Source organism: Enoplosus armatus, chromosome 9, assembly GCF_043641665.1.
Source record: "Enoplosus armatus isolate fEnoArm2 chromosome 9, fEnoArm2.hap1, whole genome shotgun sequence".
Lineage (NCBI taxonomy): Eukaryota > Metazoa > Chordata > Actinopteri > Centrarchiformes > Enoplosidae > Enoplosus > Enoplosus armatus.
The window spans coordinates 20849821-20978209 of NC_092188.1; the positions used below are offsets into that span (position 1 = coordinate 20849821).

General features: G+C 42.7%; 3 protein-coding genes and 2 non-coding genes across 5 annotated transcripts; 1 reads left to right on the forward strand and 4 right to left on the reverse strand.

Moving 5' to 3' along the window:
- Nucleotides 1–377: 377 nt before the first annotated feature.
- me1 (malic enzyme 1, NADP(+)-dependent, cytosolic) lies at nucleotides 378–70810 on the forward strand. The gene is made up of 14 exons (XM_070911752.1): nucleotides 378–479; nucleotides 25926–26059; nucleotides 29106–29255; nucleotides 49920–49995; nucleotides 51593–51754; nucleotides 58520–58623; nucleotides 66202–66311; nucleotides 67478–67575; nucleotides 67779–67892; nucleotides 68466–68571; nucleotides 68856–68998; nucleotides 69096–69269; nucleotides 70087–70185; nucleotides 70309–70810. The coding sequence occupies exons 1-14, from the start codon at nucleotides 393–395 to the stop codon at nucleotides 70474–70476; spliced, it is 1725 nt and encodes a 574-aa protein (XP_070767853.1). The 5' UTR covers nucleotides 378–392; the 3' UTR covers nucleotides 70477–70810.
- On the reverse strand, nucleotides 11616–11687 carry trnap-cgg (transfer RNA proline (anticodon CGG)). The gene has a single exon. It is a non-coding gene; the product is annotated as a tRNA-Pro (tRNA).
- trnap-ugg (transfer RNA proline (anticodon UGG)) lies at nucleotides 12015–12086 on the reverse strand. The gene has a single exon. It is a non-coding gene; the product is annotated as a tRNA-Pro (tRNA).
- Nucleotides 70811–111910: 41100 nt separating the features above from the next.
- Nucleotides 111911–117439, reverse strand: prdm13 (PR domain containing 13). The gene is made up of 4 exons (XM_070912659.1): nucleotides 117272–117439; nucleotides 115687–115818; nucleotides 115464–115584; nucleotides 111911–113400 (listed from the first exon to the last, which is right to left on the reverse strand). The coding sequence occupies exons 1-4, from the start codon at nucleotides 117437–117439 to the stop codon at nucleotides 111911–111913; spliced, it is 1911 nt and encodes a 636-aa protein (XP_070768760.1).
- A 6488-nt stretch (nucleotides 117440–123927) lies between these two features.
- Nucleotides 123928–127747, reverse strand: LOC139290713 (glial fibrillary acidic protein). Its single transcript, XM_070912564.1, has 11 exons — nucleotides 127524–127747; nucleotides 127226–127385; nucleotides 126872–127021; nucleotides 126318–126437; nucleotides 126130–126225; nucleotides 125921–126055; nucleotides 125721–125831; nucleotides 125512–125622; nucleotides 125260–125384; nucleotides 124213–125151; nucleotides 123928–124021 (listed from the first exon to the last, which is right to left on the reverse strand). The coding sequence occupies exons 1-11, from the start codon at nucleotides 127745–127747 to the stop codon at nucleotides 123928–123930; spliced, it is 2265 nt and encodes a 754-aa protein (XP_070768665.1).
- Nucleotides 127748–128389: the final 642 nt, after the last annotated feature.

The window sequence follows — 128389 nt, forward strand, 5'->3', positions numbered from 1 at the left end:
ATCGTTTTAAACTATGTAGTTTCATATTTATTCATCATTTAGTGGAAAAAATAAGGCACAAAGGAAAAGATTGTGTATTTTGGTCCATCTGTACATCTTTAACTGTCCCCATAAACTACCATGCACCTGTTGCCAGGTGATATTACACGGAGGGGACCTTGCGCACATCAAGACCTTCAGTTAATCATTGGAAACAATAAAAACAGCCTCATTGATAAGGACACTCCGGCTCTTCTTAAATTGGGTGACCGCATCGGCAGACCTGAGACCAGAGCTCAGTGGTTGGACCTGCGCATCCACTTGTTGAGTTCACAACAGCTCACCGTCGCTCTATTTAAAGAGGCAACAACATGGCACACGGTCTGGTCAGACGGGAGTCGGTGGAAACGGAGATGCACAAGTCCGAGGACAAAAGAAGAACCTTCGTTTACACCAAGAAGAGGGGCTACGATGTTACCCGAAACCCCCACCTGAACAAGGTAAGAGTGCAGACACAGTTGTGCCATTTTCCTGCTTGTTTCTATGAAGAAGGTTTGACAAGCTAGCTGCTGCCTTCAGGCGCTGTGGGAAATAATTGCATTCTGAGCAGAGCAGCAGCGACAAAGCCTCAAGTGTCAACTTGACCGATGAAAGTTGTTTTTCCCCCCTGTGATATCATAATTCGCAAATTTTAACAGACTTTTAGGCTTTTAGAGATGCCCAACCAGTGATAGGTTATAGGCCAACAACAACGTTTTGCTAACGAGTACAGGGGTAATGTTAAAGATTGATACCTTGCTTACTAAGGTGTTCAATTGTACTACATATTCAGTGGCGTCCCGTTTCTACTCACTACATAAGCAACAACCATGAAATATATTCGAGATATGGTATATGAGGTATGCACTTTTTGTTTACTACTCTTTACTCCTATTTAATACTCACACAAGTCTTCCTTCTGATATATGACCCCCGGTCGGAGCCCTCGACGGGCAAGTGAACGCAACATTGGCCAGGAGGTTTAGGTATCAGCTTTAGACGCGGTTATATTTAGATTTAAAGAGCCCAAACACTGTGGTCACACAGAGAGGGCCTTTGATAAGAATATTGCCCTGTCACGTATTGCTTTGTAGAGACTGTAGCGGTGTGCTGGTAGTGCATTATTGACATAATGAATGACGACTCAGGCCCGTCTTCCCCCAGTAAGCACTATGTGAGTCAGCATATTGTGACAGCTGCTGTGAGCTCATGGTGGAAGCTGATATATCAGGTAGATTAAGCCACTACTGCCCCTATAAACCCCTTTAAATATTTAAGATTAAAGCTTGCTTTCACTTGTAAGTAAAATGAGGAAAAAAGTTGGAAGTTCCCTAATCATGCAACAAAAAGTGCTGAGCAGCTTCCTGGTACAACATGAGATGAGGTGATGACTTTGCATGTGTTTCCCGATGTGTGTTTTCGCATGCTTTAAACGCACCCTTGACAAAAGAGCCTCTGGCAGCCTTTGAGCCTTTCCAGTGTTTTCTCTTGGTTTGTGTGGTGGGACGGGGCCCCAGAGGTCAAGCTGTGGTGACAGGGTCTCTGTCCATGGTGCTGACTGACCATCAAAACAACTGACTGGATCCAGGGACACTCTTATGTCAAGTGTAGAGTGAAGTCTGACCGCTCTTCATCAAAGTCAGATTAATTTTAGAACACTTGAACGTTTAGTTCAAGTCTATTTTTTCCCTCTGAGCTGTTTCTGCACTCTCACCGGCCAAATATGTTTCCCTCTTGGACGCCACAGGAAAATCCATGTCTAATCTTCTGGTTTATTTCACTACGAATTCTGAAATACAATAGTCACTGCATGTTTTTAGCGTAAAAGCTTTTCCAGTCTGATAAAGGATTGCTGTCAGTTGGCCACCGTGGAAGCAGCTGCCAGCTCGGGTGGTGTCAACAGTGTGCTGATAAGTGAGACAGGGGAGTTCTTCAAACAGGCCAGTGTCTGTGGACTGAGGGGTGGCGAGCTGGTGGTTGCACAGAGACCTGTTTGTTTGGCAAGTTAATGACTCCGCTCCCGAGACTCACTGCCACATACTGTGCATCAACCCTGTGTGTTTGTTTTCAGGTGTGTAAGCGTGCATGGAGTGATAGAGTGGGGTGAGGTGTGTGTGCACGGATGCATCATGACTAATAGCGACAAATTAGGGCAGTCTTTGTAATCTAGGTGTGTTCAACCATGTGTTTTTGTGAGAGATGGCATTAAAGAGTTGACCATGTTAGTTAATTCACATAAACATGCCGTGTGTAGAAATGTAACAAATCAAAACATTTCCACATTAGCTTCTGGAATAAATGTACAAAAACCAAACAGACTGTCACTGAGAGACTGGGCACCTCTACTTTCTGTTGTGTCACACTTAGCAGGAAGTTAGTTTGATTATATTAAAGGACAAAACCGAAGGAGGTTCTGTTGTTGTTGCATAAATAGAGCAACGTCCTTCTAATTTGGATACACAGTAGCACAATGATGCCAAGATTTCACAGTTTGTTTAACAAGGACGCATCCTGCAGAATCTGCAGAACCTGATGATTGTTGTACCTACAAGAAGACACATTGTAAGACGGGCGATGTAATATAATACAATATGATATGATACTGACAGTATTACACAACATGAAATGTAAATACATGCAAAGTAGTATGTTCAACGGCTGTCATGGTCAGGGCATTGTATAAATGGTCATTGTGTTGTCTTGTTTGTCGACTAGTGGATCCAGTTATGTATTGACTTTCTACGTTATTTCCTCTCCCTTTATCGTCCGCGGTGTGTCCAGCTAGCTTGTGCATTCTCTTCTTCCGGCATTTGAGTTTTGTGTGAGGTTATATGTGATCTCTGTCATGACTTGTCATGTAGTGAATTTGTACTCCCCTCATTTACATCAGTGCACACATTCGTTGAACGAATCCCTTATCTAATCTTTAATTCGCAATCTCCTAGCCTGCTTTGTCTCTTTGTGACGCGACAGGCTTCTGCAAAGAAAAAACATAAACTAGCACGTATTAACTCAGCGATGCAGTTGTTAACAAGACTGACTGACTGAACATGGCGGATTGCCTTAACTTAAACGATCCAAAGTGTAGCTGCTTCACCAAAGTCATCCAAACAACTGTGACATGCAATATCCCCCCCCTTTTTGATTTTCTTTTCTATGAGTTTGTTCACAGAGCATTCTTTTTCTGTGTTTGCCTCATGCAGTTTCTTTTTTTAAAACCCTTTTTAAAGGTCAATCTGGGGCCTACAGCTTCAGTGCTGTTTGTTTACATCTCAATTTACACCTTGGTACCCTGAATGGACCCAGTGTACAAGAGGGCTCTTAAACAGGGCCAGATAGGTTGACCTAAATTCATGTGAAAGCATGACCGGTCTAGCACTTAGAATGTTACACTGTATTTTGTCTGTTTTAATAAAGGTCTGCTGAGAATTTGACCTGAGACATTCAAATGTGGAGCCTTTAATGGAAGATTGAAGATGTTTAAATCATAAAGTGTCAACATTTTACCCGCAGTGTTAAGACTCACTCCCTCTCTTGCTGTTTACCGTTTGTCTTCTTTCTTCTTTCTTGTCCATTTCCTTACTTTTTCTTTTGAGTGGTGTTAAGAGTGAATGTTACGAGAGCTGCGATTCTTTGTTCTCCAGTTTACAAGGAGGCTTTTCTTCTCCCTTTTAAAGTTGGCCGTCCTAAATGAGCTCACAGTTTGTTTCGTTACATTGTTTTGAAAAAAAAAAAAGTGTGGTTTAATAAGATGAATTACAAAAAACGGGACTTGAACAAGGATCTGAGGAGCCTGCTTGTGCTCGACATAGCAGTCTGTTCAATTAGGCCATTAAGAAAGACGAGGGGAAATTTCTGAAAACCATGGTCTGTTAGAAAAATTATGTTTGTTATTCTTAATTTTTATTTATTTTGACAAAAGAAAAAGTCTAGCTCATGCCACAATTTTACATTAAATGACACCAAAACACAAATAATCCTATAACGAGTTAAGCAGGCACTGAGCTAATCTTGGTTGGTGGTTGTATCTCATCAACCTGACCCTCTCATTAGTTGGCTAACGTGACCCAAAACACAGGCCCCCTCAAACACACACAGGTCGGAGTCATGGCAGAAAAAAAAAGGTTTCTTATGCATCCAGGTGAACCATCCACTGTCAGAACCCGTGCATGAACCCGGGTGAGGAAATTGGAGGAGAAGGTAGGAAATGACTGTTAAAGCGTGTTAGCGGCCAGGCACAAGGCAGGCTTCTGTGGCTCAGGCAGTGGCATATTGTCGCCCTCCCTCTGACTTCAGCGAGCCCTGGGGATGAGGTATGTTTACCTCCCTCAGCTGGCCCACTTCACCTCTCACAGGAGCCAGTCACAGCACGGCCCGCTAATTGATGCTGAGGGACGCAGCGCTGAAAGCAGCCTGTCCTCACATCGGCTGGCTTTGATTTCCTTTTTTAATCTCTCCACTCTCACACTTATACATGCAGAGCTGATGCATGTGCATCCATACACACACAGACAGCTTCACCTTTCTCTTTGGTTAACACTCCTCCCTCTCCAGAGGTGGAACCGGATATTATAGGTGTGTTTTGCGTGTGCTCGCCGTGCAATAAAGAGATGAAGTGGGTTGCGAGGGTGAAGAAAGGGTTCTCTGTGGCGAGGACGAGAGCGCTGGCCACGCTCCACAGACGCTCCTCTGTCTCTCTGCTTGATCACACATTAATGAGGCATCTGTGTGAATCCCGGACCTCAGTGCGTCTCTCTGACGCTGGTTCCGCCTGCCACGGGCCTTGAATAACAACAACAACAACAACCCCCTTAAAAATGCTCTTAGCACCCAATCAGGGATGCTGTTTCACCTCCAACACTGAACCGGTGTGTCGGCGGCCAACAGATGCCCATTCACTGGCTCTGTACTGTAGGTGAAGGTGACCGTAACAAGTGCAGTCAGTCATAGAGGTCGGAGAGAATGAGAGCCGCAGCTCCTGTCTGTTTGCTGACCTGTTTTACAGTTTCGCAGCAACTGTCTGGCGGGCACGTTGTACTTGTTTGCAAAAAAATATCAAACCTGACAATAATGAACGGTAGTCTCACGAAGACTTGCGTTCAAATACAGCAGGCCCCTGAGTGAGAAATGGTGCTGTCATTCATGCTTCTTAGCGCTAAATCCCAAGAAAACTCACATTGATCCCCTTGATTAAACAGTAATGTTTTGTTTATTGAGGTTTTTTTTTTTTAAATCACTAACATTATGCATCATTTGAGCCCACGAATGCTGAATAAAGTGGAGGGCTCATGCCCAGACAGTGCTGCAATTGGATGCCCCATTTGTAACCACAGGCTCCGCATTTGACATTGCAAGATGGCCCGTCAGATGAAAGACTCAAATTTAAGAATCTCGGTTCTTGGCGAGAGTGCTGAACAACAGTGGCCCTGATTGGGCATTGAGGATGTGCTGGTATGCCAAGTAGCGACGGTCCTGATAACCCTCTGTAGCAACTGGAAGTCATTAGACTCTCATGTTAGATTTACTCTGGTTTGGCTGCTACACTCGTCAACTTTTGCTCCCAGTTTTTTTTTATTCCTCACCAGGTTTGCATTTTCCTGTAACCGACATAAACCAGCATAAGTTTAGCAACAAACAAACAAATGGAAACAAATATGCGTAGTCTGAATGGAAATATATGTGGCTCTCTGAATCCTCCCCTTTGGGTATGTGTCATACTTGGTTGGTTGCTGCACAGCGACTGATCTGCAGAGTTTTCCATCTGAAACCTAATTTGCTCCAGCCGGTTTGTGTCTCTAGCAAGGCCTGATAAGGTTTTTATGACAGTGCATGCACTCTAATAGAATTATGTCACAATTGGTAAAAGGTGCCAGTGAAAAAAACAGCTTGATGATCTGGCGCTGACTTTAGTCAATGCAGTCTGGAACTTTGATTCCCACTGAGTCATCGTGTCGGCATGACACGAGGACAAAGTTTGCTTTCTGCACAGTCAAGACTTCTAAAAGCTTTGTGCTGACGGTTTTCTGTGTTGGTGAAGCATTACAGCAGTGCTTTGTTTGTGCTGCTTGCCAAGGTTCCCATGGACCTCGGTAATCTTTCTCCATTCGTCATTCTCTCAGCTTTCTGGCCCCTATCCATGGTACGATCAACATTTCACGTCCTAGGGAAAATCCTCTGATCAGTGATGATAGAGCAGTGGTAAAGTAAATAAGTAAATAATTTCACAAATATTTCTTGACTCGATAAGATAAAGAGTAAACAATGAGCCCCTAATGATACTTGACACTTGACACTTTAGGAAATATGCTTATTTGCTTTCTTGCTGAGAGTTAGATGGGAAGACTGATGCCATGTCAAGTCTGCAAAATAAATGTCAAGCTAGATCCGGGGTGCGACTATTTTAGCTTAGCATATAGGCCGGAAGCAGCTAGCCTGGCAAGCTCATGGTGACAACAAGACTCCACTGTGCCTAAGAACAGCCTCACAGAGCCTCCAGCGCGGCTGTAGACTCTGGTTTTTATATTTGGACAGAGCCAGGATAGCTGTGTCCCCCTGCTTACAGTCTGTACGCTAAGCTAAGCTAATTGCCTCCTGACTCTAGTTTCGTATTTAGTGCACGCTGACGTGATACTGGCATCCTTCCTCTCATCTCACTCTCGGCAAGAAAGGAAAGAAACATATTTCCTATTCCTTTAAATTTCTCCAAACTTTAACCAAAGTTTTTCCAAAGACCATTGCACAGGGGAGTCTGACATCACTGCACTGTCTCTGGGTGGGGCTGAATTCATGTGAAAATGCCAGCATGTGTGTGTGTGTGTGTGTGTGTGTGTATTACAGGCTGTTTAGAGGTGGATGACAGTGGTTATGTGAGGTTGAACTCGATGATGTTGGCAGTCAGATTACAAGCCTTCGTTTAACTGAGCGGTGAAAGTGGGACAAACCGTTCTCTGTTCGGACCTTATGCAGAGCAGCTGCACTTGTCAATCCCCCTCACTAGATGGACCGCAGAGCTCCATGGACATGTGTGTAAAATGCACGTGTGTGTGTGTGTGGGTTGTCCCAGGTGTGGCCAGGTGTTTCAGGTTGACCGCACGCATTGCTGGTGACCAGACATTCCTCTGATGGACTGGAGTGGATAGGCCAGACAGAAAGAAAGTGCACCCTCGTTCCCCTCCAGCAACCAACCCCAACTTGAGCTTTACACACACACACACACACACACACACACACACACATACTCTGACATTCATAAACCAGCTTTAATAGGTTGTTAACCTGCAGCCCCACAAGTGCTTTTATCAGTGTTTTCTTCAGAGCTGGCTCAAATAAACTGAGTGTAATATGATCAGACCGTCCATTCAACTGTCTCTACACACACACACACTTGTGATGCTGTGTTTATTCAGCAGCAGATCCTTCTAAATAGCCTTTCCTCCTCAGCACACTTTTGTGTTTTTTGTAAGACGGTCCTCATTCATGTGAGGACAATGGAGAAGCCATTAGCTTGTCCCAGACGGAGAGAGGGAGACAGTCTGAGCCTCATCACCTTCCTATGAAGCTCATCTCAAGCGTCCCACCTCTTTTCAGCCCCTCCTGGCTTTTCCCCCCCTCCTCTTCTCTTCAATGCTGCTTTTGTCCGTAATGTTAGTGAGCGGTGGAGCTCTCGCCATGTCTCGACAAAGATACAACAGCAAGTTTTTAAAGGTAGTATTTTGTTTCAGCATTCTGCATCATAGTGGTTATATGACCATTATGTACAAATGCTTTCCCTTGCAAACTGACAGTTGGCAAGCTCGGAGAGTTCCCCCCTCCCTTTCAGAAACTCTTGATTGAATGAAATGAAAAAAGAAAATGGGGAAATGGCCCTGTACAGAGAAAATAGAAAGGAGCTCTGAGAGTTATTGTGACCGACTCACACTAGCCTGTCTAGCATGTTAGCACATAGCTCATCGGCTAAAGTAGATTACAAACTAGCCCCGCGAGCTGTCCCTACGCCACCAAGTTCCTTTCTCTCACATTTTTGCTGTCTGGGTGCTTTTGGAGAACGAGCTGCCATGTCGGTGGTCATTTGGTCAGAAGTAATTTGTCATCACAGAAACTAGCAGTGACGACAGGAAAACACATTTCGGTGGGGCCCTCACATTAGCCATTAGACATTAGACATGTTCACCTCCCTTTAGTGAAGTTGCAGAGGTGAGCGGGGTAATTCACCTGATTTAAAATGTCCTTGTTGTTCCTTCTGGGTTTTAGACAGTTATTTTGAGACAGCCTCTGAAATTGGATTGGCTCTCTGTGGGACCACAAAGAGATTAATTGGAGATTTCCTGTGCTATTAAGACAGTTCAGCCAGTGGACAGTTGACTGCAAGTAAAGACATCTGCTGTATCACTGCAGCTTCGTTTGCTTTAGGTACTTGTTTAAGCCACAAAGATTTTGCTTTGTGTCGTGCTTTTTTGTTTTAACTAATGAACTCTCGCCATACCTCGGCTATAGAGTATTCCTTAGTTGGTGCTACAGGAAAAGGACAGCATTAGAACAAAAAAAGAGGCACATTTGGACAGTATGATGTTTTCATTAGGAGAGAGTCACAAACACCTGTAAAGTCAGACACGGTTGTCGAGGTACTACTGTCACCACACAAATGAATGCTGAAGCACAACTAGCCAAAAGTGAATATTTGGACCCAAGGCTTCACAGAGTTGGACACCTTACCGGCAACACTCAGGCTCCTAAGGGACCTGGACTGCGGAGCATGAAAAGGCTGCCACAAGGGGATTGGCTGAGTTTGAAGAACCCTACATGTCCACCACCTCCACCCACTCGAGGCCGCCCTCCCTAAGTCAACAGCGGCTCGGTTTTCAAAGCTGTTTGACCAACAAGCGTGTCTGTACATTCACAAGTTGACACCTCCTGATTTAAGGAGCACCGCGCTTGCATATTTGGTCAGGATGAGGAATTTAAGACGCTCCTTTTGGTCACTCTCAGAGCTCCGTGTTGCTAGGTGGGGATCATGACTCATGAAAGTGAGAAGTAAATTAGAGGCAGAGTTGCTGTCTGCTCTCTAATGGCAGATTTGGACAAGAGATGTGCTGTTGTAGTCCATCTTGAAAGCTTTGTAATTGATGCCAGTGAAGCCAGGGGAGTTGACACACAAAACTTCAAACACTATTTCTGGGGTCGTTATGCCAAGATCGCTTCTCTCACCACTATTTTCTGCCTTGTTCATTGAAAGCAAAATAAAATGAAAATATGGCTTCAAAAATCATGTGGAATATAGTCCAAATAAATCCAAATTTCCAGTCAAAATATAATTAGAATCCAGTAAAAATGTAGCAAAAATAGAAACTACAACAACATATGGTCAAATTATGGCAAACAGTGGCATCGCTACAAAAAAGAATACACAGAAGAAGTACTAAAAGTGGATTTCTATCAGCAATAAGAACAAGCAACGGCCACTTTGTATGTAGTATTTTTTTTACAGAATATTCCCTTTACAATAGAGTATGATTTATCTACTTTACTCAGTGTCCCTTTTCCTGGTGAAAGAAATGTGCCAAAATAGACCTTTGGCTATTTCTTGTTGCTCCCTGAACTCTCAGTGAACACGCAGGACTTCAGTAGCAGGGAAGAAGAAATCTTCTTTTTCTGTCACCTGTTTTTTTCACCTGGTTACACTAGTCTAACTCCCCGGAAGTAACTGCTAATCGCTGCTGCAGCTCATCACATGGCGTCGAGTCCCACCTTGTTTACTCAGAGGCAGCAGCACTTAGCTGATATAATTTGAGGCAAACTCATTTCTTTTACAAGAAAAAGACGCATTAAGTGTTTTTATTAAGACCTTTAGTTTAGAACAAACAAAAAGTGAGATAGAGGGTAAAGCTGTTTTTCTAAACCAAACATATGAAGCTTATGAAGCCAGCACACACACATTTCTGCCTTGATTGCTCCCCATTTTGTTTTGAACAGCATTATTAGCACAGTGCAGAAATGTTGATAGAGAAAACACTAGTTATCTTTCTGATTAATGTGTTTGGCCCTCTGAACAAAGTTTCAGTGTCATAGTCCACTAGCCTGCTAATGACTACATTTGTTTGGGAACGAGAGTGCACATGGAGGCCTTACACGGCACATTTGTTGGGAGACCTTCATTGGGAAAAGCTTAGTCAGGCTGTGAGATCCTGAGAAGAGATGGATCGGAGCTGATGTGTGCTCTTTCTCTTCCTCCTGGGAGGAAGGGATGGATTTAAAAGACTTTATTTTCACGGCAATCCTCTTGAACTCTGCTACGGCTGCCATTTTAGCAGGAAACAGATGGGGGGCATCTGGCCTTTTGCTGAGAAAATCTGTAGGATGTGGACACAGTGGGGCAACATGGTACTCCGTGGCTGAATATGTTCATATTCAGTTCTCTTTATTCAGGTCAGAATAAAGTAGATTGTTCTCTCTTCATTCAGACCTTTTGCTGAACTTTGCCTTTATCTTTCCTTCAGAAGTAGATTGAGATTAGCCATTGTGAGATATCTACTGTATCAAAGTGTAAGTCTTCAAAATAACGATACTAACTTGGAGACAAATATTTGTTGAACTCGTTGGCCCATTTTCGGAGGCATTGTACAGTCTGTACATTGAGGTGTTGTTTCTGTTCCGCTCTACAAATTATTAACAGTCTCTTTGTTTATTTCATGTGACATCCATGCCCTATACATTCCTGCACTTTTCCCCGTACCCTTTATGAAAGATGGGCAAACAGCAAGTGTAAAGATTAGACGTGGACTGTAAATTCTAATCTTCCTGTAGTAAACTACTGACAATACCAGCTAACAGGCTTTATGGGAATTTTTAAAAACCCAGTCCCACTTTTAATGTTTAATGTTACAGACCTTGCCATAAATATTGAATGCAGTGGACAGTATTTTTGTAAGATGTCATACTGAACGTAACTTCATTACATTTTCGTTTACATTCAGTAAACTCTGGACAGACTTCACTTGGGTTTTCTCTGGTGATGGTCAGCCTCAGCGCTGTTGTCTCACGTCTTGCACTGAATGACTCATTTGTCTGGTACTTTATACAGGTGGTCTGGTGTTTGTCCTTCTGGCAGTTTATTAGGCTCAGTGTGCAGTCCCGATCCTCTACTAACACAAGGAGGAGAAAGACAGGAGATAATGAACTGTCTTTGATTGCCTCTAAGTCACAGTAGGCCACTCCAGTACGTCATTATGGACGAGATGGAACAACAAGAACTAGAGCTATGCAGAAGGCACGTTGCAATACGAGTGGGCGGTATGGATTGATATGGACTACCACAGTACATGTCATGTTATATCAATATATCTCAAGATCCCCTGGAAAAGAAATTGAGAAACCTTTTATGAATTACCAAACAGGAACGTCTGTTTTGGATAACCTAGCAAAGGAATCCATCCATCGATTTTCTGCTGCTTACTGGGGGCTGGGTTGTGGTGACAACAGGTCTGAACAACAGGTCTGAACAACAGGTCTGAACAACAGGTGCATTCCCAAGCCAGATGAGATATACATTATATGTATATTCAAATTAAAAAAACTAAATTAAAGTTAATCTACCTATTTTGGGGCTCGTCCGGGAGTTGAACCCGGGACCTCTCGCACCCGAAGCGAGAATCATACCCCTAGACCAACGAGCCACACAAAATACCCTAGTGAGCTAAATTAGGGGTAATTAGCTATGAATATGAGTGCTCTCATAACAGTACGAACCGATAAGAGTACCGTTAAGTACCAGATCAACAAGCAGTAGTACCGTTAAAATCCAAACATACCCATCCCCAGTTTTAGGGTTTTATTGTGTGTGCTGGCTCAATGTCATGATGTCATCAATAGAACGGAGCAATCATTGATATTAATGGTAACACCTTTTTTCTAACATGGCAAGTCAGAAAGTTTGCTTTGGGAACACCTATAATTATACACTTATTAAAGTCTGGATTCAAACTGAGAATGGCTTAAAGCTTGGGCTCGTCCGGGATTTGAACCCGGGACCTCTCGCACCCAAAGCGAGAATCATACCCCTAGACCAACGAGCCACATAAAATATAGTAATGTGCTAAACTAGGTGTAATTAGCTATGAATATGAGTGCACCCATAACAGTATGAACCGATAAGAGTGCCATTAAAGTACCAGATCGATAAGCAGTATCGGTAAGAGCAGCAGTACCGTTACCAACGAGCCATAAAACCCACAAACATTTCTTAACTGAAAGCTTTTGCACCATTAGCATTGCATTACCATTTATTGATTTCTCTCATGGGCCTGTGGCTGAAAAGTGGCACTACTAAATCACCATGTCTGTCATGTCTGTCCATAGACATTCACATAGGTCACATGGGTTAAAGACGCTAAATGAATAGCAGAAACAAAAATGTCATCTCTGTCCCCTTTGTGGTGGTCTTTATGGCATTTGATCAAACGTTTGTGTCCCCATGAAGGAGACTCACTGTGGCCATTTGTAATGGAATTTCCACTAGAGAGGAATCTTCCCCTTTAACACAGTGCAGACTGACCTCAAGGTAGCTCTGGAGTGCCTCAAGGTTCCCCTCAGCACGCCAAATGGACACACACTCTCTTGCTCGCTTTCCCTGACACACACACAAGTACATGCACGTACGAAACTAATGTACACCAGGCAGCGCAGGGTTTTCCATTCTTCGATGCTACACCTGCAGGTGGAAGGTAGAGTCCATAAATAAACATCCCATTTACTCTCTGTGTACAATTAGGATCATTTAAGAAAACCCTCACTCTTACTTTCCAATGGCAGAAAGTCTTCAGAGGACCTCAAGTTGGCCTCAAGTTTGTTAGTTTTTGATTAGGTCCTGTAACATCTTGACGACACAAAGAGTGAGGTGTCAGGGGAGTGTTTTTTCTTAGGGAAACACTGTCGCACAGTCATGTGTTGAACAGCATATGTTTAGTCATATGTGTCCGGGCAGAGGTCAGCTAGAGTGTGATTCTCTGGCATGTGTGTCCGGGAGAAAAGGGTCATTTGAAGGCCTTCTTTTATGCTTTTAGGATGTGTGTCAGTGCTTCACCTCCTTGGGAAATTAGCTCTCTGGCCTTCAGTGTCACATTACTGCTTCAGACTTTCTATCTCCTTCTCTCGTTGTCTTCCGGATGTTGAGACTACAACTTTGAATTAGCTTAGACAGGAATATATTAAAGCAAACCTCTAACCCAGTGGACTTTTCAGACCCTTTTGACACATTGTGTACATTCTCTGACTTTAACAAGGGTTTTTGGTAGCCATGTGCTTACACTTGTTTTTGACTTGTTCTGACAGACCAGTGAACATGTGCTAACCGTGTGTCAGCCTAACTGATCAGCCTGCTCCACTAAGTAATGCGACATGCTTTCCTCGCTCTGGTTTCAGAGGAATCCCTGATTGAGATGTTTCCAAAACAAAGCCACGCAGATGATACTGTTTCTCGTGCTCGTCCCAGTGTTAAATGTAAGCAGATATAAGAACTTGACTGTAAGCAGGGGACATTATTTGTAGAGAGGTGGGTCAGAGGAATCACCACTGCTGGATGGGGAGGCGATGAGTATAGATTTGAAGCTGTTTGACAACACTGATGAAAATAGTGACAAGTACATTGGCAGCAAAAGTGATTAGTGAGGTCAGGTCCCTGCTGAAGGGGGCCAGGTTACTGTTGCACTAAAGGAACCTCAGGAAATTACTTAACCTGGGACACTCCAACCTGGCTGCTGCTGTGCTACCAAAAAGTGAATTCTTTTTTGGGAAATGAATGTTTTTTTTAATTATGTTAGATGTACAGTAGAAGGCCAAGTGTAAAATGTTGGTTTCAACGATGATCACTAACTGTTCATGTTCAATGTAGCAGTTCATACTTGTGTAAGGTGTGTTTTTCAGATTGCCATTTAAGTGGCCATTGGGGTTGTTACAGTACAGGTTTCATACTGTTTGGAAAGATACTACAATTATTTATTACATAGATAGAGCTCCATTATTGTCCAAAATGTATTAAAAACACATCAGTCATCCACACCATTGCACTGGGCGACATGTTCCTTGGAAATTACTGAACCTTTTCAAAAATTTAAACTATATATCTGTGAGATTTGTGTCTTCAGTAAATACTAATGGGCTAGGATCTGAGTGCCACAGGGGAGGGAAGTCAGATGGCAAAGAGAGATGGACTAATGCTTTTCATGGGATATATAGAATAAAAATATCCACAAACATAATGCCATCCTTATCCTTTAAACATGACATCTTTGAGAACTAAATTCTCATCACAAAGAGTTATTTTGTGATTGTGAGTATATGTGGTTTTGTATTAGGGCACAGCTTAGGCCACATTTCTGTGAGGCCATGTGTGAGCTGCCCTGTAGTCACAGCAGGATGACTCTGTTCCAGGAATGATGGCCATCTTGTGTTGCTACAGTTTCCACTTGATTGCTGATGCCTATAGAATTTATATAGTGTAGGATGACTGCTATGTCCATTTGGAACAATGAGCACAGTGATGCCATTAGACTTGCTTCCTCAAAATCAGGAAATGCATTCCTGCGAAGCGTGGGCCCAATATGTAGCTGAAAAAGATGGGGTTTAAGTTTACCATGAGACCTGCAGAATTTGCCTTTTTGAAACCCAAGAACGTCTGTGGGCCGACTCCATATGGGTGTATAATTTAAATGATTGACACCAACGCTGATCCCAAGACCCCCCATAGTATGAGGGATATCCCATCATTCAGTGCAATATAGTTGACGGCAGCGATGCTCTCACACACACTCTCTCTCTCCTCCCTTTCCTCTCTTTCTAAGTGGTTCCTAGAAAAAAAGAGAGAGGAGATGGATGGAGGGCCAGAGATAATTTATAAGTGAGGAGGACAACAATTTCTGGGGGGACTGGAGGGTTAAAGAGCAGGAGGGTCAGTATTTGTGTCTGAGAAGAACAAGTCTAGTGCTCGCCTCCATTCAGATTCACGGCTGCTGTATGTTTTGCAGATCAAACGCACAGAGTGAGTATGCACACACACATGCATGCACAGACTGGCATGAATGAACGCATTCATTTTGCCCTTCATTCCCTCTTTTTTCTTCCCTTTTATCACTCCTCCAACACACACTTTCCCACTTATTCTAATGTAAAATGTAAGAGAACACATCGTCTGTCACTAAACAAGCTTTGTCGACTTCCTCTGCTGTGCACCGGAAACCACTAAAGACCGCTCTATAGAGGTTTAACACTTGCTTTCTTTCTCTCTCTTTCCATCTCCTTAAGAGTTTCACCAAAAGGCCAACACCAATATTTTGGATTGAAGCTGGTAATCACAAATTCAGTTCCTATAAACTTCAAGATTTTCATCCAAGAAGGTCTTAAAGAATGAGAGGGTTTCATTGACCGCAACAAAGGTCCCTGGCCAGAATCGAACCAGGGCTGTTGCATTCATAGGTATACGGCAGTGATTCCCAACCAGGGTGGTGTTGTTGTGTTTAGGTGTGAAGGTGTCGGTCCCTGCCCTTGTGGGAGAAGACTGAGAAAGACTGAATGGACAAGAGACTTGGTGTCAGCTACACGATTTGAATAATAAAATGCCAGGATGTCACTCTCACCCAGTGGTCACAGTTAAAGCAGCACCATAGCATCACCTATGGAAGTGCAATGAGAGGATTCTGCTTGAAAGTTGGTGATCTGTAGTTTGGCAAAGATTTCACAATTTTGGGTTTATTATTGGGATCTGACATGGCCACGGGTGAATGTGCTAAGGATAAATACCGTTTTAAGGTGGTTGACAGGTCTTTGTAGCCTGATAATCAGACCGAATTGCCATTGTATGTCAGTTTATTCATTCAGCCCTCCATTGTGTTCATGTTAGCTGATTTCTTGTTGTGTATCCTGTGTTGTTTTGGCCTAACCAATCAGTAGCGAGTGACGTATTGAAGAGGTTCTACCATCATTGACGAGTGTACCTTTCTGTGGATACAGCGCTCATAGTGTTTATATTGGTTCCCTGCTAGCATCCTCACGGTATGTGTTTGGAATGTGCTGGGATGCTCTTCTTTGTGTGAGTCCTAGTTTTTGACATGGACTAACTAATTAAAGCAAGTGCAATTTCACCAAACAATCTTGCCTACTGCAGCTTTAAATGATTCCTCTGCTTACAGCTCAAACCCCATCTGGGCTGGAACCAGCCTGTGATAGACTCTCCAGCACTGCATCTTTCTCTCTCTACGTGGCAGCACCAGAAAGAGGCTGAGCTGAGTGTGGTGGTGGTGAGTGGTCTGGTGGTTTTGCTGTTATATAACGAGCCTGGTCGGCTGGCTGATCACAGCCTAAAAGAGCTGTGAGTACTGGCCCGGTCTGAGTGGTCCATTGCATCCAGTCACCCCACCAGCCAGACGCTGGCGGCCTGATCAGTTTGTCTTTGACCTTCATAAAAGACCGTCCCCGCCTCTCACTTTCTTTCTTTCTCTCCCACTCTTTTCTTTGTTTTTGTCACTCTTCAACCTGGTGTTTTTCCCATCTTTTGGATTCTATCCTCTAATCCCAACTATGATAACTATGGGATAAGTCTGTCATTCCACCGGGCTATCCACTCTCTTACCCCCACCAGCTGTTTTCACAGCGTCTAGACACACACATGCCGCTATTGATAAAACAAGAGGATGCCACGGTGTGCTGCCGGACAATGAGGACGTCGTGGAGTATGGGTCTTCTCCTGCGGCAGCGTGGGCCTCACTGCCCATCTGTTTGTGTCCTGAATCAGGGTTTAGGGAGGCTTCTGTGTGTGTGTGTGTGTGTGTGTGTTTATGAAGCATCAGAGAGTGCATGTACCTGTGCGTACTCTGTATGTCTGCATGTAAGGATGGAGTGTTTATGAAGACTTAAATCTGCATTAACATCACTATTTTTGCGTTGTTTGTATACGTGTATGCATGCATGCATGCATGTGTGTGTGTGTGTTTATAAACACTTGGAGCCGCGATGGAGACAGGGAGACACATGACTCAGTCTTTCCTGCAGCTGTTGGCCAGAGTCCCCCCTCCCGGTGCGGGTCACCGTCGGCTAAACCAGTGAACTCATCAGGAGGCTTCCTGTGATAGCAAGTTTGTAATTCAGTTTCTGCTGACTCCCAATGTTTACCGGCCTCCTGCATGAGCTTCGGTTTCCACATGGGCTTACTTTGCATGTCTGTGGCACATATTGTATTCAGGGTTAAGAAGAAAGATGTTTACGTGGCCATGTCCGAACCCTCAAGGCACAAAACCTCTCAGGCCAAGTCTAAATCCATGTTTGTTTCCTTATCTTGCACGGATACCATTCTTTTTCTGCTGAATGAACCAATTGATATGATTAACTGAGGTGCTGCTGTAGGCTGCCACATCTAACTGTAACAAACTGGAGTCCTGGTGCAGTGTAGGGAGAACACGTGGCGGTAATAGCGGGGTAGAGTAGATGGTGCTGATGGTGGTGTTTATGGGAACAACCTCAGCAGCCCTCTGTCCGCTGTTTGGTCAGCTGCAGAGAAGCTGCTGGTCTGAGGAGCTCTGACATCACCAGCAGAAGGGAATCCAAATACGCTGGTCTTATGGTGTAACAACAGTGTGGGCGAACTCAACCGCTGTAGATGACTTTCTCACAGTCCTGTTCAATGTTGCGCAAATGTTAGCCCCCCCGCAGTTTCTTTTTAGGTTTGTTCAAAATCAACTTTTGCAGTGGGAACCACAGAAGTTCTACATTTTGCTGCCAGCACAAAGGTTTTCCGCTCTCTACCCTTCAAGTGGTGAAATTATACAAAATATAGTACCATTACAGATGCTTTTGACTCACTGCAGCTAAACCAACTTACATGGAGTAAATCCACCCTTCGATTCGGGCTGACAAGCCTTTTATTAAACTTTCTGTAGTTCTGAATCTTGAAGGATGTTTCTTGAACATCTGTCCTTGACTTTAGACTTGATGAACCAAAACACACTTGCAACTCTATTACCATCGATTTTTAGCAGTTTGGAATGACTTGATATGCTTCCGAAGACCAAAGATTAAAAACTATGTTCTAAAAAAAGTGTGCAGCTAATCACATCTTCCTGACAACAGATATACTTTTAGCAGAAGCCAATCACGTTGCACAGGCAGGTGGGAAAAGTGTGTTTTGCAGTGCAGAGCGGCAGGCTGATACAGGTGATACCTCCAGTTTATTACATTTGGGTGGTTTCCCGGGGTTTCCTGCAGTGTTGTATTGTGGAGGCGCCACTGCTAACTTCAGAAGTCATGATTAAGTTTTATGGAATATTATAGGTTGATAGGTTTATAAAGCTTCAGGGAAAACTAGCAGTGGCGCTCCACCACACAGCAATGGCCACATATTTAATGAGAATTGGGAAAAGAGACACAGACAAACAGCCATTTCCTTTCTGGCAGAGCATCTTAAGGAACGTTTTGTTTTTTTGTTTGTTTTTTTGCTTAGTACTGAAAAATGTGTGTGTGGGGTGGGGGTGGGTTTCATGGGGGGAAACCCTGACTCTGCTGTGGTTATCAAAAATGAGATGACAACATCCAAAACATTCGGCTCAGAGTATCACAGTAATAACACACCAACTCACACCAGATCGGTTTGCTTGTAAATTTCAATAAAGTTCATTTGAAAGTGATAAATACACAATTTAAAAAGCATTCATTATTTCTGTAAATGTACTACACTCCCTGTTACTCAGTTTAAAAGTGTTCAATGGCTATAATTTTGTTGAAGGGCACATAATGACGTGTTAAAGACCCGAAACACCATGTTATAAGACTTGGACTTGACTTGGGACCCAAAAGTATCAGCAGAGCAGAATACATTTCCTGTATTTAAAATGTTGATTAAAGACCCGCTTAAACACCTTTTTAAACCTCTTTATTGCTTTTCAGCGTGACTAATGTGGTTTACCTGCTTTTTCTGTAATGTGCTGCCTACCCATTTCCTTTGTCTTTGTTCTGTTTGGACCTCGTGAAACACTATTTAGATGCCTCATAAATACTGTTGACTTGACCTGAATCATTAACTTCTTTCATTCAGAAAAACAAAGCTGCGGTGGCACTAATGCAACACGAACGCAAGTCGGCTAAATGAGGGGAAGCGGGGTTAAGATGGCTATCACTATACATCGCTTTCAGCAAGTGGTTTTACCGATAAACAAGTCATACAAGAAGGCCATCTCTTGTAGTGCTTCAGCTCGGCCTCTTGTGAAAAGAAAGCACTCCCTCTCCCACACAGCACTGAATAGAGAAGTGCTCTGTGACCACACACATCTCTGCCAGGCCGTATCTCAGTGCCAAACATTTGAGCCCTCTCCCCGTTGAAGGCCTGTGGTCTTTTGTCTCTGTGTCTGATCTGCGACTGTGGTGGAGAGAGGCTCAATAGGGGAAGGCCTCCCTATCGTGTCAGGCTCAGGTCTCTCTCAATAGGGGTTGTTTCTCCCAGAGCAGAGGGCATCGCCATTGAAGCTCAGAGAACACACAGGGAAAGAAAAGGAGGGGGAGTGAGGCAACATCCAACATATTTTTATTTGAATGTGGGATTAGTGTGACAGAAGGGTTAGGGGACTGTTAGCAGGAATGTCCCCCTCCTCCTGTCTTATCAGGGAATCTGATAAGGCAAGAGTCAACCATGGCTTTGTGTGGAATTACATCATTTTAAAGTCCTCCCAGAAAGTGGAAAGGCTTTTGAGGGTTCAAGTTTTTTCTTTGTCAGCACATTGACAAAATTGTCCGTCTAAACCAGTCATTTAGTTTCACAGTGAGTCACGAAACCATATTTCTGTTCAAAAAAAGGAGAGAAAAGTTACAGCTAAAGGAAATGTTGATTGAAGTTTATTTCCCTGTGTAAAAACACTTTTTAAGGAATATTCTGTGCTGCATGTGATATGACCTTACATATTCCTTAAGCTACTTCTCAAAATGGCGAAATAGTGTTGGAAGATGACAATGCTGCACTGTAACCTCAGTAGCTAACACTCACATATATGTAGGTAATGTTGCTCAGTTAATCAGCAGGTCTGCTTTATGGCAGTATTGGATTTACAGGATGTTTGTGTCAGTGTCATCATTCGTCAGGTATTTTATTTACTAGATTAGCCAAAAATGAACATTCCCACCTTGTTATTGAAGAGTTTCTGAATGATTAATTCCAGGTCATTTACTGTCATGATCACTTTTACGATATGAAACCTAATTTGTCGTGCAGATATTTGCAATCTTATTAGAAATAAAAATAAATAAATAAATTTGTCTAACCACTGTACGGCCCGACTGCACATGTATGAACAGAGCCGCATGCGCGTGTCACAGCACAGTGTGGAACCTTGCGTTAGATTCCCTAAATTATTTTCACACAGAGAGTGAAGTATGAGAAGACATTTCAAAGGAGAAAAGTGTGTGATAATATTGTGATAAGGACTCAGCCAAACGGTGGCATTAAGGAGTTTAACTCAAGGAAAAGTCTTAACGGTAATGAAGGGAGTGGCTCTGCTGTGAGCCCACTATTAGACAGCACTCTGTGTGGTTGTGGCAGATGGAAATTAAAAGGTTGAGGTAGCGGTATGTTTGAATATCTAAATCTTTACGCTGAGAATGTTGCAACAAACCCACCCTTTGAACTCCCTGGGCAGCACAGAGGAAGAGAGGCAGAGAAGGCATTTTATCAGTTTCAAAGAACTCGTACTTTCATCTCTCTTGTTTGGCCATGTGGCGAGCTAATTAGCTGTTTCCTCTGCGCTGAATGTTTTGGGGTGGGCATGGCAGCACTCCGAGGTTACGGGGTGGCACTGGCCAGTGGCTAGATTGCAGGTTTCGGTCGTCACCGCGGCTTCTGGAACATGGAGCTGCGGGCATCACATGTGTTGGCACAGGGTGCGGGCACTTCAGATGTGGTCGGGGACATGTGGAAGCTTTCTAGGGTTTATCCCTGCCCAGCCCAGTTTAGGAGCTCCTGAGGGGAGAGAGAGCAGGCATTACAGCAGTCAAACCTGTATTCAGACAAACAAACAGAGGGATGCTTTGTGTGTATACGTGAGTGTGTGTGTATGTGTGTGTGTGTGTGTGTGTGTGTGTGTGTGCATTTCTGTTCGCTTTTAGGTTTTGCATGTGTGGATGTGTGTGTTTGTCACCATCCTTTGGTTTTGACATAAACCAAAAAATACAGTCAAGGAAAATGTTGACATTTGTTCTATTTCTCATCTGTGTGTTGCATGTTCGGCTCGTTTAGGTTCACACTTTCCCAATGACAAGCGGACCAGGGACTGTTGCACAGAATTAACAGGGAGTCAGAAGTACGTGTATGAGTTGCAGGTCAGAGGTTTTTGCTTCTAGGCGAGTTGAAATGCACTGCTTCAAATGTTCTTGGTGTGAAGCTGCCTGAACCTTTCAACAGCAAGATGAAAGCTTACCCGTCTTGGACCACCGCTCTTGCAGTGTATTTTCCCTGGCCTATGTTGAGACAATGTCCTTCCTCTGTGCCTGAAAAGGCAGACTGACGGACACTTTGACTGAAAGAGTCCAACAGAGGGGACCTTGGGATGGAGGAGATTGGCAGCTCTATTTACATGCTGAGGACAAGGGCGTCGCAAAGCCAATATCAAAGTCAGAAGTCAAAGAGATGTCAAAACTGCCGCCAACGGTTCCCACGCTTTCCCAGCCAAAGTCTACGGACCGTGCACTGCTAATCTTTCTTGCCATGAAACCCCCACCCCCTGCTCTTTTTCCCCCTCCGTCACCAGTGCCTGGCCCTGACCCAACCAGCCGTATCTTCAATCATAAAGTCACTCTACGGGGCCAGGGTTTCCCCCTCTGGACGGCCAAGCTGCCTGTTCCTTTTGAGGGGGGATGTTAATTGGTCATTTTGGGCCCAACTCCGTGGATGGTATCTATTTCACATGTGACACTGGCAGCCTTCGAGGGCCCATAGAGCTGTGTGGGTAATTATTCTTAATGAGCCATAGAACGCTGTCATGGTTCTTTTCATTCACGTTGACTGGCTGTGATATACACAGTACGACCATTTTAAAGGCCTGTCTTACTCGTTTTGTTCTTCTGTCTTTTCCTTCTTTAGACCCCCTGACACAAAGTAAATTGATTGATTGATTGATTGATTGATTGATATAGACCATTTCTGACACGACAACGAAACAACAACTGTCTGGCACAGCACCTGCTGGGTTTTAATGAACAATACAGAGATATGCAATACAAACACAAATAAAACTGAATCTTAGCCCAATCCGTCAAAACTGTCTATACAAGAAAAATAAAGCCTCCCCAGCCCTTTTCCCTCCCCTCTCTCCCTAAGAGGTGCGACGTATTTAACCCAACAAAAAACACAGGGAAGTTGCAGAATTGGGAGAGGAAAGCTGTTAATTGTGGAACTTGCCTGTGAGACAAAGAGAGAGAAAAAGACGAATTTCAGAGCATTACAGGATAAGATATAATAAATAAATAAGACCATTTCTCTTGAAGGAAGAGTGAAAAAGAATTTTGAATTGTCTGAGAGGGGTAGAAAATGTGTAGAAATGGCAGAAATGTGCATGTCTGCTAATTATAGAGCTCCGTATGTGCCTGTAAATGTGTTAAGGAGTTGCCTGTTTCGTGACAGTGGTGCAAAATAACTAAAATACTACCTTAAGTATTGTTTTGAGGTACTTGTACTTCCATCAATTCCATTTGATGCTAATTTCTACTTCGCTGTCACTATGTTTCAGAGTGAGCTAGTGTACTTTTTACTCCCCTGCATTTATTTCACAGCTATAGCTACTTTGCATTGCATCTATTTTATAAACAGGACGTGAACTTGCATTGTCACAAATTTAATAACAAAATATAAAGATAAAAGCTACAAAAGTAAAATGCTGATTACACATTAATGTACAAGTATTAACATCAAATAATATAACACTCACAGTAGCTCGCAGGGAATACTTTTACTTTTTATACTTCGATGCATTTTGCTTCAGATAATACTGACCGCAGGACTTGTAATGGCATATTTCTACACTGTGGTGTTGTTACTTTTAGTTCAACTCTCTCTAGTCTGCGTCTACTAATGATAGACCAGTGCAAAAAATTGTTTGGGTGGGTATTTTTGTCAGCATTTCAGTGTCCAAGTGTGAGTTGTGTCAGCCAATTCTCTCACAAAAAGAGCACAAGGAGGGAACGCAAGACTCCGGCAAGTGTATCTCAGCTAATGAAAGAGCAGCGCGAGTCTGTGTGAGGAATGAATGGCCGTTTACAGCCTCACATTAAGCTCAGCTTGCCTTGTGTATTTTAAGACTCCTCTCTCCCGTACATCCCTCATGGTCAGCTGTGGCAGACAGCAGGCCGAGCGCTGCAGCGGCGCATCGTGGGCCAGCTGCTGTTCCAAACACACACACACACACACACACACACACACACACACACACAGGGTCTGAAGTGAACAGCTGGCTCTCTGAAAAATAGAAGATCTTTTTTGATAATTGGGGAAGGTTGTAATTCAGAGCTGCTTCTGTCTATTTGAGGCCCGTTAAGTACAGACTGCACCGAGCCTCGGCGAACGACTGACGGATCGGACTCGTACTTAAGTGTCTGAAATAACCGAGGCCCTTTTTACAGTCATGCTTAGATGATTTAGTACTGTAAGCGACTAACATTGATTTTTGGATTGATGTTTGCATGTTGCTCTGTGTTAACTTATGTAATAACATACTGTAATTCCTGATAGCTTGTAGACAGTAAGCAAACACAAAAGCCCATTTCTTTAGATGTTCTGCCAAAAAGGAAATGGCGTGTTTTTGCTTGTTTCCTTCCCCTCATTCCCCCCATTTTTACCCTGAAGAATCATTGAGATCAAATCTAAAATCAGCAGTTTGAAAGCAATCTGCTTTTTTATTTAACAGAAAGTAGGACTAATAAGGTTTGGAAGTGTGTCTGTGGTCAGCTCTGATGGTTCCTCTGGCGTCAAGGCCGCCACATTTTCTATTCCAAAGGCCTTACTCTGTGTCGTATGCTATTCTACTTCCCTCTAACAGCGTGTCTGGTGTGATCAAGCACATTTTCTTTTACAACCTCAGAACTGTTTTAACACAACCAGATACACAGAAAGTGCCGGTGGCTTGGAAAGGCCGTAAATTGTGGCGGGCCGGGCCAAGCATCCGTGGATGGGATCCAAATACGAAACGTTTACGGCGCAGCCTTGCTTCTGTCTCACCAGGCAGCGACAGTAGCTGGCATGTTGAGGCTGAGGTTTCACCGGGTCGCTGGTCTTTTATAGATGGAGAGAAAATGAAAATGCCCACCATACTGGACCATGCTTCACTTGCAGAGAATAGTAGAGAATGCTGTTCCCGTTTTAAATATGGACCCATTCTGGGTGACTTGGGGACAAATCTCCCCTTTTTAAATCACAGGAACTGTAGCTCAAGTACTAGTCTCACACTGTCACCACTTTCTGAACTGACATCAACATGTGACACCTCACCTGAGTGAGATCTCCGTCTCCTCTGTGGAATAACTCTTCAGGGTTACAACCTTGACACTAAACGTGTGCATGTTTTTCAGTATTTCTGTTCAGAGGTCAGGGGTGAGTAAGATGAAAAGTTAAGGTCAAAGTGAAGCAGGTTGGGCCTTGTGTGTTTTTGAGGATGTGCACTGGTGAAAGCGGACATTGCAACAGAATGTGCGCTAGCAGCGGCCTCTCTGAAGACAGATTGGCTGAGAGGGAGCCCCTCTGAGAGCAAACACCCCGTCCGAACAGAGGACGCGCTTGACACGCCGCTTCTCTCAACACTCAGGAATGTTTGAACAGAAAAGATGGTGAATATTTTCTTAAATATCCAATTGTTCAAAGTTGAAACAGAGTTCTCAGAGCACAGCAGAGCCAGGGTTGCTTTACAAGCAGGAAATGAAATATGTTTTACTGAATATAATATTTCTTGTTTTGACAATCTATTTCTTTGTGTGAAGTACACAGACAATCTGCCATGAATAGTCCAGGTTAGTATTTTACACTTTTACACGTTTACACTGGACTGATGAACACGTGGACACGTTATACTTAAAGCAATAGTTCAATATTTTGGGAAATACGCTTGTTGGCTTTCTTGCAGAGAGTTAGATGAGAGAATTGATACCACTCTCATGTCTGTCCGTTACATAGAAGATGGTTAGCTTAGCTTAGCATAAAGACTTTAAAAAGTGGGAAACAGCTAGCCTGGCTCTGTCTGACGGAAAAAAAATCTGCCTGCCAGCACCTCTAACGCTCACTAATAATACTAATTATTATTGGATATGGATAACAATTGCCCCTATGGCCAACTGCAGTACTGCAACTAAAACCCCCTGCGAGAGGTCTGTAAAACCTTTGCCAGGACAAAAGGGATGGAAAGGGAACACTAATTCCCATGTGCAGTGGGCCGCACAGCACAGAAGCAAACCAGGAAGTGCCAAAACCTTTTTTGGAGTGCAATTTTCATTCAGATTAATGGGTGCCATCTTGGAGTCTCTGCTGGGTTGAAATAGTCCCCAACTTTTCAACAACTTGTCGTTTTGTTTGTATGGATTAAACAAATGAGATACAACTTTGTGTGTTAATTTGTGAGCTTTAGAGGTACTGGTAAGTGGATTATGTTACCGTTGGACAAAGTCATGGTGGCTGTTTCCCCCTAATTCCAGTCTTTATGCTCACCTAAGCTAACTGTCTCGTGGCAGTAACTTCATATTGAGCAGACGGGTATCGAATGTCTCATCTAAACTAATTATGGTTGATGAGAATGTGTTAACAAGAACAAGAAACCTAGACACCAAAACTTGGTCTTTGCCCACTCTGGATGTGGCTGTGTATGTTAGGATGGTGGAGGATAATGGAGTTGCTTTGTGTGTGTTCGCAGGGCATGGCTTTCTCCCTGAAGGAGCGTCTCCAGCTGGGGACCCACGGCCTGCTGCCTCCCTGCTTCATCAGCCAGGACGTCCAGCATCTCCGGGTGCTCAAGAACTACGAAATGAAGAGAGACGACCTGGACAGGTGAGGCCGACAAACACACACGTAAAACCTCTACTACCATGATCTTTATTCATCCTCTATCGGCCTCAAATCAGTAGAGGTGAATTTCGACTGATTGCCCAGAGGACTCCCCTGCCTCTGTGCACATTGAGAGATCCAACATCTGGAAGCCTTCAGAACTCGAGAGGCAGATTAGCGATCAGCCCTCGGAGATCTACATCCAACTCCTAACACCGTATATTTCACTGAACAAATCTCCTCTGCCCCCCCCCCCCCTTTTCTCCGTCTCCTCCCTGTTCTCCTTCACTCCTTCACGAGTGTATTTATAACCTCCACAGCGACCAAATGAAAACTTCAGTTCAGCTTTGCATGCTTCATTAGGCACTTTGGAGTCGTAGCTGTTAGCATTATGTAATGAATCTGCCTCATGCTAACATTTCAGTCTGGCCTCTTTGATCAACAAGATCACCGAAGTCATGGCCTGTTTTACTGTTTTGAATTATACGCCAGGGGCTGGATATTGTCTGTCTGTGAAACTGCCTCTCATTCCAGTCGCAGTCTCTCTCAGTCAACCGTCCCATCAGCTGTCACTCCCAATGTCAAGGATGAGCGAGTGGCTTGTGAGACAGGATTTAGGGTCAAGAGGAACTAGACCGCTTCTTAAAAGCTTCCCCATTTTCCACCATAGCAACATTGCAGCGTCCCCATCTAAAAACAGTCATTATGAGCTTGTCATTGCCATTCCCATGCCCTGTCAATGTCACTGACTGGGCTTTAGTCCCCTGGATTAAGGACTGCTATTTGCCTTGCCGTGTCTGAAGCCTGCTGTGTTTACTCACAGTCTGTTCCTCAACTCTGAATCCTTCTTTGGTATTCACTGCTGGACACTGTCATTTAATTTTTACGACCATAACTCTGAACCCATTCTATTTTAATATATCTATAGATATCTAGACTCCCGTTTTTTTTTTTCTTTCAGTGGAATTTGTTGTGCTTTTGAATTATTGCGGCAAATTACTTCGGGCATTTGCGTTTATGATCCGAGATGATGGAGTGACTCAAGTACCTACTGTGACTGTGTCGTCAACAGAGGAAATGGATGTTCAAAGGCTTTGCCAACTGAAACCCTGCAGTATATAAAATGGTACAGCTAAGGGGAAACTTCACATCCAGTGAGGCTGTTAGAGAGCAGTAACAAGCCTAAAATGAACCAGTTGATCACTCATGCTAAAATAGATTAAGATAGAGATGGATTATGTCCTGGCTGCCTCACTAGGTTGACTTTAAAGGAAACACAGCACTCAGTAAGTCAGCATGGATCCTGCTTTATAAAGCAGTGTGTACTGTAAATATTCCTGTTTCCTGGGTGTGGGTCGTGCTCATGCCTTTTAAGGTTAAGAATGCAGAGAGAAACCTTCCTTAATGTTTGCCAGCATGAAATCAAACAATAGCGCGCTGCAGTAATATGTTAGGATTTGATGTGGGGATTTCATTATAGTTTTGGCTGGTGAGTCAGAGCAACTGATTGACAGAGAGGAGGGAAGTCATTAAAATGTGAAAATTCAAACTAGTTGTGAACACAACTCAAACTTTTGTCTTTGTGACATCTTTCTTTGCATTTCTGAAAAGTCACAATGTCTCACCTAGCGCTGCAACCACCAAGTATTATCATAAAGATTTTCTCAAATAATTGATTGGTCCATAAAAGGTCAGAAAATTATGATAAATGTCAAATGACTAAATTGCTGGAAGATTGCATGATTTGCTCCATGCTTCTGTGCGCCGTGAATTCCCTGTGAAAGTACCCATTAATGCTCATACATTTCAGTTTCTTCGTAGAAATGTCCGAGTATGAGCTGATATACAGTAAGAATATGACATTTATGCTGTTTTGTAGTGATGTCCCTAAAAAGACACATGATGCACTGACTGCCACTGATGCAGGCTGACATCATGTTGCTGCGGTCAGACAGCCAACCTTCAGTGCTGGGAACTTTGTTAAACCTTTATAATGTATTATTTTACATGAAACTCATGAACTGAACATGAAATCAAATCCAAAACTTACCAGGTTTTTCTGTAGCTGTCCACCACATCTCATGGTCTTCCTCAGCGGATGGAGTTTGCTCAGTAAACTCCATCAACCAAGAAGTTTGACGTGGTTGAAAGCTCTGGAAAAAGCTAAGATTTTTTGTTTTGTTTTGTCCAAAGTAAAAAATTAACTTCCATATAAAAAACCTTTTTATTTCTTTTTTTACACATTAACAGTCAGGAACAGGAACATATATACTTGAGTCTACTAATCTCTAATAATAATCTATGGCTAAATTGCCTTCAACACAGCAAGGCAAATGGAAACCCTGCATGTGATGAATTGCATGTGGCAGAAGCTAATTTGGCTCACCAATATGAAAACAGTTCTCTTCAAGAGCAACTGTCACCACCGTGTATTGTGCAGCTGCTGTGGCCTAACCTATAGCAGAGAGGGCGCGCATGCTTTTTATCCCCTCAACAAGAGGCACCTTGTGCTCTTGGCTTTATGGAAACTTCTCTGATTAGGGATAGAGCCCTTTCTGGCGTGCTCTGCTTAATTTGGGTCATATGCAAACCTTCAGTTCCCGGTCAATCTGCAATCAGAACAAAGCGCTTGTGTAGGCTATCTGAGGGGCTGATTTTTAGTCTGTGTATTTTTCCAATCATTTGGTACACAAGCAAAACAAATCTTTACAAGTGATTATTGCACATGTGAGCAGAGTTATTTTCTTCTTTCCTTCTTTCTCGCTTTGTTGTAAGCGTACTGCTTTTGCTTTCACTGGGTTTTACACTATTGTATCCATGTAATAAACCATCCACTATATATGTTAACCTTTGCCTCTGTCTCTTCTCTTACATGTCCTCCTTCAAGTCTTTCCTCCAATCTTGCCTGGTACATCTCACTCACAAACACACAGGATTTAACATCTGACTTTAATAAACCCCTCCTCAGTTCAGCAGGTATGAGTCCTCAAGATGTTAAAGATTAACATGCTGTGTTTCCCCCCACCCTGCTCCTCCCTGTCACTCCCAGATATGTGTTTCTGATGGGGCTCCAGGACCGCAGCGAGAAGCTGTTCTACCGGGTTCTAACGTCAGACATCGAGAGGTTTATGCCCATCATTTACACCCCGACTGTGGGCCTGGCCTGCCAGCAATATGGCCTGATATTTAGAAGACCGAGGTGAGACACACTCACAACACTGCAGTTTAAAAAAGAAACCCACTTTGCGTTAGGATGTGTTTCAGCTTATTTCCCTCTGCTGTGAACAGGCAGTAGGCCAAAAGGAAGCGTGTAAAAAGGAATACTGTTTTCTCTCTTGAGTTCCCACCCAGCCAATCTTCCACCACTCAATTATTAAGTGTTTTATGGTATTGGCTGTCTTATTGTTTTTGTTGTGGCACTTGGTGTCAGCCAGCATTTTTCTTCTACTGCTTCCACCAATATTCCACTGCTTCAGGCTGCCTTTTCTCACACAGAGTACACTGGAAAGAACTGAATGGTCACAGGTATTTCTCCCGCATAAATTATGATCAATCAACCAGAAACACGGTTGTCTTCCTGCAACAACTCACCTCTCGCGAGATTTCAGAGTGATACTTCTGTTTCTGGATAAACAAAAAGTCAAATGATTTGGTGTATTGCATTGAAACCAAAAGCTCAAGGACCCTTAAAACATGTGTATGTATATATATATGTTGTAATCGGTTCTTTGATGTTATAACACCTGAACCAAATCTGAAGGTTGCGGTAGCTCCTTCGGCAGGAGTTGGGTTAGACAGCTCAGCTCGAGGCAAACCGCTGTAAGCTGTTGAAATCAGCTCAGGGTTCACCTTGAGTGGATCTGGCTCTGCTCCGAGCAGACAGACGTTCATTGGTTTCCTCTCATCGTCTACTGTAAACACACTTTCACTCGCTGTCTCACACACGCACACACACCATACAGCTAGTATCTGTTTTCTCTCAAATAGTTTTATCAGGTCCAGGTCTCATTATCTGACAGCAACACTCCCTAAGCAGTTACTAATATACTGAGTTGATAGTGCTTTCATTCTCAGTGCTGCATTCAAGGCCACACTCTGTTTTACTTGGCCCTGCCTCCCAGCATTTAACCTTACTCAGGTGGTTACAAGTGTTGGGTTTGTTTTTACTCTAATAAGACTGATAGGGGGAAGACCACCCTAGTCAACTGTCCTTCACAGGCTCTTAAGCTCATTTACTGCTGTTGGCTATAATCACTGATGGATCTGAAAGGATACATATAAGCCAATAATCCATATGGCATCAGAGAGGCCTTACCCATCTCTCAGATAAATGTTCGTCTTTGGGAAAATCATGAATCCATATTTATAGCTTCTCTTTTTTTAAGAGCTTAAGGGCATGCTACACAGCAGCAGTGGTTTGCTCTAAGCCATGTGTTCGATTTGACAGTTTCGTACTCCATACTACTGTGAAAAGCAGTATGCAGTATGTAGTATACTGCATACTGCTTTCGTCAGTATTATGTAGTAGCCGGTTTCAAATTTGTCTTCAGTATTTTCCCCTATCGTCTATCTACCCTTCAGTTGTGCTAGAATTTTCCAAACACTTTTTTCAATGATGGTTTCATTTATATTACCACCGTGAATGTTTTTGATTAGCTGTGAAACCCAAGTTTTCCTAATTTTGTCCGAGCAGTTTTATTATAAATGCTTACCTTGGGTACATTTAAAATACTTGGAAACCCAAATTCTCCCATGCACATAACTTTGTTACCCAACAGCTCCCTGTTTCCCCATCCCTGCAGAACTATGTGGAAAATATGCCTAGCATGCATCCCTTCCTCTCACAGTGAGCTGGCTGGAGGAGTCATTTTATATACTCCCTCAGTCTCACAGCACACTGGGCCAGGACGTGCTGCCAGAGCCCCCAGGGTTGGGAGCTGGGCCTCTAGGAAATGTGCATCATGGGATCGGTTAGCAGAATACACCGGGGACAAAGCCGACTGTCTCTGACAGATTTTGCTTTTCAGCCAGGTTGTTTCTCTTTGCTAACTGTGCCTGGGAAAAGGGAACGAGGTGAGACCATGATACATATGAGTCTGCATTTACTGCATGTGTATGACAGTGACGTGGCCCTAGGGATGACAATGTCGGTTTGTCCACTTCTTTGGTTCAGACTAAAATATCTCAACAACTATTGGAAGGATTGTCGTAAAATGTACAGACATTCATGGTCCCCAGAGACCCCCTGACTTGTCCTATAGTTCTATAGTGATCCCTTAACGTTTCGTCTAGCGCCATCATCAGGTCAAAATTTCGATTAGTCTAATACATTGGTTTCTGACCAAACACCTGCCAAACTAGTGGCCTTCCCATAAGCCTCAGCTTTGCGTTTAGTGCTAATTAGCAAATTTTAGCATGCTAACATACTGAACTAAAATGCTTAACATGGTAAACATCATAACAGCATATTATCATTTAAAGTACACCCTCACAGAGCTGCTAGCATGGCTGTAGACTCTTAGTCTTGTTTTATATGATCTTGGAGGATCAGCTCATGTGTCTGGAGTGTAAAGTATTGTTGTGTTTTCTAAATGTAATGCCCAGGGCATTTTATTCACCAGCATCCTCTAGATATGCCTGTAATGGATTACTGATGCCACTGTGCATTTGTGTGTGTGTGCATGCATGTCTTCCAGTCGGACCACCATAGAAGCAGATTAGGTCTCTAATCACCGGCTCTCAGGTATAAAGACTTTCTGTGTGGAAGCAGCAGCCTCTCCTTGTCTTGCCTGACTTTACCCCGCTAATCTGCCTCATGGAGACTAAACACTCCGACACCAGGGTCTGTACCGGAGGCCAAAGGTCAAGCGCCATTAAGTGTCAAAACATGGCTGATTCACTGATCTTTAGACGGGCCAGAGGCAGGAAGGAGAGCTGGAAAAAAGAACACATTCACATCATCAGAAGATTAGTGGGCATGCTTACTTTTATTGGTCCGTAAGCTCATGAGCGGACACAGTGTTTAGCAGAGAAAGTTGCTCTGTCTTCATTACACAAAGTTTGTTTCTGTTTTCACCATAAATGTGGGTTGTGTACTTTGTTTGACAGCTGAAAGTACTCAGTTGTGATAAATGATAATGTTTTGTAGCAGAAAAATGATCCCAAGTATTGCATGAATGTAATTAGGTTTACTTCAATCACTTCCAGTGTCACCGGGCCCTCTGTGGTGCACTGCTATGGAGTGTCTAAATAAACTTGTAATAGGCCCTTTTCAACTAAGAGTCCGACTGTTCAAGGAGCTCTCGAAGTAAGTGACATGAAGCAATCCATCTTGCTGATGGAGATAGATGATCATTGGTAGCCCATTAGGAGATTCCTGGTTAAGGGTCAAGGGTCAGCGACTCTGCTACTACAGCTGTCTGTCAGGAGCAGGAAAGTAAGACATAGGCATTCTTAATCTCCCCAGAGAAAGGGCAGGCTTTCTTTTCCCTCTGCCATTCCTACTGTATGCAGGCCATGGGTGGTGCTGCCGATATAACTGAAGATATGTCTATCACTGCTAATTTCAATTTCACAAGCTCAAAAAAGCTACTTAATGTATAGAGAGTAGTTAAGATAAGGATAACAATAGGCAGCATTGCATGTTGAATTTGACCTGATGTCTCACTTTTTCCGAGACCCTCAACACTGTAAACAGCTACTTTAAAGGATAAGGTTGGCGATGTCCTATATTTTTGTGAAAGTATCTTAACCCTATCAAGTGCCTTGCTTAAGGGTTAAATCTCTAGATTTATCCTGCCGGTCAGTGAGTATTAATGGCAGTAGGATGGTGTATGTTTTATAGACTCAAAATAAACTAGTGTCCAAGTTAATTGTAATGAAGGAACATGTCACTTGGTGTAATGGTGCTGCTGATAGATGTGCTTTTAATAGGTTTTGAACAGCGATGGAGCTTTATGGCACAGAGGAATTGGATACAGTATATCAGGCTTTGGATACACAGGTGATACTTGTTGGTAGGATCTGTTCAGTGTGGATTTCATGAGATTTAAACTGGGAATTGAAGGTTGAAATGAAGGGGTAATGTTCATCTCAGTAAGTAGTAAAATGGTGTTTGATTCATTATCAGCTACATAAAAGATGTAATGTAGTATAAACCGAATATAGCCATGATTAGGTCTTGTAAGGCTGGTCTTTACCAGAGGGTGAGGTTATAAAGGCCTAATGACAGGCATCAGCTGAAGCTGCCTCCTTTGGAGTGGCACATGCTGGATGATGAAGTGTTCCAACCTTGCAGATTAGTGGCTTTTGAGCTGTGATCTTAACCCAATCAGGCCCACACACAGTGTTACACTGCAAGTGTGTGAGAGAAACTATTGGATCATTAATCCACACATGATTATTGAACCGTGATGACCTGCTTAAAACCGTGAATAAGAAATATATACGTAACTCGAGTCCAGAGAGAAATTGACTGATTGCATTACTTTTGCTGATGTATTTGTTTACGGCGTTTTTACTCTTTGGTAGACCACGAGAGAAGCCCAGAATATGCCTGTGTTGAACAGGAGAAGCAGTGGAGAAATGGGGAGGAGAGAAATGGTTTGGAATTACACTGACCTCATGAGGAACGTGGCAGACATTTGGGATTAATTCCACCCTGGACTTTGAGGACCCTTTATAACAATATAGAGCTCATGTCCGAGGAAGCTTTGGAGCCAGTGAAAGCAAAGCTTTAGGGCACAGTAGACTGTAACTCCAGTTTTCCTGCAGTATCCCTTAGTATAATAAATGAATGTATCAACTAATACCCAACATAAATCCACAACAGTGTTACCGTTCACTGTGTAAACATGGAAAGTAATCAAACTAAATATATGTTTTCAATAACTGTCTACTCGACTAAGACTACCTGGCTGAATTGTGTGTGACCTTCAGTACCAGGGGCGGTTGCTAATTCAAACTGCCATAACTTTCCATGACTTAGAGTGGTGTAGCATGGCTGGAGAGCAAGGTGGTTGGATTTGGTCCTTGAGCAGAAAATCCAGTTTGTTCCATTGTGTCTCTAAGAAACGACCATGAAATCATTGCAAACGTACTCATTTAGGTTTTGGTTGGGCTTGTCAGTCAGCCTAAAAGCCTGCCTGGCAGTCTCTGTCACAGTCTCGCCTCACCTCGGAGATGTTTGGCCTCAGTCAGACTCTGGTTGGTCAGGATCCAGACAGGGTCCATGAGCACTGAGGATGTCTGCTCCAGGCTTTCATTAAATGACCTGCTGTCACTCAAGTTCAGATTTTAAATTTGGGCAACTGCTATAAACAACATCACATACACCCAAATAATACCAGACACATGGCACAGTAATGTTAAAGCACAGACAGGCAGCTGCCGGTGTATCATGTGAATGCAGAGTTTCGTCGAAGCATCACGAAGCAAATTGACATCATCATCATCATCGTCGTCATCATATTCATGTCCATGTTTCAGAGCACTGTGGGATTGCTTTCAAGTCCAACTGAAATTAAACAGCAGATATGCACACAGTGGCCTGCGACGCAACACAAGACTCTAAACAACAACCCACATTAGCTTCCCTGCTAATGTATCCTTCTTGTCTGACTTACATCCAAGGACACACATCATGTCCCGCACCATGGCTTGTTGAAATAGCAACCAAACAAACATCCACCGGGGAAAAGTGCACCGCTAACATCAGCTTGTAGGCTGGATAATTAGCTGGCCAACTGAAGCACATTCAATAGCTTAAAAACATACCTGCAATTGTCATTTTGGTCCGTTCAGATGCTGGTGTGGTCCTTACTCTTCAGAACCACAGCTGATAAAACACAGTCTGCTCATGGCTTGTAAGCTACAGGCGAAGGTCACATGACCGATGGGGCTGCCGAGCTAGCACTACCGTTAATCTGCTAGCATGTTTACTTAGCTGGGATAATGTTATCGTATAGAGAACACTGGCTGTGTGTTTGACCATGTTGTTTCATGAGTTTTTATTTTAAAGAAATATTACATTGAACACAATTTAGGAGGAATTTGATTGAAGATGATGTTTGTTGTTTTTTTTACTACAATGCCATTGTGCTGTTTCTTGCTGGACAACTCACATTTGCGTTAACTGAACTGAAATACAGAAATTGGAAAGTAACTTGACAGAATCCTAGTTTATATAAGGTTATGTTTGCATGAATACTCATCAAGGTATAATACAATATATTGGGAATATAAGGGAGGCTGCAATGCTACAGGTCTTTCATTTGTTTCTCCTGTTATCATCATTTTTAAATTTTAAATGTTTGCAATCTGTCAAAACGAATAGAGGTGAAAAAGAATGAAGAAATACGGCAGGTTGGTTAACACAAGATTATTCCAAGGACTGTTGTGTTATAAATGTAGGCCTCACCTTATGCTCTTCTTCACTGTTTACCTTCTTACGGTACAAGCAGATAAGCTTGCCAAAGGTTACCAAAAATGTGCTTTCTGATGCCTTTGGGTGTCTCCGTCAGTTATATGACCCTCGCCTTACAGGTCATGGCGGTCCTTTGCCAGGGCTCAGCCTGCCAGTATACTGACACGGCCCTCCAGAGGATGACGTGAAAAGGAATATTTATAATTCTACCCCAAAGACGTTTTTTTCTTCCTTTTACTAATGTGATTTCAGTTTGACTTTACTGGAGCTGCTGAATGATGCATTGATACAAGACTCTCCATCCCCACCAACGCCAAAGTTACAGAGCACAGCTCCGTTTGGCTGCTATCCCCACAACATCTCCAATGGTCACATTTTGGTGCGCAGTAGTATATTTCATCAGCCCACACTGGAAAATACGACTTGCTGATTATCCCATGGACCTTATCTGATACTCCTATGTGAATCACACTCAGCCTGATTTGCAGTTTTAAAGCCAACCCTCAGGTGTCTTAGCAGCACACAGCAGAAAATCCAATCAGCATATGTCACACAAGTTGGCAACAAATATAGAATGACAGAAGAGTTGCGTATGTAAGAATATTCACCCAAAGCTTTGCCAAATGTTGCCAAAGCTTCCTCTACAGTAATAACCTGAAGTAGTATGGATGTAGCTTTCATCTCCCTGCCTTGAGAAACTGTGGTAGAACTATAAAAGCTGGAAGTGGGAGAGTTGTTGAGTTAAATACGATGCCTTATGGAATAACTCTATGTTTGCAAATGTTGGCCACTTCCACCACTTTGTACTTATGCGCTCTGTATGTTTTAACGATGTTATCTTTTCTCCACAATTACTGCTGCAGGGGCCATATAAGTCGTCAATGAGACTGCAAATTGAAATGAAACCCTATCACTTCTTTATTACACCTGTCAAGGCTGAAATGTGTATGTATTGCTTGGGATGCCAAAGCACATGTTGGAGGTGTTTTTCTAGTATAGGAGGGTTGCCAGCACCTCAGCAGAGTCGTTTCATGCTGCTGGACTCATTCCTGTGTGACTCGTAACAGCCAGGTGTGTATGTGTGATGTAATACAGTACATGTATATGCATGATGCATGTACATGCATATGTATGCATGCAGGGAGAGTCACACACACTATCAGAGGTCGGATCTTGACCACTTGTGGAGATATTTCTGGCCGCAAACTGGATATTGCTAACAATTTCATTATCATTTCCCATATTGACATGCCTCCCATTAGCCTCTGCTGCACACAGCTACACAGTAAGAAGTGAGGTAAGCACTGGTGCAACTGTAACTTTGGACGAATTGTTTTCCTACCACAACAGTTCCAAAGTTCTCAACTCTCCATATGTGAAAAAATGGGAGGGATTTCCTCACACCCAGGATTTTTATCACAAGAATACTGTGCATGAAAGATTGAGATAAAGATGAAGTCAGAGGACATAGAGTTCACATTTAAGTTTCAAATGTTGACAGATTGGTGTCATATCTCAGATCAGCTTTGTTTCCGCCTGGATTGAATGGAAACTCCAAACCAAAATTCCCCCGACTCACAGTCCAACTTTTTTTGGCACGTTGTCGAGTCGGGGGTAAAACTCACATTATGGTCTAATGGAAGGATAAAAAAAATTACCAAAATGCAACACCAATCCAATCAGATCCAAACAGCTGTTTGTACTGTGTGGATTAGTGAAGACAATGGAGCTTGACAGTTTGTGGTCACTGAGCCCAACTGATTCATCTGATTTACTTTAGTCCTTGTTTTTCCAGGTGTGGCACTTCATGCTTCAGTTCTAGATGCAGTCTTGTTTTTTGCCTTGTAACCAAAAATTACCATGGGAGTAATTCACACATTACATCAACTGAAGGAGTATATAATGTCCTCTGATTCAGTGGTAAATGAAAATATGGGTGAACTTTGACCTCCAGTTGTAGAACATCATAAAGCAAATCTTTAAATACTGCAAACCGAAATAATTTGTCATCATGTCCAGATTTATTTATTTATTTATTGCTGTATCTGCATTTTATATTATGTACACTATACACACCTTTTCTTTGGATACAGTGATCCACTCTCTCTAACCTGGTTTACAAAAACTACCTGGTTAGGGTTAGGAAACCTTTGTTTTCATGCTTTTAATAAGAACTAACTCTGTCCATAGTTAACAAAATCTGCCAACCAGAACCTCTAAAGCTCACTAATTGACACACTGAACTTCTTTTGTTTAATCCGAACACAAACAGAAATGGAAAACAGAGTGAGGCTAGCTGTTTCCCTGTGCTTCCACTCTTTATGCTAAGCTAAGCTAATCGCCTCCCGGCTCCAGCTCAGTATTTACCGGAGAGACATGAGAGTGGTATCGATCTTCTCATCTAACTCCCAGCTTGAAAGTGAACAAACATTTACCAAAATGTCAACTATTTCTTTAATCAAGTTTTAACCATGACAACGAAGGTTCCCTAACCTCTAACGAAAAGTATTTCTTAACCCAAAATCACGATCTTTCTTTAACCCTAACCAAGTTGTTTTTGTGCCTAAATCTGACCAAACCTTAATCAAAGTCGTGGCAGATTACTATGTATTGTATGTGTTCTGTTATTTAGTTAGGAGGACTTGTCATCTTTTTGGAAAATTCAAAAGAAAAAGTTTACAATCTTAGCTTAGCAGACTTGATTGAAATTGTGACTGAAACTGGGTCAGCCTCATGTTGACATTGGACGCCCCTCACTGGCGGTAAGAGCTGAGTCAACAGATCACAAATAAATCACCATCCAACTGCACCACTTACATATCTTCATGTAGATAAGACCATACTTCAGAGGCCTACAGTATCTGACACTAATATTTCTTAACGGCTCTCCTTTCTCTCTCTTTTTTGGTCCCTCTGCTTAGTTAATGGATGTGGTGAGAAAGCACTAAAAGCTAATTTCTCTTTGTTTTGACAGCTCCATCAGCTCTCATCTCTCAGCTTTGGCTGTGAACACTTGTAGTCCTGTCATGCTTTTGGCCTGAGGTTAGAAACTGAAAACTTGAAGATATCCATCTGCACTCATGGGCTGCGTGAGTTGAGGAACCAATCAAAAGGCTTCCCAACTGTGAACATTTTCTACAAATACATTTCATTTCATTCAATTTCCAGAAGAGCGAAGTAAAAAGAGATTATTCAGTGCCTGTGATTGTGGACTAATACCTGTCATACACTTTGATACTTGTACACATTTCAAACAAAAAAAGTACAGCTGCAGTATGATAACAATATAGATGGAGCTCATAAAAAGGTCCCAAAACATAACTATGAGCTGTATATTAATCACAGTATGTAAACCTGCCATGAACATAATTTCAGAGCTTTTAAGAACATCGGATACTGATTTGACCATTAGAATAATGCATATTTTCTGACATGCATAATATGATATATTACACCAAAAACATTGTTAATCTGTTTTTTAACATGGGCCTGATCGATATAAACCCTTTTGAATTGCAGAATATTACTTGCTAATCCAGTGATATTTCTATAGGCTTTGTACTTGCGATTAAAATGATTAAGTAAATCATTGCGAGTTATCAAATACCACAGTGCAATGAGACTAAAACACACAATAGGCGTATTTGGCATGGGTGCAGAAGTTAAGACGTGCTTATTTTTCAGTGTTTAATACATTAAGGCGCACCAGTAAATCTGCTGCATAGTTTGTTCCATCTGCAAGTTGATAGTGCCTGTTTGAACAATAAAAGAATAACTTCAGTGGTCTTGCAAAACCCATTTGATCCCAGCCTATGTATTGTAATAACATTATATATAAATATGCATGACAAATGTGATTTATTTAGAGCATATTTTGGCAGAGCACACTGGATCTCTGAAACCATCCTGCTGTTTTATATATTCATATTTTATTACTTAGAGGCACTGTCTGAGGTCAGATTTTGCACTTTCATGCTATATAAAATGTTTATGTTATGTAGAATAGGAAAGACAAGGGGTTGTGTATGATTCTGGATGTACATATCAGCTCTTAAATCCACTGAGAGTGTGCATGGTATCAGTGTCACTTCACTGGAGACATGACCATTAATAAACACAAGAGTTCTTTGGTTTAATTGACATCCAGGTTAGTATGGATGATCTCACTGCGGGAGGATTGGTTTTGGTGGTGATGTAGACTAACTCTCTAGCACTCTGTCTGGCCCTCTGACCCCTCCACAGGAATGGAATTCGGCCCCAGGTGACTTTCCTTTTTGACTCTCTTTGATCTGTTTTCATTACGTGAGACTTGACCTCTCCCCTCACACCCTGGACATCCATTTTGATTTAGGCCTCAGCATTACATCAGTGAGAGCTACAGCTCCAGTTTCCTTGTTAGAGAGCTGAAAAATGTCACCTACAGGGCAGTTAACAGGGCACACGTTCTTCCTGTATGACGGATGGTTGAATTGCTGAAAAGGATGGACTATAAATACAAAATAAATGTAGAATGAATTCTTCAACCAAATGAAGAACTTGTGTTTATGAAGTTTATGATCCCTGTAATTATCATATTATGTTTAATGGAATGCAATGAATTATAATGTAAATGTAGCATATGTACAGTGCTTATATTTTGCGTCTAGACTCGTCACTCCCCATGAGGAGGCACCAAGCTCAGCACAGCGAAAATGGGGAGTGATGATAACTCTCTAGGTCATGAAGTCCTCAAAATGTTAATTTCTACCTCATCTCACCTGATGTTACACAAAACCTACTGGCTACTGGTACTTGGTTTGAGTATTGCCGCCATTCGAATTCTGGCGATGCCAGGCTACATTTATCAAGGTTAATAGATTACTTGATTATTCCAGATAAAAAATATTTATTCCAATGTGAAAGCCTGCTGAATCGTCATGCTGCCTACTCACTGTAAATGGTCTTAAGGGCATAAAATGCACAGGAAACTACAATAGCTTTTTATCGACTGCCTGTATTGTAAAATGTGATGGTTTTAGCCTCTCACTTAGTGTCATATAGTACATGAATTATCTCCTCAGCTGTAAACCGTGAAGAATTGGAAAACTCTTAAAGCATTTCTCCATCTGTTTAATAGTGGACACTAGCAGCTCGCCTGCCACCATCCCAGACATGCCTACAATTGAATACACATTCCTCTGTGAATGTCAAAGAGAATACAATGGGCCATAAATCATTGTCATCCATACAGTGCTCAATGATTTTACAATATTCTCTTAGCCTGTCTCCTGTCGTTTATGTCTGTCCATGAAAGGGTGACCTATTTGAATTTTAGGGGATATAACGTTTTCTTGTAAATGAATTGTGTGACCCGGTCCTGAACACTGTTGCTAACGCAAAGCAACATTTGCAAATAAACACGCTACAACTGCTCCTCACACAGTTGCTGGCCGAGGAAAATCCAATTGCTTTTGAATGTGGCTTTGCAGCCCACACGAAGAACGTCATTGGCATGCACCAAATGTCAGGATGTGTGTGAAAAGGCGAAAGAATGGAAAACCTGGTTGCGGAGGGCTGAAACTCCAATAGCCAGCTGGGTTCATCAGGTCTGTGCCTCTGATTCCTTTAGCAGGACCTTTGTGCTGGAGCGGGCCTTTCCCTGCTGTTTCGTGCCCCATGAGTTATGTAAGGCTGGCTGAGAGAGAAGCTGGACATCCACAGCAGTCGTCTGGATACTCGACCGCCTCTCCTTCACCCGGACAGTTACAGCTACAGTAGACGAGGGGCTCTGAAACCCCAGAACCTCACACTGTCTGGTTGCTATTTTCATCACCTGCAGTTTGGCCTGCGTCAAAGATTCCGTGTCTTTTTATGTTTTGCCTCAGCGTGTTACCCGAAGTGATGAAGGGCCCATCAGATTGGCTAAACTGTGTTCATTTTGGCCTCAAATTCTCTAGAGTTTGCCCTCCTCTCCAAGTCTGGAAAAGAGGGAAGATTAGTTGTTGTGTGGAGACCCAGGCTGATTTCAGTGGGCTGCCGTGGAATGAGGTGGGGGGTGGGTCATGGTTTTCTGAGGCCAGGGACTGGAACTGGCTCTTGCTTGTGCAAAAAGAGAGGGTGATTCATGCAACGTGTTGAATACTTGTGAATAATGTGATGGAATCCTGTCAAGGTCTGAGCGTGCCATGGAGGGTGGGAGGCCGGAGAAGAAGAAGAAGAGTGCATTGTCTTCGGAGAGTCATACAGTATGGAGAGAGGAGGGTGTGAAGGGAAAGGAAAGAGAAGGGACTGGAAAGAGAATTCCTGCCCGTCACGTTTCATTTCCAAGTGATGAGAGCTGTGTGTTGAACAAAAATTACTGGGTATAGTTGCTGCTAAGACAAATTCCTAGAAGAAATACGCAAAGAAATACACCCCTCGGACATCTGATTGAACAAACACAGGGAGCTGAAGGCTTACATGTGCTTAGACAGTGATGGAGAGGTGGATTATGGGCTGGATAATTGTGTTTGTGGAGCTGACGCTAAATTATTCACCCACTATCCGGGTCCCTTTGTCGTTTCTATTTATTTTTTTTCCCTCTGTGTTTACAGAGCACTTTTTCCTTTTTCCCAGATGTCTGTTGCATATTTAGTTTCTTTGACGATCATCTTTTCCATTGCAATCAAGTTATTTTTAAAATGGGCCGAGCTTGCGTCAGCTCAGGCTGCGGCATGAACATGCTTATTGATTGGCACTGCCGGACCCCCTGTTCTCACCGAGTTTTCTTCTTCTCCTCTATTGGTTTAGTCAGTTGCCTGGCTGTTCACTTGCTGCAGCATAAGTGAAGCCAAAGGAGTGAAGCTGTTGGCATCACCAGTAACGCACTTACTTAATTGCCTTGGAAATGATCAGTATGAACAAAACCAAGGGTACAAGTAATAAAACCGACTTGCTCTCCTTTTATATGGATACTTATAGGTAACTTATAGTTTGTGCATAAACCAAAATAAAATTCTTCTCTTTCCATGGAAAGCCATTAACTTATTAAATACCACTCAGGAAAGGAAGCAAGAAAGTTGAAACCAGCGGTCTCATTGCTTAAATATTGTGCTGTCAGTCCTTTTCTACAGCTTGTGGTCAGATACCACATCCAGTCATAGAAATTACTGTGTCTCCTTATGAGTGTACTGCATGTCTGTGTGCATGTGTTGGTGTGCTGGACTGCCTCCCTTGATGCTGTGCTGGTCCTCAGAGGATACTCACCTGTGTGTTAGACCCAGACCAGCGTATTGACAAACTAAAACATGGAGCCAAACCCAAAGATACTGGTTATCCTCATGCCATGGCTTGAGGTGAAATGTTTGGTTTAACTTGACAGAGATGTAACCAAGACTCCACTGTTGCCAGTAACAAGCTGAAGTCTCAAATCCCCTTCATGAACTGTTTGTCCCTGCTTTGGCTGCTGGGAAACCGAGGTGTAATGAAAGCGTTGATGATTCCTCTGCATGGTATTAAGCACAAGTACACACGCCCAGTGTTGGGAAAGCTACAAGTTACCCCTCTTTGGAAAAACACACTGCAGCTATTTCTGTTCAGTACTATAATGAACAAGTTCATTCATTATTTTGTGGTGTTATTTTTTACATAAATAATACTCAGTGGAAGAAGTACCTCACAATTACGGATGTGTCGTACTTGTAGGAGAAAACACCCAGTCAGCGTTGTTGTGGTCTCACCGTGGTATCTCCGTAGCTGCCATAGCTCTTACGTATGGTCACATTTTTGGGGAGGAGCCCTTAACGCAGAGGCATAAATGAAACTTAACACGAGACCTAACTCAATTTAAAGGAATAGAAAGGCATGTTTGAGTGTGCTGCGGTTTTGTTGTTTCTTTTCAATGTCTTCGCTTGGTTTCTGTTTACGGGACATAGTAAATAGTATGTTCACATCTATATTTTGTGTCTAGGCCCTGACCGTGTCAGTCCCAACAAAGAAGCACCAGGTTCAGCAGAGCAGGGAGTGGGGAGTGATGAGGATGTCATGTAATCCTCAAAATGAAAGAAATTGGTCAATTCTTACTTCATTTCACCTGATGTGACCCAAAATCTACTCTTTGAGTTTGGTTTGAGTACTGCCGCCTGTTTCATGTATTTCATTGAACTACTTTGGTAGTGTAGGAAAAGTTTGGAAAGTTTTGATTTGAAAACAGATTGAGGAAAGAATCCATAGTTGTGTGTGTATGAATTACTCTCTACTTTTTTGTCTGTAACTGAATTAGACCAAATGTTGATCTAAAAGCAGCTGTGGGTTGTTCAACTGAAATTAAGTAAAGAGTCTCATCGATTGAATTCTTTTAATTAATGGATAGGACTCCCAACATCACAAGGTTAGTACAATATATCCATTGGACTTCATCTTTTAGTAGCTCTGGGCTGATAATGATTGAATGAACAGGACTACTCTTTATCCAAATGAACAATATCTCTATCTTTGAACACAATTTAAAAAGGCACATGAAAATCGGTGGTTTGTTGTTGTGTTTTTAACTCTTTGCCTTTGTTACCCTGACCAAGTGGCGAGTAGATTAATCTATTCTAATGAAATTCTCAATATTAATCTCTTGTTATTGGCAACTGTATGTTTTTGTTTCTGCGAAGGCCTGTTGAACTTCCCAGCTTTAATAAAGTGATATCTTAAATATCCCAGCAGCTGGTCTGGCAGAAGGATCCTGTGTTCATTTTGGAGTGATGCTCCTGTTTGAACCTGTTTCGAAAAGCCATGGATCTCCATGAGGAAGTTCTCCCACTGAATAGATGTGTTTCTTTTTCTATCAGGGGCAGACTGTATCTTGGATATCTCTCTGCTTTTATATATCATGCGTTTCATACTGTGCCTGAAGTTACGGTTCTCACTGCTAATTTTGTGCATACACAAAGCTTTCTATGGAGGAGCTCACTAACTACTACATGTCACTTCTAATTGAGTGCATGAGTAGCACTGCTCCAATATGTGAGAGTGACATGGGATTACATCACTCAAAGAGTGTGAGAGACTGTTGGTGTACAGTTACTGTCATACCCCCATCTGAGAGGCAGGCAGCTTCACATGGCTTGCATAATCTTTCTTGTTGCATAATCCTTAAGATACAGCGTGTCAACGATGCCAAACAGCTCTCGGTAAATGAGAAAGTCATTAGTCTAACAGTAACAGTTTTCTGGGGCCAACGACAGCTCCAGCTGGCTGATGGCTGGAACAGGTACAAAGACGGATAAACTATGCGTCTCAGTGCTATTTCTGTCAAGAGCCGGGAACATCACTGAACAGTTCATTTTAATGTCTGTCAATTCTTTTAGATTGGATACACTGCAGTTATTCTAGGCTGAACGTGAACTAAACACTGTAATTTGATATATCAGATTATGCACCCATGGGACAGTATGGCCTATTGATTTTGAATTGATTTTACTCAAAAAACTAACAACATCTGTAGTTTCTAAACACTGTGCTGTTTTCGACTCTGTGGCCTGTTGATAAATAAGAAGATAATGCTAAATACCAAAAGGGCACCACTGGCACAGCACACCTGCTGGACCTGAGCAATGATTTTGGTGCCCATCGGGTATTGGGTAAGGTGATATATATGCCGAACGCCTAGAAATCAGTTAATATCCTTTGAATAATGTTTTATTTTCTTGACTGTGGAAGGACTATAAATATTGGCATGGTTTTATGTAACCCATTGTTTGGAACTTTTACAGAGAGATAATTGTTGAGAGGGAAAGCCAAAGATACATTTCAGAAGCTTTTACAAAATCTCGTTTCTTTTTTTTTTTTGAGTGGAAAAGTTCAAGTTACACACAGTGACAAAACAAGAATTGTCTTCTTCACTTAGCTGACATTTACCTCTTCCCTTTGGGCAGAGTCACACTACAAGATGTTGGCTCCGTTCAGCTCCAATTAGGCCCTTTCAAACTAATTTAGAAAATCAAGTGGAAAGTCCCCTGTCATATTTTTTCACAGGGGACACGGACCAACCATAAAAACCTGTCTGTTGTGGCAGATTTGGAGCTTGATTAGTTGGAGAAATGTCATAGTGCGTGACTGTGACCTTTAACACTATTTTCACAGTCTTTTCTCAGTGATTTGTGTCCACTGTGTCAGTTGAACCTTATGTGGCTTGCTAACTGAGGGCGTCCAGCACAGTGAAGATTAAGGTTATGCAGTGGGGGTGAAGAATGGTGACTGGTGGTGTTTTGTGTGGACACGGGTCAACGATCGGAGACTGGCTTCCTCATGGGGCTCAGAGTGTTTTGGGGTCATGGTGTGGAAAGCAGCTTTTCCTCCTGCCGGCCCCCGCAGCCTTCCACAGTCCCTGGGGTGTGTTTTGTGTCGGGCTGCAGGTCAGCGGTGGTGCTGTTTCAGGCCATCAGGTTGTTTTCTTTACCCTCTCTGTTCTCGCCACACTCTCCTACAGGAGGAGCCAGACATGGCAGCTCAATGCTTTGTGGCCCTCCTCTCATCTAGAAAATGAGGCGACTGCTATTTCATTGTGGTTATTTCAGCAGCAGCGGTCTGGCACACATGCACACACACACATTTCAACTCCATAAGCATCGATATGAGCAGAAATATGTGGTACTTGTACCCCAGTACTTTATTGCTTGGTGATACATGGAAAGATTATGGAGTTCCTCAACTCATTAAAAACAACAGAAATTACGATTTGATCAGAGAAGAAAAACATATTAGGTCACCTGTAACACCTGAACACCACGAATTGAGTGTGTGTAAAAAGTTATCAAGCCAGCAGAGACGTTGAAAGAGTTGGCTAGTGATGGACAAATGGTTGAAATCGATAGTGAAAAGTAATGGATAGGCTGATCAAATAGTTAGATTAAAAATTGTTTAAATAGTAAGCAAAATGTAATGCATAAAATAGAAAAGTAATGGTTATGACGGTGTCCATGAAGGGATCATTCTGAAAAAAGATGTTTGGAATCACTGTAGAGGATGAAGAAATATCAATTTCATCTTCAACACCAGTCTTTATAGACTAAAATGATGTAAGACATGTTCTGGTTTGGCTTTTATGTTAGCTAAACAACCGTAAAAGTATCAGAGGGCGGAACTTTCCTTTAACCCTCAACCCAAATCCTATCCCTAAACTATCAGTAACCCCTTGAAGAAATGTAAACAGGCCAATATGACTTCATTTCACAACAATGTTCTCATACCAAATATGTAACACACATCTCTCTCTCTCTCTCTTTCTCTCTCTCTTTTGTATGTCTCCCTCTCTCTAACACACACACACACACACACACACACACACACACACAGCCTAGCGATCTCTGTGGATTGTGGACAAAAAGCTTTCACATCATACACATCCCCGTGCCAGCTGCTGTATACTGTCAATGATCCATTAAGCAATTGCAATTTCAAAATTCTTGCTCTGTAAAGATCATCATTATCTTAACAGTCAGTGATGATGGATTTAAAACAGCACGACTCCCGACATCTTGAGACACTGTAGATTAGCTCTTTGCTGCTCTGGGTACTGTAGATGGAATTTCTTAGAGGATTTGTTGTATGTGTGCATGTTTTCCTGACTGCTAGAAGGTGTCACAGCCAGGCACTCCTGCAGCTCTACTTCATTGTACTTGTCAGGGTCAAAGGTCATGAGGTCGACAGCTCCTCTGGAAGTGCAGAGTGGCAGAAAATGAGAATTGGAGGGGGAGAGGAATAACGGCAAGCTGAACCAGAAATGTTTTTGCTGACCTTCAGGGTGACAGAGATTAGGCATTACCGCCATCCTGCCTGTCTGCTTTGATCCATCGCATAAAGTTGTTTTCCAACAATTAGAATGTGGGGGCAACCTTTCATCCCCAAATTCCTCCTGTTGCTGTTGCTGGCCGTGGCTCACGTCCTCCTGGCTTCAGGTAAACGCACACAGCAGGCTGCACTTTCTCCCCTCTTTCTCCTCCCTCGCTCACATCAAGTGTATAAAGACAAAAGTGGTCCAGCTCCCTACAGTCCCTTACGGCTGTGCAGAAGTTTTTTTAGACTCTTTAAATAATCTACCCATGGTGCATTTCAGGCAGCACTTATTTTCGTGCACAGATGTGCAGATGTATGCAGATGTGCCTCATTACATTGCGGGAAAAGTTGAAAGGTGTTTTAAAATGACAGATGCCAGATGTCTGTGGCCTAGTGACCTTTATGAGACCTGCAGAGCTCTGCACGAGGAGAAACGTGTGTCTTTTAAACGCTTTACAAATGTCGATCTCTAAATCAGTCATGTTCTCTTTCTTTCTCTTCTGTACCTTATTTCCACTCTGCTTTTTTTCTAATGTAGGGCTGCAACTACCGATTCTTTTCATTATCGGTTAATCTGTTGATGATTTTGTCGATTATTCGATTGACCGTTTAATCAAGGAAATGTCAGAAAGTATTTGAAAATGTCCATCCTAGTCCAAGGTAACGTCTTCCAATGATTGAAAAATATTTTTTAAATAATAATTATTATACTACTAATAAGAAAATTAAATAAATACTTTTTTTTAAAATAATTTGGCGAGGGGTGTAAGACAGGGCTGCCCCCTTTCCCCACTCCTTTTAGTGTTAGGAATAGAACCACAAGATCCAAAGACTACAGGTGTTGTTATAGGTAGGTAGGTAGGTAAATTATTTTGTGTGTGACCCATGTAAGTACTTTTTGTCCAAGAGCTCATACTGCCTGTTTCAAGGGGCAGTTTCACTGTTATGTAGTAAATAGTGAAGCCAAAGTTAAGCCCTCAGCGTACTGCAGTGTCTCTGAATGCAGCTGAAAAGGCACAGTCAAGTTCAAAAAAGGAGCCGCAGTGTGTGAGCTCAGCCTAATTGATTAGAGAGGACACAGTGTTTACCTTTGGAGAGCAAACATGCCGTGCCCCGGGGCCACTGGCGTCGGTTGCCATATGTGAGCTCCTCTACCATTTAACTGGAGCCATGTGGCCATAGCACTGACCGACTGCCCATCAGCTGCACACAAACACCTCAACAAAGCAGCGACGGTTTGAGGAAAATAAATCATTCTAGTGATCTGGTTATTGTAAAGCTACATAGTGTCACTTGTTCTTCAAATTCTCTCTCAGCTCTATTCAGATCCAGTTGAACTTGTCCTCTGCAAGTGTATTTTAATACATATGGGATTTCCAACCACAGTCCAGACTGAAATATCTCAACAACTATTTGATGGAGTGCCGTTTGTACAGACCGTCATGGTGCCCAGATGATGAAGCCAGCCGAGCCCCTGGCTCTTCCTCTGGCGTCACCAGAGGTTACCATTTGTGATTTTGAGTGAAGTATCTCAACTGCTATTGGATGGATTGCCATAATATTTGGTGCCGTACACATTCATGCCCCCCCTCAAGGTGAATTACACTAACTCTGGTGATCCCTTAACTTTTCCTCTACCACCCTCATCCCAACAACTTTGGTTTATGACAAAATACTTCAATACAGCTGTTCTTTGTGTTTAGTGCTAGCTAGCTAGCAAATTATAGCATGCTAATAAGCTAAAGTAAGGTGGCAAACATGGTAAAGATTACCTGCTTAATGTTAGCATGTTAGCATTGTCTGCATGTTAGCAGCCTCACAGAGCTGCTAGCGTAGCTCTAGACATGTTGTTTTCCTACCGTGGTTTCTCATAGTAAGTGGAAACCCATGCTGATAGTCCGCTCTACCTCATCCTAGACTTATCAAAGCATTTTTATGTGACATTTTATGTGTTTTTTTTGTCTTTCTATTCATCTTGCTACATTTTATTCTTTTAACAATGTGTCATACTGTTTGCATTTGACATTTCTGCATTGCTTTCTTCCACAAGCATTGACCTGGGATGGGTTTTTACTTTATGAGCATATAGAAAATAGTGACGTTTTTACTGTCACTGGCACATGGAGGAGATGTTGGCCCCCCATACTACAACCAGATGAGTGTGTTGGGTAGGAAAGACGCTGCAGCTGGACCCCACGCATAGAGATGATCTCTTTATCCTGGGATTGTCCTGGAGGGAAGCACGTTAATGCCAGGGAGCAAGGGCGGGAAAGAGGGAGGGTTGGTAGGAGGGGGTGATACCAAGATGATTGAATATTTGCGAAGCCTCAAGGGTCCAAAGCAAATTCCCTGCAGAGGCCCTGGGCTCAACATTAAAGTCCAATCCAATAAAGCCTTGGTCAGAAGAAAGAAAGGCAGAAAAGAAACAGCAGCTTAACTTCAAACAGTCTCTGAGGTTGAGCTTGAAGCTGTTTTTCCCTCAAATCTTAGTTAAGAAGTTTTTTAAGTACAAAGTCTCCAGAAGTTCCTGTATTGCCACTATTGCCAAGATTATTTTAGTGACATTGTGCTTTATCAGAGTAGAGAGTGACATACAACAAAAAGTATGGTCTAATTCTGCCAAGTGAAGTTGTTCTGTTTGTATTTTCTATGTTCCAGGGGGCTGTTCATCACTATTCATGACCGTGGCCACATCGCTACAATGCTCCAGAACTGGCCAGAAAAGGACATCAGGGTAAATTATATTACTCTATAACAGTGGCATGAACACTTACATGAGCATTTGAATAATATTGAATATTCATGTCGTTCTAGCGTTCCTACATTGCAAAACACTTGGAAATAATGACTGCATCAATAAAGCAGATCATAATGTAACATGTAATAATAATAATAATAATAACAATAATATGTAATAACATTGCAACACTATAATGTGGAAAAGGCACAGATCATCTCTATGGAGTTTCATTCCCACAGGAGATTATCTAAACTAGTTTCACAACTGATTGAAAGCAGTCAACAATAATTATCATGACGGTGAGAAAATAAGAACTGACTGTAATATAATCATAAAAGCAATGTGGATTGATACTTTTGTACAAAAAATGTAATAAACAGAAGTACTGAAGACAGTTTTTTAAACTACCAGAGATTACATAACCTTTTTTTGTGAACTGAAGATGGTGGATCGTTGGGGACTGCCACCATGCAGCAGATGAATACATGGTTTCCCATTTGAAATTCAAGTTAAACATTACCTATATTGATATTCCATTATTAAATAATAATCATGTTTTTATTACTTTAAGTATTAAAAGACCAGTCCTCTTTCAGCAGGCTGCTATCGAAAATAGTGAATGCACTACTGTTTGGGAGGTGGAAGATTTTGGTATTGGTTCTCTTGACCTACTGTATTGGACAATTTCCCAAAAGCCTGAAATATTCCTTTAATCTTCTGTATAGAGCAACTATGTGCAAGTCATAATCTAGTCATATTTAGAATGACGAAACCAGTAGGCATTCCTGGCATGTCAAATATACCTGCAGCCTCAGCCACCTGTTCACAGCTGTCAACAGCAGGGCATTTACCTCGGCGCTGACATGCCGCCTCTCATTGTCAGGGTGGTCTTATCGTAAACTCACCTGATATGGTCTACTTTTAACATTTCCATAGAGAGAAGGCAAACGGGAGCCAAGGTAGTCATCCACTGATAAGCCTAAGGAGCCTCTCTGTCACATATTAACAAGTGATAGTTGGGGGAGAAAAAGCTGTTAATGGTATTAAGTATGGTCATTATAGATTTTAAACATTCAAATGGGAAAAAACTAATGACACTCTTTAAAGCTGTCAGATTGTGGGGAGGAACACTGCTGTAAAACCTTTGTGCGTCACACAGACGGTGGAAAAAGAAAAACACAGGAACATTTCAAATGAAACACTTCTGCTGGTGATATTAAGTGTTACACAATTGATTTGTTTCATGCTGTGGAATCAACCCAGAGGTACTTATTTATTGCTTAATCAGTAAAGTGACTGGTGAGTGGAAAGCCAGGAGGGTGTAGGAGGACCTGGCTTACACTGAGGGAAAATAACCTGTTTCTGGGTAGCAGGGTGGACTTGTTTTGGTAAAGAAGGTTTGTGCTCATGAGACATGAACTGCTGCTTCATTTATTTTCTCCTTAAATAGTGTATAAATGTGAATTATGAAATTGAATGAAATTGAATCTAATTTAAGAATATCCTACATGTAGTAACATATAGATTTAAATTGATGTGGTGGTCCATGTGGCTACAGTAGTTTGTGGCTGACAGTTATGTTGTTTGACAGGCGGTGTGTGTGACAGATGGAGAGAGGATCTTGGGGCTGGGGGACCTGGGCTGCTGCGGCATGGGCATCCCAGTGGGCAAGCTGGCCCTCTACACAGCCTGTGGGGGTATGCCGCCCCAGCAGTGCCTGCCTGTCATGCTGGATGTGGGCACAGACAATGAGGTAAGAGCTGAGGTCTCAACATAAGTGACAAACTTTTTACAGAACTATTAGCAACTCGTTATATTATGTTATTTTTACATCTATCAGAGGGGGAAAGTAACAGTACATTATACATAACAACATGCTAATTGCACTTAAGAACTGTATCAGTCTCATGCAGCTACATGTATTTCATGTAAGTATTTTCATTTTAAGAAACGTTGTACTTCTACAGTACTTCATTGCATTTCAAAGGAAAATATTACTTTTTATGTTACTACACTTTTTTTAACAGCCATTGATACTGTGATACATTGATACGTTACAGATAATGGTTTTACACATAACACACATAATATTCTCACTATAATTTGTTACAGAATAAATAACCCAACAATATATTAAGTAGGTAAAAGAGTCTACAGTAACATTTGCTCATTTGCTCTAGCACAAAGTACCAATTACACTAACACGATATAACGTGTTAATCGGTGAGCTGCAGAGATGCTGGCAGGCAGATTCTGTTACCATTGGGCAGAACCAGGCTAGATGTTTCCCTTTCTTTCCAGTCTCTATACTAAGCTAAGCTAACCAGCTCCTGGCTGTAGCTTCATATTTACCCTGCAGACATGAGAGTGGTATCAGTCAAGAGTATTTCCCAAGATGTTGAACTATTGTAGAACTAAGTACAATTTGGGGTGTAGGACTTGTATGGAAAACTACACTAAAACTAGTACTAACCTTTAATCATTTAAGTACAGTTGCAGAGGAACAAATTGTTTGCTTTACTTTTATGTTGCTTGCCTTCGACACAGAGGCCAGGGATAAAGATTAGCTTCAGAGCAGCTGTGGCTGGTAGAGTGTTACTTACTCAACTCAACGTGGATTCAATTAAATTAGACGAAACTCTAATCATCCCGGTGGGAAAATTAGGTCATTATAGCCCCAAGCAGGAATGATCAAGTGTGCATGGTCTTCCTGCTCAACTCTCAACTCTACTGCCCCAGACCCTTAAACTCAAAATATTGTTCCAACAAATGAACATGCCATGAGTACATGGCACAGCATGCCAGCTGGGAAAATGCTGCTTATCCACCGTAGCCAGGTAGTCCATGCCTCAGAAATCAGCCAAGAAAAAGAAAACAAATCTCACACTTCACAACCAGGAAACACCCTTTACACAAGTGAGGTAAGCAGCTCCATTGATGGATGCCAGCTTGGAAAGCACCTCTCCCCTCTGCCTGCCGGTGAGAGTAGCCGCCAACAGAGCTAGAGTTACCCACCTATGGCCCCTGTTTTCTATGGCAGCGTCTCTGAAAGATGATTCAAACTCTGGGCAGGGCTGCACGTGGGTCTGTAGCCTTAAACAGACTAAGAATAGCCTGTGTGCACTTCTATATATATACGCAACTCTCGGTCTCGGCCAAGGGCGTGGCAGCCTCGGATGCCTGCGTGCCCGACACAGCTGAGCTCAGCCTGTCAGGAGCTGTCCTTCATTTACCAAGACAGTCTTCACATGACTCAGTGCCCGGAGTTCAGTTTCAAGCCAAAATGTCTCCAGTGGATTAAGGCTGAGGGATTTTGCTGAGGATAGACGAGTTCACAAATAAAATGAAGCAAGAAGTGAAAGGAGCGGAAAGAATATGGGAGAGTTGTTTGACTGGACAGAGACCAAGAATAGGAGAAACCCACGGATTTCATGCACGTAATAGCATCCTTGATGGCCTGAGGTCCCTCTGTGACGGCACTTACCCAATATACACTTCATCAAAGTTCTCCAGGTCACAGCAGAAATCCCTCGCATTATAACAACAGAAACACTGCAGTCTTCCCAGAAAGCCCATAAAAGATATTACATTGCTACATTAGTCCTCATTGTGCCATTGGAACGGGATTAAGAGAGTAAAATCATCTCTCGTTCTGCCAAGTCCTCCACCTCCGCTCTTTATCTTTACAGTATGTAGCTCTACCTTTTGACCTCTTCGTGTACTGGCATCTCCACGCATTCTAAGTTTCCACATGGAGTCCACTACTCTGAGTGATTCTGGTTTAGGGTGATAATATCATCTGCAGATAAGATTCTTGGGTGCACTACAGCGGTTTTAGACATTTATGGGCATCACAACACAACTTCACAAGCTGCCTTTAGTCTTTGATCCAAACTTGCCTCAATCTGCCTTATACCTACTGCCAAAGTAGAAAGAAGGGAAACACTTGTGTATAGTGTATAGGTATGTGTGTGTCAGTGAGCATGGATTTAGAGCTTATGGATGATCAGTCTGTTACAGTTGAGGTAGCGCGGTGGAGATGATGTAAGAATCGTTTAGTATACACTTATTTGCTGTGTTGGTGTTAGATGAGAAGATTGATACCACTCTCATATGTGTGTGTAAAGTGTGGAGCTGGAGCCGGGAGGTGATTAGCCTAGCGTAGCATCAAGGCTGGAAGCTGGGAGAAATAGCTAGCCTGGATCTCTCCAAAGTTCAGAATTATGGTTTCTAACACCTCTAAAGATCAGCTCTAGCTGTTCCCCCCTGCTTCCAGCTAAGCTAGCTCGCTGATAAACAGTAAATACCTTCAAAACGTTAATGTCTTGTTTTCTATTTCTACATTTATTAAATACAGAAGCTGTGAGGTGTGGGTTTGGAGGCTTTTTTTAAAGGCACCTTTGATAGAACTGGTCTGAGTAACGAAAGTAATAATGAGTAGTATAGCTGGTTACTTTTTCTGTACTTTTTTGAGTAATGTAATGATTTACTGCGCTGCATGTGAGATTTACTTTACATGGAACTCTGGGAGAGAAGCCTATTTCCCAAAATGTTCAACTATTTCTTTAATGTTATGTTACATACAGGCATTAACCAGAGGTCCATCAGCACCTACCAGAAATTATATCTATGCACAGGGACAAACTTGCCCGCAAGCACATACACACACACACACACACACACACACACACAGTATTGCTGCTTATGCAACTTTAAAAGAAGTAGCTATAATGGAGATTTTACTGTAGTCTGCCTGACCGTGGCTGACTTCTCCATTTTTCTAAATTCTAAAGAGATGACAGGCTAAATGAGTTGTAATGGTATAAGTGGGCCGTCTGTGTGTTTGTGTGTATGTGTCTCATGTGTAGTTCTTCTGGACTGGCTTCATTTGGGAGGCAGGCTAGTCTCTCGGTACCCCGCCTCACTCTGCAGCCCTGACTGTGAAGGCATGATGGGAGCAGTTGGAGGTGGGAGACTATGAGGTAGTGGTAGCTCTAGCTAATTATTAAAATGACTGTTATTATGGGATTATATTTGTCCTTGAGTGGATGTGGGGCTAGAGAGAGAGGCAAGCAGGCAGACCCCCTGACCAAGACATTGTTTTTTTCTTTAAACAAATAGTTCCACATTTTGGGAAATACACTTATTTGCTTTCTTGCCAAGAGTTAGATGAGAAGATTGGTACCACTCTCGTGTCTGTAAGGTAAATATGAAGCCAACAGTTGATTAGCTTGCCTAGCAAAAGACTGGAAACGGAGGGAAACAGCTTGCCTCACTCTGTCCAAAGGTAACAAAATCTGCTTAATAGCACCTCTAAAGCTCACTATTTAGCACCTTGTATCTAATTTGTTTAATTCGTACAAAAATCAAAAAGTGTAAAAATGGCACATTGTATGTTTCCAGTCTTTGTGCCAAGATAAGCAAACCAGCTGAGATATGAGAGTGGTCACAATCTTCTCATCTGAATTAGCATATTTTCCAAAATTTAATGTTTTATCAGCTCATGAGGAGGATCAGTGCCTGTAAAATGTCTCTTTGGACTCTGTGCGCTTGTTATTTTTTCTGCAGAGGAATGTGGTAGCTGTGTAATCTCGTGTGAGAACCAGCAATAAACTCTCACTACCTGGACAGCTCTTATCTCTTTCAAGACACCCAGACATATCTGCAGGGAAAGAGGCACAGACAGCACACACACACACACACACACACACACTCACACACTCAGCATAAAGAAAAAGTTTCTACTGCATCATCCTGCTATCTCCCTGGACTGTATCTGTCTGCATATCCCTTGGTCTGATTTCACCTGGAATAACCTCAACACACACACACTCATGCTGAAATGATGTCATCCTGGACAATGGACAATATGCTGTGTGTGTGTGTGTGTGTGTGGAGGGGGGCTTTCATGGGTCCTTCCACAGGTCCTGGCTATTGTTGATCCCTGGCCCAGTTGAAATTCATCTTTCATAAAGGCTGCAGTTACATTCTTGAGACGGAAGGTTCAACTACTTCAACTCCCTCATCAAATGTCCAGCACAACAGAGCAGTCAGATATAACTTCATATTACATTATGAAGTCCAACAGTCATCTGTTTGGAAACAGTTGCAACAGTGAAAATGGAGCTTCTGTGTCTCTAGCAAGCATGAACTGTAAAGCCATACACAAGGGCTAATCCCTTCTGAGAGAAAAGGGGCTGCGCAACACAAAGGACAGCTTAGCCAATCAACAGCAGATAATCTGGGACAGAAAGACAACTTGTGTCAACAGTTCAGCACAGTGTCAACGAGGTCAGCCCACTTACGACTCACTCACGACTATCCCAGTCACTTATAATGCACCTCCTTCTATTTGTATGTGTAAATGGACCGAATAGTGAAACAAAAACTCACTGTAACTCAATAGAGAGCACATTAGCTGCAAGTGACACTCCACTGCACAACTCTTCATGATTTCTTTTTATCTTTCTCCTTGTATGCTCTTGCATTATCTGGTGAGATTACCACCAAAAGCTCTCTCTGATATCAATCCACTTCCCCGTGGGATCACATGAAAATGTTTAGCTTGTTTTGGTTACAGTTGAACTCGGCCACCTCCAGCCTATTACTGCCCCATTTAAAGCTTGCCAGGAAATGAGTTGTCAACTCCAAATAAATATTGCCTTAAATAAACTTTTGGGGCTGTTCTTGGACATGACAACTGTTGACCCTGCCATGGAAAGGTGGCCGCTGCCTCCTCCAAGCCGCGCTCATCTTAGTGGCACCCTCTAATTATCCATCTGGAGCAGTAAAGGTTGCCTGTCCCAATGAGGCATGACAACGCTCCGGATACAGTTCCCCAACTCTTTGGGATAGAAATCCACTGCAAGTCAAAGTTTGCAGAGTATAGCACGTTTATATTATGAGTCTATCTTCCAAAACCTCTCTAGGCAGGGATCTACAGCTTGTTTTGTGTGAGACACAGCCAGGTTATGTCAGGCAGGTGCAGCATGTCAAAGATCTGATGAAAAATGTGCCGATACTCCAAAGCAAAGTCTGTAAGCAATCTATCACTGCTGGGTGGCATTTACTTCCACCTAATTCATCACAGTCTCACTCTCTCTTTCATTCCCTGTCACACACATGGCTGCCCATCAACCTCTGCTCTTAATATCCTCACCTCCCTGTGGTATCCCTCTCATTCTTCAAAATACTAAGGTGCTGCCCTTTCATCTCCTTCACGCTGTTAGTTTGCCTTTGAAGGATTGTTTAGTTAAATTTAGTTAAATTTAGTTTATTTAGTGAATTTAAAAAACAATTTTTCTATGGCCCCTATAGTCCCATATTTACATTCATCATTCCAACTCGTCCTCCTCCGGGAATTTGGATGCACTTTCTAAACAAAATAACTTTTGATTATTAGGATTAGGATGCAACGTCATATATAGATATGGTCATTTGCTCCAGTGTAATAATGACCTCTCCCCTAAAACCACGTGAAAAATGATTGAAAATGACAACATTTGCAACAGAATTTGCTGTCCGTCGAGATGTATCTGCAGACTGTGTTTGAACTGACATGACAGGAGGTGTTTCTGAACGCTGTAGGATCACACTCATGGTTCGCATTATAGCAGAGGTCTAAGGTCTACAGAGACACAGGTGTGTGTAAGTGTGAGGATGTTGTTCACGCACTGTACATATCTCTCCTCTCTCTTTAATGTTCACATCCAGACAATGGCAAGACTGGACAGAAATCACACACACAGACTCTTCGGTCTCATACGTGCCCTGGGTTCCTCAGTCACTCCTGGTACAGAGGGGTTCAGACTCTATATGAGCATGCAGGAGATGTACACGCACACACACACACACACACCAGCATATATTTTACTTTTTACTTAGGCATCGAAATATACAATGTTGCCTTTCCCATTCAACAGTTTATTCTCATGATGTAACCGTCCCGTAAATCATTTTTCCATTCAGTACAGAGTAGTCAGTTAAGCTAGAATGTGTTAGCATGATGGGGCAAAAAAAGTATACAAGGTTTAACAATACAGATGACGTGCAATACAGACAGCGTCTGTTGGGGCTGAAGACTACAAGTTTTTGCCGCTACTAGCATAACACACTCAAATCATTGGCCAAACTGTCAGCACCCGAGTTGCATTGTGTGTAATGTAGGCACAAGGAAGAAGAATGCATGGAATGAAAAAGACAATATCTCTAGTTCTGCTGCATCAATTTTATCCTTTTTTTAAACTGTCCGTCATGAGTCTGACAATGTTATAGGAGTGCAATGCTAAATTGTTGGAGTACTACTCTTTTAAACAATTCGTCTTGTGGATATGCGGCGCTACTGACTGGCACAGCTGCCCAGTGCAGCTTTAAAGACAAAAATATTCAGTTGAGATGGAACATTAGAAACAAAGAGTCCTCTCCTCCTTCCACTCTGTCCTCCTTCAGTCCTCCTGTTAGTTTCATATTCTCTCCTCTCACCTGCCATTCTGTCATCTGCCTCCATGTGTTTTTGCAGGCGCTGCTGAAGGACCCTCTCTACATTGGGCTGAGACATAAGAGAGTACGAGGCCAGGCCTATGATGATCTACTGGATGAATTTATGAAGGCTGTGTCCGACAGGTATGCTCGCATTGGCCTTCAATCCATCATTTGCCCACTCCCTTTCTGCTGTCTGCTGTTGTCATTTTCATACAGACAGCACACGCTGCTGCTAAAAGAAATATGTTAAGCAGTTTAACACAGTCAGTGCATGCAGTGTGATGTGGCCAAATCATGTGGGATTCAGGGGTCTGGAACTTCAGTCACAGATGATCCAGTTTTACCTTCTTTGAAGTAAGTTTTGGTTGCTAGGCAGTGTCAGTGAAAACTCTTACTGGCTGAGTGGCATCATGAGCTCATTGAAAGGTGATCAGAGAGCCTTGGTAACCGTCAGCGCTATTGATTTCAGTGGCATGGTTCCCTCCAGACCAGATGGCTGACAGCACAGCCAACCAGCTCAGAAGACAGTTGAACTGTCAGCAGCTGAACTTGAACACTTGTTTGTTTTTGACTCTTGGCAGCATAATATTATCTATTTTGAAACTGTCCACAGTGATCTGACTTGCTAATCCGTCCACAGAAACGCAGCTGATTGAGTTAGGGATGATGGGAGAGCTTCTTTGTTTGTCGTTAACAGGATGTTTAGAAACGCAGTAAGTGATCATTCTGAATGCTGAGGGAATAGGATTGAGCATGTAAACAGAGATGCTCACAGGAATAGTATGCAGCCATATCTTCCCCAAGCACAGAGGATGCATCATTCAGTCTTGTGATGTCTTGTTGACTTGCTACACCCTGTTTCATTCAGCAGTGGATCACAGCGAGGGGTTAGCTTTGGCTCGTTTGAGGGAGGCATTGAAGTGTTTAGTATTAGTTGTCACTCATTTGGTTTTCATACACTGCTCTTATCTTTTCCCTCCTCTCTGAGCTGACATTGCTGGAGTCATACTGTCTCTCTTTGGGGCCTGTGCCTTGCAGCCATGTTTATTGCCTGAAGACTTTTGTATACCTTTTTGACTTGCATGCATGCCGACACGACTGTGCATCTCTTGTGTCCCTGTGTGCCACGGAGCCATCACAGCCTCACGCACACATGGGCCTGGTTAAGACTCGTTCTAACCCAGAGAGACCAGAGTCCAGAGGGAGAGTCCTGGGTCTGGGCCCCCTCCAGCTGGCAACAGGAAGCCATGACTCTAATAACCGGGTGGCTTCTCAACTACAGGGAACAGCGAAGCTTTTTTCCCCAAAGGAGCCAGATTGGCGGAAAATAAGTAATTATGGGCTCAGAGATTGAATGAATGATTACAGCTCTGCAGTCTTTCAAGTAATATTCATGTTTAGTTTTCTAAGAAGCTAAACGTGAACTAGAATACTCCAGATTGACTCATCAATAAGCAGACGGAGTCTGGGGGGGATTTTTAAATCCACCATTAAAAAAATGCTTCTCAGTTGAAGGAGAATGGTTAGTGATGCAACTGAGTGTTTGATTCCTGGTGACTAATCAGCAGGTGTTGTCTGCCGCTTTTGTCTTCAGGCAGAGAGGAATTATCCCTTAATCTCATCGCCCACAACACTTTCACAAGTATGAACCAAGGCGCAGCAAAGGTTTTCAAACCTTTGAACTGTATTTTCTGTCAGGGAACCGCTCACCTTGTGTCATCGCACTTAATCCCGAATGCATTTATGTTGGTGTGTGCAGATTCCTCTGTAAGAATCCAGCTGCATGACGGTAATGAGATGAAACTTTTGTTTGACGCGCTGGAACTGAAAACTCCACACACGTCGTCATTAATAGAGAAACAGTGCTTTTAGTCACACAGCAATAACATGTTGCACATACGGATTAAACAAAAGATAACACGTGTTAATTAGCGAGTTGATTAGCTTTAGAGCTGTTGATCGGTGGATTTTGTTCCCTTTGGACAGAGCCAGGCTAGCTGTCTCCAGTCTTTGTGCTAAGCTAAGCTAACCACCTGGCGGTAGCTTCATATTTACCTACACAATATCGGACTCTTCCTTCAAAGTGCCTGCAGACCTTAGGTAGATACATTTCATTAAAAGTGTGTTTTTGACGTCAGAACCATTCATGTCAGAAATGATCGTGCAGCATTTAACAGAACAGGCTCTGGGGTGTTCTCCATACAAATCTGAGTAGCATGCAAAGACTACAGAAATGCCACCAACTATTTTCGACTCTTGGCATCTGAGAGAATAAGGAACAGAGAGACAGACCAACGCATGGATGGATGGATGGATGAAGGCAGCAACAGAGGAGAGGAGAAAGAATGCAGAATGCGTCTTTGTCTTTAATGGCGGCTCTGGGATTTGAGAAAATGTGTGCTGAGAGACGATGGCTCTCGGGAGAGCGGGAAGGGGCTGGGGATTTATTAAGGCTTCGGCCACGAAGCCACGAGGCCCCGTAGGGACGGCGGTAACAGACAGCCTGTGTGTGTACACAAACACACATATATATGCACACAGGTCCAACAGCTGTGTTTGGACAGAGCACCCTTGTCTGTGACCTTCTTTGCAGAGGTCTTCTCTGGCTCTTTTTGACTAAAAGAATCGCTTCATACCTTCTCCTCTGCTTCCTCACTGTTGGAGGTATGTATGACATCCACCTACTTCCTATTAGCTGCAGATTCAGATTTCATCAAGTCTCGGATGAAGCCAGATTGTGTTGCCTGAAGGAGCCGGGTCCTGCAGACATAACACCAAACGTCTGAGTGATTCACCACATGGGAAAGTGTGTCGTCTCGTGTCTCACACTCTATATCATACTATCAAACATTAATAATAATGTTATTCTCAGTACATTGACTGGTTTGGCAGTAAGCACCAAGAAACCCTGAAAGTACTACTGCAAGAAACAATGAGTCTAGGTATCATTGTTTCATCCTGCTACCCGTGTTATAGTGGCAAGTCATAAATCACAGCAAAATAAAGGTTTGGAGCACAAAGGAGCTCTGTGTTGTTCTGCTAGCGTTTCCCAGATAGCTTAAACAGCACCGTGGCAGGAAAGGCTCAGTGGTTTGTCTGCAGGTGTCTTGTCTGCCTGACTGGTTGTTTTCTGTTTCCAGAAGTCTCCAACATGAAAATCAATGAAAACCAAAACACCTGCCTCCATATGATAATTTACATTGTGCAGTTGAATGTTGGGTGACTGGCTTTAAGGGTCCTGAATGTTCTCACAATAAGTGATGTGGTCGTTTGTACCAAAGGTAGAACAGTTTTAGTTATTTCACATGTGAGATTTCTGGAACTGCAGAGTCTGGTGATACTTCTCTGTGAGTTCGTCACAACCTGTTTCACGTACAAGTAGTCATGTGAGCTATTGTTACTATTGATTGTAACCCCTTTAAAGCACGAGGATTTGTATGTAAAAATGCACTTGTTTATTTCCATCTTTCCCAGCTGCCACATGAGGTCACAAAGGCTGCATTAGGCGACTTGTGTTAGCCTTGGTTATGAGAACACGACGAGACGCCTGCACACACTGGGAAAGCTGAGCAGCCATATCAGAACCAAAGAGTTTTCACTGTCACTGTTGTACATCCTTAAGCAGCCGTAGGCAGGATTTTCCTCGCCTGTTCTCTCACCCTAGTGACAGATTTGAGCGCTGTCCCACCATCCACCACCACCTCTTTGGTCTCAGAACTCACTGAACAGACTCTGCTGTTGACAAAGCACTGGACAAAGAGACGGAAAGTGATCTCACTGCCAAATCTCGACAGCAGGGATAGACTGTCTCTTTCTTTTTTTCATAACGGTCCTGAGAGGTGGAACAAAGTCTCAGTTTTGGCAGCAGAGATCGCAACAAGTCCTGAACTTTGTTTTGAGTTCAAAGTCATTATGCGCTCATTACCAAATGTATTGCTATTTTAAAGTAACAAAGAAATGAATAATAACCGGTATAGCTTCAGATTAAAGCCTGCAAGGCATTCAGGAGGGATTTATAAATAAATTACACTCTAAATACCCATTTGTGAGTGATAAATAGCTCTTTATACTATATATGGGCCAATAAACTTCAGTGTAGTTTTTTTTGCTCAGTTTTAAACATGATTTATAGAAAATGTATACCTGTAGATGTACATCCTTCCTCCCAGGGGCCAGATGTTTTGTTCCCCAGCAAAAATGGTTGTCTTCTAGTGTATAGTCTTCTTCCCTCGTACCTATTTGTCTCAGTATAGATACTCAGCAAGTGTTTTATTGATACCCTACATGTAATAAATAATCACACTGCAATCTACAGGCTGTAATTCAAAGTGTTCCCTAATAAACATGGATGAATAATTTATTTACCCTCTGCCAATCCAGAACCACCTAAGGCACCAGATCCATAATAGAAGTTCTAAGTTCAAACATCTGTTTCTAGCAGTTCTGGTACTTTCTGTGTGAGAACAACCTCTCTCCCAATCTTTCCGTCTTCCTCCTCTGCTGTTCAGAGATTAATGGATTTCTCTCAGCACAGTCAGGAGTAGGGTCTGTGTTTTTCATCTTTGGGTGTGCCCTGTCTTGCTTAGATTACTGCCCCTGATACTTCAGCTTAGATACAAAAGCGAATCCGGCTTCCTTTGTCCAGGGTATTTTTTTTATTCAGCTGGCAAACAGGCGCATTGTCAGATTTTGGCGTTCCATTCAGAGGGTCGTCAAGGAAAGACAAGAGACTTTCGGGAAGAATAGGGACGACGAACACAAATGGCCTGCAAGAGGAGCTTTGTTCTAGGCAAAGCACACACACAAACACACACACACACACACACACACACACACACACACACACACTGTCAAAAACACCCCCTATCTTTATAGGCTCAGACCAAGGACCAAACAGCTTTCTGCATTGGAAAGATGTTCCTTTCTTTCTGCAATACCACAACCACAGATAGTCTCTCTGTAGTTTATGGTCAGTGGATGCCCGTGAATGCTTGTGTTCAGCTCAGTTGTTCTATGTCTCTGAGCTTTAGAAAATACAACGATGAATTCAATATCTGACTTTTCACTCTCATTTGAAGCCTTTAAACCTGATCCTCTGTGTTTACTGAGAATACTTGCAGCACGTGAGTATGCCTCTCAGCTTCTGTAAAGGACTACTCTCCCAAATCTCTTTGGACTCTATGAATGGGCAGCTTGGTTCTGCGTGAACTGGTGTGACCTCTCCTGTAGCGAGTTGCACCAAACCATACCAGAGGGCGCTGCACTGGCAGTCGGGCAAGGCCACATATACCCTCGCCTGTCGCCTGTCTCCGTCTCCTAAAGCCCCAACACAATGAAAAGTTTATAGCTCCCTTCTTGGCCTCATTATTCCTCCTCTTCGCACAAGCTCTCAGTGCTTTAGTACTGCGCTCTGCTTGATAGGAAACACATTTCTCTCCTCAACGCTACTGCCGTGTTGGCAGTAAGTCAGCCGGACTGTCAGACTCTCTATTAGGAATCGGTGTCTTGCAGTGTGGCAGAGGGAAGGATAAACAGTGACCCGGCGATGGCACTCTCTCATCAGGACGTTAACTTTTATTACAGTTGAACTCAGGTCGCCTCTCATCCTGCATTCATTTCTTGCCTCGCTTCCGCTCAGCTTCATCCTCCTCCTGCCGAAGGTTTTAAGCAGTTTAGCAGCCACTGTAACAAGTGGGAAACAGCTTTAGTGAATTGCGCAATAACAGTGCAAACGAGGTATGAGGTGGGGTTTTATGAAAAGGCTGAAAAAGTAACAGAAAGAAAGGGAAAGTTAAAGGAGTGACGGAAAGAGAGCAAACAACCTTAACTGTGAGAAACAAATGTGATGAGGAAGGACTTCGCCTCCCCCTGTTGTTCCGTTAACTGACAGGGCTGCAGGTGTCGGGGGGGTCGGGACGGCTTGCTCTGTTTGCTTGGCCTGTCCCCAATTTCCTTGGTCACTCACTCACTGAAACGTGATCTCTGGTGTTTTTAATACAGGTTTCACACAACCTCACCCTTTTCCTCCCATTGTTTCCAGCTGAGAAGTAGACTTAATAAAAGTTATACTGCTCATCTGTAATTTCAGAGAGTCACATCATCCAAAGGGCATTAGTGTAGTTATCCCAAATCTCCTTCTATTGCCAATAAGATGACTCTCAGTTTGGCCTTGTACTGAGTCTTAAAGCCTTTAATCTTACTTTAAATGCATTTTCACCTTGCAATGTTTACCTAAACCTAAACATGAACCTTGCAGCAACCAGAACTAGGCACAGCACTCCCGTCAAGCTTTGGTTTTCACCATGTCCGAAAAGGGTGTGCCTGGAGCTGGAACAAAAGCTCAGAGGGAGGTGTCTTTTTTTCTTTTCTTTTAGCCTTCACATAAACAAAACCAGGAGCAGAAGTGTATGGAATGGATTGAACGGTTTATAGCTCTGCAGACATTAGCATGTCCAGCTAACTAGCTTACTGCAGTCGCCTAACCCAGCGTTATTTCCAAGGCCAAGGAGCATTTCGTTAACGAACTACATTTTGTGAAGTTTCAGGTTATGCTATCTCAGATAGCGTTGCGTTCGTTAACACACACCTTTTCTCATGTAATGTTAAAAGTAAAACATACTGTTTGAAAATATGAACAATAAATCATTAACCTCTGTCTTGCTTGTCCAAGTATGTTATGTTAGAATAAAATAAGAGTCTTACATTTTTCCATATAATGCTAGTACAAACTAGGTCTACACAGCAATACGAGAGTACATAGCATATCTTGTAGATATACTGGCCGGGCATTAAGCTTCAGCCTCAGTCTTAGCACGATATCATGCATGTATCCATCAAGTGCATATTTACATCATATTTATGTCAGCTGGAAATGTTGAAAACTCTGAAAATGACTAAAGCAGACATTTTTGCAATAGTAGCTACTATAAAACAAAAACTCCATTAATAGACAGTATTTCTCCTGCGTCTATCTGTCTATCTGTCTTAGCTTTTCAGACATAATGTTGTCCTGCACACCTTCCCCACTCTTTCATGTCGGAGCGTAGCAGCAGTCGCTCTGCAAACACCCAGTAAATTCCTGAACAAAAGTTCCATCTGTTGACAGGCATGGGAACCTGGGATTCCTCTTTGTCGCTGCTAAATCTAATTTACAGACTCATAAGGCTGGCGCTATGGCTTATTTTTGTTGTGTGATGTTTTTGTAGGAGCTTATTGGCACAGGCTTCTGTGCTGCTGTATTGACTACATGTGATAGGTGGTCTGAGCAGCATCTTGTAAAACTGAAGACTGCTGCTTTACTGGGAGACTGGGTGGCCTCTGTGTTCTTTACCTTCATATGTGGTGTTTTTGTGATTCTACTCCTTTTGTGGAGGTTTGACCCCCCTCACTCAAAAACAGGTGTCAAATGTATATTAAACAAAACAGTGTACAAAGTTCTGTGGTTTTAATTTTCACTTCAGACACGACTTCTAACGAAAGAGAGTATATTTCATTTAAACATTTTTATATTAAGAATTCAACCTATTGTTGTTGTTGTTGTCAACTTTGAGAGGCCACCATCACCCCTCTTCATTTCTCACCCTTTGCTGTGTAGTGTAGTGGGAGAGCGCCCCCCCCAGGACTGACAGTTAGCTCAGTTATCGCCCTTATTTCTCTTTTTCGGTGTGTTTAAGCTCTCTGTTGGTTCAGACAGATGACATGCAGCTCTTCTGTTCACAGGTATGGAATGGACTGTCTTATTCAGTTTGAGGACTTTGCAAATGTTAATGCTTTCCGGCTGCTGAGCAAATACCGCAACAAGTACTGCACGTTCAACGATGACATCCAAGGTAAGTTAACAACAGACAGACAGACAGACACACACACACACACGCACACACACACACACACATCTTCACTGTCCATCTAACCCATTCACTCATTTTTCTTTCATAAAACCACATGATCAGTGTAAACATGAACAATATTTGTACAAATGAATCTTGTTTTTTGTTTAAAGAGAGCTAAAACCATATTTTCCCTGAACCATCAAAAAAAGAAAGAATAGAAATGTGACATGCAAGTTGTACATTTGATTTGTTTGAGGAATACGTCACTCAAGTATTTGTTTAAGTATTTGTTTGTCTGATTTTACTAAATATTGGCATTATTGTGCACATGTAAATGTATTCTGATACTATATGAATAACTGAATGCAACCTTTTTTCATCAACTAATTAAAGATATAGACATTCAGACATACAGATAAAGATGTAGATATAGGTGTGTAAACAGTAAAAATTAAAATATTGTTTTACACATACCCATAAAATACAATTGTGCATATCATACACAGACACGGCGCATGTGAAATGCTAGCATATTAGCATGAATGAATGCCGACATTAATTATCTACAATGTTTTCATCTGGAGCAGCATTTGTTAGCAGCAGCTAATAGGGTTTAGCCCTCGGTTTCACATCGGTTTCACATCTCAGGCTGTGTGCAGGCTGCTCCAACCTTTTTTAAGTGTGTGTCAAAGCCGGACTACACACTTACTCTTTGGGCCTGGGATAGCGTGAACACATTCTCCTTTGCATGCAAAACGGAGACCCACTGTTTAAACATTTTTAGGGGATTAACTGTAGTGTTAGTGCAGTAAATACAACAATTTACAGAGCATTCCTTAGACTTTTGTAACACCACAATTGTTATGAATAAATCATTTCACCATATTGTTGTTATATATATAATAATATAGATGTGTTTAAATTCAGGAAATATTTTTCTCATAGATTTAGTTTTATGTTTTTTATTTGTCTATATTTTTATGTTCATTATCTGCCATAAAGCAGGAAAACATTGGATTCCTTAATATCTGTCTCCCTCAGTTACTCTGCTCTATCACTCTTGAGCCCACAGCGGTAACGTGAGTGTCAAACATGCTATGGAGACTTATGGATCAGCGAGAGTGTGTTAAACTAAAGTGTTGATGTTGCTCTGTAATGCTCCTCAGGCACCGCTGCGGTGGCAGTAGCTGGACTCCTGGCCGCTCTCCGCATCACCAAGAGCAAAATGTCCGACCACACCATTGTGTTCCAGGGTGCAGGGGAGGTATGTGCAGCACTACTTAAAGCGAAGTGAAGTACAGTGTGTTTGATTCGCATTTTATTTTTGTGTTAGAGGTTTATCTGTGACATGCTAAACTGTAGTGGATGAGATTTCGCGTGTGGTTGGCATGTGTGCCAAAGCCGGTATGGAGATGTCATGATGCCGCCCCCCCTCTCTTTTCTCCCTCCCTCTTGTCTTGCTCCCAGGCAGCGATGGGGATTGCTGAGCTGATCACCATGGCCATGGAGAAGGAGGGACTCGCCAAGGACGAGTGTTTGAAAAAGATCTGGATGGTTGATTCCAAGGGTCTCATTGTCAAGGTGTCTTGATCAAATCCTCAACACACACACACACACACACACACACACACACACACACACACACACATATATATAAATACACTAATCTAATGTAATCTGACCACTATAGCTGACCAGAATGAACGGTCCAGTAGGAAGTTAGAATAATAAATCCTGAAAATCACAGAACAGATTGGTGTTATCTCAGATAAAGAATCTGTATGGGTGGATTGACATCGAGTTACGCCCACAGTAAAGACAAAGCATTTCCCATGGTTCATTAATTTATATGACAGAGCTCTTTCCTTTGAATCACTGCAAAGGACTCTACAGGAGATGCACATCTGTTACACATCTGCTTTGTCCACCATATCCATGTTATTCATCCCTCCCTCCACCTCTTCCTCCTCTTCAATGTCTTCAACTGCAACGTTCTCTCTCCCCTCTCCCCTCCATCCCACCTCTCCTGCATATTCATCTCTTTTCTCTTTTTTTCCTCTCCTTCTCTCTCTCTCGCGATTCACAATGTCTGGTGTTTCCGCAGATGGTTTCATGTCTTTAACGTCCCCCTCCTCGTCCTCTCCAAATCCTTAGGGCCGAGACCACCTGACTCATGAGAAGGAGAGGTTTGCTCATGAGCACCCACAGATGCAGAAACTGGAGGATGTGGTTCAGGAGCTGAAACCCACAGCTATCATTGGTAAAACATTTAGATGTTTCACAAGATATCCAGTTAGCCATGTTGAGGCTACTGTCCGTTTTGAACAGATGGTCAGACTGCGTGGTGTTAGATAGATGACACTGATGGATTGGATGCAAGGGATCATTGAAAGAAAGTACACTTGCAGACTTGAGTGAGAATTTAAGGTCATATGGGGAAAGCTGAACATGAGTGTGTTTAAAGTGAAAGACGGAAAAGGTTAGAAGAGCTCCTAAAGAAGCCGTGCTAAATGGAAGATGCACATTGACGGCTTTCTGTCTCAGGTGTGGCGGCTGTAGCCGGAGCCTTCACTGAGCAGATCATCAGGGACATGGCTTCCTTCAATGAACGCCCAATCATCTTCGCCCTCAGCAATCCGACCAGCAAAGCCGAATGCACTGCTGAGCAGTGTTACACACTCACAGAGGTACTCACTCAGGACACTCTTCATCCCAGTCAAATTCCCATACGTGATTTCAAGTGAATGATACTTTTATATGTTGCTAAACCACGTGGTGCTGCAGGGGCGGTGCATCTTTGCCAGCGGCAGCCCATTTGAGCCTGTCACCCTGCCTGATGGGAGGACATTCTACCCTGGCCAGGGAAACAACGCCTACATCTTCCCCGGTGTGGGCCTGGGCGTTACCACCTGCGCCGCCCGACATATCTCTGAGGAGATCTTCCTCGCTGCAGCAGAGGTAGCACTCAGACCTGCACAGTATACACACACCCTTTATTATTATTATTTATTACTTATTAAATGAATGCATGAACTGGTATGATCAACTGTGCCTGAAGTCTCAGTAAGACCATACCTATGTATGTGTGTAATGAATGCCCGGAGCCTTTCATGGTACATTATTGACAGTGAAGTATTCACATCTTTTACTTCGATAAATACCGGACTGTAAAATAACTAATAAGTAAAAGTCTGGCATTAAAATGTTACGTAAAAGTATGCAAATAGCCTAACATTAGTGAAGAGTACTCAATGCAGAAAAAATGGCCCCTGTGGGTTTTATACTTCTTTATATTGTATCGCTGGATTATTAATACTATTATTTATTATTACTGATGCATAAATGTGCAAGACGCATTTTAATGAGGTGGAGCTAATTGTAGCGACTTTATATACTGTTGGCAGTTGGCAAGATAAAAGAATAATTTCATAATCTCATCATATGTTTTATATGTGAAATATGAATTATTAACTCTAGCTATTAATAAATGTCAAATAAAGCAAGTCAAAGTTGTACTTAAGTGCAGTAGTTGAGTAAATGTACTTAGTTACATTCCACAGACCACATTTAAAACTTTCAACACCCATAATTTCCTTTTTCCCCCAGTTGGTCACCTTTTTAGAGTCAAAATGTGACACGAAACAGTTCACACCGCCGATCTCTGTCTCTCTGTCTATGTCAGGAACTTAGCTGGGAGTAATCGGACTCCTGCAACAAATGTTCGCATGTTCTTTGATTCCCTTCTCCACCGTAATGTGAGCTGTGTGTTTAACAGGCTCTTGCTCACCTGGTGACAGAGAAGGACCTGGCTGAGGGGAGGCTGTATCCTCCCCTCAGCTCTATCAGGAACGTCTCTCTCACACTGGCGGTCAAGGTGAGAGCTCAGTGTGCACACAATAAAGAGCAGATGTACCTTTACTGTGTCTGTCTGAGTCCAGTTGTACGGGGGCTTGTTGAACTGCAAAGCCTTTAATTTCCCAAAACCTGTGCCTTACAGATCATAGAGTACGCCTATGAGCACAACATGGCGACACTTCGCCCGGAGCCGTCCGACAAAGAAGCGTACGTGCACTCCCTCACCTACAGCACTGACTATGATGAGTTTGCTGTGGACTCGTACAGCTGGCCAGAGGACAGCATGACTGTGCAGTCATGCAAACTTTAATGCACTGGACAGAGGGACAGAATGAGCCCTGGAGGGGCGAGGTAACTACTGACATACAATATCATCACAGGACGTGATGTCGGGTTATGGAAGAGGCTGTGTGTAGAATCTTTCTCATGAATATATTACTGTGAAATTAATGGCGACAACACATGTAGAGTTATTGTGCTCCACGTCTTTGGTGGCTCCCTCTCCAGCAGTGAAAAGGAAATCCAGTTTAAGACATAGTGAATTTATAAATCACTGAAAAGAGGGAAACTGAAAGCAGTTTGCAGAACTTATTGAAAGTTGTTAGCACATAACATTTATGATAACATATTGGGGGAAAGTCCTTCAGAGGTTGCTTTTAGTTGTACTGTGATAGGCAGTTGCTTATAATCCAAAAACTCTTTGTCAAATAAAAATGGTTTTGATTAATGTTTTCCATGTCTGATTCCTACATTTGTACTGACAAAAAGACAAGGATATGTTGAGCGTTAGACTGGGATATGAAAGGGACTTCTAATAAATATATTAGACTTTTTAAAGTAGCCTCCATGTTGTTTCTCACAGACATCCTGTACAAGAGTTCTTCTCACTGACACACACTTTGGTGTCACTCTGCAGCTTTATCATCAGTGCAAGACTGAATGTATAGACTGTTCATTTCGTGTCTCTGCGACTCCACTTGCCTTGATAAGCGTCATACTTCATCTCTTGTTTGCTTTACTGTGAGTGACCAACTAGAAAATGCTCTGCAAGGTGTTTCTGAAAGGCATCTTATGGTCTGGCTCCCTCCAGAGGCCGACTTATGTCATTACAATACGATTAGCAGCTTATCTTAATATGGCTTCATTATCAACTCTATGTGCAAATGTGTTGTTTTTTGTAGTTTTTTTAACAGTAAACTAAGTAACCCTATTGAGACTCAATCTGTATGTACCATTATACAATATCAGTCTCCATTATGTTCATGCAGTTGCAAAAGTCATACACACATACAACATGTGGTGTGTACATGCAAGCCACAATAAAAGCAGCAGGTGAATCAAAAACTGATTTATGGTCCAACAGTGTATTTTGTGTCTGATTTGAACTGAGGATGAGGTTACATTAATGAATCAATCACTGTCCAGACAGTCAGTACCAGAGGCCTTGGCTGGCCTACTGCCCAACCCAGTCTGAAATCAATAGAGAAGCAACCAGACCAGTTAGCATTCAGTGTTGAGCGTCTCGCCCCAGGCAAGATTTGTTTTCCTCACTTTCCTTTGCTTCACCCTCCCTTTTAATTCAGCCCCATGATGATCAATATGTCTCAATGTCAACACCACCCAGTTGTCAAATCAGTACTTTAACACATAGACAACGTTCCCTTAGTTGTGTATGCATATATCAGGATAAATATCTCAATATCAAGTCATGACGATTCTCAGCCAAGCTATGTGGTCTGACCGATCGGATCCACAATGCATCTTGGATGCATTCACACCTGTACTTAGAGCTGTCCAGCTGTCGGATCACCAGAGACGCATGTTAATGCCATGTTTGCACCTGGCCTGTGTGTTGCAGAAAACCAGGGGGGTCACAATACAACTGATGCTATTTTACCTGACGTCTGTTGTGTATGGGTTGATAAACTCAATCCAGCCTTTCCAACATTTATCACATATGTCTGCCTTGTCATGTCATGCATCACATTAAACCGGTGTGCTATGATGCTAGCTTTGTGAAAGAGTTCTCCTCTGAGGTCAGTACACTTGGTGCGCTCAGCAAGGACGTGAAGCTCCTATTTTGATGGCCAGGCTGGTGACATGGGAGCAGTGTAAAGGTGCGTTTTAGGGCCCAATAACAATATGTTTTGAGTTAGTGTTGTGTTCTTTTTAGTAGGATTGTGTATCATTTGGTTAGGTTGCAAAATTTGATGTTGACTTGATGTTCCTCAGATGATTTTACATTAATGAATCAATCACTGTCCAGACAGTCAGTACCAGAGGCCTTGGCTGGCCTACTGCCCGACCCAGTCTGAAATCAATAGAGAAGCAACCAGACCAGTTAGCATTCAGTGTTGAGCGTCTCGCCCCAGGCAAGATTTGGAGAGATAAATGTTTGTTTTCCTCACTTTCCTTTGCTTCACCCTCCCTTTTAATTCAGCCCCGGGGCGACCACCCCTCTGACATGATGATCAATAAGTCTCAATGTCAACACCACCCAGTTGTCAAATCAGTACTCCAACTCATGAACAACCTTGTTGGATGTTATTTAATACTATGAAGTTATAAAAGTGGTATTCTTTCATGTAATTGAATTGTAAGTGTTTGGGTTGGTTTGGTCAAGTTCGTATTCTTACTAGCAGCAGTAATTAGTTGAGCTACAATCTTTCCATGTATCTGCTGGTAACTCACAGAAGTACCCCCTGGGTGCATGTGCCTATGGTTGGTAGCTAAAGCAAACTTTCAATAATATACAGTAGATCACTATCTAATCTCTTCCCTCTGCCTCTGCCTCTCACTCCTCACCCTGCAGCCCTCTGTGGCACCTGGCTGGTCGCTGCAGCGGCACATCATTTTGACCTTGTTTACATTCTCACATTAAATGGCACCTTGCTGAGACCTTGTGACCAGTGCCAATCAGTAAAGCCCCTGCGGGAATGTCGCTGGTCTGGCATTAAGCCCAAAAACCCTCTCCCATCTGCCCGACCACCACCGCACACTCAGCGCGTCCTGCTTGCATTCTTGTATAACCGCAGCATAGTTCAGACAGCATCATTTCATTTCCTCAAAGGACCCATAATTTGACCCTTTTTTGACTCCTTTTACAATTTGTGATTTATTTTACTTTGTATAATTTTGCCACTAGACATACTGATTTATGAACTATTCTGACTATAATTTGTAATTTCCTCTCCCTTACCTGATACTCTTCAGTTGTAAATGGATAGGCTGAAATGTGCTGTGACGAAGAGTAACCCCCTATAAAAGACCAGCAGAGGGTGCTCTAACATATTGTTTGAGCAGAGATCAGTAAAAGGTCTGTAGTGCAACATCAGTGACAATGATGATTTGAATGCACACATTTGTCTATTATCACCTCTCCTATAAGTCTACTACAACCTGCATTGCTAATGAATTAACATAATGACAAAAGATGATGACTACTAGAAATGCAATAACACCCCAAACTATAAATCACTGCAATTACTCCGGGCTAATTTCACCAGCTACATCTTCATATACATATAATAGTTCAGACTCCTGTATTGTTCCTGGTCTTTGTACAACTGGGCTGTGGATGGGCATTATATTCTGCATTATAGCCTGAGACGATGATGGGTTAATTGGACAAAACCTATGTGGATATTATAACTGTCTATAATTGGCTTAATGGAATAAATAGCATATTAACATATTACTTACTGTTCACTACTAAATAGGCTATTTCTGATGAAAGTATGCTGCTGTCTCAGAGAAATTCAGACTTAAGGTCAAGGGGACGATAAACACTGGGAGCTGTTCAACAACATTTGAGACCTTAGAATTTTTACTAAACCAAGATATCTTAAATCAACAACAGCGACATTTTCACGTCCATCAGTTGTAGTTGTCTGGAGTGTAACATTTAGACATCTTTGTGATACGTTATTTTTATTTTTGTCATTGCATTATTCTTAAATATTTGGTTCCAAACCCAAATGATGGTATATATTGAGTGCACGCCACTAATATATCCGACTATTGTCTTAATGAGATTTGTCTTTGAATTGCATCTAATCTTAAAGACAAAGGTGCTTTTATATAAATAAATAAATAAATAAATAAATAAATAAAAATCTTTACTTTTTTTCTTTTCAAAAAACCTTGAAGTATCTGCAGGCAGAGCTGTTCAAAAACACAGAGCCGTAAGCCTGGGCAAAACTATACAAATGTACTGTAAAAAGTAAAGAGATTCTAACTTCTTTAGAAGACGGTGTCTGCTGCCGAAATTGTAAAGCAGCGCTGTAATCTGACAGACAACAGTTTACACAGTTTTCAAGGATTTCATACACACTAATACGCTGCTCTTTGTTCTCTCTCACAAAGAGAAATATGTATCTGTGCTGAACGGCTGCATGAAGAGTTGAAACGTATCGATCGCAGAGCACAGTACAACCAGTAAATATGAATCGAACGCCGCCAAACACAAAACGTTTCTATGCCCCTTTTGAGACAAACTTCTTCCAACTGTTGACCATTGATGTATATTTTTACATTACAGGCTTAAATCTTAGCTGTGACTCACAGGTAGCATGGTCATTTAGGGTAGCATGGTGTGGACACGGTTTGATCTGGCTGAAGGGTGCCTCAGCAGCACATTATCAGTTTCAACCCTGACCTCTGACCTCTCTGTTTAGACCAGTCAGTAACCAAAAGGCAATTAACCTCGCTGGATCAATAATACTGGCATCATGAATAGCACAATTTAATTGAATTACAACGTAATTGTCTTTTTCAGAGAACCAGAACCAGCTGTCTATAAAAATAACCCAAAGTAAGTAAGTCTTGCTACTTGGTGTTATTTGTGGTGTGAGACAACACAAGTTGCTACATCAAGTGACCTTCAATTTCTCAGCAAATTCAGTGGCCTGTCTGGCTGGTGTTGGACTGATTGAGGACAATTATCAAAAAAACCACCTCTCTTCAGCAGCTTTATACCGTTCTGCTGTTCCCGTGAACAATTCTGTGAGTAATTTAGAGAGACGTCTCTGTTTCGCAGACAGTTTGTGAGGCCTGCGCATCGCAGGTTTTAGCCTGAGAGGCAGTGGTGGGCACAGGTTTCCGACAGCCTGTTGTGTCTCGGACGGGTACCACGCGCAGATACCAAGCAGGGGCGTCAGCGCCTTGACAACTTTTCCATAATTAGATGAAGCCCTGCACTCAGCGTGTGGATTCCTGCACTGAAATCTAACGTGACATGTGTGATCACGACCCAAAGTCGTGTTTAATTAATTTCTGTTGCAGCACGGGGTGTGCAGACATCACTCCCTGCAGCTCTCATCACTGAAAAAAACAATGTTCTACTAAAATAGGCCACTTTGTAGTGTTTGTGTGAAATTATATGTGGATTTGCAGAGTTCAACCTTTATTTTAATTCAACAAGTGACAGGTCCAGATATTTGTTTTTTAGGACAAAGATACTGTTCACCTATCTATTAGCAGTGATTAATAGGTTAGGCAAATTTGACATGTTCTAGCCTAGTTTAGTTTAGCGACACAGCACGTTGCCTTTAGCTGCTGAGCATGTCTTTGCCGCCTTTTGAATGTCGGCACATGCTAGCCAGGCTTGTGCTTATTATTCTGCTGCAAGCTCCAGATGGATCAACACATGCTGAAAATATTACAAGCAAGACATTTGCATGTGACCTAAATCCCTCACTTCTGCTCCACCATGCAAACAAGTCAGTCCAGAGACATTACTTACTGACCCTGGATCGGTACATTTTGTGCTGCACAATGTATTTTCCCACACTGGGTGTTTGATATTTTTTAAGGCATCCAATGAACCCTATGTGGAAATTCAAGCCACCTGTGATGTTGCTGTGGCTGGAAGATCAGTTTTTAGTCTATCGCGCTACATTATGTTTTCTTATTGTATGAGTGAAAGTTTCACAGTGCAACTCATATATTCATAAGCCTAAATGTGCTCACATGTCAGGACTACAGACAAAGACTTTGTACAAGGTAACAAATAATAGGCCTATAATTAATGCATTGTTTACTTGTATTACTTTATCTCATGTGTATGTGTTCATGTATGTATCTTTTATAAGTGGGTTTTTTTTTTTAGTTATCTTCAACAAGTACAGTATGTACCATGGTCCACAAATAAATGGAACTGATTGACTGACAAAGAAAGGTAAGCCCACCATCACACTTGATGCACTCAAGACCAGCAAGAGAGCACTGATAATAAGCCTGAATACACTCTGAGGCACACCATTGTCTGACATCACATTAACATGCATGCATTTGAAGATATTAGCATGCATGTGTTTGCAACAATAGCCGTGGTCATTGTTTTCTGGATCTTCATTAATTCCGTAATTGTTTGCTGCCAGTGATTTACTGCCAACTTTTGTGAACATCAAAGCGTTTTCCCCTTTTTTTTTTCTGAAACCAGACATAATCCATTAAGTTAACATGCATATTGCATCTTGAGCTCAATAAGTTCCCTAATTAATTGTGAGAGGCAGCAGCAGCTTCTGGTTGTTCTGGGTATTGAAAGTAGTTTGTTCTGCTCAACCCGTGTGGTTGTGGTGCAAGTCTGTCCTGCCGTACGTATGTTCAGTGTGTGTGTGTGTGTGTGTGTTGCTGATTATAAATGAGGACAGCAAGGTGTATGTGATGGTAATGCAGCCTCCAGTGCTCTCCTTGCCCATTAATAACCAGGTTCCCTTTGATGTGGCCACGATGAGCGAGGTGGCCCCTTCTTTTGCATCAGTTGCGGCATGTAAATCCGCCTGCTGTGTTATCTCCTTAGCTGCTCAAGGGTCCACCTGAGTTTGTCCACCTGACAGATAAATTAAAGAACCTACAAAGGCTGTGCATTTTCTTTTCATGTGTCTTTAATATATACATGATATCTTTAATATGTCACAACACCACATCACACACTGTTCTGACAATCTGGTGCAAAGGTTGCACAGAATGAACGCTGAAAACGTTGCGTCCATTTCAAATGATGTGGAAAGCTGGGAGTTTGAGGCCAGCTTGAATGACAAATGATTGTATGTTAAAGGCGCGCTCGAGTGATTTAGTACGCACTTCCGTATTGTTGGGGACATAGATGGAGAGGTAGGGTTAGGGTAAACAAGTCAAAGCAGCGGAGGCAGAGATATCCTGACTTTTAGTCTCAGGTATAGGTAAAGCACCAAAAACATTGGATCCTACATTTCCCATAATGCAACTCAATTTACCAGACCTTCTGTGCCTGGTAAATGTCCACATCTTTTAAAACTACACCCCCAATCTGTAACACAGGCCTTCTGCTAAAAATCTGTAGTCTCCTAGCTGATGACAGCATCCGGGTTATTTACGTTATGTTATGAAAAACCTAAAAACTAAAATTCCACTATAAGCTACCTGGCTAGCATAAAATGGCAGAGAGACAAAGTTAGCAACTAGCTGGTGAACATAGGGGAGCATTTAGTTACAAAAGGAATTATTCTCAGGGGTTAGTGGAAACCCAACCAGGGCTAAAAGAAGAGTAGATGAAACATGGTTCCAAATGAGTTCTAATGTTGCTCCTTACCTTGTTTCCCCGGAAAGTTGCCAAACAAAGTGAATAAAGTTACGATTCAGACTTCTTTGGAGTATAGACTGAGCTAAAGACCAGACATTTAAAAACAAGCAGACAGACAAACTCTCCATCGGAACTCCATCATAAAACCGGACACTGATTGCTATATTTGTGATGCAACTTTAATTTATCTGCAATACATTCTACAATATAATCTGCAAACATGCAGCCTGCGGTGACATTTTTATACCCCAAAGGTTGTTTAAAATACCATTGTCGTCTGTTGTGCTGGTCACTGAATGAGCACCTGGTCAGGCTCTTGATCTTGTGTTGAAGGCTCTCTGTGCTTTCCACCACCGGCAACAAAATGCACAGAGAACGTAGTTCAGGTCAGATTATGTTATCCATGAAATAAACACAAGCAGAATAGATGACGCAATGAGTGTTTATGTCCCTGTCTTAGTAAAATCATAAAGTGCATGTGTGTGTGTCCGTCTTCTGCTGGCTGCATATGGGTGGATAGCTCATTATCTATTGTCGGCAGGCACAATGGCCTGGAGGCCAGGCTACGCTGGCCAAACAGCCCCGAGCACAATACCTGTGAACAGCGAGAAACCTAATTGAAAATACAGTCTAGCATCACCATGTTGTCTCACAATGACAGAGCTAATGAATAGGGAGGTGGGCTTTTAAAAAGAAAAGCTTTATCTGTCGAAAGGTGCGAGTGTGTTCCAAACGAAAGGTTGCAGCAGTGAAAGTATCGAGTGTAACCTCTGCCTGATTTTTTTTTTTCTTGACTGGTTCTGAAACTGCAGGTGCTCTAATCAATACTATTTTCAAAGTGGATGTTGTTTGGCTGAACTAAAATGAAAAAATATTGACACCACTAACTTCAGATAACTATACAACCATGATCAGACATGCTAGCCAACATTGATTTGCTGGCTTTTAAAATGTTTTGCCTCAGCTCACTAATGCATTTATAACCCTAATGTTGATTGGTACCCATGTGCCCCCTCATAGGAGCCTCTAGGCACTGAAATCCGAGATGTAATCGTCCTGTATGTTGCAAACGAGGCCTATACGTCCTTTAAATGACATACGCGAGCGTGGAAATGTCCTTCATATAGGTCAGTGAGTCTACATCCATCCATCACCTCCACCCACCAGGATCTTAAACAAAACGAGAGGGGGGGGGGGGTGTCTAAAAAAAGAGCTTTGTGTTACTCACGCTTGACTGCGTGTGGTCTAAGTAACAGTAATCCAATCAGATAAAAGACTAGTCAACATACAAGTTTTGCCGGATATCTCAGCCGCTGCGTGCCCACCACAAATTCACTAGTTCCCTGTCAACTTGTTGGCTTCCATTACACTGAGCGCTGACGTTACGGACCTAATTCTTTTGACGCTGTTCTTTAACTGGGTTTTGCGATTAGGCTCAGATTTCTGCCTCTGTTTGCTCTCATGCGCAATAAAGAGCCTCAGCCATTTCTCCCTCGCTGTCTCCATATATCTTTTTTCTCTCTCACCAAGTGGCTGCTGTGCTTGTTCTGATTTGTCATTGTTTGTACAGTGACAAGTTTTGCAAAGCCATAGGCTGGTTATTGTAGTGTCTCCTGGACGCTGTTGTTCAGCTGCCGAGCTTCACAGACAGGTTGTCTTGAAGATCAATGAAATGGGCAATTCAGATAAAAACTCTGGTGAAACAAAGGTGACAATAAACAGGGTCAAAGCTGAGACTATCTAACTGTGCTATAGATGTCATGCATATCTGGCAACACATACTGTATATTTGGAGACCTGGAGGCTTGGAGACAACATATTTGCAAAAGAAAGTCTGCATGTCTAACTGGGGGATAACCTGTCTAATGAGAAGATGCTCTCAAATTGCATTATGGGAATTGTAGAATCCAACTTTTGGGGGAAATGACCCATACTAAAAGTTAAAGGTCTCTTCTTCATTTTTATTTATTTATTTTTTATTTTTTTGCAACAATGCTAATGTAGTATTACTTTCAAAGGCAAGCAACATGTCATCAGCTAACTAAATGATTTTGTGGGGTTACAGTAATGTTAGAAAAAGACCCCTTTAGGACTGGAACATTAACTGGGTAGTATTTCATCTCTGGAGGAGCTGTTTCTGGATGCTACTAAATCAGAGTTCAGTGTAGCGTTAGCTGCTCTGTCCTAATTTGGGGAAGTTTAGATTCCAGCAACCCCGGCCAAACTCATTACCTGAGATAGCGTTTTGCTTCCCAAACACATCAGTTAACATTAGTCCTCATCCTAAAAGTCTTTTCTCTTGTAACATTAAAAGTGAAACATGCAGTATGAAAAATAACAAATAACAAAGCATAAATCTCATAACCATCACAACCTCTGTGTTGCTCGTCCAAGTATGTTTTTCTGTGAGGTTGTATGTCAGCTTTAGTCTCAGTCTTTCAGCATTACTTCATGTATGAAGCCATCAAATGCATATCAAGACCATTTCACTGGGTTCTCATTTCAAAAGCTGGACAAATACTTTTCAACCAACGCATGGAGCTAACAATAATTAGCTAGCTGGCTACGATAAAATCTGCCAGCAACGTCTTTTTCAATTTCAATTGAGAAGCCTCAAACCATGGACCCACTGTTTCAAAAATGACCATGAATATCGACTGCTTTGCGCCACTGTTACTGTTGTAAACTGTGTTTGCCGTGCTAGAGTGCAAAGCTTGACAGGCGTTGGAGTGGTAACGAAGGAAGACGGAGCTTAGCAAATAGTCAATGGATAGGTTTGTTCAATAAATCATATGGAGGTTTCCAAATTAAGTTGGAAAAAGTTGCATTCGAGATCCCCTAAACGGGAACTAGAACTAGATATCTCTCTCACTCTTCACCTGTCCATGTCTGTCTTTTTCTGGCTCTCTTTAACCCCTTCCTATGCTGACTAGCCCCACTTCAGCCAAAGACACACGAGACGCGATGCCCTCCAGATGTTCTTTAGTCCAGATCTTTGTCCACAGAAAAATGGGGAGGGGTCATCATGTGACCAATATGCGTCTGGCCATGCTGGTCTTTCTGGGTCGGTCAGCCTCTCGCTCCTTCTCTGCTGCTGCTGTTTCAGTTCCCTGGGGGCACCGAGGCTGGTCAGTGAGGCCACATGACTTGAGGCTATGGGTAAACTCAGGCAGGTCTTGGGTCCAGAGGTGCCGCCTCAAATTTGCAGTAAGTTGGTCTGAAGGGCCTCTGTGACGGCCCTGGATGTGATCGGATCCGAGTAGCACTAATCCACTGGGCTGGTTGGGGCGGGTTGGGACTCTGGTGTCCCATTAAGTTTGGCCTGGAGGATCATAAGGTTGCAATTTCAAGAGTCTGGACTAGCCTTGGGTGATGAGATCCGAAGGTTCACCGCGCCGAGATACTCGTCAGACTACCAAGGAAGAGAAGAGCTATTAGGCTATCAGAGTGACAGACAGTCAGAACAGTGTGGGTTGAAGAGAAAGACCTTTCAGTGTGTATGGTAATGCATGTGCAGGTTTTTAGGTAATACATTATGTTAACATGCACAATTAACAAGGTCCGGGGTTTGAGTCTTAGCCTCCATTGTGTGTGGAATTTGTTCTCCCTTGTGTTTGTCAGTGGCAGAGGAAGTATTACGATCCCTTACGTTAGTAAAAGTAGCAATACCACAGTGTAGTAATACTGGTAAAAGACATGCATTGCATGTTAGTAAAAGTATTATTAGCTAAATGTATCCAAAGTATCCAAAATGAATGTACTCAATGCAGGAAAATGGCCCCTGTGAGTAATATTATATCATATTATATATGATATATTATTATATTTTATATCACTAGATGATTATTGTTGATGCATTAGTGTTTAAGTAGCATTTTACAGGTCAAACTTTTGGTGCCCAATGATAAACAAGACAGGTGGCCCACTGTGACCCCAAAATGTGTGTTTGTCAATGTGTTTGCCATGTGATAAACATCTGTTGATGGCGTTTGCCAGCCTTCAATCCAGTGAGTGATGGGATATGCTCCAACCATCCCTATGACACTCAAGGAGCCAGCACTTATGGAAACAGAAAGAATAAATGAATGACTGTATGTTATTAGCACTTGAAGTAACAACCATCCTTTTATTGTATATTTGACTTTAGTTTTTTTTAATTTATTTAGTAAGTCACGTTTGAGTATTTTTAGAATCTCTAAGCTCAAAATTTAGCAAAGTAATATTAATATAAATTCGCCCAAATCACTGTTTTTTTCTCAGTTACCCTTGGCATGTAGTTAGTTTTAAGTCTATTTGCCCAGGTTTTGAAATGTCAATAGTGAGATCTCTGCTACCACACCAAAACAATGAAGGTGAATGGAATGTTTCCACAGCTTTACTCAGGATAGTCCAGAGACTGCAGATGACTCTGGAGGCTGAAATCAGAGCTGGATATCCCAAAACACTGGCGAATAAAAACAGAGATATCTGCATGTCCAGATACAGATGGTGGTAAGTGGGAAAATGCATTTCTTTTTGTGATTTGAGTGAACAGGCCTTTTATTTCTTTTATATTAATTGGGCCAAATAACTGGTGTTTCTAATGTTTCAGAACTCATCTTTCCTGCTGACATGAAAACATTTACAGGTGAGTAATTTAGGATCAGAGGATGTTTAGTCATCTGAGACTTTCCTTAGTTCAACGTGCATGCCTTCAAGACAAACTCATGCCCTGCAGGCAACATTGCTCAAATTAAAGCTGATTTGTTATCAGATTAAATTATGTCCTGAGGAAATGTCCCCGTTAGGTTCCCATTTTTCTTTTCTGTTTGAGGGTACAAGCTCATGATATTAATTGGGTCCCATCCCAGCCCACTTCATTGAACATGACACTCCAAACAGGCCCTGTCTTTACATCTAACAATATAGAGAAAAGTGGAGGAATGGGAAGAGAAAAAAAACGGAATAATTAAAATGTAATTACTGACCAGTTCATTTGGCAATTATGGTCAATTAGCCAGCACGTGGGGAAGTGTGAAAATTATTGCAGGCCCTGATCTTCAAATGAGCATTTTGACACTGTGACCTGTTTTAGCCTTCAGGGGCCAAATAGATGTTTAGGAGCAGTGCATGGCATCTTACAATAGACACACACATACACACAGTGATCATTCAAAGTACCTTTAACTCTCCAGCACCTTCATTTGTTCATCTAGTGCCACCACCAGGTCAAAATTTTGATTTGTCAAATATTGGTTTGCAAAACTAACGACATTGCTACCACTGTGTGTAGCCTCATGAAGCTGCGTGGCTGTTGACTTTCTCCTTAGGTAGCTTTAGGATTGGAAAAATCCCCTTACTCCACACTGACAGTTTCACATGTATGTATATATTCTGTGTCAGCCTGTTCCAACTCTAGCTATATAAAGTGTATATAAAGTTTACACTAAGTGAAATATTGAAACCACATTTTTTTATGGCCGCAACATTCCATCAAATGGAAATATTCTAGATGTCTTGAGCGTCATGTGTCTTTGGAAACTTTGTACCACCGGTGAGATTTAAGGGGTTATAGTGAGATAAAGGACCTTGGAAAACGGAAAACATTGTCTATTTTAAAATGGCTATAATGTAGCTACTGGACGTACGACTGCATATATGGCATGGCCCAGAATCCACCTTACAGGAGCAGGTTCGTCTAAACATGCAATCATACAGATCATTTCAAAGCTTTAAGTCAACATGCATTTGAAACAGTAATCAACATTTTGACATATAGCACACAGAAATGCTAATTGTTCACATCGAAATGAAAGCCGTGACCCTCCTAAAGCAATAGCAATATTTTTGAGCTTCAGAACACAATAATAGTCTAATAAAGACTTTGTGTTATCTGTTTCTCCTGAAGAGGCAGAGTAAAACAACCTGCCGTGAGAGAGCGTAGTGGCACTCGTGCTGTGCTCTGTTCCAAGCATAACAGCTTTCGTATGGCTCAGAGGTTATTGAAGGGATGAATGTTAAACGCTTCAGTTCCCCGCAATAATAAGCAACGTTAAACAGTCACAGACAAGCCGATGATCCAAATGAAAGTCTGTGTCAAAAAAAAAGGCAGCGTATTAATTCCTGCTGGTGATTTTGGTGTTTTGTACATCTGAGTTTTCATTCCCGACATGTTCATTTCTCGCATGTCAAATGAACAAGCAGACAGATAAAGTGCTGTGTTTCCTCATCACATTTAGAGTGAATAAATTCTGTCTCCTTCTTCCACTTTGATGAGAAGACCTGAGAAGAATGAAGTCAACCATAACTGTACGTCTTGTTAGGGCAGAGCCAGCGTTATCTCTTCAGCAGAGATCTGAGGGAGCAGGGACATTCAGTGTGACACCAGCAACGCAGGGAAGAAGATGAATCCTTCTTTCTGTGCTGTAGCCTTTTGTTCGTCTATTTACACCAGCTTACCAGCTCCCTCCTTCCTCCAAATTCAAAGGTTTGGGGATGCACAGTATATCAATTAAGAGCTTGTTCTGTCCCCTGAGGGGACATAAATATTATTATTACTAAATATTTGGAGAGAAGTGTGATTTGGCGTGGCAGAGAGGCCATTAGCGGGGCTAAATGGCAAAGAAGAATCCCAGTGGCTACAACAGCAGCCCCCCAAAAACCCTCACAAGCATCGCACACACTTTTACACAGTCTCACCATCCATCTCTGGCAGTTCTCACCTTCATGACACCTACAAAATAAATGTGTTGTAAATGCTGCCAAGTTAACTGCTAAAATCTCTGAAAAATATCTGAATTTGCCATTGTTGTAGTTTTCTCCTTTGGAATTTCTTTTTTTTTTTGCGGCACAAACCTTGAAGCGGTGGTGACCTTTACTTGCAGGTAGATAAAGGAGGACTTGTATCCCAAGACCATGGTGCGACCTCCTTCACAGCTCATGAATTGATTTTATTCAGGAGGGGAGAATTAGCAAGGCCAGCATCAATTGTTGGAAAAAGTTCTTTGAGAGAGCAGAAAAATAATCAAAACAGAACTTAATTCTTAAGGCAATTTGTCCACACCACTATACAATTCCTTCTGCTGCATGGCACCTTTTAACAGGGATGAATATGTTTACATGAATAACAATAAGATAATGGTAAGCTTTAACAATGAAATAAAACAAACAGAATTTCAAATTAAAGGAATTTGTTGTGAAAAGGTCATTTATACATGGCAAATATTTGTAAAAATTATCCTTCAATTACAGTACATAGTACTAATAATAGAAATTATTATGATTTGTCAGCCAATTATTCTTTTTTTTTCTTTTATATACTTTCACTAAAAAAGCACTAAAACATAACAATGTTATGTCTTTGTGGAGAAAAAAGTTCTTTAAATATTTCAATATTACATTTATATTATAGATACCAAAGACTAATGCATTTCCTTTCTGTGAAACTACATCATGACTGAAAATATCAAAATGGGATCATTAATAAATGCTTTAAGAAGTGAGAATTAATTCAAGTTCGAGTCTGTGCAAATCGTATGGACAGTCTGCCACGGTTTATCATAACTGTTGGCCAGTCAGATCCAATGAAGAACCAATTAGAGTGATGAGACACAGGTTGCAAAGCTGGTTAGAGTTAGTTTGATTTGCGAATGCATTGTCGTGTTTTAAAATTCCTGCAAGGGAAAAGACTGGGGAACCAATTATGATAACAAGAATACTTCCTCAGGATGGCAATGGAAATAATGAAAGAGAGGCTTTCCATAGCTTTATTCTGCTTGATTTGGTTGGTTTGCGGAGGCCAAGTTATTCAAAAACAGCACTTATAGCCTTAAGCAGCATTATTAATTCATAATAAAAAAGGAGAGAGGGCAATAGGAAGATGTTTCCTTGAACATGCACTTGAATCCAGTCCGATGCGCTTTTGCACAGCGCTGTATGCCTGTCTGAGTTCACAAGCCAATCCTCCCTCCAGGTTTGAAAACTGCACTGGCCTCCCACAGACCCCAGGGCGAGGCATTCATATGGCGGCTGAGCCGCATATTAGACACATATGGTGCCGAAACAGATTTAAGAAATAAGCTGTCATCAAATAATCAAATCATTCATGTTTCAGAGAGCAATAATGGAGGTATGTGAGCAGATATGTCCGGGACCTTTCCTAGTGGGATGCCTTTGTGCGTGCTTGGTGTGCCTGTGGACAAAGGCTTGTTACTGTCTCCTCTCCTGTCTTCTTCATGGTCACACACATGCAAGCCAGAGATCATCCAGAAATTACAAGCTTGATTGTGATGAGGATACCAATGGGTCAGTCGATAGAACATCACATTACATCAATGTGCTGATCAGATGACAGTTTCTTTATGTCCTGCAGTGTAGCTGTAACTGTTATTTTTATTAACTTTTATCTCTATTTTACTCATCATTTTTCTTGCTCGTGAAGCACTTAGTCACATTTGCTACAGTCAACACAGCTGAAATACCCAGCAAGAGTTCAACAATCCTGAAATCAAATCATTCAAGGAAATTATACCACTTTAGTCTATTTTTCCTCTTTCAAATGCAGTTACAATATCTACAATGCCGCATAGACACTGCTTTTAATCTGTATTCAAACCAAAGAAGAAGGCATGGAATGGGTATCAAGCAGTAATGTCATGGCTGAAATCATCTAAGACTACAAGAATGAATGAATAAATGTTTTTCTTCCAGTCAAAAATAGTAGCTAACATTTCTCTCACTGATAAGATGACTGCTGATCAATTCCCACTGGTCCAGATAGGCACTCAAATTAATTAATTAGAGCCTTAGCCGAGCAGTGGCTGGATATGATGCACACTATGCAAGCACTAGAAAAGACAAGCCACTGCTTCCTGTACCCTGTCCGCACTCATCGCATCAACGTCAACAGATCGCAGTGTCCTCACTGAGAAAACAAGCCAGCACAGAGGGAAAGGGGTGGGGGGGGGGCATGCACCACCCCGCCCACCAAACCCCAGGCTCTGCTTTTTTAAACCCGCGCCTCCGCTTCAGCCCATGCCTCGCCCGCTCGCCTGCTATACCCCCCCCCCCCCCCCCCCCCACGCACCCACCCACCCTCCACTTGCAACCGTAGGCCATGAGTCCAGGCTGTGCATGACAGCTCGCAACATCCCCTGCCACAACTGCTTTCCCAAAGCATCCACTTCCGTGACCCTATCAGCAGATAAAACCTCCCTACAACCCCCTGACGGAGTGTGCCTCTCACTTTTTTTTGAATGTGTCAACAATTTCTGGCTGGCTGGCCAGACACCGCGTCCTGGCGATGCGTCTGCTGCGCGTGTGTGTGTGTGTGTGACACTGTGTGTATATGTGTATCCATACGCGTGTGTCTGCACTTGCTTATGTATGTTTGAATATATTTACGTCTTTGTGTTTTTTTTCTGCCTTTTTCTACATAAAGCAGGGAGGGAAAAAAGGGCCATGTCATTCTTCCACAACTTAATCAGGAGCTACACACAGGAGAGGGCTGCGGCAGCATGGACCTCCCTGATCATGTTAATGAGGTCCCCTGGCTATGCAGTCATTGAAGTATAATTGACTTGTTCGTCTCTTATCTTCCTAATAGACACTCTGACCCAGAGCACGTTTATTTCGCTATGAGAAATGTCAAGAAGGATTGGAAGTTTCCTCAGTGTGCCCATTAAAACTGAAGGCATGCCACCCTGTCTCCAGCCAGCCAAAGCTGCCATTGGCTCCCTGCCTCATTATGCAGATGCCAAACGTAAATAAATGATTTGCAGATCACTGCTGCCCCCAACACACACCCCCCCCTCGCCCTCTTCCCAAACTGTGGTCTTCTCTCCTCTCCCAGGACTGGAAAGGAGGACAGGAAGGAGGGAGGAAGGGAGGAAAACACGAAACCGTCCAGGGAGCACCATGACGATTTGTCTCTCTGGAGCAAAATAAATAATACATAGGTAGTAATTATAATAAGACATGTCCCTGACTTGAAAACCTGGCGAAGCGCATTGATGTTGTTACAGCCACGTATGTCTCCTGGCTTTCAGGACCCATCAGAATCAAACAGGGCCGTGTGTAATGTGGAGGGACCAAGAGGCAAGCGGGCGCCAGGCGAGGGCGAACCAGTGACTGTGGTCACACGCTTGTGGATATGAGGGGCAACATCTGTGCATATCAGCCGCCTATACCCTCCCTGCACGTCCACCATGTCTTCTCGGGCCAGTCCCAGAGTCACAAAGAAATTGTTTTTGGTCACAAAGCGTTGTTTGCTGTGCGCTGCTGTCTTCCTTGGAGAAGCCCAGTTTCTGCATGTTACATCTTCCGCATCTCCCCAAAAACTGCTCGTCCTACCCAACAACACACAACAACTCTTGTTTTAAGAGGGTGCCCAATAAATGTATATGTTTTGCGGGGATTTGAAGGTTCTTTTATATCACAAAGTTTTCATTGGATATAATGATAAGAAGAAGAAGAATACTTTGCTTTACAAACACTAAAAGAGTATTGGTAAATGACAGCAGACACAGACAAGCGCACACAAATAGATTCACAACAACCAGTTCATTAAATGCAAATTAATTAACCTTAAATCAATCGAAAATCACCAGTTTCTCCAATGTACAGATTCACAGCTTCTTAACCGGCCTGCTGTGAAAACTGATTGTTGGTGTAGAGCTGGTGGGCTGTTGTATGCAGGAGTAAAAGATACAGCATGTTTGTAATTGTATTGTTGTACTGGGAAATGTTTGGGAAATTGGTAGTAGTCGAGCAAGTACCCAGACGATCTGGGCCACATCTATTAACTGAAAAGCCCACCTAATGTTAGCTAGCATTAACATTAACGTTCTTGAAATAAAATACCTTAAAATACAGTGAGAGAAGGCATACTCATGAAGCCATTTCTACATTACTACATATCCTGCTTGGTGACCTGTTTTATTTAAATTACATTATCGTTGCAGGGCACTCGACATTTTCAGCTCCAAACCTTTTGGTTGAAAGCTGGCACGTAACTTATGTTGAAATGCCCGTGCTTTTTAAAAAAAAATCACATCATCTGAATGCTGTTTGAAAACCTCTACACTGGCAGGAATACAATTCTGGTGAGGATGCATCTACTTATTCATTTCGTATTTAAGTAGTCAAATGTAATCTGAAAACATTAGAATCACTCAAATAAATACCAAGTGTCTATTTAAGTGTAAAACATCTCCACATGGCTGAAACTCACACATCTACAGAACTAATACAGAACAAATGACCTCAGTGTTGTCAGTAGAAGTCCAAAAGCCCACTCCATGAGGAATGTTTTGACTAGCCCCCCAAAACCCCTCCTTTTTCATGTTTTATTTATTCATTTAACTTTCAAATTATATTTTCTGTTAATCTATTTCTCCCAATATGAAGGTCACAAATGCCGTGTCAGAACCTTTTCCCCACTGCCTGTTTTGTGATTCTTTTTTAAGAAAATAAGTCATAATAAATAATAATAATAATAATAAATCATAAAAAAAACTGTCAGGATCTACTCGAAAAAGCCTAACATGTGGAATACGTGTCTCAAACTCCTCAAATCATTACAGCCGCCCAAATTCTCAGACAAAATACAGAAAACATGGCTACAGTGGAACTGCTGTAGTGTACAAATATACAGTATTATCAGTCACACAAGTGATTTTATTTGTAGAAGGCAAAAACATGTTATTATTTTCCACATGTAACAACCTACAAGCCTCAATATCATTTACAAGAATACAATCAGAGCATAGCTGTCTACCTCACTTCATATTTGTGAAAGGCCAAGGCGGACCCCTCCGTCATTTCTCCTTATTTAGCATGCATTAATGAGATGACTCTAGCTGCCTTGTGTGCCCCCCGAAATTTTTATTTTCTGATCAGCTTCTGTGTGATCGCGGCACTGGCTGTGCCTTGACTTGGAGACATCATTATAGTAATTACCACAAGCTCTGGTAGTTGCAGGCAAATAATTCTGCTGGGTTCATCCCCCCCTCCCTCTCTCTCTCTCTCTCTCTCTCTCTCTCTCTCTCTCTCTCTCTTTGCTGCAGCTCCACAGAGGAGGGAAAATTACATTTTTCACCAAGCCTTTCTGTTGTCTGTATTGTGACAGCGGTCATACTCCATCACATAGCCCCTCTCTCAGCTATGAGTATCCCACAATCGGAGTAATGGTGAAAAAAAAAAAAATCAGAGCAGAGGAAACAGCCTATTTACCGTGCAGTCCCATACCACCTTTAGCTCATGAATAGAAGAATGGGTTTAGTTCAATGACTACCTTTCATTTGCATTCATCTCAGTGCTGGTTCAAAGATCACTTTTAATTTAATGAATGTGGATTGAAGAATTCCAATTAATCTTTTGCAACATTGGTGTTGCCACAAAGTCACAATCTTTTTCTTGATTGATCCTATCAAGACAAAATTCTGAATCTTTTATTTGATGGCGTATGTTTGAGCTTCAGGCAGTCAGACTTGTGTCTTGGATGCACTGCGACCATTTGTTCTGTGACCCGTGAGCCCCCCTTTAAACTCAGAGAAGGCCAATTGCACAGGAAAAAGCCTTCAGTAGCGCAATGTGTAAAGTTCTCACAGAAGTCCTTTAAAACGTTTGTAAATTATGTGCGAGGAAACAAAAGAGGAAAAAAAAAACCCTCACTTGTCTGTCATGTACTCTGACCTGCACAGAAAACATGGGCGAAGCCTCTCTGTAGCTGCAGATCTGCTGACCTTCGGCGATGTTGTTGTGCTGGAGGGACGTGTGAACGGTTCGAGGTGCTGCAGGTTGGGGGAGTTTGGAAAAGCTTTTTATTTTTCTTTCATGCCTATACAACCCAGTGGCCAACCCACATCTCTCCTGCGCCACAACCTCAAAGATCCATAGCGCTTTCTGACAAATGAAAACTGGAGAACAAAAACAGACCGTCACTGTAGCGTCTGCAGAGAATTTAAATGGAAATGTGTGCTACTTTTTCTTCGTCCTATTCCAAGTTTGCTCGCTCACTCCATCTTCCCTTTGTCAGCGACCAGCATGTCCAGACCAATTGTTTTGCGTGTAATAACAAACATAATTAGCATATCTTTTATCTTTAAAATGATTTTTGATTAAGCACTAAAAACTGCACTTTGTCACCGTGCTGAAGTGCGCTCGAGTGTTAGCTTGTGTGCAACATTTCTGAAGTGCCATTGTCGCTCCTCACTTGTTGTGCGCCATACTAACTCTCTATTTAACAGACGAACAATTGAGACAGATGCAATTAATGCAAAATAGATAAAGGAGGACTGGTGAAAAGAAAGGCATAAAGAAAACCCAAACAACAGTGTGATAATATTGGCTGAAAAACACATTATATGGACCTGAATATCTGCGGCCACTTCACACACACACACACACACACACACACACATAGATACATGAGCTCAGGAGGGACTGAAGTGTATGCTTTATATCAGCTGCATAAAATATACAAATTGAGAGTCTGTCCCCTCATATGGTCAGGGTGACAGTCTGTTTGTTAAACCTGACTGTAATTTTGGAGAGCGAGCAGGATAATTTTTCCACTCTGTAATTAGGTATTCAAGCCAAGGCCGAATCATTCCCTAATCTAATAGTCATTCACATTCAGAGGAGTGACACTGGTAGACCTCCCAATGCAGCTCTTCATAACACGAGCACATCCGAATTGTGCTGCTGATAATCACCGCTGGCAATTAAGAGTTAAAGGTGCTACGAGTAGCAATTTGCTTTTTGTGGACAACTACATTTCCCATAAAAACTCTTACTTTACGTTGCTCTTTGTCTCCCCTCTTATGTTTTGGCTTCCCTGTAGCTTTGCCCCAATTCAACACTACTGATCCTAATCCTTAGTATGCATCCTCTGAAATGCTGCTCCAATTTTAAATTTAAACAGGTTTTGGCATGTAGTAGGGGATTGGGACAATGCTCACCCCCCCACACCCCCTTTTCTGAAGGTATTTCAATGGACATCATAACTTTGGAAAAGTTGAGATGGCAGTTGTGAAAGCATCTGCAGCATGTGTAACAATAAAAACGTGTTACACAACTGTGGCCAGCACTCTGTTTGGTAGAGTTTTCAATGATAGATGACAACCGCCCTACACGGAAGCCAGTAGAGTTTTTTTGCAGGTTCGCGACTAAACGCGGGATAATCGTGTTGGTCCCTCGGAGAACTGCTTGTGGTCAAATCATCACAAAATAGACGAAGGAGAGAAGTATCTGTTACGGAAGCTGGATCATGTCATTGGATATTGCACGACAGCAACTAAGTTGTGTAGTAATTGCAAACGCCCTGCTCTGTGTCAAAAGGAATCACACTTTTTGTTCTTTTCAATGAAGATACACAAGTGATCACCTACAAACTCTGATCCAGTGTCAAGGAATGTAGGCTGGTCTTGTTTGTTACCACAGAAATACTACTGCTGTATGTTATCTACATATCGTACATTTCATATTTCAAATGTATTATTTAGGTGGCGGTCATGAATAAGCTCCTCCCAGCTCCTTGTTTTTCCCTTGTACACTATATTCTTTGTTAGTCTGAGGTTTTTTTCTAACTTTCTTACAAGTTAGAAGTTTGTAACTTGCAAATATACACAAAACTGAAGTGAACTGTGTATTGACAATGAATGAAGTGTGAATTTATGAGCTTGAAACATCACATGTTGCTCTTTTAACAAAATGGCAACAGATGCAACAGAAAAGGATTTCTTTACATGGTCTGCGGGGTATGGCTGTGGCCTCCATGTGTTATTACTTTTTTCACATCTGTATGTCTTCCCACTCATCAGTTGTGTGATTTCTCTCTGGTTCTCTGTGTAGCAGCTCTTGAGCATTATTGTGACTGGAGATGCTAATCAAATTGTTGAGTTGCCTGTCCTGGTTTGCAGTACCGATACAGTGCGTTAAAACAAAGCTGGCGCACTGGTTGCACTTGATGTTCAACCTGATCAACACCATGAACTTGAGTTTCAGAATTTCTTTTGCAATTCATTAATTTCCCCACGACTCCTCACTGCGTTTAAACAATTTGTGAGCTTAAGAAGGATGCTTGTAGAAGATCCAGAGATGAAATGGTATTTAACAGACATGGACATGCAGCAGCACAAAGCCGAAAGAGTCTGACTTTGAGAAAAGCCCATTTGATGAGGTTTTACGTGGGGCTTTAATTTTTTTGTCGTCATATTGGTTCCCAAATACACTATATAAGGATAGGATTTAAATTACAGGAGGATCAGCGAGTTCACTGACAAATCCTAGGTAATGGCGGCTGTAATTATTACTGGTGGGGGGGGGGGTGGAAAGTGACACACATATGCGCTCAAAAATCAGCGTTGTACAGGTTATTCTGATCTAAACCTGAATTACTTATGTGACTGTAGACATAAATATCCTTTGTATTGGGATTTACATTTCATCATATTCACCACCCCCTCCAATCGACATGGACACAAACAGTAGGCTCCCTACAAGAAAAAAAAGAAACACTGACATGTGTGTGTGAGACAGTGACCTTTGCCCTTTCATTGATTGAACTACAGAGTACTACCACTGGTGTTGGTAATCACTGCTGGAACCCTCTGCAAGTGTCTCTATGTAAAGAGTGTGTTTGTTTCTTTTTGTACATCTGTGTTAGTGTGTTTTCATTTGTGTATGAATAGATTATGGCTGTGGGGGTGCACGTGTCCTTGTGTGTGCGTGTATGTGTGTGTGAGCGGCAGCGTGTGTTGAACATGTGCTGGCGTTCTCAGAGGAACAGCAGGGCTCTAATAAGGACTAGTCCTGGATGGCAGCTGGTAAACTCTGTCCTCAGAATAGGTGTCCTTTTATTCACACACAAAGGAATGCAAATTAGTCCCAGTGCCAAGTGGACACTGAGAACGGATCCACATGGCACACACACTCACGCTCAAAACGCGCATTGAGAGTTGCACCGCAATGCAACTTCCCGCAATCAAAAGAAAAACAAGCAGGACTAATGACAAGGCCCACCCGCACAGCTGTTTTGTTTGTTTGTGTGTGTGTGTGTGTGTGTGTGTGTGTGTGTGTGTGTGTGAGTGTGTGAGTCTAAGCACGTGCGGTCACCAAGGGTCATTTTTCCGCTATGACAACAAAAAGTCTGGTAGAAGTCTCAAGAACTCACACACACACACACAGAAAGACACGCATTCAAAGCACCTCATTTTAACACCCCACCTGAGAGCTGGGTGTGGAGTACCTACTGGTGACCTCATCATTGCTCTTGTGTTTCTTCTTCACGTGCCTCTCATGCTTTTTTCCCTCACAGCCGCCCTGAGATGGCAGATAAATATCTTTTATTGATTCAAACAATACAGCTTTTGCCCTTCAGCTTGATTTCCAAGTTCATATAAATATCAAGTGAGTTTCCTCGCGGTCAAATCACGGCATTGTTCAGACGGCATTCAAAATGTTCTCATTTATCTTATTAGAATTTGTGCGTGGCATTGATTTAATTACGGCGTTCGAGGTTGATGCTATGCTAAGAACTGGAGGCCTTGGACACATGTTGAGAAAGCATAGAGAGGGGAAATGAGCTCTCGACAACATATGCAGCCTGTTTTTGTGTGTGTACTTCAGGGCTCATTATGAAAATATAATGTCTTTGCATTCTATCCATTCAATGAATACTTCATGTGCCGTTTTGAAATCTAATATCCAGCCATAACAGGTCAAACGCTGTATGCAATTGAGATGTTCTCCATATTACTTAAAGCTGCACTAATCCCATCTTTTATATTAATAATGAATTAAACTACTATGTTCAATGAGAACAGGGCCGCTTGTAGTGACTTTTCAGGTCATTGTTTTAGTCTTATGGCGGCATGTTTGTGACCCGGTGGTTGGGAACAACTAGTTTAGTCAATCTGGCTAAATTGGTGGCTTGTTTGCAACCTGCCTTATCATGTAGCCACTTGTTTCTTGCCACGTCGGACATCGTTGCAATGTTGCATGTTATCAAAAGTGACGTAAATGTAAAAATAAAACTCAAGTTGTAATAAATCGGAATTATCCTACAACAAATGGAAAACAAATAGAGGTGGTGACACTGAGATGATTTTGGTGGATTCTTTTATCCCTAAAAATCGGTGGATCCTTTTGGCAGATACAGAAGAAGGTGTTCAATGGACCAAACAGTCAAAGCCTTTCCTGTAATTTTGGTCTCTAGGTGAGAGCTATCAAGTTTTAGGTGTCAGGAAGCAGTGCGGCGAGCCCATGATCAGTATCTGCGGCATGGTGCCATATAGAAAATGATTTCAACGTCCTGAGAATAGCATGAATAGATACCCTGTCAGATGCAGCAGTGAAGGTGAGCCAGTGCGAGGCCAGTCAGACATCAAAGGGTGCCAGCTGTTTTCTCAAACTGAGGGGGGTGGAGGAGAGGAGGGCTGAAGAGGAAGATTGAGATGACACGTCGGATCTCCAGGAGTGTCACTTTGTGTAATAGGTGAGTGGCGGGTATTCATCTGCCACGAGAGAGAGAGAGGGAGGATACTCTACATGGACTTCAATGAGACTTCAGTAATTACTTATTACGGCACATATGGATGAGATGGGCGATGAGAGGACTTGAGGCGTGCGCGGCTCTTCCTCCATCTGAAAACCACCTCCAGGGTGACTTCAAGAACATCCCTGTAATGCTCCAAGACAAAAGTCTCATTACAGGTAATTATGGACTGCCTATATCGCCTCCCCCCCTCCTCCTCCCCTCCCCCTCCCCTTTCTGCAAAAGCCCTCTGCCTCACCCTCACTACTTTTATCCTCTCATTCAACAGGAGAGGCAGCCTGGGAGAGGAAAGCAGGGATGGAGCGGTTGGGAGAGGGGGGGGGTGGCTATTACCTGGGAGCAGACACTGATCATGGCCGCTGACGCTTTACTGCACTTCCATTCATGTGGAGTGGCTCACTTGTGGGCAGCAATTACCGACCAAATGATCCAAACTGGGCCTTGTGATGAAGTAGCTGGACTGACTGAGTGACTAGCTGCACTATTCTTCTTTGCTTGTGTGCACGGTATTGTCCTATATGCTTTTCAACCGAGTAGAGCTGCTGCTGGATGAGTGTATGTGTATGCACTGTGTATGTGTGTGTGCATACTTTGCATGGACAGTCTGATAAGCGAATAGAGGTTCCTCTGCGGCAGAAAACCTACACTCTGTAAAAACTACACTGCATGTTTTTTGTACGGCTGATTGCTTTTTTTTCACAATAATAATCATGTAACACAAGGGATGGCGTTTATTTGTGAACGCGTACATGTGGAAAAGATATTGCAACAACGAAGAACAGCAGAACATAAAAGCACTATACAATGTAAAAAAGCACACTCTTTTTAAATGAATCGTCCCATCTCTTCCCCTACATAGATAAGAATTGAGAAGGTATCAAAGAAGGTCAAATTTAGAGAAGCTGCTACTAAAAAAGGAAGGAATTTTAGATTTGAAAAAAATTGGGTCTTTTCACTCTGAGAGGGTTCAATGAGGAGCAAGATTGGTTGGGTTGCGACCACGAGATTTGAAGCTACTCTTGTACAGCTGTCAAGACACAGGACTTTTTTGAAGATAATGTGAGGTCAATGCAAACCCTATCATCAGACAAGAACATCAATACTGGACAACTCTGTGAAACCCTCGATGCCACTGTTATAAATGGCAACTACAGTATGCATGTGAGTAATATCATGATTATGGCAAGTAAACTGGTTAAAGTATGGTTAGGGTCAGGCAACCAAAACACTTAAGGTTAAATTGAGGAAATATTGTAGTTAGGATTAATAAAGAGGCAAACATTAACTGAAGGTCAGTACATTTACTTTGAAATACATTTGGGTTTGAAAATGAGATAGAATTAGTGTAGAATTTGCTGTATCGTTCAGAAATGGAGATTCAACCTCTTGACAAAACAATTGCACCTCAGGGTCCATTTAGCGGCTGTTCTGAAGCTTTCAATCATACACATAATCAGCATTACTCATACCAAATGTCCCGGTATTGGTCCCTTCAAAAGCCCATATCGGTCAAACCCTGGCATGTAGTGTACACGTCCCTGCGCACACGCCCTGCTCCCCTCTCACCATGAGATCGCCAGTGTGGAGCTGGTGCAACAGGCAGGGCTGTCATCCACAGATCAGAGGCAACAATGGCGCCTTCCTCGGCCGCCTTTGAATATGTCACTGTGGGAACAGCATAATCAACCCCATGTCACCACCAGCTGCTCCATCCGGACCACATTAGAATAAACAACAGGCCGAGGAAGAAGCAGAGGTATAAAGAGAGGAGACAAGTGGGTAGGAAAAGAAAGCAATACACTTGTCTTGTCTGCCACCAATGGAAAGATGATATTGTTCGGGGTTATTTGGCCCAGTGTCAAGACTGTGCTCCATCTGTGGCCGCAGGTGAATGAGGAGGCATGAAGCACAACCTGAGCCAGTAACTGAAGGAAGGAGAGGCATGAAGAACCTCCGCTGTGTGGTTTCAGAGGAGACTGGTCACGCTATGTTCAGGGATAACCTCATTATGTATATCTGATTCCCGAATATTTGCGAACAGTTTGGTTAATACAGTGGCAAAGAATTACCGGTATCTCCTTGGACTGAAGATAAGGAAGGAGGCAAGAGAGGGAAGGATGAAAACAAGTAGTCCAAGCACCGTGCCTACAAGAGTCGCCATTGTTCTTTATTGTGAAAGATTTCAGGCAGGGATATGTTTGACAACAATTGGGTGTCCTTGGAAAACTGGAGGTTTTTTGTCATCATCCTCGACAAAGGACCAGTACTACCTGTACAGCCTGTACTATGCTTCCAATTTCTCCGAGGTCAAACACAGGTCACTCTCAGACAGAAAGAAATTTAACATTTTGAAGCTGGCATGGCTCCCCCAAACCTTTAAACGTCCAAATGTGTTGAAGTCACCTCAAATAAACATTGAGGGAGTAAAATTTCCCTCCATTTCCCATATGCAGTAAATGACATTAAATATAGGTTGTGTAATGCATATACCACTCCCTATTCATCCTGTTTGAAGTGCCCTCTCACTAGCCAACATCTCTTCTCATCTCCAGTACCTGTGAATTATACTAAATGATGCATTCGCCATTGATTTTATCAGTCCACTGTAGTCGCTAGTAATCCCATTATAACATGTCTGTTAGTACAATAGCCAGATATGGCCTGAATAAAGGAAGCCTTTCTTTGCCTTGTAAAAGGTAGGCTGTCTTCCAAATTACTTCTTCAGAAGTTAAAAGGCCCGCTGCCTAATCAGTCTATTATACCAGACTAATAGGTGACCAGTAATTGCAACTAATAACTTATTACACATCTACACAAATATTCTAATAGCTTGTATTTAGAAGCCAATTTTTTTGATGGACATAGTAAGAAGGAGGGGGGGGGGGGGATCCTATTCACAAGGCAGACAGAGAGCAACACAAAGAAATACTCCCACAAAGGAAGCTGAGAAAGCAACCTGTAGCATGTTTTTTCTTCTCTTAGCTGGATTAATATCTAACCTTATTCATGTGGGATGTGAAACCTCAGCTTCGTCTTCATCTCCAGAGCTGTCTAGCAGCAGGGCTTTGTTTGGTGCCCGGGCCCCTTTTGAGAGAGAGAGAGAGAGAGAGAGAGAGAGAGAGAGAGAGAGAGATGGCGCAGGGAATTATAGATAATGTCCTCCATCCTCTCCCCCTGCTAGCCTGCTAGGCCTCAGACACAGAGCCCAGTAGGGACCAGAGAGGTGGACACACTGTACATGATTTGAGCTACAGCGGCCATTGTTGTCCCGACAGGGCTCACAGGTGGAAATGCATTCAGTAGCAGCCAGGCGATGAGGAATTACCTACGTGACAAAATGGTGAAGCCTAGTTTGAGGTACATGGCGCCCACATTTGTTTTGTTACTGTATCTGTTGTGATGGGACAATGCTCATTTTTTATGATCCATAATATGTCATAATGTGGCATGTCATACAAGATTTAGATAATGATAAAATGTAGCGCAGATACTGAGCATCAGCAGTGTTGGGCGAGTGACAAATATAATCAAATGTCATTACATATTACTCTTTGAAAAAGTAGTTGCATTGCTTTACTCATTGCTCAACAGCAAAATCATTAGTTGTGACTTGTGACTTTGCATTCGTTACTCAGCCCAGCTCCAAGGTACCTTTAAAGAACTCCAAAGCCCCCACACTAGCTACCGCCAGCGAGCTAATCTGCTAACATGTTCTGCTAACGGCTGACCGCTATTGGCTGTGCTGGCTTTTATATTACACTTGTGTTATGCGCTTTTTCACTAGCTTCTTCTTCAGTACAAGTAGACAATCATCTTACTGATACCATCCATCAAGAGTCTCCCGCTACTAGGCCCCAGTCCCTGCACCAAGCCAACACGTACCAGACCACTTTGTCAACACACTGAGACCAAACTGATATAAACCCTCCATTAAACTCAATGTAAGACTGCGAACAAGCTGACCCCCAAACTGTCGAAGTAACAAAGCATTATTGGGATTAATAATGTAAAGAACTGAATTTCAGAATGACTGTAACACATTCCTAAGCAATGCGTTGCAGTGCTACAATGAGAAAAGTTGCATGTTTAACACACGCATCATGGACCATAGTATGTAAACATACTTTGGACTGAGTCTACACTTGGTAGGAAGCGTCATTAACAAATATGTTTATTGACCACAGTGCATTGAAGAGTGAATGGGCAGAGTACAATAGCGGTAGTTAAAGGGGCAGGACACACAAAAACCCACTGGGAGTATACAGCCCCCGCTGATCAATGACCTCATCCAGAGTCAGTTTCTCTTTCAAAGGCGGCGAGACCAAAGAGCAGTGAGGCCTTTTCAGCCCCGCAGATAACAAACCAACACCAGACACCCAATAAAGAGACTTCCACTTCATTTAAAAGCAATTAATATTCTTGGCCGGCCGGCGTGATCCCTTTGGTGTGGCAGGTCTGTACACGCCCCCTGCACTGTAATGGAGTTGACTGGTTAACTTTGAGTCTGTGGCCACAGTGTTGGCTGCCTGGGTGAGAGCACTGATGCACAGTGGGACACAGTGTTTAGATCAGAGTGAATGGACCTGTCTCACAGCCCACTGCACCCCAAAAGAGCCTCCTCTTCTCCATCTCTCTCTCTATACGTGTCTCGCTCTTTCCGTCTCTCCCTCTCTCTGTCTTTCCCGTCCTCTTTCTGTCCTCCACGTTCTCTCAGAGTCTATCTTGGCTTTTGTCCCCCCCCCCCACCCCCTTTCTTTCTTTTCTAAGTTCTCTTCTTCAGTCAGTATGAAATGGCTTTCAATAGGAGCAAGGGTTTAAATAGTTAGCCTTTGTAATGTTTGGTAATGATTGTCCCTTGAGGACGTGAAAGACAGGCTGGAGGGAAAAAAATATTTGGATCCTTTAAGCACACACATCCTTGCCCACCACAATAAGGTTATTACTGACAAATAGTTAACATCTTTTATCATATTTTTTTGCCTTTTGTCAGCACTTGTATTGGAATATAGGGCAGAAATACAACAATTAAATTCATTGCAGCCTTGTGGAACCTTTGGTTCACACTGTCTGACTTTTCTGCTTCTTGTGCTTTAAAACCTGGACTTCTCCCAGTTGAGCAGCTGCAAAAAACACAATCTAGATCTAGGCACAGAACTACAAAAAACCTAGGACATACACGAAAAGGAAATAAAAATAAGCTGACGTCAATTCACTGTGTTTGAGAAGAAAGAAGCCTTGGACTTCCCAATGTCAGCAGTCAAAGCAGGCCGTGAGTGTTAATGCATCCATTGTCTATAATGCTTATCCTATCCATAATCAAAGAGCCTGGAGTCCATAGCAGCATGCATGTGTCTAACACTGGGCTGTAAAACTACAGACAGACAAACACACTGATGCTCATTTACACTTTTTCCATTCACTTATCCTGCAGGTCTTTGGGGAAGAACAAGCCTAAGAGCCTCCAGCCATGCTGTGTGGCTGTACTTGGGCACAGCAAGTGGCTTTGAGTGCTAACATGCTAACATGTTCTGAATGTGAACGTAGATACCATCAATGTCCATTCAATAGTTGTCAAGGCATTGCACTAAAAGCCAAACATGTCAACCTCGTGGTGGTGCCAGAGGAAAAGTCGGAGGATCACCAAATCTGCCGTAGTGGAGAGATTAGGGTTTTGTTTGCTGTTGCTCACCTGTTGTGTGTATGTTTGGATAAACATTGGACAAATCCATCCAACTCATGAATACATCACTAAGTCTGTACATTAAGTTACAACTTACAACTTACTAACCACTAGCTATTTTCAAACTAGCGATCAGCTTGCACCATAAAAACGTAATAAATGGAAGAAAAACACAATTGAAGTGTTTGCTTTGAATAAAAAGTGAAACCTCTACTTTGATTTTCATTCTTTAATGTAAACGTACCACACACACACAGTCTACAATAACACAGCAGCGAATGTCCGTGGGGACTGTGGCGAAAGGTTTGCTTTCAGAGGCCTTGTCCAGCCAGTTGAATGGTAATGACCAGTGCATTAGCAGTCGCCTGGTTGTTTAGTAGGCTGAGGGTAATGAAGAAATCAATGGGCCACATTCAACACATCTTTAGCCACAGACACAACTGAAAGATAAAGAGCTTTTCCAGCAGAAGAGCGTATTCATCATCAGTGCTGATAACATCTTTCTAACAGCTCCACACCAGACACATGACACAGAACAACTCAAGTCTGAATGCTTTGTCAACAAGAATGATACGTTGACCAGTTAACTGTTACTCCCATATAGACTGGCGTAAGCAGCCAGTCGATAGTAGCTTGTAGCAGCCTGTGGGCTTCAATTAAATCCACTTTTAACCCGCCAGTGAGTCGATGAGAGCTAGACCTGCTACTTTTACTGCCTCACACTTGACTTTGCAGACTTTGAATTGAGTCATTTCGTATATTTTATCAATACAAGGATGCAAAGGTATGTGCAATTATCTTTCCTTTCATAATAGGTGAATGAGATGATCAAGATCTCTCCATTAGCTGAAGCCAAGAGACAGTTAGCTTAGCTTAGTTTAGGGTGAAGACTAGAAGCAGGGGGAAACAGCTAGTCTGGCTTAGTCCAAGGTAAAGCTTATTAGTTAACACATTATATCCGTTGTATATCTGGTTGCCTGGCCACCTTACAATGAAGACAAGACACCAGAAAGTCATTCGGGCAAGAAATAGTCCGGCACATAACCCACATAAAACCACAAATTGTTGTGTTAACGTTCCGGTTTTTGTACAGATTAAACAAACCAGTTATAACGTGTTAATTAGTGAGCATTAGAGGTGCTGGAAGGGAGATTTTCTTTTTACCTTAGGACAGAACCAGGCTCACTCTTTCCCATTTCCAGTCTTTATGCTATGCTAAGCTAAGCTAACCGTCTCCATACTAATATTTAATTTAATATCTATTTGTGAGTGGTATCAATCTTCTCATCTAACTCTGTGAAGTGTCTTTCCCAAAATGTGAAATTATTACTTTAATCATAAATTTGCCTCAAGGGGCTTTACAATCTGTACAGCATACAACACCCTCTATTCGGATAACTCCTCCCAAAAAATCATTTGCACATACACTCTTCTAAAAACTGGAAATTTAGTTATCTGGATATCATGTTTCTTCAACACCCTGTTTATGAAAACCAGGTTTGTTGTTTCGATGGCTTTGAAGAAATCAGATTACGGCAGAAAGCCACATCAGTCTGGTTACATACAGTAAGTGCACGGACATGCACTATGCAAAGACACTATTTGTTCTCATTGCATCTGAAATTATGTTCTTTGTGCTTCCACCACCTCCATCCCTCGATTCCGTGGGTGTGTGCTTATTGTTGCTCATGTGTGTTTTGACGCATTTGTTGTTTTTCTTCTTTTTTTCTTTTTGCTTACACGTCAGATGACCAACAATAGAACAGGGACGGGAAACACTGGTGGAGAGAGAGTGAGGACAGACATGAGGCAAAGGTCTTCATTTGGGTCACACTCAGGCCAAGTTTGACATGTGCTTCTGAATCAGCAGGAAGCCAGATGTGGTTTATTATTTGTGTGCTTTTGTTAGCTCCGTGTATTTCTGGCATGTGTGTCTCTTGCGTGTCTGCCAGGAGGCGAGGCACCACTTCATGTCTACTTTGTCAGATGTCAGTCATTGCCAGGAGGTCCACGTGTCTACCTCAGACGGATGCTTCACATACTGAGATACCGAGTGTACCAATCCTCAGGAAGTCACTGTTTATTGGACTATGGCCACAATATCAGTGTATTCCTTTTACAAAATCTGTCTGTTAATGTGTGGGTTTGAATAGTATGGGTTTGTAACTTGGACCTGAATAGGCTCCAGAGCTCGCAGACCTGACTGCTTGATGTGAGGGACTGAAACAATAGCCGTTAGTTTTCAGAAACCTGTGCAAATGAAAATTCATCCTCATTATTCATGACATCAAACGTGGATGGGGCCCAAAGCGGGCTCATTTGCAGCTGAATGTGGGAGGCAGTGGAGACAGTGGCCTGTTTAGCATGTGTTTGTGTTGCAGAGATGGTGGAGGGACGGAGGAGGAGAGGGTACCAGTGGGCCACAGCTGGTGTGCCACAGTCTCAACCTTCTACCTGCTGCTATCACAACTGACAGGCTGGGCCACGACCAGGGACTAATAGTCTCTCTCTGACTGAAAGTTGAGGCTGTGGCTCACGCACCGACCTTGTTACAGTCATGTCTGCTTGTTTCTCCATCTGAGCCAGAGTTCATGTCAGCCTGTCTGCTCACCTGTATGCCTCTATTAAAATTCCAGTACATTGTGCTCCCCAGCATAATGCAGGGTAGTGTCTTCCTTAATTTGAATAATAATTAATAATAATAAATCATTTAAATAAAACCAGTTCCTCTTGCCTCTACAATATAGGTAGTGAAAGGCAGATGTCAAGCTGTCCATCTTTCAGATTAAAACTTGTGTCCTATCCTATACCTCCCTACATTGTGTATGGTTGTCAACATGTATTAGAGAGGTTTTTTTATGTTCCTCTATGCTTTTTTTCCTTGTATGTGTGTGTTTCATCCTTCTCTGCAGCTTCGTGAAACCAGCTGTGTGTGTTTACTTTACCTGGTTTACCTGCTCCAGGAGAGCAGGCTGCCAGCAGCAGGCCCGTCACTTCACATCCAATCTGTAAAACCACCATCATTGCCAGGAGGACTGCATGTTGACCTCGAGATTTGCTGCACACTGGGTGTACAGCTAGGTCACTTTTAGTTGAAGGTGGTGTGTATGGGCTTGCGCGATTTCTGTGTGCGCGTGGAGCCATTTGTTCCATCTCTCTCAAGCTCTATCTGACCAGTTGTGCGTGTTGACTCTACCTGCGTTCATCTCCTGGTCTACCTGCTCCAGGAGAGCAGGCTGCCAGCAGCAGAGTAGTCACTCGACATCAGCTCTGTCAGGCTGAGAAACGGAGACAAGCACTCGCTGCCTCTCTGTCAGAGACATGTTTTTGTTTCACCAACCACGCTTCATCAGAAAACTGAGTCAACCGAAATATTAAGCTGTGTGGCAAATCTTGTGCTGCATGCTGAACAACAGAGCTTGGACTGTGGCCTTGAAATAACAACACAATGACATCAAATTATGTTTGCTGGTTCTTCCTTCTCCTTTGTCTGCTCCATTGTAAGAAAAGCAGGTGCTGCAGTAGACAGTAGAAAAATAATTAATGGTACTGAAAAAGGACTGTTCAGTCTATTTCCTAATAATCGGTAATGGCAGATATTCTATACTCTAACTCCAGTGGCTCAGTCCTGGTCCTCAAGTCCAGGGTGTTTTTGGTAGTCTAGTTAACAGCATTCACCTGGTGCCACAGCTCAAATCACTGATCACGGCTAAAGTCAGCAGGCTCTTTGCGTTGAGAACAAGCCTTGAAGTTACAATCATTAAGATTTTCATCACATCAAACTCAATTTTTGATGCATTTATTCTGCTATTAAATATATTTACGACCATTAGTTACCTCTCTATATATAAGTTTGCATTGCCAGTGGCAGAGTCCGCCATTCTCGTGCTGATTGGCATGCACATGCACAAGGGAGCCGGTGCATCGGGTATTTTGAAGAGGATACGGAGTATAGCGACAGGGATTTATAAAGAAATCATCACATTTAGTTTTCTGTCCCACACATGGCTGCTGAATTTATTTATAGATAATTTTACTTTTCTATGAGGGCCAAAGACAAAATTCGGTTTACTTCCATTGTGTTGGGGTGAAAGCAGGACCATATTTCAGAACCTGGACAAATAAAACCAACACTATCTGCATGGCTTGATGCTGCAAGATCTAAGTGAGAAAATGTGTTTTTCTGTCATTTGGTTGACCTGATCTTTTAATGCTGGTACATTCACTGAACCAAACTGGTTTGATCCGACTGACTGACTGACCAGCTGACAGAGCCATCCCGACGCTCTGCACTTTCAACAGCCGGCACAAAGACCTAAAACATACTGTTTGTCGGGTGGGAAGAGAGAAAGAAAGTCATTGCACCTGTCAAATGATGAGATGCCCGTGATGTGAAGAAATAACTTCCAGCTGCCTTCACTATTCAACAAGAAATAAGAAAACCTTGAGATTTTAAGCTACATTTTTTGTTGTTGGTAATGGCAGAGCACTCTTCAAAATCCTGTGAGTGATTTGAACCTGTTAAGTGGCACAATGTTGCATATGAGGCAAAAATAACAACACGTAACAACTCCTTTTCGTTTTTAGTATTTTGATTGTTGTGTGGGAAACCTGACGGTGAATTTGTATCATTCTGGCCCATTGTCTCTCGTCTTAGTTACAGTTACAGCAGGAAGAAGAAACTGGCGTAACCTTGATGAGAAACACATGTCTTGTGGCTGTGTTAAGATCTGGTTTATTAAGGCTACTGTCACTATATAAACTGGTATCTCCGCTTGCTGTGTGGTGGATTATCTTGATGTGATATCATGCTGTCTATATTGTTATGGAGACCATGTTTAGAGTCTACAGCCATGCTATGCTAATGCCAGCATGCTAACATGCTCATAGTAACAATGCCAACATGCTGATGTTCAGTAGGTGTAATGTTTCCTGTGTTAGCATAGCACATTAACATTAGCTAATTAAAAGTAAACCCATGTGCAGCTGAGGCTGATGGCTATGTCATTAGTTTTGCAGGTATTTGGTCACAAACCAGTTAAAATGTTGATGGCCTGATGATGGAATTAGATGAGAAGTCTGGATCACCAGAGTCAATAAGATTCCTCCTCTGGAGGAAACGTCTGTGCAAACTTTCATGACACACTCCATCCCATAGTTGCTGTGAGAGAGGTGTTGGACCTAATTCACGCTGGCCATGAAGCAATCCCAAATGTGCTGAGATGGGGACAAAATCCACAGTCCTAGTTCAAAGCAAAGATACATTGAAATTGCTTTAAGAAGGAGTCCAGGGCCAGTATGAACGGCAGAAATGATTACAGCAAGAAAAACCTGTTTCAATATTCATATGGGCACCTGACTACTGTTTCAAAACAGACTTGAAAAAGCATAACAGAAAATAATCAGTGTTATGGATCTTCCTCCTGCCCTGGCAGTAAACTTACAGACGTGTATCACACCATGTACTGAAGAGGTTGCTGGCTCCTTCCAAAAAAAGTCTCTCTCTCCAAATTGTGTTTGTGTAGTCTGTTTGTCAAGGAGAAGATCCCAGAGTCAATGGACATGCACAGTATGAAGGTTTTCTGCCAGTGGAAGGGAAAAAGAATGAATAATGAATCTGTTTCTCAATAATTAAGAGTCTAATGTATACAGACACACAGATTTTAAAAGGAACCCTTGTTTTTGGCAAAGGGTATTTGTTGAATAATACAGCAAGATCTTATTCAGAACTTCACCTCTACGAGGCTATTCTGAACACTTTCTGTCGAACAAATTTGTCAATGAAACATTCACATTTCCTTTTATGCTTCACAGCAGCCAGCCTTTACAGTGAACGCAGCCAATAGCATATTTGGTCATTTAAAACCCCCAACATGAGTGAAATCTTTCCATCTTTATCATGTCTCATCCATTGCTTGGTCAATCGAGGCAAGTGGCTGAAAAGGATTCCTGTGATCAAGGATACCCACACCAGGCTTTAGAAGAGACTGAATCGTAGCCTGGAAACAAGTCGGCCTCGGTGTGGTGGTTGGCCTGCCGGTGAAGTCTGGTTTTGGATCAAATTCTAGGCTGGGAGTCAAACTCTCTCAATCAAACCCTTTTTCCCCCAATGTCCCCGCTAATGAACGGCACTAATTGATTGAAAACGCTGGTGGGAGGGGATGAGCGAGCAGGGTGTTATAGTGTGAGAGAGTGAAGGGGGTTTGGACACAAACAGCGCCTGGATTGGGTCCAGACTGATGTGGGGGCCCACGGCAGAGAAGCCCCGAGTATTGAACATAGAGGAGAGGATATAATACAGGGTACAGTGAACACAGGGGAGCAGACACATAAAGGGACAGACAGCTCTGACCCTCTGAAGCTGCTCTCCTACTGAGAGTGAAAACACTTCGGCGTAATTACAATAATTTGTGTGGGTTGAAACATGGTGTGCATTTGTGGCCGATTATAATGAGAATACATGTTTGGTAAACATTGTTGGGAAAGATTTTATGTGCATCACACTGGCCCTTTCTTCTTTTTGTCTTGAACCGATTATATGCAAGGGAATAAATCTGAGCCACCAGGAGAGTAAATGCATCATGTTACGTTCAAAGAACCACATGCTTTTTTTTCACCCCCGGATAATCCCATGCAGCCAAGCTCACTTGGGTATGCAATCACTGAACTGAACTCTTCCTTGAGGAAGACCGAGGTCACCATCGCCTTGGAAGAATCTAATTTGATCACTTGTATCTGCAATCTCATTCTTTCCAGCACTATCGAAGGCTCGTGACCAGTGAACAAAGATCAACCAGCAAATCAAAAGCTTTGCTTTGTTGTTCAGTTCTATCTTTACCATCCCGGGCACCTGGCTCACATTCAACCCCACCATCCATTTCGTCCTCTCTAATGGAAAAACCTCAAGATATCTGCACTGCTCCACTTTGGGCGCTTGTTGTTTGGAAGGAAAAGGACAAATTTTTTCAGTGACAGAGTCAAAGCTTCCACTCAAACCCATTGAGACCTAACAGACAGTACTTGAATTGGAATGCCTCATCGCCGGTATGGAGTACCAGCACATTCGATTTCTGTCGAACTTGTTCCTCAGTGCAGCCACTTTCTAATGAATGTGGGTATTTGTGGTGTCGTTATTATAAGTGTCAGGCAAAATAAGCCAATTTCTTGCTCAAAAAAGCCAAGAGAGGAAGCAAAGATGTGCAGCTGTGCGAGGCACAAAATGTGGTCCCAGAATTGCCCTGTATAGAACCCAGCAGGTACCTGGTGGAACATTTTTGGTAACTTGTGCACATGATTTACCATGGTGTTTGGCAGTAAAACATTAGTTAGTAACAGAGTAGCCTACGATAATTTCATGACTTTTTTCAGTATCAAAAAGTAGGGTTACATTCTTGAATTCAATGATTTTGATGGTGGTTGATATCAGTTTTGTCTCTCTGCAATCTGTGAACAGAGCGCTTAGCTAGACACATGTTAGCTTGGAGCAGGAAGAGCGGGAGGTGTGGGGGATGCAGTTAGCCTCTACCCAAAGAGGAAACATATGACTCCCACCCCCTCCAAAGTTGTCATATTTACATGTGGTGTCTTCGTAGCTGTCGTGCTAACATTAGCCACCAGGGCCTACATTCAGGAATAATGTAGTGTCGTTCAGAGCTGAAAGGTGTGTTAACGCTGTGGCTTCACTGTAAGGATGGGACGTTCGGAGTGATGCGTGCTAACGTTAAGCTAGCTGCTGATGCTGCAGCTGTCTCGTTTCATGGTTCTACACGCGTTAAATACTGAATATGTGACATGTGGGTAACTTGCCCGTCACTGATCACCATTTGTATTTCATAATATATTCATTTGTACCCTCACAAATGCTGCATGTGCATGTTATGCCGGCTGCAAGTATCACTGCTAACAGATAACTGCATTGTGAAACAACAGATGTGACATCCTAATGTCACGTAAGTGTTAGTTAACAAATGACCTTGCACAGTATTTTGGCCAGTGACAGAACCCAGACAGAATAGCAGAGTTGATGAAATGTGATAAAAAAAAAAAAATTAAAAAAAGAAAAAAAGAAATTACACACAGGAAGTGTCACAATTTTGTGTCTTCTTTAAACTGCGTTCAATTTTAGATTTGGACAGATTATAATATTGTGTCTCAAAAATGGCTGCAGTTGTTTTTCTCTCCTGCTCTGTGTGTGAAGTGGAAGGTGTAGCGGAGTAGAAGTGTGTGGAAAGCAGCCGCTGAAATGACAGCATAACAAGCCTGTTGGAGTCCACCACATCCAAATAGGAGGTGGCAGCTTTTATTTTCTCACCTCAAAATGCATGCCAGATTAATTAAATGAAACTGCAACTGAAAAGCAAGGATTTAAAAATACACAGTCCTTGGAACACATTAGGAAATTCAATATTCGCATGTTTTGTGTTTAAATAGCTTCTCGGGAATTGTTCCTTGAGAGATGAGCTCTTAAATGATTGTTTTTATCTTCCTTTCTGACCAATTGATTTCTCATTTTTAATGGACCTATTTGAACAAGCTGCAGTAAATCTGCAATTCTTTTTTTTATTTTTTATTTTTTTAAGCAAAAGACCTTCTCATTTGTCAAAGCAATTGGGGGCTTCTGCAGGTTTAGGTAGATGTGCATGTGTTACATTTGGTTTTGGTTCAGCCCTTAAAAATCTCTTAAGCGTTTTCTCTAATCAAGATCAGGGATTTCTAGGTCAAATGGAACAGTGGTGGAATGTAACTGAGTACATTTACTAAAGTACTATATTTAGATAGAAATTTGTACTTGAATATTCCTATTTGATGCCACTTTATCTTCTACACCACCACATTTCAGAGAGAACTTTTTACTCCACTACATTAATTTGACAAAATTTGACATACAAAACGTACGATGCATTGTTAAGGATTAAACTACCCAACAGCATATAAAACAGATAAAATCAGCTCCTGGACAACAGAAAAATACTAATTGCACATTAATACATGATATGATGATATCAAGAAGGGTAGCACTCACGGGGGGCTTTTACACTTGTAACAGAGGTTGTTTTTTTTTTTAGAAGTTTTATTTAAGTAAATGATCTGAATACCTTTTCCTCTACCTCTGGCAAAAAAGACACCTCCGGACGTGTCCACCTATGATTGGCTGAGTCTGAATGATTTCTCAATTTAACGAACAACGAAATCAGCCAACACTTGCACGTCTATTATTATTATTATTATTATTATTATTGGAAGGAGAGTAAAAGACATATTGCACCCTGATAGCTTTGCTGCGCATTAATGTTTTTTGTTGATGGCAACAGGCCCGACTGGCGCAGCATTGATGCGGATTTATTACTGCGTCATCACCGCGGAATTTAACACTGTGCGACAAAAAACAAACAAACACCGGCTTTCCTCTTTAGGCTGATTGTATCACACAAAACAAAACACCAAAGTTATTGAGCATCAGAGTGCATGTTGTCGAGTGCAGCTTTAATCGGGTTTTACATGGAAAACGTGAAAGTTTTGGAGCGTTGTTATACATCTCACGGATCAAAGAAAAACAAAACTCAAACGACTCTTTTTTTTTTTTTTTGGATATTTTAAATTAAATTTATTCAAAAACCAACGACTTAATGGACAGGAGTAAAATATTGTGCTCATAGACAATATGACTTATAAACAAACGGTATACAACACTTCTCCACTGAAATGTGAAATATCATACTTTACACTCCTTTACATAGGCTTTAACTGCAATCAATACAATGTTCTTCTTTCTCTAGACATAATTCCTTAAATAAACTGGGCGCTGCTGCTGCTGCTGCTGGCTGCTTCTTTGAGAGCAGCGCGCCTCGGCAAGAAAGTGCAAATTAAAGTACAGTGTGTCGTTGAGGGAGGCGCAGGGAAGCAGAGGTCTTTAATGAGGGGCAGGAGGTTTGATTAGAATACACCACTGTGCATCTGTTGCTGTTGAAATGAAATGCCCATTGCTGTTTTTAAAGTGCCACTGACAGTTTCGAAGGGAACATGGGGGATATTGTGAATGTGTTGCCCAGTTTTTATTCACAATTGAATCAAAATTTAGAAAAAAAAAAACAAAAAACAAAACAAAACAAAGAATCATATTCTTTTGCAGATCATAATTTCCCAGAATGTGTCCACACCCAGTCTGATGGCATGTAGTGCTCAAATTCTTTTTTTTTTGGATTAGGTCTTTAGTTAAGTAGCTTTTGCAAACCCATAGATCCTTTCTCTGGGGGGAGGCATGTTAAAGGAGACAGTCCTGTTCCCCTTTTTTTTTACACTGCAAAAAAACACATCTAACTTAAGAAGTCATTTAGCCTCATATTCAGCCTTGACAGTTTTTTTAGTTTGTATGTTTTTTTTTTAGAGCGACTGACAATGTCTGGGACTGATGTTGGATCACTGGTATTGTAGTAAGTGTCAGTATTTTTAAACAAGGACAGAGTTCTCCGTTTGCATTCAAAAAAAGAAAAACATGAAAGCAATGAAGGGGGATGCATTTGAAACAAACGAAAAGATCTCTGCAACACCACCGGCAGCTTTTGTTTGTTTGTTTGTTTGTTTGTTTTTAAGAAACCAATCGAGGCCGCAGGTCATTTTTTCTTCTGCAGCAGAGAGACATTGTTGAGGTGTCCTTGAGCAAGACACTAGAGAGTTTACCTGCCCGGTTAACGTGACAACAACTGCATGGATATGGATATGAACTTGTATGTGTATGTCCAAATGTGATTTAGTTCTCTGATGATGAAACACCAAACACGAGTCCCCCCCCCTAAAGCCATATCTCAACTGCGAGTTATCATGAAGTTTGGGACATTTGTAGTCCAGACGCCCCTGGGTCAGTGTCTACAATGTAAAAAGATTCAGCACAAGACTAAATGGCGTGTTTTTTGTTGTGTACATAACTTAAAGTCAGTGATCAGTCTCTCTGCGGGCGTGGGAGCACCTCAGTCATTGTTTTTGCTCGACTCTTGGTCGCTCTGGTCGTCGGTGAAGCACACGTCCACATCACTGTCATTGTCGCTCTTGTGCTCTGCGTCCTCGAACAGGCCTCCCGGTTTGTCGTCCAGTTTCTTGACGGTCTGCCCGGGATGCCGGGACTTGACGTGCCTCTCCAGGTCCCGCCTCCGCACCAGCACCTTGCCGCAGAAGTCGCACCTGTAGGGCGTGTTCCCCTCCGCGTGGAGCCGGATGTGCTTGTTCAGGTTGCTGGGGTCCCCGAACGGCCGGAAGCACACTTTGCACTTGAGCGGCTTGTAACCCGTGTGAGTCCTCATGTGGATTTTCAGGCCGTATTTCCTCGAGTACAGCTTGCCGCAGTACAGGCACAGGTGTCCCTTTTTCGGCTTGCCGGACCCCGGGTTGCTGGCGCTCCCGGCTGGCATCGAGTCCAGCCTCGTCCGGTTCTTCTCCGCGGCGATCTCAGACAGCTGTTGCGTGTGCATGGCGATCTCCCGGTCGATGTTGGTGATGGAGCCCAGGTCTTGGTTCAGTGAGGGCGCGCCGAAGTAGGACATGGACTCTGGGTACTTGAGCAGGTTGCTGAAGTGGAATTTCAGCGGGTAGTAAGGTGAGCTGTACAGAAGCTCCCCGTTATAGACCGTGAAGGGCATGAGCGGGATGTTACAGTCTCCACCGTAAGTCTTGACACCGTCGAAGTGAGGGAGAGAGAACCTCTCAAAATGGAGTCCAGGGGGCATCTGGGGGTAGCGGGACGGGGACAGGCCGGAGTGCATCCGACTCTCTACGTGCTTAAAAGCGGAGGTCTCCTCCATGTGAGGCAGCAACGGGAAACCCCGGATACCGTTCGTGCACGGCACCATTGGGGAAGCGGAGTCCATAATTGCAGGTGCGCACTTGGGAGGGTGGCTCCCTCCTCCGTTTAGAGCCTCGCCTACGTTGCGGATTGGTTTCATGTTTCCAATGAGTTTGCTGAACCCCAGACCGCTCAGCTTCCCATTTGATTCCTCTCTGGGGGCGTCCCCGCCCGGGACTTTGGAGACGCCGGTCGGCTTGAAGGCAGAGCGCACACCTGGGTGGAAGCCCATGCTGCTCAGCATGGAGGAAGTGGCGCCGAGGCCGAGGATGTGTCCGTGGTTTCTGGCCGACGTAACGGTCATATCGAGGGCCCTGTCCTGCTCCTCTGAGCTGCTTTTCTTTGACAGTCCCACTTTGCTTACAAACGGCGAGGAGGACACCGCCCGCCTGCCAGAGTCTGAGATGGAGGAGTTGCTGTGGCCGCTCCTCGGCGAGGTGGAGGTGTTGGGGATGTCCCCGGACTTGGGTGACCTGCTGAAGGTCTCCGTGCCTCTGGCCTGCTCGCTGCTCACGAACCCCCGTCCGTTGCTCAGGGCGCAGTGGAAGTGGACGTGGGCCTTGAGTGTGTTCGGGTATTTGAATATTCTCCAGCAGTACCAGCAGATGTAACGCTCCTCACCTGAAGAGACAGCAGCACACACGACATTAATGATCAGGGGGGTGCGGATCTTGAGATACTACTGGTGACATTGCAATTATATTCTCCCGCGTAAGAAGACAATAACAGGTTTGGGAGCCTGTAGAAAAAAGACCTGTGAGCGCCCATGCGGTCAAGACCCCCACCCTCTTCCCCTGATACCGCCATAACCACACACAACACGCGCGCACACATTGAATAAAGGGTGTAATAGAAAATACATTCATCATCATCATCATCATCATATTAAAACATTGCAATGTAGGATCGGTGTTCCCTTTACAGAGCAACATTTCCATCAGTCACTGCATCGCCTCAAATTTAAATGAAGGCCTAATGGATGTGATCCGGTTTGTAAGATCTGGTGCCAAATGGCAATAGACACAGGAGGCCATCTCAATGACCCCCCCCCCCCCCCCCCCCCCCCCCAGCCGAACACTCGGAGGTTAATATAGATGTAATGATTTTGTAATCCTCATACGGGCCATTGTTTACGATCTCCATCAAAAGAGCAAAACGCCCTGCCCAATCTGGCGCCCAGGAAGGGACGCATTGAATGCGGGCCTTTCCCCTCTCTCCGCGCTCCTTTCCCCCGTGGAAGTGACAGCAGCTGTTGCTTGAAATCGCAAGTCTCCCAGAAACAATGGCGGCGGCCCATCTGTTGACGCCCGATAATGGGAGAGAGCGTATGTCCAGGAGCGCACACGGTGTGTTGGGCCGGAGAATCAGGGCAATATACACCCCACATAAAAGTTAGCATTCATTAGGCCACAATACCTCGACGCACCCACCTAATTTGCCGTGAAGCACTTGTTTTTGAATTTATTTGCTTTTGAATACATGAATATTAATGACGTGGTGACATTTGTTAACCTCCGTCTCGCAACTGAATCACCAGCCTCTTCTTCCTCCACGGTCGCCGAGACTCGTCACTTTCTGCTGCTTCTTTTTTTTTTACTCCGTGTTTCAAGCACCACACTTACTTCGTCACACTTTTTTTTTTTTTTTTTTTTTATCCTCCTCGACTCAAGTTTGATATCATTTGACGCTTCGCCGTTTTGCTCTCACATTGAATTGAATTAGTTAAGAGGCCCTCGCAGGTGTAAATAAAGTGTGTAATAAAATGCCAATTGATGGGATTCATTGCAAAGTATCTGTTGATAATAATCTTTTGGGTTTTTTTGAGGGGGGGGGGGGGGCGGTTTGTTAGTTCCTGATGAGCTGGTGTTTTGCCAGGATTACAGAATAATCCCCAAGCGCAAACGCCAAAACAGACAGATTAAAGTCATCATGTAGCCTGAGAGGAAAGAATATCTGTGCTTTGCATTTTATGTCCTGTGTCGTCTCTAATATTATTGCAATCGGATGTATTTTTTGCAGCTCAATATTTAATTATTAGCGGCCTACACACCCTCACCTGGCTAAACACCGACCCAGACACTGCGGCTGGAGGCCTGGAGGCACATTTATCCCTTTATTTCAACGAATTCAACTCTCTTTCAGAAGACCGAGATTCTTACAGTTCTTTTATTTCTATTGAATAAACAAATGGTGGCATTTTTCTCGATTCGGCTGAATAAATTAATAAATTGCAACCAAAAAAAAAAAGGGAATAAATTGGCTGCCTGAGGAAGAAAAAAAAAAAAAAACATCCAATCGATTTCCATCTGTGAGCGATAAAGGAGGCACATCACGGGTATTGGCAGTCATTTAACTGAGCAGTGGTTGTCGATGTTGTGTCAGTGTCGGCCTGCCTGTAAAGCTGCGGGCAGGCCCACAGTTTGCCACCAGAATTAATGTTCACTATGTATTAATACTAATATTAATAATAAGAAACGTGAAAACAATTATTAGAAAATAAATATTTTTATAAAAAATTGTATTATTATTATTATTATTATTATTATATTATGTAAAATCCTCAGTGCTCCACGAGTTTAATGATAAAACCTTATAATTCAGTCATCCTGTCATTTTATTCCCAGACAATGGCCCCTTTGGTTAAACTCTCCCCCTCCTGGATCACTGTTGGCAGTCTGATTTACCTTTCTCGTCGTGCGTGGGAGTGGCCGTGGTGGGGATGTCGTACCACTGGGCCAGAGCGTTAGAGTACCAAACACTGAGCTCCTCTCCCGCAGGGATCTCTCTCAGCACGCGGTAGAAGATCTTAAAAACAGAAGCGGCGCAGAGAGGTTAGGCGGAGTGTCCAAATGGTGGAGAGACGTGAAGAAACACATGAGATATTGGCCTGAAAGTGTGAAAATTCACCTGTCCGCCAGGTAAGTCCGACACGGCCTCCAGGTTTTGCTCTTGGCTGTTCCTGGCGGCGCGGATGAGTCCGATCCAGTCTGGCACGGGACAGCCCGACTCATCCACGAACTCCCCGCGCACCAAGCGGACCTGAGCCAGCAAACAAACCGTCAGAATGAGCGTGAGCTTGTTAACTGACCGCGATCTGAAATACGAGCACCAAGGCCCTTTAACATGCCTCCCCTCACAGACAAACACACAGATGCACCTACGTGACCGCACAAGCTGCAACGGTTCTGCGTTTCTTTCCGCATTGTATTCATGCGTCTCCCTAATTATCGTTTTCATTCATTTATTCCTTTATTTATATTTTACTTAACGAATTCTGTTGTCGCCCTGCTTCATCACCTGGAGGTGCTGCGGCCACGCATGACCACGGCGCGCTAAATGCGTCTTTATCCGCTCTGCTGATGATTTACTAAAGAGAATGACACACGGGCCTAATTGAGTTGATATGGGAAACGCATTTGAGGAGTGTCAGAGCGTCTCTAAACTGTTCAAGGACATTAAAGATCGAAGCGCGACATTTGACACAGAGATTGCACCTGATGATCGCCTGCAGCCCGGGGCCACGCATTTAGACGCATCAATCACGACCCGCTGACAGCTTCAACAATAACTGGGTGCGGTTATAGATGCACTTATGGCCGCAAATTGTTTACTCCTGTGCGTGTAAAAAAAAAAAAATAGCTGTTTTCAAAAAATGTCTTATTCTTTAATATTTAATGTCTGAAGACTTTTATTTTCTAATTTAACTTAACTTTAAATATTGTTCACCACCTGCTGTTATAATAATCCCAATCCAATAACACCACTGCACTTTGTTTCATTTGATCTTTTATCTCTATTATTATTATTATTATTATTATTATCATTATTTTTATTATTATTGTTATTTCTCCTAGCCCCAGGCTGCGGGGCCCCGGCCTCAGTGGCATCTTTCTGTGGCCGGATTACATTAAAATTAAACGGCTCATCGGGATAACAGGCCCGCCAGGCAGTGAAATGTGAGGCGGCTGAGGGCATGAAATCCCACACAGCAGACCCGGGTCGCCCATTAGGCCGGTTAAGTAGAAGCACAGACTGACAAGTCGGCCACTAATGGAGCTCAATTATTTCCAACCTGACAGGCCAAACCAATTAATAACCGGAGGCCCGATGGAGTTTGACAGTGCAGCTTCAAAATCCAAATCCAGCCGGTTCGTTTTCAGTATTTCAAACAGCTCTCATTGAAAAGGAAAACAAAATAGTGTGTTTAGATATTGAGGAGGTTATTTTTTTGGAGCTACTCGGTGGCGTCACGTTTGCTCACAAAACTTTAAATATTTTTTAAAGTTTGTAAAAGTTTTTTCGTGCACTTTTAGAATAATTAAACTGGTAATAAATAAACACATAAAAGTTGGTTATTGCGAGCTCCCCAGTGCACCTGATTAAACCCCATCACTTCGAAATATCTCCAAACACACGCACTTGTTTGGGCTGCAGTCAAAAGCGCTGACTTACGGATAGACAGATATTTTTTGAGAAAGTGTTTGAAACTGACCTTCTTCTTGGGTCCAACTTCCTTACGATCCGACACGTACTTCCCGAGTTTGAAGATGCCCGGTACCGGTCCTATCCGGAGCCCGGCCGGGATGCTGCAGTCCGTAAACACACTGACGGTGGTGGACGCCCGGGTGGCTTGCATGGCGTGGGGTGAGATCAGAACCATGAAGACTGATGGAGACCGAGTGGGTGAGTGCAGGGAAGGAAGAGGAAGAGGAGGAGGAGGAGAGGACGAGGACCGGCCGATATCCGCCCTCAAAGTGACGCGGTGGCGTTATGCTCTCCGGCTTTTCTAGTGATGGTGCAGGCTAGGTAGCCCACACCCTCCACCCCTCGTGACCTCTCCGGGGGGGGTGGGGGGTGCAGAGAGGTGATGCTGTGCTATAAGGTAGTTTAAAGGGGGAACAAGAGGGGGGGGAGCGGTCCTGAGTTTGCAGCAGCAGTGAGCAGGAGTGTGTGTGTGTGTGTGTGTGTGTGTGTGTGTGTGTGTGTGTGTGTGTGTGTGTGAGTGTGTGTGAGTGAGTGAGTGAGTGTGAGTGAGTGTGAGAGAGTTGGGCTCTCCCAGCAGCTGTGAGGAGAGGGAAAACGGGCCGGCCTGGTCACATGGAGACTTTCCCTCACCCCGCCGCATAATGAATTGCTCCAAAACGGTCAAGAGACACAAAGAGCCAGGCGACCTTCCCATCCCCAAAATCCAATTTGTCAAGGGCAGAGAAAAGAGGGTGCGGAATCAAAGGTCCAGAGCGACCATTAATCCTCAGCATGTGGCTTTGTCCTCCAGACAGTTCCGATATTTTAACTGACAAATCCACTGTATAATTTATCCATAAATCCTCACCCTCTGCCATTCTTCCCTTTCAAGCCAGGTTTTGGAAATCAGTGGCTACTTTAAATCTACTTGGCTGGCATTCTTTTGGGTTTTATGCACTTCAAAGCGATTTATTCCCCCTCCTCCTTTGTGTCCTTATTGTCACAAAAGGAGCAGGAAAGTTTAGAGGACTTGTTAACTTCTATTGACTCTCGGCGTGTGCCGTTTGGAGATCAGGCAGGTACTGAAAAGGGAGAACCACCAGCAGGAAGAGAGAGAGAGGGAGAGAAAAAGAAAATAACCATCACCATCTTCCCAACGCACACACACGCTTGGGCTTTTCTCGTCTTGTCTTCTTCATGCAATGTATGTTCTGCTGTATTCATACATTCATTCAGACAAACATTACACAAATAATTGTATAATTTATTTACTAATACATAATTTTACCATATATGGTGGCTCGAATCAGGTATTTCAACTTTAGTGAAGAAATTTGTATTTTTGTATTTATTTTTAGAACTGATACCAAAAATGGAGCTATACAAAAATACAATTCACAATATCACAAATAATCTGTACAAGAACTTTATGTAAATAGATTGTGAAGACATCAGAAATATTAGCAGAAAGATATATATATATATATATATATATATATATATATATATATATATATATATATATATATATAAATATATAGAATATTTTCTTTTAAATCCATGATCAAATGCCTAAGTCAGTATGGCAATATGATAGAAATGATTGTGATTAAATGATTGATTCAAAGTGTCTGACTAATTGACTTGAATGTCTTGATTGATTGGTGATTGGCTGATTGATTGATTGATTGATTGATTGATTGATTGATTGATTGATTGGTATTGCAACATAAAAAAAAATCAAAATGCATAACGTGCCTGTCCTGTGAAATGCATTTCCCATTTCACCTTTTCATGAGCCATGTTCTCAGCTTTGTGCCAATGCATTTTTCAGACACAGGCCTAATTGCTTTTTTTTTATGTAAAAAAAAGAAAGAAAAGGAGATGCGTGTTTTTCACTGTGCAGCTGTAAATAAGCAAGATGATAATGATGAGAGTCAAATGCAGCATTCGACTACACGCTGTTTTAGGAAGAACTTTGGCTCTCCCATCCCAACTGTACTACTTCTTATAATATCACACAAAATTCAATTGCTTCAGACCACGTGACTCTAGCGACAAAAGGAGCCTTCAGCGGTTAATTCACTTGTTGGCTGGGAAACAACACCCCCTTGTATTAACGGCATACGATCATGAGATGTGTTGTGATTGGAGCCTCCAACATGTGGCTCTGTGCAGCAGGTTGTTGGAGCCTTTTGATGCTGCGATGATGAATCGGACCAGGGAAGAAGAACAAGAACCTGTGGGCGATCAATTCAGACCGTGAACATGCTGACCTCTGACCTGTCCACTGTGGAATCTGAATCACGACAAGCAGTCCGTGCTTGTGATGTCAGAAATCCGCAGCAGAGACACTGTTGATAGGGAATAATATGAAATGGGAGAGGTTTTATCTGCATGCAGTATTTTATATATTTTATCTGTTGTTTTATTCCACAGTTCAGTTTAAACCAATGCATTGATTTCAGTTTATTTGAAACCAGTTTGCCTTTTGTTGCCCCCCCCCCCCCCCCCCCCAAAAAAAAAACATCTAAACAGCTCAGCTAGTAAAATAAAAATGCTGTAAATAACCTGATACACATTCATCTCTCTCTCTCCTCCCCGCGCTCCTCCACAGTCACTCAAAGAGCCTGAACGACACGCGAACAATCTCATCAATAGGCGCAATGTTTGCGCCTGGCTGTGCGGAGAGGGTTATTTATTAACGCCTCGCCATTTGCGGCTGGTTCCCATCCGCCCCTGCGCTGCTTTAAAAGCCCCGCACTTCTCTAAGACGTGAAATGAATTATCCTCCGAGGAAGGTGGGGGGGGGCAAGACGTTTCCTTTCTGTTTGCGGAGAAGTCGCTGGGGGTGAATCCGCCGCTGTCCACTGTGCGCTGTGAAGAGCAGTCAAAAGGCTCGGTGTCAGAGGGAAAACAGTGTGGGGAGCCAATGGGATGGAAAATGAAATGAAATGAAACGGCTTGACCGGCGGCATTGTTCCTCCTCAACACATTAATTACATGGCCGGATCTTTATTCGGGGACAATATTGCGGAGTCAATCAACAGCATTCCGCAAGTGCGCTTCTCGTGCGTGAGCCCCGCATCCCTTTAATAAACGTAAATAACCAGCTGAAAAGAATCGGAGTTGGGAGAGGAGGGAGACGGTTTTATGGGCGGCTCTGCCAGCCTTTTTTCTTCTTCTTTTTTTTGGGGGGGGGGGGGGGGGGGGGATTTTAACTGTCTAAACGGTGGGGCTCTGATTTAACTGGTAGGCCATTAATGAGCCATGAATATAGAGGAACAACCTGTCTGCAAAGCGACGCGGTAAATACAGAGAGCAATGCCCCACCAGGGATCTCCATTCAGACCCCTCGACTATACTTCAGGGGTGCCAAGGGTTCACCACCACCTCTCCTGGACTGGTTTCAATGGCCTACCATTTAAGACCCCTCCGAGCTCAGAAGAAAACACATTTTTTATGTCGACCCATAAACTTTGTTTGGGGTCTATTCAGGAGAGCCCAATCATTGTCCCACTTAGCAATGTGGCCTATTTCTCACAGATTCCCACGTCTTCCAAATGACTCTGTGTTTGTCTAAATCCATTTATTTCTCCGCGTGTAAGCCCACACCTTCGGCACCTCTCACATTTATTTGGTCACACTTGTTTTGATTATAGAAAAAGAGAAAAGTTAAATCCCCATGCTTTTGCTTCTCTGGACAGGCTGAACTCTGTCCGGCCAAAAAAAAAAAAAGACTCAGAACTTGTTATTATTCCTTTCAGATCTGAGCCCGCTGGAGAAAAGCTTTTGGACAGGCCTGTTTATCTTGCCCCTCGCCTCTCCTTTTCTTTATGTGAAGCATATTTTAGGTGTTTTACTTCCTGAGAAATGTGGGGAAAGATGCAAGCTGCACCGAGGGCAGACCAGCTGCCTTGATGCGGGTGGGACATTAGCGACGCGTTTGAATAGTAATTATGCTTGTATGGGACTCCCACCAGATGACATGATTGGGATTTTAACCCAGACTGATATTCAAAATCGCATTAGAGAGGAGCCGAATAAACGGCACCTGATTCAACGCTGTTCATGCGTGATTTCATTCAAAATGCCTTCTCTCTTCTTTCCCTCCCCGAAGTGGGCTGCACCATTTCGGTATTCAAAGTCTCTACAAAGTTTTTTTTTTTTTTGCGCCGGCCTTTTTCAGGCCACATTTCCCTGACTTAAACTCACTTTGTCTCGCATGAGGAGGCGCGGATAAAGGCGTGTGAAGTTGCGTGAATTGATATGTTTCGGTGTACCTTATAAATTCATACCTTTTCTCACTCGAGCGCCTCAGAAAGAACGTGTCACTCAGGCCGATTCTCTCTGCTGTCCAACGCATTTAGCAGGAGATCTATTTGAGGAGTTCATTCCTAGGCAAATGTATGCAGGCAGGGCTCCGCGTGAATAGAGCAGCGTGTCAGCCGACCCTAATTGGGATTTAGCCACCCAAAGCATATGCACAAAGTGACAGAGAATCACCGGTTTCAAAGAGAGTCGCAACTTTTGCCCTTCTTGGTGAATATAAGGAGCTCTCTCCCCTCAGCTCGGAGTAAAACAGCATTTTTCTCATAGGAAGAAGGTTAGTGACCCAATTGGCTATGCGATGTTCGTCGGCAAACTAAAAGCGAGAGCAAAACAACTGTGATGGCAAAGAGCATGTTTAAAGACATGCAACCTTGACTGCTCTATGTGTTCGAGTAAGACCCGATATTTTAGCCGAAGTCATGCTTATCATCTGAACAAATATCTGAATTATATTAGAGCTTTCTTTCCTTCTCATTTATTGTTTAGACAGTAAAAATGTATACTTTTTAAACGGAGTTTTGTAGTTTGTTGCAGTGATCAAGCATATAATAATAATAATAATAATAATAATAATAATAATAATTAGTGTAATATTTTTCTAAATAAAATTGCGTCCAATTTGCTGATATGAAAATATCATTTTTAGGGAGTGCTTTTTGACAAATCATGTTTGCGAAGGCATGTCTATGAAATTTAGCAAATGAAGGTTTTATTTGATTATTTTAATGATAAGACCACACTCGTCTTTACCAATGCGTCGCTTTTTCCACTCTGAAGACGAAGCACCATGGAGAGCTCCGCATTCCTCACACATACTGGCACTCTTCCTTGCCTGTTAGGCTCATTATATTGATAATAAATTCCATTCCATCATATTGATGAGAAGTGCATTTATCTCCCTGAACTCAAGCCTAAATATATAGGCTGATATATATATATATATACATCTTTCAGGGTGGATGCACAGTCATAATTCGCTGTAACAAAATGTAATCTAATGATATGACCGTCTCGCGGCTCCTCATTATATCTCCGATTGACAGTTTTAGGTTCCAACTAATTGTCTCCTGCATGTTCGGGTGGGATGAGCTTGTGGAAATGATGTCCGAAAGAAATATTGATTATTTCACCATGAAGTCTGTGCATAATCATCAAAAAGATGGTTTATAAAGCAATACTCGGGTTTTAAATACAGTAAGATGCTGGCTCTAACAGCAAGGTGGGTTTAATGGGTAATTTCTTGTTCTTATTTCAGCTTGTTTCGCATTGTGTTCTTACTTGAATCACAAGTCTGACTGTATAAAAATGTTAATACATTCTTTTCGTTTTCCCTTTTTTTTATTGCAAATGTAACTCAGTTATTCAGATATTTTGCATTTTTGAGTGGGAAACACTATTGTTTTTTTTGCACATATTGTTTTCAAGTTCTCAGGAAATTAGTACTAATCCAACACATCCAGTTCAAAATGCTCTATGGTCAAATCACAGCTCTAAAATTGTAGCTCTGAAGAACTAAACATTAGGCAATAAACATTTAAATTTTAAATTTGGGCATTTTTTTATCTTTAGTTTACTTAATGATAATGGCAGAGTAATGTTATTTCTGCTTTAGTAGCACTGGTCCTGTTCTTATCTTTTGTTACAGTTTCTGTCATTCTGAGGCTTGGTGTGTTGCATGTCTCTGCTCTCAGCCCCTGAGCAGGACACTGAGTATGTTTGGCATCTGCTGGCCAGATCCAATCGCTCCCAATCAGCAGCACGAAGAAAAGGTGTGGATGTGGATGGAATGAGGACAGGAAACGGCTGTGTGCCGTCACTCTGCTTCAGGACAAAATTTGACTGACGGATTCCTCAGCCCTCCAGAAAGTGTCGGGGCGACCGCCTTGGCCCTCAGGTGACTCTATTTTTCTCTCTGTTTTGCTCTGCCCTCACTACTTCCGTTCTCTCTTTTTTCAGTCTTTATCCTTCAAACCAAAATGTACTTTTACCAGCATTTCACAAAAATAGTATTGAATAACATTCTGTGTCCTTATAAGGAACCTCAAACACAAACACTGAAAAAGACATCAAATAAAAACAAGACAAGGTAAATGAATGCTGATAGCTTTATTTGCGGCAAGTAGAAAGAAGGAGGGGGTGTAAGGCACACAAAAGTTTAGAGACCATGTTCCTAGTGAGGCATATTTAAACCCAATGAGGTGAAGGTTTGACTCTGTAGCAAAGGGTCAGTCATGGTCTTCTTGTCCAGGGCAAAGGGCAAAGGTCAGTGTCCAGACATGGGGTTTGGTCAGTGCAAAGCTCAGAGGGGCGTGGAGGTTTAAGGGTGAGAGGTCACTTGGGAATTCGTGCTGCTCAGTCGTCATCAGAGTCATCGGCTGCACCGGAGATGGTGTAGGTTTGTTCCTGGTGGTCCATCTCCAGCACGTCATCCTCATTTTTGACCGTTCTGTAGGGGATGAACAAAAGACCAAAAGAAGCTTGTTACAACTGTTAAACAGGATGGACCTCTAAGCAGCTGTATGTTGGCCTTATATCTAACCCTATCATAAAGCAGGTTAAGACACTATATATCATTCTTTCTTAATAAAAGAAACTATGTTTAAAAGAAATAGAAAAGATATCTCATGGTACCTTTACCTAATGAGCACCGTCCTTCTCTCCGTCAGCTCCACAGCCTGCTCTGCATAGGCATCACTGTTGGCATCATATCCATCAGATCCATATCCTATCCCAGCACCACTGGTGTCACCCATTCCTCCATCAATCTTCCCCATTCCACCAATGCCTGACAGTGCACCTACATCACCTCCACCCACCCCCTCAGTTCCTCCACTGCCTCCAATTCCGCCACCCATTCCAGCAGGACCCATTCCACGATCTTTACCTCCATCCCTATCTATGCCTCCACCAATTCCATCACCTATCCCTCCAACAACACCACCATTTCCTCCACTGAACCCCATGGCAGTGCTGCCCATGCCACCTGAACCTGCAGTGCCACCACCTGCACCCATTCCAACACCACCCACACCGCTGTCACCCTTGCCTCCAGCACCTAATCCCAAATTTCCAGCCATACCGGCACCCACTCCTCCGGCACCAGTGCCCACACCTCCAGCACCAGTGCCCAATCCCCCAACACCACTACCAGCACCAGCAGCAAAGCTTCCAGCACCAGAGCCAACACCACTAATTCCTCCAGCACCCACCCCTCCACTACTACCCACACCCCCTGCACCAGCTCCCAATCCATGACCACCGCCTATGTCTGCCCCACCTGCCCTACCAGTAGGACCCTTCATTTCATCCGGACCTCCAGCACCCATTCTTCCACCCATTCCTCCAGCACCACTGCCTGAACCTGCACCCATGCCCCCACCCATTCCTACTCCACTCCCCATGCCTCCAACACCTCTACCACTGCCTCCAATCAACCCGCCACCCATTCCACCAACACCTCCCATGCCTCCTCCACTGAAGCTCATCCCAGCACCAATAGCGCTTGTGCTACAGCTGGTAAGAGACAGGGTTTGCATCATGCCAGCGAGCCGCAGATCCTCTCCTTCGATAAGTTTTCTGTAAGAAAAAACAAATATTTAGGACAAAGGACAAAACTTTTGTTTGTATTGATTTAAATATATATTCATGGCACTCAATCCATTTTTTTTGTTGTTTTTCTCTCACCTGTAAGTCGTAATCTCAATCTCCAGAGACATCTTGACATTCAGGAGGTCCTGGTACTCACGCAGGTGCAGTGCAATTTTCTCCTTGGTGGATTTCAGCTCAAGCTGCAGGGCCTCAATCCGTGCCTGTTAGGTTAGCAGAGCCATCAAATTACTGTTTGAATGAATTATTGTGGTGGCTTTGTGTCTACATGCATGAAAGTAAGTGCATGTGTTCACAATTAACTCTGGTGTGCACAGAGCTTGTCTTTACCTGCAGGTCTTCCTGTTCCTTCCTGTACCTTTCTTGCATCTCTCGGATCTGGGCCTCAAGAGCTTCATTCCTGGTCCTCAGGGAATCCAAGTCACGTTCTTTGTTTTGGATCTTGGAGATATTTTTATACGATTATAGTATAGTATATAGATTAAATATCAATTGTCATTATCAATCCTAATTTATTCATTTTCTCTTTTGCTACTTACATCCTTTTTGGCACCTGCTAGTCCTTCTCTAAAGCTTCGAACCTTATCCACATGCCTTGAAGTCTTACTGGTTAGATCTTCAAACTTGTTTTTATACCATGAATCCATCTCCTAAAAATAAGGGATGAAAATTTCATACAAATTTACTTTGAACTTACTTGAACTTAACTTCAGACAGTGCTGATGTGTGATTATTTTACCTGGAGATTTTTGGCTGCGATGTCATCATACTGGGCTTGGATTTGTTTCAAAGCAGCTGCCAGATCAGGCAGGGTGAATGCACTCTCAGCTGAGGCGTGAGCTGCATAGATCTGTTTCATGAGCTCTTCAATTTCCTGGGAAAAAAAGAAATCTTTAGTAATGATAAAAATAAACCTAAATATGTAATTCTTCTGAAGATGTCATCCACCTGTTGATGGACCCGTTTTAGGAATTCAATTTCAACTTCCAGCTGCTCCAGCTTCTTCTCCAAGGCAATGCGTGAGGAGGTGGCTTTGTCAACATCCTGAAGGACACACACCATTATTACCATGTGGGTCTGTGGCTGTAAATTAATTTGATGATGAATGAGAGATTGGCTAATTAAATGTAACCTACTGGACGGAAGGTTTCAATGTCTAACTCAGCTTTCCTCCTCAGCTCCACCGCCTCCTCGTATTTGATTTTGATTGCCTGTAGTTGAGCAGCTGTGGACTCCTTAGCCGCCAAGGAGATGTCCTGAAAACCAAGAAACCAGAAGTAATACGCTCGTCTATTTAGATACGAGGTGTGTGCAAGGGTGTGTGCAAAATGTAGATCAGCCTTCTTTCCATTTTATATTTGAACTTCATTCCTGCGTGTGTGTCTAAAAATGCATAATCAAGCCATCTCATCTGTGCATAAAACATAGCTGAAGACAGATGTACTCCATGACACCTTAACACGCTGAGGCACCTCTCCATTTGCCTGCCAGAAATAAGCATGTTACCAGGTAAGGAACCTTGAAAACACCAAGTTGACGTCTTGTATCGTTGCTTGGATGGACTCTCTACAGCTCAGTGAGGTGTAAACCTCGCCGGAAACAAGAATTCAGTCTTTATGCTCTAATGAGCATCTGAAACGTGAAAAAAAAGAAACAGAAGCGATGTGCGGCTTTGAGAATTCTGTCTCACCCGCTGAACTCTCATCTGGTCAGCGACCTTTTTCAGCTCCCTCAGCTGTTCCTCATATAAGAGGCGCAGACCTGATGGCTTCTCAAAGCGGTTCTGGTAGGCCTGGATCTCTGCCTCCAATAGCTTGTTCTGCTGCTCAAGTGATCGGACCTGTAAGCACAAGAAAAACCTCCTCTGTGATTTCAAGTGCACCTGAACCAGACACCACAATATGTTTCTTGTCCATGTGCCCACAGAGGTGAGAGTAATATGCTCCCATTTTTCAACAAAAGGCACTTTTAGCCAGGTCTGACAAATATACTATTTATCGACACAGATGGAAGTAAAATATGACTAGTTTGAAGGCTGTTTTACCTTGTCAATGTATACAGCCAGTCTGTCATTGAGGACGATCATCTCCTGCCTTTCACTTGTGCGGGTGCTAAGGAATTCATGGTTCTCAGCTGCAGCCACATCCAGATCTATAGCAGGTTCTCCACTTGGCCCAACACAGACCATGGCTCCCACACTCACACTGAAAAATCCATGGACATCAAATTATTCTAAGATGGCTGTCTCCTGAGGAAATAATAATTTGACTGTTAAGGATTCTTACTCATAAACCCTAGGCTACATCTGTCCATGTGTAGGTGCTGTAGCTGACAGAGCTTACCCTGCTCCAGCCATATGAGTCCTGCGTGCAGCAGAGACGGCCCTTCGTCCCACTGACTGCACACGCATGCTGCCGGCCCCAGCTCTGCAGGAGTAGCTGGCGGAGGCATGACGGGCGTCTCTCCTGGTGGGGGATGGGCTGGACACCCTGACCTGGTAGGACGAGCTGCTGCTGTCCTCAAAGTGACGGCGGTAGGACGAGATCCTCTCCGGGCTGTGGCTCATGGTGGCGACAGTGACTGTGTTTCCTCTGGTTCTCTGAAGAAATAGCTCAAGCAGGGCCTGTCTGTGGTTTACTGCTCCTTCACGCCTGTCCCACTCCCTGATTGTCCAGGATTGTCAACCAAGTCTCAGGTTTTATACTTCCCCTTGACAGCCAAGCCCCAGCTCTGTCAAAGACAGCCCAAGTTCATGAGCCAACATCTGTGGAATCTCGAACCTCTGCACCAACTCAGGCTTGACCTGCTGCTCAGACATCTGTCAGCAGCCTGTGAGGAGCAGAGCCGGACTGGGATGGTGGCTGACGGCATCAGTGCAGGGTTCACCCATTAGTCTCTCTGCAAAATACAGAGTGTGATCATGCAGCAGTCTCCCTTTCATCAGAACCGTAATGGGTTTTGCCAGAATTATGGTACATCCACCACCTCAGTGTGCACTACAGCACTGGGCAGCAGACAGACAAGCAAGCAGGCAAGCAGGCAAACAGGCTGGGTCCAGTCAGGGTCACAGCAGCCAGTAGGTGCAGCACTGATGTGATCTGCTCTGATGGGACGAGGGAGTTTAATTGAATGCTGAGCAGAAGCTGGAGGGTGACCTGATGAGGCTGCAGAGGAACAAAGAGCCCTGGCAAGATTTGACATAAATTAG

What these genes read in the sequence shown, in the direction of transcription:
- me1 (XM_070911752.1), top strand. Translation starts at nt 393, where the DNA reads ATGCACAAGTCCGAGGACAAAAGAAGAACCTTCGTTTACACCAAGAAG. An exon ending in TGTTCCAGGGTGCAGGGGAG is followed by an intron (nt 67,576 to 67,778) that starts GTATGTGCAGCA and finishes TCTTGCTCCCAG; the next exon opens with GCAGCGATGGGGATTGCTGA. An exon ending in GAAACCCACAGCTATCATTG is followed by an intron (nt 68,572 to 68,855) that starts GTAAAACATTTA and finishes TTTCTGTCTCAG; the next exon opens with GTGTGGCGGCTGTAGCCGGA.
- prdm13 (XM_070912659.1), bottom strand. Translation starts at nt 117,439, where the DNA reads ATGGTTCTGATCTCACCCCACGCCATGCAAGCCACCCGGGCGTCCACC. An exon ending in CGGACTTACCTGGCGGACAG is followed by an intron (nt 115,585 to 115,686) that starts GTGAATTTTCAC and finishes TCTGTTTTTAAG; the next exon opens with ATCTTCTACCGCGTGCTGAG. An exon ending in TCCCACGCACGACGAGAAAG is followed by an intron (nt 113,401 to 115,463) that starts GTAAATCAGACT and finishes CTGTCTCTTCAG; the next exon opens with GTGAGGAGCGTTACATCTGC.
- LOC139290713 (XM_070912564.1), bottom strand. Translation starts at nt 127,747, where the DNA reads ATGAGCCACAGCCCGGAGAGGATCTCGTCCTACCGCCGTCACTTTGAG. An exon ending in TCGCAGCCAAAAATCTCCAG is followed by an intron (nt 125,832 to 125,920) that starts GTAAAATAATCA and finishes CCTTATTTTTAG; the next exon opens with GAGATGGATTCATGGTATAA. An exon ending in AGGAACAGGAAGACCTGCAG is followed by an intron (nt 125,385 to 125,511) that starts GTAAAGACAAGC and finishes CTAACCTAACAG; the next exon opens with GCACGGATTGAGGCCCTGCA.